At 44.4% G+C, this 121,896-nt stretch overlaps 2 protein-coding genes and 1 long non-coding RNA gene across 14 annotated transcripts; 2 read left to right on the top strand and 1 right to left on the bottom strand.

Annotated features, from left to right (window-relative positions):
- Positions 1 to 560: 560 nt before the first annotated feature.
- ATP6V1B2 (ATPase H+ transporting V1 subunit B2) lies at positions 561 to 29,581 on the bottom strand. Of its 4 annotated transcripts, none has more exons than XR_014826417.1 (14): positions 29,421 to 29,581; positions 22,480 to 22,535; positions 16,127 to 16,225; positions 14,739 to 14,832; positions 14,535 to 14,612; positions 13,694 to 13,833; positions 13,251 to 13,352; positions 12,808 to 12,905; positions 12,042 to 12,165; positions 8,328 to 10,014; positions 7,625 to 7,951; positions 6,342 to 6,446; positions 4,561 to 4,690; positions 561 to 2,123 (listed from the first exon to the last, which is right to left on the bottom strand). XR_014826417.1 is itself a non-coding variant. In XM_003483379.5 (14 exons), exons 1-14 carry the CDS (start codon positions 29,554 to 29,556, stop codon positions 1,984 to 1,986), a joined length of 1,536 nt encoding a protein of 511 aa, XP_003483427.1. In that variant the 5' UTR covers positions 29,557 to 29,581; the 3' UTR covers positions 561 to 1,983. The 4 variants fall into 4 exon arrangements, 1 of the variants encoding a protein (XP_003483427.1); XR_014826418.1 differs by having other exon boundaries at positions 7,625 to 7,919; positions 8,618 to 10,014; XR_014826419.1 differs by having other exon boundaries at positions 7,625 to 7,824; positions 8,649 to 10,014.
- On the top strand, positions 19,954 to 26,035 carry LOC146396414 (uncharacterized). Its single transcript, XR_014826433.1, has 2 exons — positions 19,954 to 23,556; positions 24,654 to 26,035. It is a non-coding gene; the product is annotated as an uncharacterized LOC146396414 (long non-coding RNA).
- On the top strand, positions 29,171 to 75,386 carry SLC18A1 (solute carrier family 18 member A1). Of its 9 annotated transcripts, none has more exons than XM_084994589.1 (20): positions 29,171 to 29,355; positions 39,533 to 39,727; positions 41,220 to 41,323; positions 41,830 to 41,966; positions 43,392 to 43,585; positions 46,910 to 47,134; positions 48,787 to 49,147; positions 50,148 to 50,206; positions 55,340 to 55,423; positions 56,576 to 56,668; positions 58,718 to 58,807; positions 59,049 to 59,092; positions 61,138 to 61,198; positions 61,281 to 61,376; positions 69,200 to 69,278; positions 70,767 to 70,818; positions 71,801 to 71,864; positions 72,137 to 72,256; positions 72,472 to 72,605; positions 74,118 to 75,386. In XM_084994589.1, exons 6-20 carry the CDS (start codon positions 47,011 to 47,013, stop codon positions 74,229 to 74,231), a joined length of 1,575 nt encoding a protein of 524 aa, XP_084850715.1. In that variant the 5' UTR covers positions 29,171 to 29,355; positions 39,533 to 39,727; positions 41,220 to 41,323; positions 41,830 to 41,966; positions 43,392 to 43,585; positions 46,910 to 47,010; the 3' UTR covers positions 74,232 to 75,386. The 9 variants fall into 9 exon arrangements, with proteins under 9 accessions (XP_084850715.1, XP_020927931.1, XP_084850716.1 ...); XM_021072272.2 differs by having other exon boundaries at positions 39,421 to 39,727; XM_084994594.1 differs by lacking the exon at positions 29,171 to 29,355 and adding an exon at positions 53,314 to 53,344 and having other exon boundaries at positions 39,656 to 39,727.
- Positions 75,387 to 121,896: the final 46,510 nt, after the last annotated feature.

The raw sequence follows: 121,896 nt of genomic DNA, 5'->3' as shown, positions 1-121,896 counted from the left end.
AAAAAAACACAAACCATTAAATGACTAAGCAAGACCATACAGTTAGTGGCAGCACTGGAATCAGAACACAGGTCTACCTACATCTCCTGAATGTTACTTTGAGTTGAAGAGGGGAGAGAAACACGATGCCACATCCTTGTGCTTTAACTGGTATGTCGTCTTTAATATGCTGGACATCTATTAATATTTTATTTGAATCAAGTTTTGGCTTACTTCAGTATATATTTCATTTTCTATTTATTACCTTTTTCATGCATGGCAGATGGGATCTAGAGGTCCCGAGAATGTTTAAAATCAAGAATGCTATAAAACATTTTAGAAATTCCCAACCTTGGATCAATCTACAACATACTGGGAGAGATATTCCTGAAAAGAGCTTGCAAGGGCAGCCTAAAAGACAGAAGGATACAAAACTCAGGCCATGTCCCTGTAATACAGGGACTGATTTTACAATATCAGTTATGATGCTCAAAACTGTGAATCCAAGAGGCATATAATTATATATTTTTGCTTGTTGCTCTTGCTTTTCTGATTAGAAGATACAGAGTCACTTTAGGTAATTTCCATTTAATTTAATATTTATTTTCATTTGATATCCAGGTCACATTTTCTACATTAAAATAGAATCATGCTGACTCCTCCCCCCACCCCCTACCCCCTCAGAGAAAAAAGTGAAGAACTTTACACAACTTGAAAGAAAGATGGAATGCACAGAGAAGTTGCTATTGCACCCAAGTAACAAAGAACACAGAGACCAAACAGTAGACGTGTCAGAAGTGCATAGAGACAGCTCAGGGCTGGCAGCAGGAAGGAGGAATTAAAGGCTAAAGCTTTTAAATGCTATCACTTGTGCCACAAGATTACCCTGAAAAGGCAAATAGGTCAGAAAGCAGGACCAAACAGGGGACTTTTCCAAAGGCTACTACCTAACAGAGTTTAAAATATCCATACAGACGAGAGCTTTCTCGTTCCCACCTTACCTTTAGCATGTGGTAAACACGGGAAACTTAAAACCACTGTTTAGTGTGTCCACATGGAGAACCAATATAAGCTGTTCTTTCTTCTTAAAACATTGTATCCCACCTCTTTCCAAGCAACAATTCTATTAATTATCTTAATTATGATTCTTCTGCGGAAACCCAGTAAAGATCATTAGGACAAGGCATCTCACTACTATCAGATCAATGCCAGCTGGGCAAAAGCGGCATGATTCTGTGTTACCCAGAGGGAGGGAGAACAGGAAGACACAGGAGTTGAAACTTAGCCGTACCAAAGAGGAAAAGGAAATCTATTCATCAAATAGGAAAGAGCAGGTGGACAGTAAAAAACCATCTGCTTCAAGCAGCAAAGATCCAGAGGCACACGAAAATCTAAAAAGAAATGCTCAGCAGAGCCTCTTGGTTCTGAGAGGAAGCTTCTTTCAGACACTATCCTGCCCCTAGTTTGGAGATAACAGCATATCTAACTTTAGATAGTGATACTCTTTCGGGTGTGTGGGGGGGCAGTGGGGCATGTGGAAATTCCCTGGCCAAGGACTAAACCCGAGCCACAGTGGCAACCCAAGCCACTTCAGTGACTACGCCAGATCCTTAACCTGCTGAGCCACAGGAGAGCCCCTAGATAGTGATACTCTTGAGTGGGTGGAGAGGGAAGGCCTGAGAGACCCAAATAATGAGGACACTAGGCAGCTAACTACACTGCTATGTATAATTCCACACATCAGTATGAAAACTACACCTTCAACCCTCAGCTATTTTAAACAAAGCATTGAAGATCCAGGTTTCCTGAACAGGGGATATTTTAAAGTCTGTTAGCAGTTTAAAACATTGTAACACTGGCACAATATGTTACCTAGTCTTTGTTTTTAATTACAGGGTAACACAGTAAACTCCAACACAAAGGTGGGGACAGGGGAGTGCAAAAGGAATAAAGAAAACAGAACCAATATTTCACAAGAGCATCGGGCCAGCGATGAAGTAGCAGCTAATGCTTTGCAGAGTCTCGAGGGTAGAATTCGCTCAGGGTGCTCTGAGGGATTCTCTTCAGCATTTCTTTGGGGAAGATTCGGAGCAGCTGCCAGCCAATGTCCAAAGTCTCATAGACAGTGCGGTTTTCATAAGGACCTTATAAAAAATTGAGATTGGATGAATGACAGCCAACCACTTTCAACCTATCAGGGTTATTCACAATTTATTCTGTTCTGGGACTAGCGCTTGATCACGAGGTGTAAAAAGAAGAGACACAGAGCAGTGAGGTCTCCCAGGACTGGATGTGAGTGAGGGTGGAAGTGAGGGTACAGACAAGGAGCACCTCTGGGAATCAGAGAAAAGGGAGCAGGCCAGAGGGCTGGAGACATCAGGCTGTGTGCACGAAGCCGTGACAACTATGAGGGATTTAAACACAATCTGCTCAACACTGGAAGCTAGATCAAAGCAGTGAGAAAAGCAGTTGAACAGAGTCTGACTTGAAGGAGGTTAGTACAGACACTTAGAAGGTCTTAAATGCCAAATAAGCACCTGAATAGGTCAGTGGTTTTCAAAGCTGTTATTTTTATTAATACTATTAATAGCAGAATCATCCTTGTCCTGCAAATACATCTTATTTATTTATGTCTTTTTTGGGGCTGAACCCACAGCATATGAAGGTTCCCAGGCTGGGGTTGAATTGGAGCTGTAGCCACCCACCTACGCCCAGCCACAGCAAGAGGGGATCAGAGCTGCATCTGCAACCTACACCACAGATCACAGCAATGCCAGATCCTTAGCCCAAGGATTCAAAAGCATATTCAATTTTGAGACTCAATAGCTTAAGTTATTGTACTAGGAATGAAAACAGAGCAAGGCCAGGGATTGAACCCGTGTTCTCATCTCATGGATACTAGTCAGGTTTGTTAACCATCTGAGCTACGATGGAAACTCCACATCTCATTTTTTAACTAAGAAATTAGACTGGCTAGAAGTTATTTCTTTTCTCTACCAAAATAATTTTTATCTTTTTAAGGTGTTAAGGTTCTGCATAATTTTTTTTTTTTTTTTTTTTTTTGCTTTTTTAGGGCCGCACCTACGGCATATGGAAGTTCCCAGGCTAGAGGTCCAATCGGAACAACAGCTGCTGGCCTACATCCAAGCTGCGTCTGTGACCTACACCACAGCTCACAGCAACACTGGATCCTTAACCCTCTGAGCAGGTCAGGGATCGAACCCACGTCCTCATGGATCCTAGTTGGGTTCATTACCACTGAGCCAAGACTGGAAGTCCTGCATAATTTTTTAAAAAAAGAAAACCATTCATCATATAGTTGAATTTTAATGTTAATTAAAAAAATGTATCACATAATCCTAAGCTCTTTTCTATAAGTGTGTAGTCTGATGCTTTATTCCAAAATGAACATACCTTTTAAAAGTACCACTGAGATCAGAAAGAGTCTACCAGCAGGAGTGCCGGGGGGGAGACCAAACAAAACAGCCTGAAACCCCTTCACATGCTATGTAATAAAAACCATTATAGACTTTATAATCGAGTGACAGTCAGTAAAATTAATACAAACTGTCCTCTGGCAATGAGAGTCCAGGAGCCTGGTGAAAATGCTGGCACTAATAGCTAGGGATGATGAGGCAAAAGTGTGGACTAGGTCTTAGGACTCAAAGAGTGATCAGAGATCAGTAGCTTCAATTATCACCCAGGAACTTGTCAAAACATACTTTCTGGCCCCACCTAGATGGAAATGAATCAGAATCTGCATTTCAACAAGATCCCCAGTAGATTCAAAAGCATATTCAATTTTGAGACTCAACAGCTTAAGTTATTGTACTAGGAATGAAAACAGACAGGATAAGATGTTTTAGAGGAGAACAATGCAATTAGCAAAAATTTGATGACTGGAGAAAAAAGAAGGTTAGGAATTCCTGAGCTTGGGCTAACGAGGACAGTGGTCATGCCAGAGGTAGACAGACACTGAAAAGGGACTGCTGGGCAGGTGGTCAGCTGGGAAAATCCTTTGGTTCCCACCATGCTGAGCCTGAGGGGATGGTGGCATAAACAGACGCATCCCAGGGGGAGATGTGGAATTAGAGCTTCAAAAAGAGGGTAAAAGCTCATACACAACAAGTCAGCCATCAGCACAGGGAAAAGGTCAAAGCTGGGGAGGGGGTGGAATAAAAACTACTGAAAGAACAGGTGATTATGCCTTTGGGAACATAAACAATTAAGAAGCTGAGATCAGAAATCAGGGAGATGAAAACAGATAGACTGGAAAAGTCCAAAACTCCCAAAGCCAGAGGAGATCACTGCAAGGTGAAGAGCAAGGAGAAGTGGCAATGGAGGCGGCAATACAGAAGGCTTGTAAGGAGGGGCAAAAATAAGACAGGCGCTAAATGACTGGAGAAAGGAGTTAAAGGCAGAGGGGCGAAGAACAAAGACACGATGGGCGGCTGGAAGAACATCTTCTCTACAGAAAGAAAACTGTGTGGAGACCAGTGTAAAGGCTCTCTGATTAGGAAAGAAGTCCTTAAAAATACGTATATGATTCTATTTATGTTCATAGGAAAATTGTCATCTTACCCTGAGCAATAAAGTTCCTCTCAAACTTCTGCAGAAACTCCAAGTAAAGAAGGTCGTCTGACGTGAGGGCTTCCTCTCCAACTACGGCTTTCATGGCTTGTACATCCTTACCAATAGCATAGCACGCATACTAGAGAAAAAGTTCATATGAACGGAAATAAGATTTTATAAATGGTAACAGTCGTCTGGGCTAAATAAGTATTGCTGTAGCTGTCTTCATAGGATTTCACATTTTTTCCAAACACAGTTCACATCAAGTTCAAATGCAAGTATCAGAAGCAGTATCACTCAGAAAGGAGTCTTCATGTGTGTAACAGATAGACATTTCTGACACTCTGCTCCCTCAATATGCCAGTGAGCTCACATTTTATAGAATGTTTAAAAATCACAGCTTAGACCACAGGAGAAATTCATCTCTAACTTCTACTCAAGAAAAATATATGTATTTTTCTCTTTAGTTATGCTTGTTGTACAATCTCAGGACTATAGAAATCAAGGATTTCATAGAATATATAAAGCTGTATCCTTTAGGAGTTCCCGTCGTGGCGCAGTGGTTAACGAATCCGACCAGGAACCATGAGGTTGGGGGTTCAGTCCCTGTCCCTGGCCTTGCTCAGTGGGTTAAGGATCCAGTGCTGCTGTGAGCTGTGGTGCAGGTTGCAGACGCGGCTCGGATCCTGCGTTGCTGTGGCTCTGGCATAGGCTGGTGGCTACGGCTCCGATTAGACCCCTAGCCTGGGAACCTCCATATGCTGCGGGCTGCGGGCGCGGCCCAAGAAATGGCAAAAAGACACAAACACACACACACACACACACACACACACACACAAAAAGCTGTATCCTTTAGTGTTCCGGTGATGGCCTAAATATGCTGCACAAAGAATAAGCTAGTATGTCCTTTTAGAAATATTCTGTAATTATTAAGGTTACTAATAAAATCTTAAAACACTCTTATGCCTTAATGTTACTTAAAAACTGCCTCATATACCATCAGATATACGTTTCAAACACATAACATTTTTTTTTTCTTTTTTAGGGCCACACCTGCAGCACATGGAAGTTCCCAGGCCAGGGGTTGAATCGGAGCTACAGCTGCCAGCCTACCCCACAGCCACAGCCACAGACACAACCAGATCTGAGCCACGTCTGCAACCTATACCAAAGCTCCTTAACCCAATGAGCAAGGCCAGGGATCAAAGCTGCATCCTCATGGATACTAGCTGGGTTTGTTACTGCTGAGCCACAATGGGAACTCTAAGCACAGGATTTTTAATTTTGGCTATCAGTATTTAACTTTATGAAAAAGACTGCTTGGCTCTAACTAATGTTTCTATAGTCCACTATTCTATAGTACACTCTACATGAAAATTCAACTTTGATGGGGCAGAAGAAAAGTGATATGGAAGAAAGACAAGAAGTGTGAGGCAGGAGTTCCTGTCGTGGCTCAGTGGTTAACAAATCTGACTAGGAACCATGAGGCTGCAGGTTCAGTCCCTGGCCTTGCTCAGTGGGTTAACGATCCGGCATTGCCATGAGCTGTGGTGTAGGTCAAGGACACGGCTTGGATCTGGTGTTGCTGTGGCTCTAGTGTAGGCCGGCGGCTACAGCTCAGATTCGACCCCTAGCCTGGGAATCTCCATATGCCGCGGGAGTGGCCTAAGAAATGATAAAAAGACAAAAAAAAAAAAAAAAAAAAAAAAAAAGAAGTGTGAGGCAGCAGAAGAATGAATTAAGAAAGAAAGCACTCATTTCTTTCAACACCATCCTGCAGACGTACGTACCAGCTGGTTAGATACATCTGCGTGGTCCTTCCTGGTCATACCTTCTCCAATAGCAGACTTCATTAACCGTGATAACGAGGGCAGCACATTAATGGGCGGGTAAATCTTGGGTAGAATGGGAAGGGAAAAAATATCATATTTAAGTATAAAATTTAAGCTTTACTGGTAGTAAATAGGATTATTGCTCAAATTGCACAGAACTGCTGCCATTTGTTTCCTAGATGAGCCCTAATATCTTTTCCTGGTAAGAAAAGAAAGAGATAATTTACACCTTAAGATTTCTTTTGAGAATCAAATCCAGCACAAGATTATCTTAAAAAGCTGAATTTTCAACATCTGCCTACAGTACCAAGTCTAAATTTGAGTCTTCTGAACTGATTCATAAAATCACACATTACAAAGATGAACAATATCTCCATGGCGACATTGGAGACTGGCATCTACAAAAACCTGTTTTTGATTATTCAGCCATAAAAGAGGATGAAATATTGCCATCTGGGACAACAGGGATGGACTTTGAGGGCATCATGCTAAGTGAAAGAAGTCAGATAGAAAACAGTAAATATTGTACAATCTCATATATATGCAATCTAAAAAACAAAGAAAAAATAAAGAACTCACGGACAGAGAATAAACCCCTGCCTGAGACAGGGGATGAGGGTGGGCAAAAAGGGTGAGGGAAGTCAAAAGGTACAAACCCTCAGTGATAAAATGAGTTAAGTAGTGGGGATGCAGTGTTGGGTATAGCGACTGTGTGTTAACAATACTGTTCTGCATGTTTAAAGGTAGCTGGAAGAGAAGTGGCTTTTCAAAGTTCTCACCACAGGAAAAAAAAATGTAAGGTGACGGATCTTAACTGGACTTATGTGATCATTTTACAACATAGAGAAATACTGAATCATTACATTGTAAACGTGTATGTAATGTTATGTCAATTATACCTCAATTAAAAAAATTTAAAAAAGAAAAAATGTGTTTAAATTATTAATAACAAAATTAGTAGACTATACCATTATGGAACGGAAGACTCAAAAAAGTTCTTTGAGACAACTGACTCCATTTTAAGGCATAGGAAGAAAAGCGGAAATTTAATTCTTAATTCTGACATTCTTATCTACACCAGGATTTCCGTATTACAGAAATGACAACTTAAAAGCCATATTAAAAACAACTCAAGTTGATATATTCTAAACGAAATAACTCCTAAAAGCAAAGTCAGAGTCACTAAAGAGTAACTGAAGAACAGATCTGTAAGCTTAGAGCACCACTCAAATGTCAAATACCTGTCTGTTGTGTAGCTGTCTGTCCACATAGATCTGCCCCTCTGTAATATATCCAGTCAAGTCAGGGATGGGGTGAGTGATATCTACCAGAGAAAGGTATCTGCTGTTAGTTCAAGTGTCCACTTCACATAAACCCACAGGAAGTCAATCGGCACTACTTAAAATAGTGCTATATGAAATTTCTGCGTGGAGTTCCCATTGTGGCGCAGCAGAAACAAATCCGATAGAAACCATAAAGTTGCAGGTTCGACCCCTTGCCTCACACAATGGGTCAAGGATCCAGCATTGCCGTGAGCTGTGGTGTAGGTTGCAGACGTGGCTGAGATCCTGTGTGGCTGTGGCTGTGGTGCAGGTTGGCAGCGGTAGCTCTGACTGGACCCCCAGCCTGGGAACCCCCATGTGCTGCAGGTATGGCCCTAAAAAGCAAAAAAAAAGAAAAGAAAGATATTTCTGTGAAAACGGAAAAAAGTTCTTTATCTGTGCTGTCCAATATGGCAGTCACTGGTCAAATGATGCTACGGAACATATGAAATGTGGCAAATGTGACTGAAAACTTTATTTCGAACTTTATCTAATTTTAATAAACTTTAGAATTTCAACAGCCAAATGTGGTTAGAGGGTAACATATTGGCTAGTTTAACTTACCTGATTATAGCATAGTTAGACATGTGCTGACACAACTAGCCATATTCATAAAAAGTACTATTGCTCCTAGTTATGTGATCTCTCCCCCAAATATAAAGTTCCATTTTATTTTATTTATTTATTTATTTTGCTTTTTTAGGGCCGCACCCACAGCATATGGAGGTTCCCAAGCTAGGGGTCTAATCAGAGCTATAGCTGCCAGCTTACACCACAGCCACAGCAATGCCAGATCCAAGCCACGTCCGTGACCAACACCACAGCTCATGGCAATGCTGGATCCTTAACCCACTAATCGAGGCCAGGGATCACACCTGCAACCGCATGGTTCCTAGTGGGATTCATTTCCGCTGTGCCACAATGGGAACTCCTAAAGTTCCATTTTAAACACAAGATCTGCTTGCAGAGATTTGACAATTTGAGGTATACTGAGAAAACATTCTTAGTCCATAAGCTATCCTAGATGGATATGAAGCATTTCAACATGGAAAATACTTATAAAGCAACACTGCACAAGCAGCACCAAACAGGTCCTACAGAGCAGGACATCTCTAAAGTCTGTGAAATCACATAACGTAATTTTGTAGATACTTCCTTGGAGCAAATCATTTTCAGGTCAGAGGCAGTGTTCAGACTGCCTGGGTTCTAAGGCTACCCCTTCCTAACCGTGATGGATCACTTACCTTCCTGTGTCTCACATGGGAGCATCTACCTCAAAGTCACTATGAAAAGCAAGTGAGTTAATACTTATAAAACACAACAGTGCTCAGTTATAGTCAGTTATTACTGTTTCTGAAAATGTCTTATGAAAGGGCTTTGGAAAAACTGAGATAAGGACCAAAAGACACTAACACAAGGGAAAGACTGAGTGTCACCTGGGAGCTGCTGGGCATACATACACCCAGGCAAAGCCCTGCACTGTGCGCTTTCACACATGGTAAAACCAAGTAATTTTTAACAAGCCTTTGGTGATCATTCTATCTCTAGTTTTTGGCATTTACTATTTGTGCTCTTTATCTGGCACTTAAGCTACCTTAAATTACTGGTGCACATAAAGAATGAGTAGCTTACATTAAGTTGAGCCCATAAATTTTCTAAAAAATTCCTTACATCTAGACCAGTGCCCTGCAAACAAGAGACATTAAACACTAGCTAATAAAAAAATTAAAAAAAAAAATTAAAATCACAAGGAGTTCCCACTGTGGTGCAGTGGAACTGGCAGCATCTTGGGAGTACTAGGACTCAGGTTCAATCCCTGGCCTGGCACAGTGGGTTAAGGAGCCAGCGCTGCCACAGCTGAGGCTTAGGCTGCAAGTGTGGCTCAGATCTGATTCCTGGCCTGGGAACTCCATATGCTACAGGGCCGCCAAAAAGAAAAAAAGAAATTAAAACCACAAGAAAAGTTTTCTATAAAATAGTAATAATCATGGGTAGTTTTGAAATGAAACATTTTATTTAGAAACAAATCACTAGGTAAGGTAAACTTCTGGAGGAAGAACTCTCAAAAGAATTTCAACTCAAAAAGATGATCTTCTCTCTTAGAATCCAAGTCCTTACAATGATTAGGCCTGCTATAATCCAAAGACACAAAACTTACCGTCATTGGGCATGGTGAGAATAGGAATTTGAGTGATAGAGCCATTTCTACCTTCCACTCGACCAGCACGTTCATATATTGTGGCTAAATCTGTATACATGTAACCTGGGAAACCTCGTCGACCAGGAACCTCTTCCCTGGCTGCTGAAACCTGACAGTAAACCAAGGAGGAGAGTATCACGTACCAGAGCATGAAAATTAAAGCTTGGTTAACAAAGACGTTTATTTGAATACTCCAAATTACAAAGTTGGAAATATCTTGTTCATTTAAAATATCATCTCTGAGAGGTTACTTAGAAAAATCTATCAACATAAATTTAGATTATTCTGGTACAAAAAATGTGGACAACGGGGGGGACTGGAAGTTTTTTGCTAAAATCATACTGCCCTAACACATGTCGTCAAATAGCTTGCTGGAAGGAAATCTGTTTGCAATTTTATAAATCAAAAGGCAGTCCATTTTAAAAACTAGGAGATGAAATTCCCGTCATGGCTCAGTGGAAATGAATCCAACTAGGAACCATGAGGTTGCGGGTTTGATCCCTGGCCTTGCTCAGTGGGTTAAGGATCCGGTGTTGCTGTCAGCTGTGGTGTGGGTCGCAGATGTGGCTCGGATCCTGTGTTGCTGTGGCTGTGGTGTAGGCCAGTGGCTATAGCTTCGATTCAACCCCTAGCCTGGGAACCTACACACGCCACAGGTATGGCACTAAAAACCAAACCAAACCAAAACAAAACTAAGAGAACATTCTTACTTCACAAGATTTACTTCATGCTATGGATCTTGCCAGGCTTATGTAAGCTAATCCTGAAAAGATCAAAAGGGAAGGAAATACCTATCAGAAATTATTTGGTGTACTTTTCATACATAATTTAATCCTCACAATAACCCTATGAGGAAGTTAATGTCATTAATCCCAGATACAGCTGGAATCAAGGGCCAGATAGATAACTTCCCTAGATCACTGCACGAAATAAGAATAGTAATAAATGGTCTTTTTCTTAGTGACATGCACACTAGAACATAGGCATACACATTAATCTACAACCATCAAGAACTCTAAAGCATTAAGCCTAACTTTTAAGTGTTACTTTGAACCTCCAAAAGAGCATGCTCCAACCGTGCTACTCAAAGTGTGGTCTGCAGATCAGCTTTTATCAATGTGTAAGGAGATAATGTAGGAGGCAAGATAAACATATAGAAAACTTCAGTGGCAATTTCAGTGAAAACTTCAGAGCCTAAGCGACTTGCCCCAAACCAAAGAACAATTATACGTCTATTGAATCTAACAATAATATTTTTTAAAAAGGGCTTGTGGAAGTGCCCTTGTGGCACAGAGGGTTATAAATCCAGTTTTGGAATTCCTGTAGTGGCTCAGCGGAAATGAATCGAACTAGTATCCATGAGGATGCAAGTTTGATCCCTGGCCTTGCTCACTGGGTTAGAGATCCAGTGTTTCTGTCAGCTGTGGTGTAGGTCGCAGACTAGGTTTGGATCCTGCATTGCTGTGGCTGTGGTGTAGGCTGGCAGCTGGAGCTCAGATTCGACCCCTAGCCCGGGAACCTCCATATGCTGAGGGTGTGGCCCTTAAAAAAAAAAAAAAGAAAGAAAAAGAAAAAGAAAAAAAGTCTTTTTCCCTTTTTTTACAAATTTAAAGAGCAATTCACCAAATTTTCAGCTAATCTGCATTAGAACACCCCACACATCTGGATGGTAACTGCTAGAATCTTTATATTGTTTCTAAATAAACACTGAGTTTTCTGAAGGAAAAAAGTGCTGAGAAGCACTATGCCAGAGTATAGTCTTCATTTATGTAAACAAATAAAAATTGACATTAAAAATTAAATTCTTGAAAAGGGCTAAAAACTGACAGTCTGGACAGAAACAGAACTTCCTGAGAGAGTAACTGATTAAATAGCTGGCATCATTTACTTTCTTTTAGAATCAGGTCTTAATCAATGGAGACAGTGACAGTATGATAAATAGGCTAATAAATTAAATCTCATCCTCTAATGTTTCAACTAATCTGACAGAAGTTCTATTTTCTTTTCTGATTAAGGTATTCTACTAATATATGAGCAATGAATTTTGAAAAACATGATTAAAAAAATGAAAACTTGCAGAGGGACAAGATAACCTTGAAAATTAATCCATTTTAATTGAAAAAAGAAAAAAATTACCTCTCGAAGTGCTTCAGCATAAGAACTCATGTCTGTCAGGATAACCAATACGTGTTTTTCACATTGATAGGCCAAGAACTCTGCTGTGGTTAGAGCCAAGCGAGGAGTGATAATTCGCTCAATACTGCAATGAAACATCAAGCCTTGTGTCACTCAAACAAAAAGGCCAAAAACAAAACAAAATGATTCTAGAAATAATCGTACAGTCTCCCCTTTAAAGGTTTACATAAATTGAGGAGGGTTGAGCAATTACTTTAAAAGTTCTTAAGTAAGGCAGAGTTATTTTATGTATTTACCTAATAAGAATTATTTAGTGCTACATAGTTTGACTACTTTGTAAATGCCCATAATTTCTCAGAACTATATATATGTAAACTTCTCAAAACTGAAAGAGAGGGAGGGAGAGGGAGGAGGAAGGAAGGAAAGAGACAGGGGCCAGGCGCAGGTAAGAGGAAAAGGTCGTTTATTGAGTATGGACTACATGCTAAGTAATTTTTATACTATTAGCTCATTTAATATGCACAACAATCCTGTGAGAGAAGTAGTATTTATCACACTTTATGAAAGAAGAAACTGAGCTTCAGAGCCGAAGCGACTTGCCCCAAACCAAAGAACTTGCAAAAAAGCAGAGCTAGAATTTTAATATGGTCATCTCATTGCCAGGCCTGTGTCACTTTCATTATAACATCTGACCTCCCTAGTCCAAGGTAACATTTTTTACTAGAAGCCTATGTGAAGAGAGAAACAGCTCTATTTGTTTACTTACGTTGGGTCATTAGCCAAGTTCAAAAAGAGGCAGACATTGTCCATTGAGCCATTTTCTTCAAAGTCAGATTTGAAGAACCGGGCAGTTTCCATGTTTACCTAAATGGCAATGACTTCATCAGTGCTGGGAGAAGAAAAATTCTCAATATTTATTTCTGGTGAAGGCCAACCTATAGATCTGTATTGTTCCTTCTTTTAAAGTTTCAAGTACTCAAAAATTGTTCACAGAAACCAACAAAGTAACAGCCTGCTTTGGCACAAAAAGAATTATTCTTATATTCCATGGTCAAATGCTAAATAGTAATCCACTGTTTGCCCAAAATGCCAAGTTGTAACTTCTCTAGCTAGCGATAAATTCAATGATATATGTGTAGTCTTCTACACTGTTCTAATAATATAAGTAATTTTATATTTCATACTAAAACGGAAAAAAATTATACTTACACCCATAGCAGCAAACACAATTGCAAAATTTTCCTCACTGTAGTCTACCACATCTTTGGATTTTTTTACCAAACCAGCCTGGCGACAGATTTGAGCTGCAATCTGATGAGGAGTGCAAAAGAAGTGAGTTGAAATATAAAATAATATTTCTACAATAACTTTTTCCCAAACTTTTGGGAATTGTAATCACAAATGAAATTTAGGTGTCTTAAAGGGCATTACCCAACAAAATTATTTTGTAATTTTTGCAGAGTCATAAGAGTAAGCAGAAGTCAGATATACATGGATAAAGATTCAATGTAATTGGATTACATAAACAATAACATTGGCTACTTAGCTTGAAAACCCTTTATTTGGCTTCTCACTAACAGTGAAGCATTCCAGTAAAGCATCTGGAAGTTCTTCCTTCTTAAATTTCATCCCAAACAGATCACATTTCTCACCTCGTTGTGCGGTAAGCCAGCAGCTGAGAAGATAGGAATTTTCTGCCCCCTAGCAATACTGTTCATGCCATCTATGGCCGAGATGCCGGTCTGAATCATCTCCTCTGGGTAGATTCGACACTGAGGATTGATTGGCTGGCCTAATACATTTCCAAAGGGAAAATTTTAATATGTCTGTACATTAAGACTACAGCCACTTAAAGCATTTCTTTCTATCTTAAAAAATCAGTTATTTCTAGAATCTGAAACTGTTTAAATATTTTTCCATTAATCTTTCGTAGAGTCACAAAACATATGGTAGTACAGTGAAATGTAAGGTCTGGCAAATAAGAGAGAAATCCTAATTTCAAAGCCATCATAGCTTTACCATTTACATTTCAGATATACCCTAGTGATACCTTTTTTTTTTTGTCTTTTTAGGGCCGCACCCACGGCATATGGAAGCTCCTAGGCTAGGAGTCCAATTGGAGCTGTAGCTATCCGTCTACATTGAAGCCACAGCAACACCGGATCCAAGCAGTGTCTGTGACCTACACCACAGCTCATGGCAATGCCGGATCCTTAACCCACTGAGTGAGGCCAGGGATTGAACTAGTAGGGTTTGTTACTAATGAGCCATGACGGGGAATCCACTAGTGATATTCTACAGTATCTTAAGGTATTTTATATAAAATGTTACGATAATCTCTAGGAAAAATCAATTTATTAAATAATAAACAAAATAATTAAATGTGGAGTGTGTTGGTTATTTAAAATATCATAAAAATCACTCTCCATCTGGCAAAGATATAAGATAGATGTTATTTTCCCAAAAACATAGAAGTCCATTTTTTGCCCCTACCCATGATGTCAAGGAAGTCTTCAGCCAGTACAACAGGACCTCTGTCAATGGGTTTTCCCGATCCATTGAATACCCGACCTGTCCAACATAACAAGACAGCACAGAGTGGACAATGGCTCAAATACTCATAATCTTTAAAAAAACTTCATGGAAATATGTTAAAAAGGAAACATCTCTGCTCAATGAATAATAATATCTGCTTACCAAGCATATCCTCAGACACTGGTGTTCGGAGAATATCCCCAGTAAACTCACAGGACGTTTTCTTGGCATCTATGCCTGAGGTCCCTTCAAATACCTATCAGGAAAGAAAAATAAACAGAAGGGTAAAAGAAATTTAGATTATAAGCACTTAAAACTTATCTGTCTGTTAAACAGCCCTTATAAAGTAAAATATATAAATGTGACTATTTTCAATATCATGAATGAAGAAGTGTCCGTGGTGGGTAATGAACCAAATTATCAACCTCTTAACCAGGGTCATGCCTACAGGTCAAATCCATCAAACAAGCTAAGAAGGTTTTCTACATTTGTAAAGCGTTGTTTAAAAAAAAAAAAAAAAGGAAGGAAGGAAGAGAAAGCCTAAAAACATGCATCAGAGACCTACAAAATCTAAAACATTTACTATCTAGCTTTTTACAAAAATTTTGCTGATCTGTGCTCTAGATTACTTTTTAGGGCAACACATTCTTTGAGAAAACTGGCATTTCCTAAGGTCAGTTAACATTAAAAACTAGGAATTATCACAGACAATTTAAAGAAAGACTCAGATCTTGTTTTGGTTTCATCCAATATGCTGTGAGCTGTGAAATCTGCTTTTCATCTCCCTCCTTCTACATGATTATCTGTTTCATTTTATCCATTGAAAGAGAGAGGGAAAAAAGGCCATTTTGCCAGTGGAGTACTGGGCTAGAATGGATATAGGTGGCTGACATATGGCAAGAAAACATGAAAAAACAATTTTCTTCCCTCATAGCCAGTATTCAATCTCTGAAGATACAGAGGGTCCCTGACTTAAGATTCTTTGCCTTTATGAATGGTGCAAAAGCAATACGCATTTGGTAGAAATTGTACTCCACGTTATGAATTTTGACCTCTTCCTGGGCTTGTGTGGCACAATGCTCTCTTGAGAGGCTGGACAGCAGCAGCAGTAAGCTTTGGGCTCCCCCTACCCCGACCCCAGGCCAGTCACACCACCATGACTGATATATACTTACAATCATTCTGTACCCACAGAGCCATGCTGTTTTTCACTTTCACTACAGTATGCAATAAATTACACAAGATAGTCAACATTTTATTATAAAACAGGCTTTGTGTCAGATGATTTTACACAGCTAGATGCTAGGTCTTCTGAGCACTTTTAATATAAGTGAAGCTATGAGGTTTGGTAGCTTCCACATACTAAATGCATTTTCAACTTAGGATACTTTCAACTTAGGATGGGTTTATCAAGACATCACACCACCTGTCAGTTGAGGAAAATCCATCTTCTTATGTAATAATCACTAGAGAAAAACTATTGGTGTTTCTCATGTTTTTTTGTGATCGGAAAAAAGTTCAACTGGCCAGGATTTGAAAGTGATGCTTACCTGAACCACTGCTTTGGAACCACTGACTTCTAGAACTTGCCCACTTCTCTTTGTGCCATCAGGTAGTGTCAAGTGCACAATCTCAGCGTATCTGGGAAACTAAATAGGAAAAAAAAATAAAAGCTCAATAACCAACATTTTAAAAGCTTCTCAAAATGCATGTGTCATCCCTCCACCTCCCCAACACACCAAGTGTATACTAAGAATTTAGAGTATCCTCCGGTAGTTTAAGTCCTTAAAACACTTGTCACTGGCACACATACTGGTAAACACAGCATAAGGTACAGAGGGAAGAATCGTAAATCTATGAAAACATAGGAAGTAAGTTTTTTCCTTCTGTGTGTATGTTTTAAAGTTTTGAGACTATAGAAAGAGACTAAACTCATAAATAGCCATGTTTCCACTACTCAGAAATGATGTTTGTTTCTGGGCTATGTAGTCACCTTGTGCTCTGGGAGGATAGGAATAAAATTCAACTAAAGAATAATTACTGGCGTTCCCATCATGATGCAGCAGAGACAAATCCTACTAGGACCCAGGAGGTTGTGGGTTTGATCCCTGGCCTTGATCAGTGGGTTAAGAATTTGGGGTGAGGTGTGGTGTAGGCTGAAGACATGGCTCAGATCTGGTGTGGCTGTGGCATAGGCTGGCATCTGTAGCTCTGATTAGACCCCTAGTCTGGGAAGCTCCATATGCTGTGGATGTGGCTTTAGGAAGCAAAAAAAAAAAAAAAAAAAAAAAAAGATTACTAATATAATTAAACAATGCTAACATTCCCACCTTAAATCTAATTCTCCTCACCAGATATGTATTCCTCTAATCCATCTTTAATGTTTTAAATTGCATTTTTTGGAGTTCCCGTGATGGCGCAGTGGTTAATGAATCCGACTAGGAACCATGAGGTTGCGGGTTCGGTCCCTGCCCTTGCTCAGTGGGTTAATGATCCAGCGTTGCCGTGAGCTGTGGTGTAGGTTGCAGACGCGGCTTGGATCCCACGTTGCTGTGGCTCTAGCATAGGCCAGTGGCTACAGCTCCAATTCGACCCCTAGCCTGGGAACCTCCATATGCCGTGGGAGCGGCCCAAGAAATAGCAAAAAAAAAAAAAAAAAAAAAAAAAAATTGCATGTTTCCAAAAATGTACTGTATAGTGTTTTATTTACCTAAATGGTAACATTCTAAATATATCATCCTGCAACTTTTTTTTCCCCACTTGACCTTATGTTTTGGCTCTGTTATGGTAATATTTACCTTATTTTATTAATATACTCTTTTGAGGAGTTCCCGTCATTGGCAAAGAGGAAATGAATCCAACTAGGATCCATGAGGTTGCAGGTTTGATCCCTGGCCTCACTCAGTGGGTTAAGGATCCGGTGTTGCTATGAGCTGCGGTGTAGGTGGCAGACTCGGCTTGGATCCTGAGTTGCTGTGGCTGTGGTGTAGGCTGTGGCCGGCAGCTACAGCTCCAATTCGACCCCTAGCTTGGGAACCTCCATATGCCATGTGTGAGGCCCTAAAAAGACAAAATATATATGTATATATATATATATATATATACATATATATTTTGTGTGATTAGAAGGAAAACATCTGCCAATGCATCTGTGTGCATCTGTGATGCTACATTGATTGTAGGATATTTGATTTTGGAAAGGCTAATGTGAATAAATGGGCATCTTAGAATTAATGTCAGAAGAGCTATGGTTAAAATAAACTCAAATGGCACTACTTTTTTTTTTTTTAATTTAGGGCCACATCCGCAGCACTATGGAGGTTCCCAGACAATGGCAATGGGTCAACTCAGAGCTTCAGCTGCCGGCCTATGCCACAGATGCTGCAATGCCAAATCCTTAACCCACTGTGTGGGGCCAGGGATCAAACCCACAACCTCATGGATACTAGTCGGGTTCGTGACCAGTAAGCCACAAGGAGAATTCCAAGTGATACTACATTTTATTCAGCTGTTCTTCTACCACTCGTATTCAAGGCTGTTCTAAATTTTTACTATTACAAACATGCTGCAATGAACTTCTCACATGTGGCTCCTCATACAGGTGGGCCTGAAATTCTCCAAAGTATCTGGTTCCTAGTGGTGAGCTACAGGCTGTATCCTTTATTTTTCCGAAATTACTCTGCAAAGGGACTTTTACTTTACAATCTCCCTAGTAGTATAGAAAAGTATTTTTTCCCTACATCTTTGCCAATCTTACATTAGTAAACTTTAACTTTTACCATTTTTGATCAAGTGAAAAATATTACTTCATTTTCCTGATTCTAATATTGAGCATCTTTCCACATCTACTGACAATTCAGACTTCCTTTCCTATATGTAATTCCTCACTTTTCAGCTGGATCTGCTTTTTCTTATTTATTTTTAGGTAAGTTTCATAGATTCTATATATTAGTTCTTTTGCAAATATCTGCTCTCAGTCTGTTTCTTGTCTTCTAATTCTGTTTATGGTATCATCATCCAGAAAATTTTGTAATAAAATGACTTGTTTTCCTTTATGATTTGTGCCTTTTGTTTCTTGTGTAGGGAAACCTTCCAATCTGAAGTCATAAAAATGGTCTTCTACATTGTCTTCTTCTTCTTCTTTAGGGCCACACCCACAGCATATGGCGATTCCCAGGCTAGGGGTCAAATCGGAGCTACAGCTGCCGGCATAAACCACAGCCACAGCAATGCCAGATCCGAGCTGTGTCTGTGACCTACACCACAGCTCATGGCAACGACGGATCCTCAACCCACACAGTGAGGACAGAGATTGAACCTGCGTCCTCCTGGATAATAGTCAGATTCGTTTCTGCTGATCCACGACAGGAACTCCCAATGTTGCCTTCTTTTTTAAAATTTAATTTTATATTATAGCTAATTTACAGTATTGTGTTAGTTTCAGGTGTACAGCAAAGTTATACATACACATATATTGTCTTCTAATAGGTTTTTCATGTTTAGGTCTCTAATCCATTTGGATTTATTTTTGGTATGTAATCTTATTTTTCTCATTTTTATTTTTATTTTTTTCATACAGAAAGCCAAATACTGAGTAGCACAAAATGTCCTCCATTGCCTTGTAATGCAGCCATTATCATTTACCAAGTCAAATTCTCAGGTATGAAGAGAGCTAGTTTTAAGAATCTAGAGTTCCCGTTGTGGTTCAGTAGGTTACAAACCCAACCAGTAATCGTGAGGTTGCACATTTGATCCCTGTTCTCACTGGTGGGTTAAGGATCTGGCGTTGCCGTGAACTGTGGTGTAGGTCGCAAACGCAGCTCAGATCCATTGTTTTTATGGCTATGGTGTAGAGTTACAGCTGCAGTTCCAATTTGACCCATAGCCTGGGAACTTTCATATGCTGTAAGTGTGGCCCTAAAAATCAACCAAAAAAAAAAAAAAAAAAAGAAAATCTTAATTTTGCTCCACTGAAATATCTGCTTATTCCCACACCAAGCATTTATTCTGAAGTATTCTATCTCTAACTGATTTTGTTACCTAGAGAAAATTTTTTTTGCTCTTTAGGGCTGCATTCGCAGCATATGAAGATTCCCAGGTTAGGGGTCGAACTGGAGCTACAGCTTCCAGCCTATACCACAGCCACAGCAACCTCAGATCCAAGCTGTATCCTCAACCCACACCACAGCTAACAGCAACGCGGGATCCGTAACCCACTGAGTGAGACCAGGGATTGAACCCGCAACCTCATGCTTCCTAGTCAGATTTGTTTCTGCTGCACCACAACAGGAACTCCTGAACATCTTTTTTTATTCTGAGTCTTTTCATTCATGAATGTGGCATCTCCACTTATTTGAAGTTTTCTTTTATGTCGTTTAACAAAGCCTGGCAGTTTTCTATAAAAAGTTACTAACTATTCTAGCAGTTACTACTTCTGCTATACAAAACACTGCTGGTTTCTACAGACTGATCCTGCATCCAGCAACAGTTTTACACCATTGTTTCCAACACTGTTCACCGAAGGACTAGTGTTAATCATATCACCAAGAAATGATGACAGCGGTGGCTTTTCCTTTCTAATCCCTTCATCCTCTAATTTTCTTTCCCCACAGTACTGCTTAGGGTCCAAGCACAAAGATGGAACAAAGATGGATAGTGGTGGTGAAAACAGGTATCCCCATAATTCTTTTGATTTTTGCTACTATCCAACACACACGTACATTTCATTGAGAATTTTGGAATCTGTGCTTATAATTGAGAATAGCTACACTGTTTTTTTTTTTTTTTTTTTTTTTTTCCCTGATACTATCCTTTGTCTGGCTTGGGAATCAAAGATGTGCTATCTTCATAAAATGAGTTAGACAGCAGAAGTCTCCATCATGTTCTATTCTGCTATGATCTACATAAAATTTCTGTTCCTTGATCCTCTGCGTATGCTTCAAGTTAAAAAAAAAGCACTCTACATCTGGCAGTATAAAGCCACTCATACAAGTACATAAATTTTTACTTACCATTTTTCCTCAGCTAGAGCTATACCCCAAACATCCAATAAAAATTTTTTAAAGGAAAAGTCATTTCCTTAAGATGACTTCCTCTAAGATGTTTCCTAAGTTCTTTCTGTTACCCTCATAGCCTCCTGCCCTCACCCTCCACAGCACTTACCAATTAGATGTTCATGTACTTATAAATTTTTAGTGCTGAGTTCAGTGCTTAACATAGTTGAAATGTGAATATTTTAACTGCTTTCGAAAGTATATCTACTAATACAAAAGTTTAGTATTTTTAAAACAGGAACGAAAATCTTCCCTAATATAAAATGGAATATACTTTTTTTCTGGGAAGATGAGATTCACATATACACACTACTAGATATAAAATAGATATCTAACAAGGACCCACTGTATAGCACAGAGAACTCTACTCAGTGTTCCATAAAAACCTATGTGGGAAAAAATAATGGATATATGTATATGTATAACCAATTCACTTTGCTGTACATTTGAAGCTAATACAATATTGTCAATCAACTATACCCCAGTAAAACTGGAAAAAAAAAAAAAAAAAGAAGAAGAAGAAGAAACAAAGGACAAAGAAACAATGCTTTCTATACTTCCTCAAAATACAGAAGTGTAGGAGTTCTTTTGCGGTGTAGCATGTTAAGGATGTGGTATTGTCATTGCAGTGGCTTGGGTCACTGCTGTTGCATGGGTTTGATCCTGGTCCAGGAACTTCTACATGCTGCAGGTACAGCTAAAAAAGAAAGTATACTCCATTCTTTCATAAAACATTAACAGGCGCCTGCCTAAAACCTTGCACAACTTTAGTGCTAAATATTGAGGTTTTGAGTCAAACTACATATTATAACGAAACTGTGGCCAGGGTAAGCTATATGCTTAATCTTTTTGGTCTTTTTAGGACTGAACCCGCAGCATATGGAGGTGCTGCAGGCTAGGGGTTGAACTGGAGCTGTAGCTGCCAGCCTACACCACAGCCTTGCGGAATCCAAGCCTCGTCTGCGCTGCGAACTACACCACAGCTCACGGCAATGCCAGATCCTTAACCCACTAGGCAAGGTCAGGGATTGAACCTGCGTCCTCATAGATACTAGTCGGGTTCATTAACCACTGAGCCACAACAAGAACTCCTATATGCTTAATCTTGAGATTAATTCGTATACTGTAAAGCTGAAGAGACAATGCACTTTGCTCTTTCTTTTGAGAAATGTTTTTCAATTCATTTTCTGCTTCCAGAGGGGCCGCATGCCAAACCTCCTTCCATCATTACTTCTCTCAACAAACTAGTAACTGTGTACCTTTCTCTCAATCCACCCAACAACAACCAGTGCAGACTGTTCCAGAGAACATATTATATAAATTATTTCCTCTGAAGATATTTTAATCACAGAGCTCAAGCAGGAGGCTTTATCCAGGGTATTCAATTACAGACTATATCCTATAACTTTTAGCATTGTTTATTCACTCAAAGACCTTAAATTTTAGTAGAGAAAATAAGGCAAATGCTATAGCAAGTAGTTAGAGTATGTGGTAGTCTATGACAAGAGCCGTAAGATACCACATATTTATAATATCCTACAAGTCACAGAACTCTCATAAATATCATTGTTGTTTTCCTAATAAACCTGTGAATAGGACGGACAAACAAACAAAATTTTAAATTCTGGAGATGAGGGACTCAAGGCCACAAAAGAATCCACAAAAGATCCAGTACTAAAATCAGATCTTCTGATTTTTATCTAAAATTCTGTCTCCTATATAGCACTGACGTTCGGACCAAGGGACGGTGGCTTAAAAGTCACAACAAAAAATTTAAAGTATACTAAACAGTGCTCAATATCATGCTTTTAACTTCATACGTGGTTAGATAACAACGACAGCAGTATTACCTTAACATGATCTAAGATGACTAGTGGACCATTGACTCCTGATACTGTCTTGTAGGCTGAAAAGAAACACAAGAGAGTCAGCTCTAGTCAAACAGGACAACAGTATAAATCATCTCTCTGGTATTACCAAAACCCCCCTCTCTATTCTATCACATCTATTATTACATGAAGCACTCAGTTATGAAAATTTTCATTGAATTATAAAATATGCCTGCATCGGTACTACTTTTCATAATCCCCCTTTATCCAACCAAAAGCATTCTAAATCCTTACTCTAAATCACATTGTTTCAAAGACCCAGGATACAAAAAGGCACAGAAGGGAGTTCCCCTAAGAGTTCCAATGTGATACGGAAAAGAGGGAGTTAAGAGCTCTGATAGAGGTATGCTGAGGGTCTGCGGGAGGGCGGGGAAACCCAGCAAGGGTTTTTACTTTGCAGAGAAAAGAAAAAGCTTTATAGATGAGGTGGCACTTAGCAAAGTAGATAGGGAAGGGGAAAGGAATCCTTAACTTTAAGCAGACATGACAAAACTTACAAAGGACATGTGAGAAAATGTAGTCTGTTAAGATAAAAAGCCATGATTAAATGGTATCATAAAAACTATGAAGAAAATTTATGAAGGGGGAGTGTGCTGTGGAATGCGAGGCTAGAGATCATATAAGATAAGAAAAAATATCCTTAGAAAAAAAAAAGAAGTCACATGTCATCATCAGTGCAGAGGCTTATATATTCTATTGCAAATTACGCTCTACCAACACACTACCCAAATCCCTCATTTAGGAAAGAGGAGGCAACTATCCCTGAACCACATCACACCTACATACATATCAAGTGTAATTAATGGTAATCAGGCTTAAAATCATAAAACTCAGGAAAGGCAATTCTAAAAATGTTGGAAATAACAAAATTTCATAATCAGAAAAGCTGGAAAACAAGTGAAATAAATAAATGTTTACAAGGCCCCCCAAAACTGAAAAAGCTGTCAACAATCGAGAATTTTTCACTCGCTTAATTTTTCTTTCTTTTTTTTTTTCCTTTTTGTCATTTTGTGACACATGGAAGTTCCCAGGCTAGGGGTCAAATAGGAGCTGCAGCTGCTGGCCTACACCACAGCCAGAGTAATGCCAGGTCCTTTAACCCACATCCTCATGGATACCAGTCAGGTTCACTACCACTGAGCCACAATGGAAACTCCTTACTTGCCTGATTTCTTAACGAGATCTTGGACAGAAATTTCTGGCACGAATGTGGACTCCCAAGAATGAGGAAACCACTGAATAACCAGTCTATCCATTCAAGGGGCTTCAGAATTTGGAAACACAATTTTTTCGACCAGGACATAATACTGAGAAGCAACACTGAGACAGAGCAGGCAAGCAAGCACTCGGGACACTGTAATGATCTCAGCAGAGGCCCCTAAATTTCTCTCTCTCTTTCTCTCTTTTTTTAACCTTAGATAAAAGGCAAGTCACAAATTTTAAAAGTTACTTGAATGGTGTAAAAAAATGGGTCATCCCTGCAAGATTATTAGGAAGACCCCAGCTGTCACATTTCCTGCTACCTTTATGATAATCCTCCCATTTTAAAATGATATAATACTCTTAAAAGTAAGTCCTACCCCTAAAACAATTTCTTCATTGTTCTCATTTTACTTTTTCTTTTTTGGCTGTCCCATGGCATATGGAGTTCCTGAGACAGGGATCAGATGAGTCACAGCCGTGACCTGAGCCGAATCCGTGACCTATACCACAGCTGCAGCAATGCCGGGTCATTTAACCTACTGTGCAGGGGTGGGGATTGAACCTGTGTCCTGGTGCTGCAGAGACATGGTTGATGCCATTGCACCACAGCGGGAACTCCCACTGTTCTCATTTTAAGAATCCAAATATTGTTTTTCAATGGTTTTCTAAAATTGCTATGTGGATGTGAAAATGAGCTAAGTTAGAAATGTGTTTTCGGAGTTCCCGTCGTGGTGTAGTGGTTAATGACTAGGAACCATCAGGTTGTGGGTTCGATCCCTGGCCTTGCTCAATGGGTTAAGGATCCGGTGTTGCCGTGAGCTGTGGTATAGGTCGCAGACGTGGCTCAGATCCTGAGTTGCTGTGGCTCTGGCGTAGCCCGGTGGCTACAGCTCCAATTAGACCCCTAGCCTGGGAACCTCCATATGCTGCAGGAAGTGGCCCTAGAAAAGACAAAAAAAAGAAAAAAATGAAGAAATGTGTTTTCTTAGCACCCAGTTTTTAAACCTATAGAAACAGTTTTTCAAAACCTGTATTTAAACAGCTGGAAATAGGAGCAGGGAATGGGCCTGAGGGGTAGGGGAAATCTAGTTTGAGATTTATAAGCAATTGTTTTGAATAAAATGTCACATAAGTAAAATGCTTCAGGTTCTGAAATTTTCCTTTGAACTTCAAATCTCTACAACAATGATCCTTCAGAAATCCCAGGCTTAAATTTATGCTCATTCAAAATTATGAAGTTTTGCCAGTCACAAGGCAAAAGCATGACCAAGAAAAAGAAACACTAGTCAGTCACTGCTTTTCCTGGAAAGAGTGAATCAAGTTGACTCCTACCATGGAAGACAAGATTCTGCTTTACTAAAAGCAGTCTCAATGTATATGGACTTTTAAAAAAACCAGTAGGTAACCCTTTGAATTAACTGATTTACACCAACACCACCATACACATAAGCACTTGTCAGGAATTCTTTCTTAATCTCCATAACAGGTTTATGAGTTAACTAATACCATGCCAAGGTTTAGAAGAGAAAAAAGATTCTCAGAAACACAGTAACTTGCCTAAGTAACACAGTCTGGCTCAAGTCACTTATTCTTTAACTCTGTGCTGCAGCTTAAATTCTAAAACAGAATTGGTCATTTTTTGTGTTCTGGGGAACTCTTTTATCATTACTGAAAAACAGTCTTTCTCCAATGGAGTGTAGAAACTAGGAGAGTTAAAGCAGAAAAGGGAGAATCTAAGGAACACGCTTCAGCAGTTTTCTCTCAATGGAAAGCATGAAGCATAAGGAGACCATTTCGGATACAAATCAGGTTAAGCAACATGACTGCTTTAATTAAATTGGGGGGAGTTCTCTGGTGGCCTAGTGGGTTAGGATGCCTGCATTCCCGAACTGTGGCTCGAGTCACTGCTGTGGCACAGGTTCGATCCCTGGCCCCAGAACTTCCACGTTCCATGGGTGGGGTTAAAAAAAAAAAAAAAGAAAGAAAGAAAGAAAAAAAGAAACAAGAAACTGAAATAAATGTTGCAACTCTCATTAAAAAAAAAAATAATAAAAAAAATAAATTAAATTGGGACAAACTAAACTAATAAATATTATTGGGATTTCCCATCATGGCTTAGCGGAAACAAATCTGACCAGCATCCATGAGAATGCAGGTTCAATCCCTGGCCTCATTCCGTGAGTTAAGGACACGGCATTGCCTTAAGCTGTGGTGTAAGTTCCAGACTCTGCTCCAATCCCGTGTTGTTATGGCTGTGGCGTAGGCCAATGGCTACAGCTCCAATTCGACCCCTAGCCTTGGGAACCTCCATATGCCACAGGCGCGGGCCTAATAAAACCAAAAAAAAAAAAAAAAACCTTTATAATCCAAACTAAAGAAAAAATGTTACTAAACCAAAATGTTTCATACTTTACAGAGCATCTTCAGATAGGTTTTCCCTCACTTTAATTTAAGAGCACACTGGGAGGCAGGCAAGGCTGGTACAGCTACTTGACACTTAAAACTACATCTCTAAGAAATTTATGTTTGTCCTCACCACCATCACCCCAAAATTCTAAAGTTAGGGTGACCTTTAGTCTCCAGTATTATTTAAAAATATAGAAAGATGACTGTTTATATACAAACTATAATTCCTTTCCACAATAATAAAACTACCTGCGGAAGTGGGGCAACAAGCACAGAAAACAATATCAAACACCACCTTTATCTTTCAACAATATTTAGCCAGAGCGCCTTACCATTACTATCAAAAGCCCAAAAAGACAACAGTTTAAAGCTGCCAAAGACACTAAGCTGCTCTTCAAAAAATCAAAACTGATTCACAAATTACATAAATATTTCTATGCTTAGAAATAATGATCACTTTTCCCTTGAAAGTTCCAAATGAACAAGAACCTAAATCCGCAGGGAATGGTAAGAATTTCTGACAACACAGCAACACCTGTTTACACAGCATGCTGAACACAATTTACCTCCCCAAAGTCACATCTTTGATCCTGAACTATCAACCCGGCAATAAATATTTATGGAGTAACATTTAAAACCCCTGAACTACAAAGGCGTTAAGGAACACACATTTTGTCAGATGACATCCTCTTCCTCCTGCAGGATATGAGATTATTCAACAGGACTAACACTACTTAACGATTGTGAAATTTTCAAAGAAAAATCTGAAAGCCATTGCACAATAAGAGATCTAGCCCTTTAGCCTACACCTTATTAGCAAAAGGAAAACTGAAGAATCACCTTCTATTGAGCAACGAAAGTAGGAACCCCACCTCGAGCAGTGGGCAAGGAGGGAGAGGTCCTAGAGAAGGGCAGGCCACTGTTCCTTTATTCGACTCTCGAAAAGACTCTCTGCTTCATGAAGTAAGAAAGATTTAGACAGCTGATCGAGGGTCTCAAGCACAATGGAGATTATCTAATTCAAAATGTTTAACATCCAAAAGTTCTATGTATATTACTGAACCTTGTTCAAAGTTTAAAAGGAAATCAAGTTTTCTTTCCTTGTGACACTGAAATTCAACTAATGTGCTCAAGATTATTTTAACCCCGTGTATCTCATTTTCCATTTCTTGTTAACAGTCTCATAATTCGGAATTTAAAAAAATTAACAGGATCCAATCTGTGCAGTGGAACTGATTCCTTTGTTCAAAAAGCGCAAATTAAATAACTATAACTTTTTAACCTAGGATGGTATCATCAATCTTTAGAAAAATTAAGAAGTTAATCAACATTTATTCAGAAGAAATTAAAAGCATTAACTAGAAGTAAGACTGTGGCAATATAGGAAAAAGATGATATTCAAATGCAGCTAGCTGTTAGCCTAAGTCTGGTACCATTTGCGCTTTTTAGAATAACCCAGACACAGAATGGAAACTCAACGCAAGTACCCCGACTCCCTACCGTGGTTCCTTTCCTTCCACATTATGACTTCACCCACTATTAGAACAAGGGGTTTAAATGTAAGCTATATAGCAATTGTAAAATACTGTGCCAGGCCCTGAGGATACAAAAGGGGTTCCTGAACTCTAAAGCTTCTGTTTTAGGCATTATGCTGCAACAATTTCGTCCAGAGGAATCTTCTCTGGAGAAGTTCTTCAGTCACTGGCTAAGCACACACAGAATGTTAAGAAATCATACTCATCTCCCTTATAGGGGTTTACAACTTTAATCATGCAGTACTCTTTCAACTATGTTATCATTTCAGCCGATATTCTCTGAATTGAAATTCAGTGAACAAATTACATCGTCGGAAAATGACTACTGCCCCTTATAATCTTTTCCTAGAAGCACCACTAATGTCTATCTACTCTACCCAAAGAACAATAAAACACACAAAGGCAATTCATAAGAGTATCTGTAACTGTCAGGTACAAATTTATTGTCAAAGTCTATATAAGAACGCCAATTTCTTAAGCCATTTATTTCAGTTCCTATAAACTCTCAACAGGCATTCTCTAATGAAAATAACTGCCAGAAAAAAAAGCACATCTCCGCAAACCATAGACTCAAGTCGCCTTCTTCCTCACTCTGCAGTGCCATCACATGACCCAGTGACTGATCAGGATGGGATTAGTCAGGCAGGAGAGCGCCCCAAACTGAAACCCTTCATCTGAAATTCTTTTTAACCAAGGAGCCACCCACAAACAGGTACTCTGGCAAGTAACCAGTGCAAATACGGTCTCATCACCGGGGGAAACGTCCGGTGCTTTCCTAAGCTTTAAACAGTCAATTTCCAGGGCTCATTCCCAGTTCCTAAGGAAGCTCTGCAAGAGGTCTGATGCTACTACACAAGAATCATTTCTTTGGGAACTGCTGAGCAGTCCACTTAGGCCTGCTTTATGAAGGTCTGTTTACAATCACAACGCAAACATGCCTATGCATATGCTTTGCACATATGGTATATAATATAGGCAAAGCTGCTGTCTTCCCCAAAACAGCCTTGCACTCAACAAAGTCAATCGTAGAAAAAGGTCCGGCAAGAAACCTGGTATATTCCTGTTCTGTGAATAATGAGGTGTCGACCCTGGCAAGCCCTGTCCCTCCCGGAACCTTAGGCGTCTCACTGTAAAATGAGAGGGCTAGACTAGATGACCTGCAGGGTACTTTTCAGCTCTAGCTTTCTCTCATATCTAGGTGTTCTCCTGCGGAGCAGCCTCTCCTGCAAACAACATCTCCCTCTGGCTGTGGGCCTGACCTCCATCCACGAAAGGCCTCACCACGTCAGCGATGACACCACACCGTCTCCCTCCGCAGGAGCGCAGGACCTGCCCTGAGGTCCACACCCCGGGCAAGGAGATGGGAAGGGACGTTCCCCTGACCCCTGCAGATCCAAATGAGGCCAGGGGAAGATTAGGATAGGAGTGGCAAGGAGCAGCCTTCCCTCCGAGACAGGAAGCAAGCGCCTGAGCATGCTCCAGCCCCGGGAAGCTGGAGAGGGCGGGGCAAGAGCCAGCAGCCCACCAACCCAGAAAAAAGTTCCCGCTGCCGCTCTTGCACTTAGCCCACCTCAGTCACGGAAATTAAGGTACACTCAAATCTTCTCCTAGAGAGAGACGTCTGGGTCGGAATATGGGGACGCCAGAGGGAAAAACAAACCCCGTCACACACCCCACCCCTCTGGCTAAGCAGGTGAGTGGGAGCAAGGGGCTGGGCTAAAAGCAAAGACAGGATCCGTCTTGCTCTCGAATACTCACTGAGACGAGGCTGGGAGAGGTAGTTACGGCTGACTGCCAGCGCCTGCTCTCGAGACCCCACCATGGGCCCGCTGGTGGATACGGGTAGCTCAGGCGCGGCCCCGTTCACGATCCCCCGCATCGCCCGCAGCGCCATCTTGTCTCCTCCGTCCCGACTGGCCCCGCAGCGGCGCCGCGCAGGCGCAGATATAGCTGGGGCGGCCCGCGCCCCGCTCCGCCCAAGCGCGCTGCGAAGCCCCCGCCCCCTTGGTTGAGCCCCGCCCGCCGGCGTCCTTGTGACTCGGGATCCGCGTGGGCGGGGCTAAACCCGCGCGCCCTCGAGAGGAGCTGACCAGCGTGCTGGGGGGCGGGCGCCCGGCCAGGGAGAGGCACCCAGAGAAAGGCAAGGTTTGCGGGAGAAAGAAGACAAGAGGGAAGGGGAAGAAAGGCGATTCCATGCAGGAAAACGCCAACCGATGTCTATTTCGTTACGGCATTTCATTATTTTGAGTGAAGAGAGTTCTAAAAATTGCTTTGAGAAACAATATAGAACCTATTCCGGTGACTATTACTTCTTTCACTTTATTAGCTTCCTTTCCAATTCATTCACTTATATATCGGTTCAAAAATATGTATATATTGGACTGTTTTAGGGTGATAGTGGCAGCGTGAAAGACCAAAGTGGGATGTGTTTGAAAAGTATTTAGGGCGCAGAACTAGTGTAAGAATGACGAGCTGGCTGTGGAAGATGGCAGTACAGGCTTGCAGCCCGAGTGCTTGGTGGGTTTTGGTGCTGATTACTGGGTAGAAAATAGAGAAGGAAAGTGAGGAATTTTACTGGTGGTGGAGGAGGAGAAGTAGTAAGCTAATTGGGGGCGCTGTTTGGTTAAGTTGCCTGTGGAATATTCAGAATGAGATTTCTGTTGGACTGAATAGGTACACATCCCAGGAGTCGATCTCCGGGCTAAATCCAAGATCAAATTTATAATATCACCATTTGGTAATATGAAAATAAAACAAATAAGCTAGAGAGTGTGCGTACTATGGAAGATGCTAAAGACCAAGATTAGGGAATGAGTAAAGGAAAGAGCATCCTGTAATCAAACTTGGGATGTTACTGGAGTTGGAGAGAACCCAGAGCACATGTCCTGGAAGAAAAAGAGGAGAAAATCTTAAGGATGGATTATGGTACTATTAATGCCAAAAACTGAAGAGAAGGCAAGCAGGAATATAAGTTGCCATTGCATTTGGCCTTTAGAAAACCATTGTGATGTGATATATATATATATCGGTATATCTAACAAATGTTTTCAATTGTTTATGATTTATCAGATATCATATCATATATATTATTATATATAATATATGTGATCTATATTTATACATGTATGTATACAGAGATATTTATTGAAACATTTGTGAAATAGCAAAACTGTAGAAATAATCTAAGGTACATGTCCCTTCATAAGTTCTGGCCTAGTCAAACATATTCCTCAGCCTTTGAAGAATTAGTACAGCCTTAAGTGTTGAAATTTTTAAAATCTTCCAAGATAAATTAAGGTTTATTTTATTTTATTTTTTGTCTTTTTGCTTTTTCTAGGGCTGCTCCCACGGCTTATGGAGGTTCCCAGGCTAGGGGTCTAATTGGAGCTGTAGCTGCCAACCTACGCCAGAGCCACAGCAACGCCAGATCCGAGCCGAGTCTGCAACCTACACCACTGCTCACAGCAACACCGGATCCTTAACCCACTGAGCAAGGCTAGGGATAGAACCCACAACCTCATGGTTCCTAGTCGGATTCGTTAACCACTGCGCCACGACGGAAACACCAAATTAAGGTTTTTTTTAAAAAAGCAATTGCAAACTTGTATATAGAGTAGATTAATCTGTATACATTCTAAGTACATATGTGTATATATGTGTGAATATGAAGATGAAACTTCTGCTTTTTTTTTTTTTTTGTCTTGCTTTCAGCATATGAAAGTTCTCGGACTAGGGGTCGAACCCCTACCGCAGCAGCGAATCCGAGCCACTGCAGTGACAACTCTGAATTCTTAACCCACTGCACCACAAGAGAACCCCTCAAGAATTCTTTTTTTAAAAACGATTTTAAAAAAATTATAGTTGGCTTACAATGTTGTGCCAATTAAGAGTTCTATTTTTAATTTATAACCTTTCTGTGTATTTTCAGTCCTCTAAATTGTATTCACACTGATTTTTTTTTCCCCCCAAATACAAAGCATTTCTTTTTTATAGAAATTCCAAATCTGATCTTATGCTAATTTTTCACAATAATAGCTAAGTTTCAGATATGAACACCAGACTAACTATCATTACAGCTTTTATCCTTTTATTTTAGGAGTAGTTCAATATTTTATTTTTTATTTATTAAAAAAAATTTGTTTGGAGTTCCCATCATGGAGCTGCAGAAATGAACCTGACTAGTATCCATAAGGGCACAGGTTCAATCCCTGGCCTCTCTTAGTGGGTTAAGGATCCAGTGTGGCCATGAGCTGAGGTGTGGGTCACAGACATGACTCAGATACCTCGTTGCTGTTGCTGTGGTGCAGGCCAGCAGTTACAGCTCTGATTCCACCCCTAGCTTGGAAACCTCCATATACCATGGGTGTGGCCCTAAAAAACAAACTAAAAAAATGCTTTGGCTGTGCCCACAGCATGTGGAAGTTCCCAGGCCAGGGATCAAACCTGCGCCACAGCAGTGACCCAAGCCACTGTAGTGACAACACCAGATCCTTAACTTGCTGTACCGCAAAGGAACTCCAAGATTTTTATTTTTTTAATTTTTAAAAAATTTTTATTTTTATTTTTTGTCTTTTAGGGCCACATCCGTGGTATATGGAGTTCTCAGGCTAGGGGTCTAATTGGAGCTGTAGCCGCCGGCCTATGCCAGAGCCACGGCAACGCCAGATCCTTAACCCACTGAGCGAGGCCAGGGATTGAACCCCCAACCTCATGGTTCCTAGTCGGATTTGTTTCTGCTGTGCCACTACAGGAACTCCCAAGATTTTTCTTTTTTTAAAAAGTTTTCTTTAACTTTTTACTCTGATCAGGAATCAGTTATGGTTTCTACTGCATAAACAAAGTATTAATCCCAACATGAATTTAATAAATATGGAAACACCTTATTATATATCCTGGGTACTGTTGTAAGTCCTAGAGATACACCAGTATGTAAACAAAGTCCCTGTTCTCATGGCACTTATAGGAGTGAAAAAGTCAGAAGACAAACAGTATATTAATTAAGTTCCTGGCAGGGACAAGTGTGATGAAAAATTATAAAGCAGAGTGAACAGTAAACAATGATCAGGAGGGAGAGAAGATTTTAGAGAGTGTGGTCAGGAAATGTGCCTGTCTGCCACCTGAGCCCTAAATGAAGAGAGAAAGAAAGTCATGGATTCTCCAGGGGGCATGTGATCCAGGTAGAGAGGAACGTAAATGCAAAAGTCCTTAGGCAGAAGGAAAGTGGGGCTAGGATGGATTAAGCTTAGCAGAGAACAGGAGGAGAAAGGACTGGACCAGGTCAGATAGAGCCTCGGAAGCTATGGGTAGGGGTTTGAATTTTATCCTTAGTGTTATTGGAGAGTTTTCCGAAGGGATAATGTGATCTGGTTAGGCTTTAAAATGGCATCTTGTTCTACTAAGAAAAATGAATTAGAGCAGAAGGCAAAGGAGAAATCAAGACCTGTTAGGAAGTGATTTTAATTGTCTGGGGTGACCCTGGCCTTGCTCAGTGGATTAAGGATCCGGCGTTGCCGTGAGCTGTGGTGTAGGTTGCAGACGCGGCTCAGATCCTGTGTTGCTGTGGCTCTGGCGTAGGCCGGCGGCTACAGCTCCGATCAGACCCCTAGCCTGGGAACCTCCGTATGCCGAGGGATCGGCTCAAGAAAAGGCAAAAAGACCAAAAAAAAAAAAAAAAAAAAAATTTGTCTGGGGTGAGCAGTGATGACTCGAGCTAGAGTGATGGCTTTCCTCCAGCCATCCACAGCATGCTGGCCTGACCTCCATCACAGAACTCATCACTGTAAGGACAGCATGGTCTCTCTCTCTCTCTCTTTTTTTTCCTGCATTGTTCTTCTCTGTAACCTTGGATACAGATGGGAGGGATTGGCAGTGGGATGTAGAGAAGAGAGTAGTTTAGGAAAGCATTTTGAAGGAAAAAAATGATAGAGATAAGGTTGCTATAACAGACTTCATTAACTGGGGACCCATGGAAATCTGTGAGCTCTTAGGCAAAATGTATACATATGGACGTCTTTGGTAGAGATGACTTGTAGGTATTTGTCAGATTCTCAAAGGACCCTGAAACTCTTTTTTTTTTTTTTTTTGTCTTTTTGTCTTTTGTTGTTGTTGTTGTTGCTATTTCTTGGGCCGCTCCCACGGCATATGGAGGTTCCCAGGCCAGGGGTTGAATCGGAGCTGTAGCCACCGGCCTACGCCAGAGCCACAGCAACGCGGGATCCGAGCCGCGTCTGCAACCTACACCACAGCTCACGGCAACGCCGGATCGTTAACCCACTGAGCAAGGGCAGGGACCGAACCCGCAACCTCATGGTTCCTAATCGGATTCATTAACCACTGCACCACAACAGGAACTCCTATGGAATTATTTATATAAAATAATAGTGAAGGGAGTTCCCATCATGGCTCAGGGGAAACGAATCTGACTAGTATCCATGAGGACACAGGTTCTATCCCTGGCCTTGCTCAGTGGGTTAAGGATCTGGTGTTGCCGTGAGCTGTGGTGTAGGTCACAGACGCAGCTCAGATCTGGCGCGCCTGTGGCTGTGATGCAGGCCAGCAGCTACAGCTCTGATTCACCCCCTAGCTTGGGAACTTCCATATGCTGTGGGTGCTTCCCTAAAAAGACAAAAAAAAAAAAAAAATAAATTAAAATAATAAAATAATGAAATAAAATAACAGTGAAAAGAGCTAAACACAGATGTAGACCAATTGCAATAGGGTAAACACTTTCATACACTGCTAAAAATCCGAAGACATAGTTCAGTGATATAAATAATTGATATTGCAGGGTTTTTTTTTTGGGGGGGGGTCTATTTTTTTGTTTTAAAATGGATGTCAGATGTCCGAAGTCACATTCACACAGAGAGGATCTCTCTGTCTTTTTTTTAATGTAATGATTTTTATTTTTTTCCATTACAGAGAGGATCTCTTGAGGACGGGGTGGAATACAACATTATAGTTAAGGGTCTTTGGAGCCAGACAGATTTCACTGAAGCCTTGTTTACCCTAATTGTTTTATCATCTTAAACAAAAATGTATTTGTTTATTTATTGCCTCTGGGTCTCATATGCAAAATGAGGATCATAATATTACCTTCTTCATAAACTTGCAAGCAATAAGAGAGATTAATGCAAAAAGAGAGAGAGAGACAGAGAAAGATTAATGCAAAGTATTTGGTAAATAGCAAGGGCTCAATATGTTTTAACTAGCATTATTATTGTATGCTTTGATCAATAATGTACATATTAATTACTATGTGTGAGGCTCTTTTCCAAGAGTTTATAAATGGCATATCTCCCTGACTAGTTTGTATTAAGCAGGGACTCTATTTTATAATTATCTGTGTCTTCCATCTGTCATACCTAGCAAGGTAACTTGCACATAGTTCATAATAAAAATCTAATAGATTAATGCAAATGTGTTGCTCTTTTCCTGAGAAGGAACAATCTCCACCAATCTTATATTTCCATATGAAGGTTTTTTCTCCTAAAGACCACTCACCTTATCAGATTGTATACTGGTTACTGTCCTGTTGTTGTTTGTTGAAATCCTATCCTTATTTTACCCCCAAAGAATGCAAGACCAGCTGGCCTCAGCAGCAGGGAATATGGTTGGAACATGAGACTCAGAGTCACCAGCTCCCGTCTCAGTGTCGACTGTCCCCTTATGAACAGTGTGACCCTGGGCCAATCCTCAATTCCTTTTGTCTCAGAGTCTCCATATGTCAGTTGAGAAGATTTCATATCATAGTTCTCAAGCATTTAAAAGAAGGCTTCCAGAAATCAGCATTACAAATAGACATGCAAACACTTATTCTTGGAGTTCCCGTCATGGTGCAGCGGAAATGAATCCAACTAGGAACCAACCGCTTATTCTTTTTTACAAATGATTATTGGGGAAGAAAATTATAGAAGGGCAGAGGAAGAAAAGCTCCTGCAGCGACCTAGTTTTTCCTGCTGTAATGGGTGTCTCTCTTCGTTTGCTGGAAAATCCCGATCAAGGAAAACATGATGCGGACAAACCACAGCAAATCAAATCACTAGTTCTGTACATTTCCATGGAACAAAGCATAAACCAGGGCAGCATCTGAAGCAAGGAAGTTCCCAGGCTAGGGGGTGAGCTACAGATGCTGGCCTACGCCAAAGCCATAGAAATGTGGGAGATCCTAGCCTCATCTGCAGCCTACACCTCAGCTCACGGCAACGCCAGATCCTTAACCCACTGAGCGAGGCCGGGTTCGAACCCTCATCCTCATGGATACTAGTCAGATTTGTTAACACTGAGCCACCATGGGAACTCCCAGAAAAATATTTTAAACATGGGAAAATTTTTCGCAATACAATATTGAGTAGAAATTCTGTAGGAAATGACCCACATAGTATAATCTCTATTATCTATATGTATACATATACCCTCAGAGAAGATATTGGAAATATATACAGATGTTAACAGTGACTGCCTCTGAGTTATGAGATGTTTTGCATTCTATGTTTTTATCTTTTTTTTTTATATGCTCCTACACACTTTTTAAATCAGAAATAAAATTAGGGAGTTCCCGTGGTGGCTCAGCAGAAATGAATCTGACTAGCATCCATGAGGATGAAGGTTTGATCCCCAGCCTCACTCAGTGGGTTAAGGATCCAGTATTGCTGTGAGTTGTGGTGTAGGTTGCAGACACAGCTTGAATCTGCCATTGCTGTGGCTGTGGCGTAGGCTGGCGGCTACAGCTCCGATTCGACCCCTAGCCTGGAAATCTCCATATGCCTCAGGTGCGGCCCTAAAAAGACCAAAAAAAAGAACTGTCAAGGTACTTCTGTTTAAATATGAAACTGTTGACAGTTTTCATTTAACAGGCAACAGATTTGACTAGTAGTAAAATAAGCATGTGATCAGGCAAATGAAAACTCCTGTCTTGCAGAGACCTGAAAGAAATTGGGGGGAAAAGGTAGTGAAGAGTGACAGAGTCAACATTGGACGAGATCTCATCGTTTTACCTCTAAGACTAGTTTATGGCTGTTAGACTTGAAATAAGCCTTAGGGATTAACTAAGACCTAATTCTCCAATTTATTTAACAAATGAGGAAACTGAGTTCAGGGAAGTAAAGTGATTCCCCAAGTTCCAGAAGCAAGATAGTAGCAGGTCGGTGTTCCCATCGTGGCGCAGCAGAAACGAATCTGACTAGGAACCATGACGTTGCAGGTTCGATCCCTGGCCTCGGTCAATGGGTTAAGGATCTGGCATTGCCATGAGCTGTGGTGTAGGTCGAAGATATGGCTGTATTGCTGTGGCTGTGGTATAGGCTGGCAGCTACAGCTCCGATTCGACCCCTAGCCTGAGAACCTCTGTATGCTTCAGATGCAGCCCTAAAAAGAAAAAAAAAAAAAGAGAAGCAGGTCTAGGAAGATACTCTAAGCTTTCTAGACTTTAGGCCATCCTTTTTTTTTGTTCCATAACTTCCATAGCTGCCCAGTTTTGGCTTTGTCTCCTGTGTACACATTTGGATAAGTCTGGGAGAGTCTGTCTTATGCAGACTAGTTATAGATGGGCTATTCTTTTTTTAGGGCCTTACCTGCAGCATGTGTAAATTCTCAAGATAGGGGTCGAATTGGAGCTGTAGCTGCAGCTGCCAGCCTACACTACAGCCACAGCAACACTGGATCCGAGCCGCATTTGTTACTTACACATCATTTTGTGGCAACACTGGATCCTTAACCTACTGAGCGAGGCCAGGGATCGAACCTACATCCTCAAGAACACTATGTCGGATTCTTAACCTGCTAAGCCACAACAGTAACTGCTAGATGGGCTATTCTATTCCCATGTAAGGGAACTTTGGAAGAGTCAGTTATTCCTAGGACAGGTGGGGGCTTCTGATAATCTGAAGTGAGAATCCAAGACCCAAGCTCTGACCTGGTGTCTGTCTGAAGCCCCTTCTTTGGTGGCAAAGATGACCTTGGGACAAGCTGGACTTAGAATATGTGCAATTCTCAGGAAAAGTTCTAGGGATTTATTCTAACTTGGATCATTTCCCCTTTTCCATCAGTTGTCATGGCAATGTGCCTGTACTGTCTCTGTCAGTCTGACTATTGCTAGCAAAAGGCCTTATATCCTGGCTTACTTATGATGTACTCAATGGGAAAGTGCAGCAAAAGCTTGAATGGCATTTTTTATTGACAAATGGATACCGAACGAGCACTTGTAATGCACTCAGCATCGTGGTAGGCACTAGAAAACCTCAGAAGAACTAGCGGACACTTCCCGGTTCTCAAGTGGCGAGGACATTGGGCCGAGTTCATTATCCTCAGGCCAGCGATGTGTCTGGGCCTGTGTCACATATTGAAAGTCAAGGTGATATTACTGTAAAATATGTTTTTAAGGAGCTAAAGGCTAAATTGTAGAGACACGATGAACACACATAGAGTTCCCATTGTGGCTCTGTGGTAATGAAGCCAACTAGTATCCATGAGGAGGAAGATTCAGTCCCTGGCCTCGATCAGTGGGTTAAAGGATCCAGTGTCGTGGTGAGCTATGGTGTAGGTTGCAAATGCGGCTCAGATCCCACGTTGCTGTGGCTGTGGTGTAGGCTGGCAGCTGCAGCTCTGATTTGACCAGTAGCCTGGGAACCTCCACATGCTGTGAATGCAGCCCTAAAAAGACTGGAAAAAAAAAAAAAAAAAAAGAAAAGAAGGTGAACACACAGGACAGAGAGAACATATAAAACAGCATGGATGACATGCCCAGTTGCCTAACTGGTAAGAGAAAGGTCAGCTAGGATTTACTTAGGTCAGATCAGTGTCCATAGAAAGGCAGATCTTTTTGATTTTTTTTTTTGTCTTTTGTCTTTTTTTTAGGGGGGGGGGCGCCTGTGGCATATATAGGTTCCCAGGCTAGGGGCTGAATTGGAGCTGTAGCTGCTGGCCTACATCACAGCCAGAGCAATGCAGGATCTGAGCTGAGTCTGTGACCTACACCACAGCTCATGGCTGGATCCTTAACCCACTGAGCAGGGCCAGGGATTGAACCCCCATCCTCATGGATACTAGTCAGGTCCATTAACCACTGAGTGACAATGGGAACTCTGATCTTTTCCATTTTAGACAGAATTTGTGGCTGATTTGGATTAGAGGAACAATATTGCGGGTCTCGTGATTTTTGAGCAAGGCGCATACATTCTCATGGTTAGCAATACATAATAGCTCTGGCAGTTCATGATGAATGCTGCGTCTTAAAGAGGAATTTATTTTAGGGAACTTAGTGTTTGGAAATTCCCCCAGCAAACAGATGTCTCCAGAGCAGAGTCAGTGTATTACTGTTTTACTAAGTAAGTGCATAGGATCTGATATTATGTGCCTACTAGGTGCTAGGCATTTTTCTAAGTGCTTATTGTTAATTTACTCATGAATCTTCATGGGAACTCTGTAAATCAGCAAAGTTAGCAAAAATTTTATTTTGGGTGTTTTTTGTTTTGTTTTGTTTTGTCTTTTTAGGGCCACACCTGAGGCATATGGAGGTTCCCAGGCTAGGGGTCAAATCAGAGCCTCAGCTGCCAGCCTACACCACAGCCACAGCAATGCCAGATCCGAGCTGCATCTGTGACCCACACCACAGCTCCTTAACCCACTGTGCGAGGCCAGAGATGGAACCCGCATCCTCATGGCTATTCGGTGGATTCTTAATCATCTGAGTCACAACAGGAACTCCCGATTTGGTTTTTAAAGCATCTTGTTTCCCTTTATCTGAAACAAGCTCTTTTCCCAGTTTACGAAACACAGCAAGTCCCAGCATTTTGGACCGAGATCCTTCTTACAGGGCCCACAGTGCCATGCAGGTCCTAGACACAAAGTGGCAACCCCCTGGGGCTTCTTTTCAGAAGCCTGTGACAGCAACTGAACCCCTCCACTCCAAGACTGGAATGCTGACATACGCCTGATACAAGAGGAAGTTTGAATTGATTGTTAAATATTTGATCAGCAAGAGAAAGAGGAAGCAATGCAAAACAAAACTACCGTCCATGTCGCAGTCAGGGACCGTCTCCTCTGGCAGGCCACGGCAGCCACAGCCAAATGTAAGTGTAATTAGATTGTACGTGTTACTGGGTCTGGAGGAAAAAAGCTGTCTGTCTGATGATGCTGTGTTCCCGCTGCTTTAACTGAAGTGATAACAGATCCACTGTCAAAGAGCCTCTAAGTTCCGTTTCAGTTCTAGATTGTTCTCAACAGTCTGCTCTGGCCAGAAATCATTAGTCCTGAGGACACAGTGTCTACCATTCTCCTCACACATAGACTGAGCTGTTCCTCTTGCTGGCGACTTTTTTATTTTTGAAATGTTCCCACTGTAATTTGGATAATAAACTAAAAATCTCCTATAATGTTTGCCATTTAGCGTAAGCACTAATATAACTTCATTGGGTTTGTCTTATGTCTATGCAGTTTTTATAGCTAGATAATTAAATGCACAGTTAAAAATTAATTATAGTAAAATATATGTAACATAAAATGTATTTTTAAGTGACAGTTTAGTAGCCTTAAGTACATTTACATGGTTGTGCAACCAGCCAATCTCTAGAGGTTTTTCAGCTTGCAAAACAAAAACTTGCTTCCTCCTTCCTTTGGACTCTGGAAACCACAATTCTACTTTGTGTTTCTATGAATTTGACTACTCTAGTTACCTCAAATAAGTGAAGTCAAACAGTTTCTATCTTCTTGTGACTTTCTTATTAAACTTAGCATAATGTTCTCAAGATTCATCCATGTTGTAGCATGTGTCAGAATGTCCTTCCTTTTTAAAAGCTGAATAATATTCCACCATATGTAAACATCACATTTGTTTATCCATTTATCCATGGATAAATTGGTTGCTTCCGCTTTTCGGCAATTATTCATAGTATTACTATGAATTTACATGAAGTTTTATATCCTACCGTTTTATTCCTCATTGTCATATCTATGTATGAACATATATAATTTTTCCAGGTTGATATATAGCCTCCATAATAATCTTTTTTCCTCTGTTTTAACAGCAACATGGCAGTTCTTCAGGCCCATGTAATTAAATCTTTTTCTACAGTTGAACATTTGAGATGTTTCCAGTTTTTCCCTCACTGCCTCCCTCACATTCATTGCCTATGATATTCCCCCTATATTTTAGCCAATTTTAGCTAATTTTCTTAGAATAGATTCCTAAGAAGTGGAATTACTAGGTTAAAAGGTATGGACATTTTATGACTTAAGAGACAAGAGATAGAAAGCCAAATTGCTTTCTAAAAAAATTGTATCTGGGAGTTCCCCTGATGGCTCAGGGGTTAAGGGATCCGGCATTGTCACTGCTGTGGTGCAGTGTGTGATTCCTAGCCCCAGAATTTCTGTATACCATGGAGGCACCCCCCCAAAGAATTATATTTATTTGCATGGTGTATACATGCAGTAGTGTATATGAATTTATAATAGTGTGTATGAATTGCACAGTGTATACATGCAATGGTGTATATGAATTTATAATAGTGTATATGAATTTCCATTTCTCCATGTTCATACCAGCTTTATTTTTGTTTATATTAGAAAATTGAACAGGAGGAAGATAGGCGCTGATTCCTGTTTGATCGACAACACTGATTCTTAACAGTGATGGACATTTATGAGAGCGCTCCACACTTGGCTAGTGTGTGAGTACTAGCATGGTTACATTTACCGGGAATGTATGTATAATGTATATTATATGTATATAGAAGAAATACGCCTGATAAGTGGCAGGGGCTCAATAAATAGCTATTATTGTTGTTGCTGTTGTTTCTATTAATACCCAAAGTATGATGATTGTTGGCCAGTACCTGTTCTCTCAGGCCCTCAGCAACTCTAAACCATGGTTTTCCAACTATATGGGGCATCTGTTGTTTGGTGCTATCTCAGAAGGTTTTATTCTCCCCTGTGGCAGGTGCTCTGCCCAAGCCCTATGCTGCTAATGCTCTCTGCACACTGCTTCGCTTTGCTGGTGGCTGCCCTAAGACCTCGGGGTACCAAAGCGGTACTTAGAGAGGAGGCCGTGCTGGCAGAAGTGTCACTTGGGCCTCAGCAAGACATTGCCCCATGCCCAGAATCTTGTAAATGTCTTTATTATTACTATAGCTCCTCCATCTTTTGGCTCTAATGCCCTTTTTCCACATTGGCTTAGGCAACAGGGTGTGTAAGGAAGCTGGTATGCCATGCTCCCCGGGTAGGCAGAATGATGCCCATCCCCACAAGACGGCCATGCTGTAATCCTGGAACCTGTGAATCGGTGGCCTTACATGGCAAAGGGCCTTTGCAGATGTGAGTAAGTTCAGGATCTTGAGATGGGAAGATTATCTTGAATTATCTTCATGGGCCCAATGTCATTACATGAGTTCTTTTAAGTAAGGAGGGAGACAAGAGGCTAAGAGAGAGAGAGTCAGAGAGTTAAATGAAGTGGTGGGTGGGGGGATGGGGGGAATCCTGTGCTGCTGACTTTGAAGGTAGAAGGAGCCCCAGGCCAAGAAATGCAGGCAGTCTCTAGAGGCTGGAAAAGGCAAGGTAACAGATTCCCTCCTGGAGTCTCTAAAAAAATTGCAACTCTTCCAACACCTTGAGTTTTAGCCAAATAAAATAAAATAAAATTTTGGAATTCTGACCTTCAGAACTCTAAGATAATAGATTTGTGTTATAAACCATTAAGTTTGTGGTCATTTGTTGCATCAGCAATAGCACATTCATACACTCCCCTCCTCCTATTTCTATGGCTTTCTTCCTATTTCTCTTTCCAACTTTCCTTTGAATCTCTATCTTTTGAGCCGTAAAACGAAAGTTCCCAAATTAATTAAGACAAATAGGAGGGACTTACAAGTTCCACATTCAGGACATCTCCACTGCTACTCTGGTTTTTTTTGTTTGTTTGTTCTATATTTTAAGGGCACATCCATGGCATATTAAGGTTCCCAGGCTAGGGGTCAAATTGGAGCTATAGCTGCTGGAATATGCCATAGCCACAGCAGCACAGAATCCAAGCCACATCTGTGAAACATACCACAGCTCACAGCAACTCTGGATCCTTAACCCACTGAGCAAGGCCAGGGATTGAACCTGCAACCTCATGGTTCCTGGTCAAGTTTGTTTCCGCTGCGCCACAATGGGAACTCCCTCCACTGTTACTCTGTTCATTCATTGTATTTGCTCTTTTGTAAATTATTTGTGTTCTTTGCTCTACTGATGACCCTTAATGTCATGAAAGTAGAGATCTATAAGGTCACTCCAAGATTCTGCAATGAGCCGTACTCTCTCCTGTAGTCATCCATCCAGTCATCTATTTAAGAAGTATTTACTGGAGGCTTCTATGAACCAGGCATTGAGATGGCAGTACATAATCTATGGCTACACAGAGGCCATAGGTGTTGGATTTTTATACTTGAGAACACATGCATAGATTGCATGTATTTTCTCTTCTTTTTTTTTCCTTTTTTCTTTTTTCTTTTTTTTCCTTTGGTCCTGCAGGTGTTCTAAGATTTTTTTTTCTTTCCAGAAAGCAATTGGATACATAGAGCCTTTTTGTTTAAATAGCAAGGGACAGGAACTGTACTCTGGTTCCATTTTATCTTCCAATTTGTATTCAGACCCAGACAAGAGTTAATGGGTTTGATGGAAGATAAGCACAGATGAAAAACAGCGTGTAGCCCAGTGCATCTTTGTTTAGGATAATTTCTCTCCTCTCTTTATCCTCCTCAGTGCTGCTCTCCTGCCTCTGACGCAGGGAGCTAAGGTTCCAATTAAATCTCTGTGGACAAAGGGCACACATGACATCCTCAGATAACAGGTGGCAATAAATCCATCAGCACATCCACTTTCAGAGAGGAGTCCCTGCTGAACTGCCAACAGCTGCCAATACCTCACTGAGTCCCTCACACAAGGTGGGCTCTAAGGTAAGATGTTTCTCTCTCTGGACACATTTAATCCTTCCTTGTAATTTGTGTCTTTCAACAGAAAATGATGACCTTAAAGTTTACTGCTGCTTTGTCAACAAATGTCTGGTTTGGTTTGTTGTTGTGGTTTGGTTTGGTTTGCTTGTATATATATATGTATATATATATATATATATATATATATTTTTTTTTTTTTTTTTTTTTTTTTTTTGGTCTTTTTTGCTATTTCTTGGGCCGCCCCTGCGGCATATGGAGGTTCCCAGGCTAGGGGTCGAATTGGAGCCATAGCCACCGGCCTACGCCAGAACCACAGCAACGCGGGATCCGAGCCGCGTCTGCAACCTACACCACAGCTCACGGCAACGCCGGATCGTTAACCCACTGAGCAAGGGCAGGGACCGAACCCGCAACCTCATAGTTCCTAGTCGGATTCGTTAACCACTGCGCCACGACGGGAACTCCCTTCTTTTCTTTCTTTTTTTTTTTTGCTTGTATATTTTTTATCTGTCCTCAGAGTTCTTATTTCATTCCATTTTATATGTTTTAGTTTTCCATTGCTTTTTTTTGTCCCTTCCTATTTTTTTATGCATACATTTCCTATGTATCTTAAATCAACTTGCATTTAGAAATACCTTTTTTTCTTAACACAGAGAAATATAGAGTCTTAAATGATTTGCTTTCATTTTCTGGTTAAAACTGATGTGGAAATTTAGTTCTGTGGGCACCACTTGGTCACTTGGAACTGTAGTATGGACGGTGTGCTTCCAACCCTTGCCTTAGCAAGGAGTAGCTCAGTGCTGGGATATTTCCAACATTTGAGGCTGACTATTGAACCCTAATGATAATCATTTAAAATGATTTACTGCATGTATTATGGGAGTAGTTAATTATAGAAGGATTATAAAATAATTAGAAATTACTGGAGTTCCCGTCGTGGCGCAGTGGTTAACGAATCCGACTAGGAACCATGAGGTTGCGGGTTCGGTCCCTGCCCTTGCTCAGTGGGTTACCGATCCGGCGTTGCCGTGAGCTGTGGTGTAGGTTGCAGACGCAGCTCGGATCCCGCGTTGCTGTGGCTCTGGCGTAGGCTGGTGTCAACAGCTCCGATTAGACCCCTAGCCTGGGAACCTCCATATGCCGCAGGAGCGGCCCAACAAATGGCAAAAAAAAAAAAAAAAAGAAATTACAGGAAAGGAAAAAAGAAGATAACTTAAGTCATTGATTACAGCTGGCACTTGGGCATGTATCTGTCTAGTCTTTTAAAATGGCACATTCATGTTTCCGTTTCATAGAATTGAGGTCAAGCTATAAATACAGTTTAAAATCCTTTTTTTCTTAACATATTAAGAGTATTTTCTAAGTCATCACAATTATTTTAAAACATTATTTGAAGAGCTAGCTATGTTTCATCATCAACATGTATCATTTTTCGTTAAGATAAATCATTCAACAATTATTAATTTTAAACATAAATCTTTGGCTGTATTTCTGATTATTTCTTTAAGATAGATTTCAAATCAAGGGATATACAATTTTTAGAGCCTGATCTATTTCATGATGGTGATGTGTTTAAAAATTTATAAGATTGGGGAGTTCCTGTTGGGCTCAGAGGAAATGAATCTGACTAGTATCCATGAGGATGCAGATTTGATCCCTGACCTTGCTCAGTGGGTTAAGGATCCACCGTTGCCACATGTAGGTTACAGATGTGGCTTGGATCCTGCGTTGCTGTGGCTGTGACACAGGCCAGCAGCTGTAGCTCTGATTCATCCCCTAGCTAGGGAACTTCCATATGTCACAGGTGCACCCCCCCAAAAATTATAAGATTGGAATTCTTTTTTTTTCCTCTTTCTCTCTCTCTTTTTTTTCTTTTTGCTTTTTGTTTAGGGTCACACCTGCAGTGTAGGGAGGTTCCCAGGCTAGGGGTTGAAACGGAGCTGCAGATGCCGGCCTGCACCACAGCCACAGCAACTTGGGATCCAAGCCACATCTGTGACCTACACCACAGCTCATGGCAACACTGGATCCTTAACCCACTGAACAGGGCCGGGGATTGAACCCGAAACCTCAAGGTTCCTAGTCGGATTCGTTTCTGCTGCACCACGACAGGAACTCCCAAGATTGGAATTTTTGATACTTATATAACAGCAGAAACATAAAAGAAAATGAAATTCTTCCTAGTAGCTGTTATTACCTGAAGTTTAACAAAATGCCATGACTTAATGCTGACTAATGACATGAAATCCAAAGTAGAAAATGACTTATGAAAGCTAGTATTTTATTTGCACAAAATAGCACACCTTTCTGAGCCAGAGTTTATAGCTTCAACATAGAAGAAGAGTGTTTCTGGTACCACAGGGCAAGGGAGGATGGTGGAGTACATTCCTGTAAGTTACAACACTTGAAGAGTTCCTGTCAAGGTGCAGTGGAAACAAATCTATCTAGGAACCATGAGGTTGCGGCCTCCCTCAGTGGGTTAAGAATCTGGCATTGCCGTGAGCTGTGCTGTAGGTTGCAGATGCTGCTCGAATCTGGCGTTGCTGTGGCTATGGTGTAGGCTGGCAGCTGTGGCTCGGATTCAGTCCCTAGCCTGGGAAACTCCTTATGCTGTGGGTGCAGCCCTAAAAAGACGAAAATAAACAAACAAACAAAAAAAACCACCTGAGATTTTGTTCTAATTTTACAGTGATGGTGCGACCCAAGACAAATCTCTTAGCCTCTTGAGTCTCAGATTTCTCATCTATGAGATGACAGGGTTGGTCTAGGTCAGTGTTTCTCTGTGGGCAGCATCAATAACCGTTGTGGCACATGGTCTATTTTGGGGTGATGCATGGACCACTGGCCATAATTTTGGGGGTGGTACATAGACATAGACAATAATTTACTGGCATGGCACATGAAGTTATATTCGTAAACAACAGTATTTCTGTTTTTAGAAAGAATGGATTTGGGGTGTTCCCATCGTGGCTCAGTGGTTAATGAATCCAACTAGGAACCATGAGGTTGCAGGTTCAATCCCTGCCCTTGCTCAGTGGGTTAGGGATCTGGTGTTGCCCTGAGCTCTGGTGTAGGTTGCAGACACAGACTGGATCCCTGAATGGCTGTGGCTGTGGCGTAGGCCGGTGGCTACAGCTCCACTTAGATCCCTAGCCTGGGAATCTCCACATGCTGTGGGAGTGGCCCAAGAAATGGCAAAAAGACCAAAAAAAAAAAAAAAAAGAATCGAATAGAGACACAGGCATAGAAAAGTTTCCAGCACCATACTAGCATGTGTGGCTCTTTGTACTTCTCATATTCATAGCTGAGTTTCACTTGTCTGGGCAGAATTTACCCCCTTTTCTGCAAAGGCTGCAGAAGACCCGTAACTGTAAGAGGATCCTCCCTAAGAGCCTGGCAGAGAAGACGCCCCAGGCCCAGCCCTCACCATGCTCAGGGCAGTTTGGGATGCTCCCCAGCAGTTGCTGAAGAAGGGGAGAGGGTCCCCGAAGCTGGTGCTGCTGGTGGTGTTTGTCGCCCTGCTCCTGGACAACATGCTGCTTACTGTGGTGGGTACGTTCGGGGGTCTGGGGCTGGGGGGCTAATCTGCTCAGGGTCCCAGCAGGCAGCACACACCCTGTGAGAACTCAGCAGTGAGTGGACTTGAGAAGCTCTCCTTTGATGCTTGAAAACACAAAGATTGCTGGGGATGGGAGGAAACAGCAGGAAATGGAGTCTGAAGCATGCCAGCCTTTGCTGAAAGACCCCAGAGGTTTAGAGAGAAAGAGACTCAGAGCATCTATTCAAAACAAAGAGACTGACCTGGAGCCAAACCTGGCATTACTTTTCTTCCTCCCTGTACCATTTTCCCAAGGTCCTGAGAGGCCAGCAGGCCTCTGAGATAGTGAGCATCTTTTCGCTGTGTTGCCATCCAGCGTCTGCTCGATCAAAATACACACTTACTATAGACCTCCAACTCCTTATCAAAAGCTACCTTTCCTGTGGTTCATTCCCTCACAGTCCTTCTTTTCAGTTGGTGGTCTATCAGTTTTTACATTAACGTATGCCAGTACATTTTTACATATGCCAACCTGTTTCCTCTCCTGGGTAAAATACATTATTTATTTATTTAGCTATGGCCTCAGCCATGACATGCAGAAATTCCCAGGTCAGGGATTGAACCTGAGCCACAGCAGTGACAACAATGCTAAATCCTTAATCACTAGGCCACCAGGGAACTCCGAAATATATGCTTTTTTAAATTTTATTTTTATTTATTTTTATTTATTTGTCTTTTTAGGTCCGCGCCTGTGATCTATAGAAGTTCCCAGGCTAGGGGTCAAATCGGAGCCGCAGCCACAGTAACACTGGATCCTAACCCACTGAGCAAGGCCAGGGATGGAACCTGCGTCCTCATGGTTAGTAGTCAGGTTCATTACCTCTGAGCCATGACAGGAACTCCCCAAATACGAGAATCTTTCTGAGACAAAGTGTTTCTCCAATATAATCATGTCTCATTATTTGTGGTAGTTATGCTCTATAAAGTTTCTGTGACCACTGGATTTAATCAGTACTAAATAATTGCTCCTCGGGGAAACACATACACACACACGTAGCTTATAATCTTAAATCTTAAAGACAACACATTCTGGTAGATTTTATTTTCTTTACAAAAGAGAACATGAGGTTCGGAAGTGTTGAGTGACGTGGCTGAGACACTTCACTAACTGGTGCTGAGCTGGGATTCAAGCTCTGCCCAACCAGCCCCAGAGCTGGAGCTTCTTGCCCTCATTGTCTTGTCCCTGCCATCTCCAGGCTCTGCATCTCTTTGTGAGAACTAAAACAAGAAGGCAGAGCCCACCTCGTTCAAGCTTAGCTGCAAAAGTGAGCATTTGTGACTCAGTATTTCCTCCAATCTCTGCATATCTAAGAAAAATGGCTCCATGAGCGTTGACTTTGTGATTACAAATAAATGTTGACCAGTAGGCGAATTAACCGATACGGAATCTGAGAATAGCGAGGATCAATTGTATGATAGTTGGAATTTAGGTACTTAAGCAAATAGGATGGTCTGGGCAGGCACAGTCTTTGTAGGCTTCAAATCATGCCACTCAGACACCTTCGTGAGCTTGAATCTGAACTTCATGGTAATGCCTCTGAACTGACAGGTGATCCAAAGACCGTCTGTGCTTAGCCCTCATCACATTGTTCTTCTTAACTTTCAGTGCCCATTGTGCCCACCTACCTCTATGCCATAGAGTTCAAAGATGTCAACACTTCTCTGTACCTGGGCCCAACCTCAACTACCCAGCCTGCCCTCGCTTCTGCCTTTTCCACCATCTTCTCCTTCTTTGAAAACAACACCGTAGCCATTGAAGAAAGTGTGCCAAGTGGCACAGCGTGGACAAATGGCACTTCTGGCACTACCCCCCCTCCTGTCACCGAAGCCATCGCAACACATAAAAACAACTGCTTTCAAGGCACAGAATTCTTGAAGGAAGAGAACATATGGGTCGGGGTTCTGTTTGCTTCCAAGGCTCTGATGCAACTTCTGGTCAACCCATTCGTGGGGCCTCTCACCAACAGGTATCTCAGTGGGTGCAGGGCCCCATAGGGTACCCAGGGACTCAGAAATAAGAGGATAGGCTGAGGTATCAGAAAGGTAGTTAAAGAGATTTGAAAAAGGAAAACTCACTTGTCTGCATGCCAGAGAAGTCAGCTCTTTGGGAACCTGATTACCCCAAAGGATAACAGGATATTGAGGAAGTGCCTTGGGCATGAGATTTTCTGGGTGACGTAATGACTGTTGAGCACCAAGACAAGAACCAGCGAACAGACGTATATTGTGGGTTTACTTCACTGTCCTGGAACATGACTCAATTGGGGTAAGGGTGGAAATAGGATAGGCTTATTGAAGTCCAGAGCACTGGTTCCTTAGTAGCTGTGTTTGGGATTATCCTGATGTTTCAAAAAGGTATATACACCAGGACTAGATTATCCTTTCTGGCAAAGAGGATTTGGGTCCTGGCCTGTAGATAAATTTGCATGTTGTTTGTATGCATTCACATGTTGCAGTCTAGCTCTATATCTTTTTTTTTTTTTTTTGTCTTTTTGCCTTTTCTAGGGCTGCTTCTGCGGCACGTGGAGGTTCCCAGGCTAGGGGTCTAATCAGAGCTGTAGCCGCCAGCCTGCACCACAGCCACAGCAACGCCAGATCTGAGCCGCGTCTGCGACCCACACCACAGCTCAAGGCAACGCCGGGTCCTTAACCCACTGAGCAAGGCCAGGGATTGAACCCACAACCTCACAGTTCTTAGTCGGATTTGTTAACCACTGAGCCACGATGGGAACTCCAAGCTCTGTATCTTCATGCAGAGACATGTCTTACCACGCACTCAACCGCATTTCTGTTCCTAGTTACATGAAAAATATAGTGCAAGTTATGTTGGATGCCTATTGAAATAGTATTTTTTTTTTTTTGGCTCATTGGATTTATTTATTTATTTTTAATGATTTTTATTTTTTCCATTATAGTTGGTTTACGGTGTGTCTTTTTTTTCTTCTTCTTCTTCTAATTCTCTTTTAGGATTGGATATCACATTCCCATGTTTGCTGGCTTTGTTATCATGTTTATGTCCACAGTTAGTAAGTAATTTGCCTCCTCTTTTCTTCCTTTCCCTGATTGATTTTATCTCGGGCACTACCGTGAAAAGAACAAGGTCAAGTTAGATAATTAGTCATCTGACTCTGTGGCCTATGACACTGATTTAAATGCTTTCCACTTTTCATTTTGGGGATTAAAGCAGTAGTGGTGACTCGGTCTAGTCGGAATTTGTATATTCTGCTATAAAAGAAGAGATACTACATTTCCTCCAGCTGGGGAAAATCGGGAAGGCTTTTTGGTTTTGTTTTTGGCTGTACCCCAAGACATATGGAAGGAATCAAACCTGAGCCACAGCAGCAACCCGAGCCACAGCAATGACAACACTGGATTCTTAACTACTAGGCCACCAGGGAACTCCAAAATACATATTTTTAAATAAGAATCTTCCTGAGACAAATTGGTTATCCAGTACAGTCATTGCTATAAACTTTCTGTCAACACTGGATTTAATCAATACTAAATAATTGCTCCTAGAGGAAATACACACACACACGTGCACACCCCATAGAGATTATAGTCTTAAATCCTAAAAACAGTTACATCCAATAGATTGTATTTTCTTTATAAAAGGGAACATGTGGTTCAGAAGTGTTAAGTTCCCACTAGGGAACTCTGTGAAGGCTGTTTTAATGTGTACGCTATAGGCTGTATGTGTGTATCAGGAATCCCTTGAATGAGTTTAGTATAAACTTCCCATCTTTTTTTGTGTGTGTGTCATTTGTCTTTTGTCTTTTTAGGGCCGCACCTGAGGCATATGGAGGTTCCCAGGCTAGGGGTTGAATCGGAGCTGTAGCCACCGGCCTACACCACAGCTGCAGCAACTCCGGATCCGAGCCTCGTCTGCAACCTACACCACAGCTCATGGCAGTGCTGGATCCTGAACCCACTGAGCGAGGCCAGGGATCAAACCTGTGTCCTCATGGATATTAGTCAGATTTGTTTCCACTGAGCCACAATGGCAACTCCTAAACCTCCCATCTTTGAGAAGAGATTGTATTATTTTGATAGGCAGGGGTAAAGGGCAACTAACAACCTAAATCAAACAGTAGCAACCGGAAAATTTTTAAAAGTCTACTTGCCTTCAAAGAAATGCCATTAAAGGTTATAGCTTTGGAGACCAAATTTGCTAAGGAAACAAGAAAGAGACAGTCTACCCAGTAGCAGATAAATGTTCCCAATAAAATGGAGATGGAAGAAGAGCAATAAGTGAAATAAAATACATCTGAAACTGACCCTGAGAAAAGAAGAAAGGATGAATGTGGGGGTGTGGTGGGGGGAAGTTAATAAAGGGGAAGGCAGGAGTTCCCATCGTGGTGCGTCAGAAACTAGGGGCCATCCGACTAGGAACCATGAAGTCTCGGGTTTGATCCCTGGCCCTGCTTAGTGGGTTAAGAATCTGCCGTCGCTGTGAGTTGTGGTGTAGCTCGCAGACACGGCTCAGATCCCAAGTTGCTGTGGCTGTGGTGTAGGCCAGCAGCTGTACCTCCGATTCCACCCCTAGCCTGGGACCCTCCATATGCCATGGGTGTGGCCCTAAAGAAAAGTGGGGGCAAAAAAAGAAATAAAGGGGAAGGCAGCCTGATGCCTCCGCTGCCTCCCTGCTCCGAGTAGCACTCCTCCTTCTCCCTCTTATTTATTTATTTTTGTCTTTTTTGCCATTTCTTGGGCCGCTCCCATGGCATATGGAGGTTCCCAGGCTAGGGGTGGAATTGGAGCTGTAGCCACTGGCCTACGCCTCAGCCACAGCAATGCAGGATCCGAGCCGCAGCTGCAACCTACACCACAGCTCATGGCAACACTGGATTCTTAACCCACTGAGCAAGGCCAGGGACCGAACCCACAACTTTGTGGTTCCTAGTCGGATTCGTTAACCACTGAGCCACGACAGGAACTCCCTCCCTCTTATTTTTTTAAAATTGCCTTTCTTTTATTTTCATGCTTTTTTCTGTTGCTCTTCGTTCAGTTTTCTCCACTTCCAGCATAGGACTTGACTCCTATCAATCAATGCTAAACAGGAATTTGCTGCCTTTGGGGCTGGAAGGTGCAGAGCGCAGGAGCTCACTGTGTGAATTTCTGTCTGAGAACTGCAACACTTGTGACGTTCTGGCTAAATCAAAGAAAGTGAGCAAATTAGAGTTGGAAATTTTTATTGAACTTCCAGGAGCACAGCCTAGGCTAAACAGTAAATTAAAAGCTAAGAAGATGCTCTCTTTCAAACGAGACATAATTCCTAGCACAAACCTTTATGGAATACCCATATCATGCTTTGATGGTGAAGTCAAGGAGGGAAGGTAAAGAATGACAGGAATGTTTCCAGCTACCCAGGAGTTTTTCTTTTGCTCTTTTTAAGTTTTATTGAAGTATGGTTAATTTACAATGTTGTATTAATTTCTGCTGTACAACAAAGTGATTCAGTTATCCATATACACATATCCATTCTTGTTTTGTTTTTGTTTTTTATCTTTTTGCCTTTTCTAGGGCTACTCCCATGGCATATGGAGGTTCCCAGGCTAGGGGCTGAATCAGAGCTGTAGCCCCTGGCCTATGCCACAGCCACAGCAACGCAGGATCCGAGCCACGTCTGCAACCTACGCCACAGCTCCCAGCAACACTGGATCCTTAACCCACTGAGCAAAGCCAGGGATCGAACCCACAACCTCATGGTTCTTAGTTGGATTTGTTAACCACTAAGCCATGACGGGAACTCCACATACCCATTCTTTTTCAGATTCTTTTCCCACACAGGTTATTACAGAACGTTGCATGGGGTTCCCTGTGCTCTACAGCAGGTCCCCACTGACCATCCATTCCGTATATGATAGTGTGTATGCGCCAGTCCCAAACCCCAATCCATCCCTCCTCCCACCTTTCCCCTTTGGTAACCAGAAGTTTATTTTCTTTGTGAGTTTTTCTTTTTTTGGCCTCCCGTGGCATGTGGAATTTCCCAACCAGGGATCAGATCTGAGCCACAGTTGTGAGCTATACCGGCATCTTGGACTGGGCATCAAACCCGCTCCAGAGACACCACCAATCCCACTGCCTCACAGCAGGAACTCCAGTTTAATTTTACTTTGGTCTTCCTAAACAGGGTGACCGGACTTCTCGTCATGGCTCAGCAGGTAATGAACCCGACTAGTACCCATGGGGATGCAGGTTCAATCCCTGGCCTCGCTCAGTGGGTTAAGGATCCGGCGTTGCCGTGAGCTATGGTGTAGGTCGTAAACACAGCTCAGATCCTGCCTTGCTATGTCTGAGGTGTAGGCTGGCAACCGTAGCTCTGATTCAACCCCTGTACCTCTGATTGGACCCCTAGCCTGGGAATTTCCATTAGCCATGGGTTTGGCCCTAAAAAGACAATAAAATAAAATAAAAACATAAGCAGGGTGATTAACCATCCTAGTTTGCCTGGCACTGAGGGACTTCCCAGGGTGTGAGCCTTTTTTTTTTTTTTTTTTTTTTTTAAGTATAGTTGATTTACAGTGTTGTGCCAGTTTCTGCTGTACAGGATATAAGACTTTTGATTTTAAAACCAGGAAGGTCCTGGGCAGCCAGAGATGAGCTGGTTACTCAATTCTCAAAGGATATAGGGATAGCTGACCTTGAACAGACTGGAAATCAGAAGGCCTAGAAGAGGGCGTCACAGGCTTGGCAAGGAGATACCACAACATTTGCATGTTTGGGAGACGGTGTGATCATGTCGGGAGCTAATGGGGGAAGATTATAAGCACAACCAAAGGCATCTCTAATGAACAGGCAAAGGGGTTCAAACTCTGCTGACTCAGACGCTTGGGGAGAGGCTCTTCTCTCTTTCAGTGATGTTGGCCTGGAATTGGGGGTGAGACGTGCCTGGACTTACCAACCTTACCGCCAACACCCTGTAATTTAGTTTTTGATAACACATTCCTGTTTGGTTCTCAATTTTCTGTATGTTAGTCACGAGTAGACTGAATCTCCTCAAGGGCATAACCTGGATAAAATATCTCTCTCTTTTTTTTTTTTTTCACTTTTTAGGACTGCACCCACGGCACATGAAAGTTGCCCAGGCTAGGGGATCCAATCAGAGCTACAGCTGCCGGGCTACACCACAGCTCACAGCAACGCTGGATCCTTAACCCACTGAGCAAGGCCAGTGGTTGAACCTGTGTTTTCATGGATACTAGTTGGATTCGCTTCCGCTATGCCACAACAGGAACTCCCCCAGATAGTCTCTTGATTTCACATCTGCACAGAGTCTGGCACAGCTGCATGTTCTGTATTATTTAATAAATATTCACTGACTTTTTTTTTTTTTTTACTTTTTATTTGTATTTTATTTTATTTTATTGTTTTTAAGGGCCGCACCTTCGGCATATGGAAGTTCCCAAGCTAGCTAGGGGTCAAATTGGAGCTACAGCTGCCAGTCTGTGCCATAGCCACAGCCACCATTACCTGGGATCCAGGTCTCATCTGTGACTTGTACCACAGCTCACAGCAACGCAGGATCCTTAACCCACTGAGTGAGACCAGGGATCGAACCCAAATCTTCATGGATACTAGCCAGGTTCGTAACCTGCTGAGCCACAACAGGAACTCCAGTATTCACTGATTTAATTTGGCTAAAAGGCCTTCCAGTATAAGGGAAAAGATCTGATTGGATCACAAAGTATTACTTTTTATCCAGTGCCTATGGGCCTGCAAGCATACATAGCTTGTGTCCTACACTCCAGATGACCCAACGGGGCTCAAAAAATGGCGAAGATGAAGTCAGGGTGTTATATGTGGAGAATCCAGAAGTAGGGGCTCAGGACTAGTTCCCAGCCCAGGGCACTCACGGACAGCCCTGACCCCAGTGTTGGGCTTTAAGCAGGAAATGTAGACACCCAGCCTTCCATCCATTGTGAGGTGGATCCGTTTATGTTTCTTTGGTTTCTCAGTCTTCATGCCAGTTAAAGTGGAGTCCTAATTAAGGGGAGGAGATTAGAAAGCCAACTCTGAAAACGGGGAGCAGTGATCAAGTTTTATTAACACGTACGCATAATGGCTCCTATCTGCAATATGGGGGGCCCACTTTCTGGTGGCCAGGCAATCAAAGGCAATTTGCTAACTGGATCATTCTTGCTCTTCTCGTTGCCCAGTGTTTGCTTTTTCTGGTACCTATACTTTGCTCTTTGTGGCCCGAACCCTTCAAGGCATTGGATCTTCATTTTCATCTGTTGCAGGTAATGCTGACATTACGTGTGCACATGAGAATACACACACACACCTCTTACTACCTTCAGGCCCTATAAGATTTATATGAAGAAATTACAGAAAATAACATCATACGAAACAGAGATTATGGCTTAAATACAGACAAGGAATTCCCATTGTGGCCCAGCAGGTTAAGTACACGCACAGTGCCCATGAGTCCGTGGGTTCAATCCCTGGCCTCACTCTGTAGATTAAAGATCCAGCATTGCGGTGAGCTCTGGTGTAGGTCGCAGACATGGCTTGGATTTGGTGTGGCTGTGGCTGTGGGGTAGGGTGGCAGCTGTAGCTCTGATATGGCCCCTAGGCTGGGAACCTCCATATGCTAAAGGTGTGGCCCTGAAAAGCAAGAATACATACATACATAACAAATAAGACAAACAACTAAAAACAAGACAATCATAGTATTGCCAGCAGTGCCTTTAAATCCCTAAGCCTGACATGACATTCTTTGATATTAGATGCCACTCGCTCAGGTCAGCCCTCAGGGTAAAACTATGAAGTAGGTCAGGTTTTTGTTTAATGCCATGCCATAGCCTTTTCTCTGTGCCTCTCTTAACAGGTTGTAGGAATAGTCATGTTACTACTACTGGTAATACCCTCCCAGTTTGCAGAGTATTATCAAATACAATGTTTAGTGTAATCCTGTGAAGTAGGGATTTTATGCCGTCTTACACGGGAGTAAGTGGGTCTAAGAGCCTGAGCCAGGCCCTCTCCCAGGTCCTTGGTGCTTTCGTACTCTCCTTTGGGCACCCCCATCGAATAGGACCATGCTCTGTGTTTCAAAGGTTTCCCTTTCCTTGACTTACTCTATATCCGTGGATTCAGGGAAGGATAAAATGATAGGAAGTGCAGGATCATGAGACAATGGTTTGTGCATTACTCTTCCCTTTTGCGCTTCCAATCATATTCTGAACAGGAGCGAGCAATGTGGGCACTCAAGGGACACGGGGCAGGCAGTATGTATAAAAGACTATGAGTTAGGTTCTATAAATCCCTTCAGATTGAAACTCTAGCTAAGACGGGACCTGAAGCTATAATAAGGCTGAGACCCAGGGCTCGGTGCAGTGGGGCAGACAGAGAGAGCTCCTGTGTGTTAACTCTACCTGCCTCTTCCCTTTCAGGTCTTGGAATGCTGGCAAGTGTCTACACTGATGACCATGAGAGAGGGAAGGCCATGGGAATTGCCTTGGGGGGCCTGGCTTTGGGGGTGCTGGGTAAGTGCACCCGGCCACAGGTCTGACTTCAGTAGGGCGAGGTCCTGCAGACCCTTCAGAGACGGCGTCAGGAAGCAGGTGTTTCTAAGGTCGTGGAAGACAGCATTTTCCTTTCTTCTCTGTCCAATCTTTTTTTTTTTTTTTTTTTTTTCTTTTTAGGGCCACACCCACGGCATGTAGAGGTTCCCAGGCTAGGGGTCAAATCAGAGCTACAGCTGCCTGCCTACACCACAGCCACAGCAACATGGGATCTGAGCCTCGCTACACCACAGCTCATGGCAACACTGATTCCTTAACCCACTGAGCGTGGCCAGGGATGAATGCACACCCTCATGGTACCTAGTCCGATTCAATCCTGCTGTGCCACAACGGGAACTCCATGTCCAATCAAGTTTTGAGTCCTGAAATTTTGCTCAGGAAAAGCAGAATCTCTTTCCCCTTAGAAGCTGACTAGCCCATAAGAGCATAAGAATGGTCCAGAAACCTAGTCTATTCAAGGGGGTAAATAAATTTCTACCTGTTGATAGCCGCTGCCTCAACTCTGTGTCATGTGTGGCCACTGTTTTCAACTTTAGAACATGCTCTTTGTCATATTTTGTGCTAAATACTTACATAACCTCCTTTAATGCTCACCGCCACCCTGTGAAGGAGGAATGATTGTCCCCATTATGGAGATAAGGAGAAGGAAGGTTAACAGCCATCCAAGGTCACAGGGCCAGGAAATGCCAGAGCCAGGAGACAGATGCAGATTCTCTTGGTTCGCATCCCAAACTCCAAACCATACATAACATTTTACGTTCCTTGAGGTTCATTCTAAATCTGATTTAATTGATTAGTCCAAAAAGCCACAGAGTTCCTGTCGTGGCTCAGTGGAAACGAATCTGACTAGTATCCATGAGGATGCAGGTTCCATCCCTGGCCTCAGGGTTGCCTGAGGATCCAGGGTTGCCGTGAGCTGTGACATAGGTCACAGACAAGGCTCGGATCTGGTGTTGCTGTGGCTGTGGTGTAGGCTGGCAGCTACAGCTCTGATTCAATCCTCTAGCCTGGGAACCTCCATATGCCACAGGTGTGGCCCTAAAATGCAAAAAAAATAAAAATTAAAAAAAAAAAGGAAAGAAAGAAAGAAAGAAAAAAGCCGCTTACTTTTACTGAGCATGTATTACATGCCAAGCCCAGCGCTGGCACAGAGAGGATATGAGTGAGACGTCTCAGATGTGGTTCCTACCTCTGGAAGCTTGTAAGCAAATTGAGAAGAGAATGCCACACATCTCTTCCTTGGCCCTTACCCTGCTTGCTCATCTTGGTGAGGAGAGCGAACAAAAGCCCTGCTCTTGTTAGTATGCGCCTCCCTAAACACCCACGCTAAGACCTTCAACCTCCCAATTTCTGCTTTTCTCCCAAATGCTAGTAACAGGGAATTTCTTCTGTTTCTTCTCCAACCACACTCTCTTTTCTTTCTTCCTTTTTTTTTTTTCTTTTGTCTTTTTAGTGTCGCACCTGTGGCATATGGAAGTTCCCAGGCTAGGGGTCAAATCAGAGCTGCAGTTGCCAGCCACAGCAAGGTGGGATTTGAGCCACGTCTACAACCTACACCACAGCTTGAGACAACGCTGAATCCTTAACCCACTGAGCGAGGCCAGGGATCAAACCTGCATCCTCCTGGATCTTAATCGGGTTTGTCACCGCTGAGCCACAATAGGAAGTCCCCACGCTTGCTTTTTTTGACACCTCTTGGCAAAGCCCCTGTAGCTACATGAACTCACTCTGCTGTGATTGCATAGCCCTTTGTGGATGGAACCTTTACCATTGAACTTTACTTTTCACCAGGTTTTGATTATGTGCTCAAGACCCCATTTCCTCCACTAGAAGGTGAGCCCCTTGGAAGCAGGTCTTCTTCGTCTCTGATTCCTCAAAAGCGTACATTCTCGTGCAGGGCTCAGCCCCCTGTGGATCCTTAGGAAGTGCTGCTGGGTGTAGGAGGACCAGTCACGCTGGCTGGGAATTGGCTCACCACCTCTGAACTCCTTTCCTGTGTTGCTTTTCCAGTGGGAGCGCCCTTCGGAAGCGTCATGTATGTGTTTTTCGGGAAGGTTGTACCCTTCCTCATCTTGGCCTTCCTGGCACTACTGGATGGAGGTAAGTCACCATAAGAGGCCACCAGGCAGGCGAGAGCCCAGGTCGGGTTGGGAATGCATTGTGCTGTGGTGTCAGCCTTGACGTGTTTGGGAGGATCGGGGACTGCCCCATTGTAAGGAAGATGGAGGAAGCTTGGGGAATTAGACCTGCCCAGAGTCTAATACTGACAACGCAGCTGAGAGTGGACCTTCTAAATAAGTGGGCACACTCAAGTGTTTCTCTCTCCCTCTCCCTTTCTTAGCACTCCAGCTTTGCATCCTGCAGCCTTCCAAAGTCTCTCCTGAGGTAAGTAGATACCAAATTCCATTGCCAAGAGAGAGGTAGAATGGCTAAGCGCAGTGACCCAGGCCTGCCTAGATCATCCCTCTCAAACCATCAGAAGAAAGAGGAATAGAATAGACATTTATCTAAAGAAGATATAAGGGGGAGGTTCCTGTTGTGGCTCAGTAGTAACAAACCCGACTAGTAGCCATGAGGACACAGGTTCAATCCCTGGCTCTGCTCAGTGGATTAAGGATCTGGCATTGCCTTGAGCTGTGGTATAAGCTGCAGATGGGGCTCTGATCCCAGCGTTGCTGTGGCTGTGACACAGGCCAGCAGCTGCAGCTCCTATTCAACCCCTGAGAACTTCCATATGCTGTAGGTGTGGCCATAGAGAGTGCACACACACACACACACACACACCCCAGAAAAAGAAGACATATGGATGGCCAACAGGCACATGAAAAGATTCTCAACATCCCTAATTACTAGAAACATGCAAATCAAAACTACAGTGATGGTCAGAATGGCCATCATTAAAAAATCTACAAATAATAAATACTGGAGAGGGTGTGGAGAAGAAAGAACACTCCTACACTGTTGGTGGAAATGGAAATTGGTGCAGGCACTATGAAAACAGTATGGAGGGTCCTCAGAAAACTAAAAGTAGAACCACCATATGACCCAGCAATGCCACTCCTGGTCATATGTCTACACAAAACCGTAATTTGAAACCTGCGGGAGTTCCCGTTGTGGTACAGTGGTTAACGAATTTGACTAGGAACCATGAGGTTGCAGGTTCGATCCCTGGCCTTGCTCAGTGGGTTAAGGATCTGGCATTGCCATGAGCTGAGGTATAGGTTGCAGATGCAGCTCAGATCCTGTGTTGCTGTTGCTGTGGCTCTGGCGTAGGCTGGAGGCTACAGCTCCGATTGGACCCCTAGCCTGGGAACCTCCATATGCCATGGGAGCAGCCCTAGAAAAGGCAAAAAGACAATAATAATAATAATAATAATTTGAAACCTGTACCCTAATCTTCATAGCAGCATTATTTACAGTAGTTAAGACATGGAAGAAACCTAAATGTACATCAACAGATGAATGGATAAAGAAGATGTGGTGTGGTATACACACACACATATATATACACGATGGAATACTACTCAGCCATAAAAAATGAAAGAATGCATTTGCAGCAACATAGATGAACCTAGAGATTGTCATACTAATTGAAGTAAGTCTGAAAGAGAAAGAAAAATACCATACGATATCATTTATATCTGGCATCTAAAATATGACACAAATAAACTTATTTACAAAACAGAAACAGAATCAGATGCAGAAAACAAACTTATGGTTACCAAAGGGGAAAGAGGGTGAAGGAGGGACAAATTATGAGTTTGGGATTAGCAGATACAAACTATTATATATAAAATGGATAAACAAGAAGGTCCTACTACTGTATAGCACAGGGAACTATATTCAATTTCCTGTAATAAACCATAATCAAAAAGAATCTGAATCACTTTGCTGTACACCAGAAACTAATACAACACTGTAAAATAACTATACTTCAATTAAAAAAATGCTTAGGAGAATGGAGATGGAGAAAGCAAGAATTGTACTGGATTCCTGATTGGGCCACGGTTAGAATAGTGTGGGACCTTGGGCTCACCTTTGGGATTCAGCGATCTGCCAGTGGTTCTCCCAGGATGAATGTCAGTGCCAGCAAGACCTAGTGCAAGACCAAGAGTCCAGACACCTGTTGCCCAATGTCAGCCTTGCTGACAGTCCACTTTGAGCTGGTTGATGGTCGCTTGAAGGCAGGAATCATGTCTGGAATATGTTGTCCTGCTCTTTGTGACTGCCTTGCACACAGGGTATTCGGCCACCAGCTCACTCTGTGGACACTGGGCAGGTCACTTCCTTTTCTATGATGTGGAGGTTCTCTCGTGTAAGGGAGTCGATGTGGGTGGCCTCTAAGGTCCTGCGTGAACACTCTCAGATTCTGTGAAAACAGGAGGGACGTATGCACTGTACAAATGGAATTTTTTTGTCCATGTCCTCAGAGTGCCAAGGGGACTCCGCTCCTCACACTTCTCCAAGACCCTTATATCCTGGTGGCTGCAGGTAAGCTGACCTTGCCTCGCTTTCGGCTGGCAGAGTCTGAGCTTCAGGACCGCCTCGGGGGCTCACTGAACCATGTCCCTAGGCTCCCTCTGCTTTGCCAACATGGGAGTGGCCATGCTGGAGCCCACACTGCCCATCTGGATGCTGCAGACCATGTGTCCCCCTGAGTGGCATCTAGGTAAGTGACCTGGGTCCCCACCTTGAGCTTGGGCCAAGGTGTGTGCCAGGCCTTTTCTCAGGTAATTGGGAAGCATCGTCAGGACCAGGTGTTCACAGGGAGAATTACCTGTCCACACTTGCAAATCAAGCCTTAAGGGGCGGGCGTTCCCTTCAAGAAGCGGGTGGAGAGGGATGTAGTGGGAGGGATTGACTGGGGCGGTGGAGTGGCCACATACCTAGCTGTGTATTAGAGTGATTAATAACTTCTAGTCCAAAGACTTCAGGTTTTCACTTCCTTCATTGAAGAATCTATTTTCTTCATTGATTTGCTATGCAAACCAGTGCAAATCGCATCAACTTTCTGAGCATCCCTTTTCTCATCTCTAAGATGGACATCAGCAAATTCCCATCATGGCTCAGCGGAGACAAATCTGACTGGGATCCATGAAGGCGCAGGTTCTATCCCTGGCCTTGTTCAGTGAGTTAAGAAGTTGCCGTGAACTGTGGTGTAAGTCACAGAGGTGGCTCAGATCTGGCGTTGCTGTGGCTGTGGCGTAGGCCACCAGCTACAGCTCGAATTCAACCCCTAGCCCGGAAACCTCCATATGCTGTGGGTACAGCTCTAAAAAGACCAAAAAAAAAAAAAAAAAAAAAAAAAAGATGGACATCAGAATACTATCTAGGAGTTCCCATTGTGGCTCAGCGGAAACGAATCCAACTAGGAACCATGAGGTTTTGGGTTTGATCCCTGGCCTCACTCAGTGGGTTAAGATCCGGTGTTGCCATGAGCTGTGGTTTAGGTCACAGACCTGGCTCGGATCCTGTGTTGCTGTGACCGTGGTGTAGGCTAGTGGCTCCATCTCTGATTATAGACTCCTAGCCTGGGAACCTCCATGTGCCACAGGTACGGCCCTGACAAGAAAAAATAAAAAAATAAATAGAAAAAGAACTGGACAGAGTAGAGTGTCCCTGAGGATGCCAGTTTGATCCCTGGCCTTGATCAGTTGTGAAAAAAGAAGAAGAAGAAGGTTTAGTTCAGAGGGTAAATTTGAGGAGTCAGTGACATCATACTTGGCTGTACTTTGCACTCGTAGACTGTTAACAGCAACAGCATCACCATTGATGCTTTGCTCCTTCTCACCCTCCATCCCCCAGATCACCCTGTTGTGGTCCTTTAACCTCTAAAAAGGTGCCGGAGTGCATTGTTCCATGAGAGAGGCCTCCAGCCTCCTCTGTTCCATGGAGAGACGTTCTCATGACCCATCTGAGCTTTGAGAGGAGGCTCTGGCCCTTTCCAGGAAGCCAGAGGAGAGGGGACGGAGAAGGCTACGTGCAAATCGCTCAGTCACTGCAGGGAAGAGAGGCTTATGTGACCAGAAAGGAAACTGATAAGGACCCAATAGAGCTTAATATGCAATGAAAAGCACTAAATCTAATTTTTTAGGGGGCCATTCTTAGCATGGCTCCCAGCTGCACTCCTAGCCCCAAATTGAATTTTTCTGGGCTGCAGCTGCCTCTGACCATGACAGGTAATTGAGTTAGTTGGTACTTGGTGCAGATAAGCATGCCCCCATCCTCCCCCAAGGCTTCGGCCACTGGGTCTCTTGATGCAGGTGGGCAGGCGTCTGTGGCTCAGAATGGCCCCGCCCCAGCCCTTTTTCTCCCTACAGGAGAGAATGTTAAAAGCAAACCAGCTGTCAGCCAGCAACTGGTGAATTGTTGACTTTGGGTTTAGTTGTCATCATCCTGACAGTTTCTGTTAGACAGCCCTGTTTCCTCTTGGGGTACCGAGAAACAGAGAGAAAGAGGGTCCGGTGATCTCACACAGTGGCTCGTGCAGGCGAGGCTGCCGGAGAAAGTCCTCAGGGGAGTAAGTGAGAGACACTATCCCTTGCAGCTCTCCTCAGTTCTCTCTGCATCTGTAAGTCTAACTTCAAAGGTTATGACCTGGGAGTTCCTGCCGTGGCGCAGTGGTTAACGAATCCGACGAGGAACCATGAGGTTGCGGGTTCAGTCCCTGGCCTTGCTCAGTGGGTTGAGGATCCGGCGTTGCCATGAGCTGTGGTGTAGGTCACAGACGCTGCTCGGATCCCACATTGCTGTGGCTCTGGCGTAGGCTGGCGGGTACAGCTCCGATTAGACAGACTCCTAGCCTGGGAACCTCCATATGCCATGAGAGCGGCCCAAGAAATGGCAAAAAGACAAAAAAAAAAAAAGAAAAGAAAAGAAAAGAAAAGGTTCTGACCTGGAGAGCATGTTAACATTCAGATGGCGGGGACCTGGCCGACAAATTCAGTAGAAACAAGTTTGCATTCCTGGTAAGTTTCCTGATGATGCCGATATGGCATCAATGACCACACTGAAAAATATTGCTATCAGTGCAGAACCCTCCCTCTCCAAGCTGTTGGAAAGAGCAGTTTATAGCCTGTGACTGCACACTCTCCAAGTGAGCGGCTGTGTGCCCGCTACACTCATCCAAGGGAAGAAGGAGTTTAGGCTTTGGAAACTGGGTTTAAATCCTGACCCAACCACCTACTGGTTGAGTCCTTCACCAGGTTACTTCTTCGAACTGCACTTCTTTCATTTGTAAAAATGGAGACAATTCAGGGTTTTTTTTGGGGGGGGGGCCTGCACCCACAGCATATGGAGGTTCCCAGGCTAGGGGTCGAATCGGAGCTACACCTACCAGCCTACACCACAGCCATAGCAATGTGGAATCCGAGCTGCGTCTGCAACCTACACCACAGCTCACGGCAACACCAGATCCTTGACCCACTGAGCGAGGCCAGGGATGGAACCTGCAACCTCATGGTTCCTAATCGGATTTGTTTCCGCTGCGCCACGACAGGAACTCCATTTATTTTTTTTTTTAAAGGGCTGTACCTGCAGCATGTAAGTTCCCAGGCTAGGGATCCCATGGGAGCTACAGCTGCCATCCTACACCACAGCCACAGCAATTCAGGATCCAAGACGCATCTGCAACCTACACCACAGCTCATGGCAATACCGGATCCCTGACCCACTGAGCGAGGCCAGGGATTGAACCTGCATACTCATGGATACTAGTCAGATTCATTTCCGCTGCACCACAAAAGGAACTCCTGAGACACTGTTCAGATTTTCAGGATTAACTAGATCCATGTATTCTAAAGGCAGGAGCACAGTGCATGGGATACAGGATATACTCAGGAAATAAAAAGCATTATCGTTTTCATCATTGCGTTTGTTGAAATCACCCTGACAGTCACAGCTTTGTGTAATCCCCCACGCTTTGAAGATACGCCGTGAGATACATATGTGTCTGTAGACAAATAGTTTGAACCCCTCTTTTGCACAGAATACTATTGAAATGCAAGCTGTACTCAGATCCTAAAGACCAAGCCACACTGATTGAGGAAAATCTCACTCAGGAAATCCCACATCTCTTAAAAACAGTGTCAAGGAGATGTATCTAGAAGGTTTGTGGGCTTCCTCATGAGGCTTATTTCTACATACCAGGTAAACAGTCAAGTAGCTATCCTATTAAACTTTTTTTTAAAGCAATTAACTATAAACAAACAATTACAGTTTGAAACAGATTGCCACCTGTAAAGATAGACTAGACAAATATACTAAGGTGTGTTTTACCTCCAGCCCTTAGAAGAGAATATTAAAAGCAAACAAGATGTCAGCCAGTCGCTGGTGAGTTGTTGACTTTGGGTTTAACTGTAATCGTCATGACAGTTTCTATTAGGCAGCACTGTTTCCTACCCATACAGAGAAGGAGAGAGAGCTGGTGGAACCCAAGGACACTGACACTGCTTTTCCATGCAGTCCCTTATGCCAGAGCCATCTGTGCTGCCACACTGCTGGTGTGGGTTGCGGAAGCACCTGGAGTTGGAGGGAGGAGGTCTGGGCTCAGGTTTTGACCCTGTTAGTCACTGGTTAGGATGATGATAGTTAAGGCCAGTGCTCAGAAGGCACTTATTCTGTGCCAAGCACCTTGCAAAATGGTTGGTGTGTGTTATCTCCTCAAAGCCTCACAGTCTGCCCATCTGGGGGGAGTTTCTTATTATCCCCATAGTTCAGAAATTGCTTCTTTTTTTTTTTCCTTTTTACAGCCACACCTGAGGCATATGGAGGTTCCCAGGCTAGGGGTCTAATCGAAGCTGTTGCTGCTGGCCTACACCAGAGCCACAGCAACGCCAGATCCGAGCCATGTCTGTGACCTACACCACAGCTCACAGCAACGTCAGATCCTTAACCCACTGAGCAAAGCAAGGGATTGAACCTGCAACCTCATGGTTCCTAGTCGGATTCAGTTCCACTGCGCCACGACGGGAACTTCAGACTTTGCTTTATTTCACTGCTTCTGAATCATTTCTTTTCCATTCTCTTTTGAATACCCTGACTTCCCTGAAGATCATACTATTAGATTAAACCACCACACCCCTCAGCATTGCAGTCATCTACTGACCCCTTAATTGCCTTCTCATTCATTAAATCTGTCAGCAGTTGGCTCGTATTCTTTTCACTTCTACTCCTGTCACCTTTTTTTTTTTTTTTTTTTTTTTTTTTTTAGGGTTGCACCTGAGGCATATGGAGGTTCCCAGGCTAGGGGTCTAATTGGAGCTGTAGCCACCAGCCTACACCACAGCCACAGCCACGCCACATCCGAGCTGCATCTGCGACCTTCACCACAGTTCACGGCAATGCCAGATCCTTAACCCGCTGAGCGAGGCCAGGGATTGAACCCTCATGGATCCTAGTCAGGTTTGTTAATCACTGAGCCACGAAGGGAAATCCCTCCTGTCACCGTTTTTGGTGACTTCAATATCCAGGTGGATAACCGTCCCAACATCTTGGCCTATTCCTTCATCTATTCTCTTGCAGTGATCTTTCTCTCCTCTCCACCTTGACCAATCTAACTTTATAGTATTGACCTTGACATCACCATTAATTGTAACACCTCTGAAATTTCAGTTCCAAGCAGTCCAGTTACCAGGTTACATATTCTCTGCTCAGGTATTCTAATCCCCCTATACTAACACGTCCGGGCTACACTGCGATCACTAGTCCATTCAGCTCTCTCTGTTTCCATCGCTACTTATACCTGCACTTTTTTCCTTTACTCAGCTTGGACTCCATCAAGCTGAATCCAAGTCTGTCATCAGTGTCACTCCTTGAATGTTGATTCCTTTGCCCCACCCACTCTCGCAATGGGGTTGTCATCTGGGAAGCTGTGACTCGGTTAAGCCTGTCTGGTTGCCCAGTCTTTGTGCCTAGCAGTGAAAGGGAGCTGTAGGAAAACACACACTAGGCTGTTGGTCTCACCATATATTCATGGTCACAAATCTAAAGTAGGTTTTCACACTGTCCCACAATCTTTTTTTTTTTTTTTTTTTTTTTTTTTTTTTTTTTTTTTTTGTCTTTCTGTCTTTCTAGGGCCACACTTGCAGCATGTGGAAGTTCCCAGGCTAGGGGTCCAATTGGAGCTGTAGCCACCGGCCTACACCAGAGCCACAGCAACAACAGATCTGAGTCGCGTTTACAACCTACACCACATCTCAAGGCAATGCCAGATCCTTAGCCCACTGAGGGAGATCAGGGATTGAACCTGCCATGTTCAGCTCATGGAAATGCCGGATCGTTAACCCACTGAGCAAGGCCAGGGATCGAACCCGCAACCTCCTGGTTCCTAGTTGGATTCGTTAACCACTGAGCCATGACGGGAACTCCTGTCCCACAATCTTTAAATCCCTAGTTATGTTCTTTCCACTTTCCAAAAGGACTGTTTTACACTTCTCCGTTCAGACCTCCTACACACACTCCTCCCTTCACTTACATCATTCTCAGCTCCCAGTCATTGAGAAAATAGAAGCAATGAGAAGGGCACTCACATGTTCCCATCACTAAATATTCTTACTTCCCTCCACTTGTGCCCACATCCTCTTCCTTCTCTTTATGGTTAAAGCACCCCAACTCCTTCAGGGTCAAACTTCTTTTTTCTTTTCTTTTTTTTTAGGGCCACAGCCATGGCACATGGAAATTCCCAGGTGAGGGGTTGAATCGGAGCCGCAGCTGCCAGCCTATACCACAGTCACAGCAAGGCAGGATCCGAGCCATGGCTGTGACCTACATTGCAGCTCACAGCAATGCTGGCGTGAGCCCAGGGACTGAACCCACTTCCTCATGGATACTAGTCAGTTTCCTTACTGCCGAGCCACAATGGCAACTGCATCTTTTTCTTTTTCTTTCCCCCTCTGGATTCCATCTCCTGTCATTTACTTCATTGGCTATTGCTCTTCACCTCTGCTGTTGCCTCCTTTTTTAAAAAAAAATTTCGTGTGTGTGTGTCTTTTTAGGGCCACACCCTCGGCATACGGAGGTTCCCAGGCTAGGGGTAGAATCAGAGCCACAGCTGCTGGCCTACGCCACAGCCACAGCAACTCCAGATCCGAGCCATGTCTGCAACCTACACCACAGCTCATGGCAACAGTGGATCCTTACCTCACTGAGCGAAGCCAGGGATCAAACCTGAAAACCTCATGATTACTAGTTGGGTTCATTAACCACTGAGCCACGACGGGAACTCCCTTTTTAAAAATTAAAAAAAATTTTCATTATTAAAATTGCTTGATTTTTAATTTATTTTTTTTTTTTTGCCAAACCCATGGCTTGTGGGCAGGGATCAAACCTGAGCCACAGCAGTGACCCAAGCCCCTGCAGAGGCAACGCTAGATCCTTAACATACTATATACCAGGAGAGAACTCCACGATTTTGTCGATTTTATTCACCCTTCTTATCCTTGTCCCTAGAATGCCTGGCACATAGTAAAAGCTCGTAAAAATAATGAAAGAATGAATGAATGAATAAACAAATCTGTGAGCCTCAGAGAGGGTAAATGGCTCCTGGTCACAAAGATAAACCCTTTTATGTACATTTATCTAACTTGCTCCATAGTGTAATCTGGTATGATAAAATCACAGCTTTATTTTTTCCCAGATGTGGAAACCAAAGCTCATAAAGGTTTAGTAACTTATCCAAGGTCACTGACAGAGCAATAGAAGGGCAGGTAAACAGCAGGACAGGAATTTTTACTTCCCAAGAAGTGTGTTTGTTTTTCTCTAAAGCTCATGTTCTTGGAGTTCCCTGGTAGCTCGATGTGTTAAGGACCTGGCATTGCTGCTGTGGCACGGGTCACTGGTTTGATCCCTGGCCTGGGACCTACTGCATGCCACAAGATTGGCCAAGAAAAAGAAAAGGAAATAAAAAATAAAGCTTATGGAGTTCCCGTCGTGGCGCAGTGGTTAACGAATCTGACTAGGAACCATGAGGTTGCAGGTTTGATCCCTGCCCTTGCTCAGTGGGTTAACGATCCAGCGTTGCCGTGAGCTGTGGTGTAGGTCGCAGATGCTGCTCAGATCCTGCGTTGCTGTGGCTCTGGCGTAGGCTGGCAGCTACAGCTCCGATTCGACCCCTAGCCTGGGAACCTCCATATGCCGCAGGAGTGGCCCAAAGAAATGGCAAAAAGACAAAAATAAATAAATAAATAAATAAAGCTTATGTTCTTATGCTGATATTCATGGGTATTTTATACTTGAGAATGGCTCATTAAAGCCATGCATCAGGAAGTGGGGAGCTAGAAGCACCTTAAATGTGTTGCAACAAAACGAAGCCCCGCCCTTGAAGAAAGCAGAGGTGTGGAGCCCTAGGTCAGCTGCTCTGGGTTTGTACCAGACTCTCCAACCCACAAGACACAGTGGTTTGGGACCCTTGAAAGTGACAGGGGGAACTTCACTGTCACGCTATTTCAGAGTAACTGGGCATGTTCTAAGGTAAGGGCCTCTGTCTTTCCACAGGTCTGGCTTTCTTGCCAGCCAGTGTGTCCTACCTCATTGGCACCAACCTCTTTGGCGTGTTGGCCAACAAGATGGGCCGGTATGTAGCCCGGGCATCTGGGAAGAGGAATGTGAATGTGAGGTGGGAGAGTCTTCTGAGGTTTTCCCCTACATCAGGGATGATGAATAATAGCTTCTTTGAGCCTGGAAATTTAGAACACGGATAAAAACTGCCCACAGGGAGGACGGGGTGTGGAGGTGGAGAGGGTGGTGCAGGAAGGACCGCCCTGAGCTGGTTGCTGCAGAAGAGGCAGTGAATAGATGAAGGACAGCCTTTGCTTTGCAGATGTTTGTTGTCCCTTTGAAGAGATAAAATAACTCCACAGAGAACAGGTATGAAGACACCAGTACCTTGGGGCAGCGGTTGTCACATGCTCGCTGAAGCTCCAGGGAGCTCCACAGAGGTGCCTCAGAGGCCCCCGTAGTGGAACGGGTTGGAGGCTAAGAGGTGTGACTCTGGATTCTGTTCCCCCACTGCTGTGAGAACAGCTTGAAGTTTGTCTTTGGAGTTCAGCATAAAGATTTGAAATAATTAGTTTAGGAGTTCCCGTTGTGTCTCAGTGGTAATGAACCTGACTAGTATCTATGAGGATGTGGGCTCCATCCCTGGCCTCACTCAGTAGGTTAAGGATCTGATGTGGCCACAAGCTGTGGTGTAGATTGGGGGTGCAGCTTAGATCCCACATTGCTGTGGCTGTGGTGTAATCCAGCAGCTGCAGCTCCGATTTGACCCTTAGCCTGGGAACTTGCATATGCTGCAGGTGCGGCCCTGAAAAAAAAAAATTAAAAATAGGAGTTCCTGTGTGCCTCAGTATTAACAAGCCTGACTAGTATCCATGATGACTTGGGTTCAATCCCTGGCCCCACTTAGTGAATTAAGGATTCGGCATTGCTGTGAGCTGTGGTGTAAGTCACAGATGTGGCCCAGATCTGGTATTGCTGTGGCTGTGGTATAGGCTGGCAGCCACAGCTCTGATTTGACTCCTAGCCTAGGAACTTCCATATGCTGCAGGCGCTGCCAGGAAAGAAAGGAAGAAAAAATAAAATAAAATTAAGTAAAATAAAATAAAAGTTTAAAACCAAAGCCATAGGAAATCAGAGAGTGAAAGAAGTTTGGTATATTTTGTGGCTTTTGAGCCTCAAAGATCTGATAAAATCAGAACAGGTGTGAGGTGGTCTGAATTGGTAAATAGCATCCGTCAGGTTTGAGATTTATTCCCCAGGGACAAGTACCTTCTGAGTCAGTCAGTTTCCTCTTCCGAGGGAAGGAAGACTATCTCCCATTGCTCCTTATCTGCTTCTACTATGGAAAGAGGGGCGGAGCCAGGGAAGAGAGGAGGGTGGGAAAAGGATGGGGAGGGCTCGCCTGGTACAGACTGGGCATGGAGAGATGCGTCGATCTCCTCGGATCCTAAGGAATTGCTGGAATTAGGGGTGGTCAGGCTGACCGGTGTGTTAGTGATGGGCTGGCAGGGGGAAGGGATCTCTCTCCCCTTAGGCCTGTTGGATGATGGCTCTTTTCTTCCAGGTGGCTGTGTTCCCTGGTTGGGATGGTGATAGTAGGTACCAGCTTGCTTTGTGTAAGTATAATAAGGTCTAGTGGAGACAGAGAGGGGGATGGAGAGAGAGAGAAGAGAGATCCGGAGATTTAAAGACCACTTTCTTTTGAAATGAGCAGCCAGTTGACTTGAAAAGAACGGTCAGAGAGACTGTCTTTGTAGGGAGGCATTTAGCCCTGGGGCAGATGCCAGCAGCCAGCCCGTTGGAAAGGGGTGGGGACAGAAAGGGAGAGGGCAGTGGGGCAGCTGGGGACAGATCTGAGGCTTTATGGACGGGCCCGTGAAGCAATATATGTTGGACTCTACTTCTGGGGTCAGCAAAATGATGCATTTCATGCCTTCATTTCCTCACCCTATCCTGACAGGACCCCATAAGCCACCAAGGGAACCATCATCTCTGCCTCCATCTCCAGCTCCAGAATGTTTGGCAGAGGAAGAAAGAAAGAAGGGCTTTCCCATGTTCAGGAGGCCCCTTCAAGCTCTCTAAGGCTTCATTTCCTCCTCTCTGCTATGGGGATCACAAGCACACTTGCCTCTGAGGCTTGAGGGGGATGTGAATGGGTGGAATGCACAGGAACACAGTGCTCAAGAAAGGCTGGGGAGTTCCCGTCATGGTTCAGCGGAAACAAATCTGACTAGTATCCATGAGGACGTGGGTTCGATCCCTGGCCTCACTCAGTAGGTTAAGGATCTGGCATTGCTGTGAGCTGTGGTGTAGATTGCAGACGCAGCTTGGATCCTGAGTTGCTATAGCTGTGGTGCAGCTCCAATTCGACTCCTAGTCTGGGAGCTTCCATATGCCACAGGTGCAGCCCTAAAAAACCAGACCAAAACAAAACAAAATAAAAAAAAAAGGAAATGAAATGAAAAAAATGAAAAGATAAAAGGGTAAAGATCCTTTTTCATCAGGAGGTATAAGAATCCGAATTAGATAAGGTATGTGGCACATAGCACCTGGTTAATAAATGCATTTCATAGGAAAACTCCTCCTTTCCTGCTGCAGGTGCCTCTGGCTCATAATATTTTTGGTCTCATTGGCCCCAATGCAGGGCTTGGCTTTTCTATAGGTAAGAAGTTCCTAGATGTTGACTTTGGGGCAGATCAGAGCCGGCACGTGGAAAGGCAGAAGGACTGGGAGGGTGGCTGGCAGGGGTGTGGAGAGATGCTGGGAATCCTAGCAACTCCTGCTAGGAATGGGTGTCAGCGCTGTGGGTCGGACAGACAGCAGCCAAAGGCGGCGGGCGAAAGTGGGCGGGAGGATGCTGCAGATGCGGGCAGCGATGGGGGAGGGCACCGTGGGGAGGGTTGACAGACTGTGTCCTGTTTGCTTTGACCACAGGCATGGTGGATTCCTCCATGATGCCCATCATGGGGCACCTGGTGGACCTGCGCCACGCCCCTGTGTATGGGAGCGTCTACGCCATCGCCGACGTGGCATTTTGCATGGGCTTTGCTATAGGTATGTTGGCAGAGGGAGAGGGGAGCAGCAGGACCCGGTACCCATGCTCCCTTTACTGTTTATCAGCTGGAAGTAGAGTCAAGAGGCTGGTTTCCCTAGGGTTCTGGAGATATTTGGCCCTGGGACATCCTGTGGGTGACCTGCTGCCCCTAGCGTGGTGTCTTCATGTGATCAAGGCTCAGTAAACACTTGTGAATTTGCTTGACTCCTCACAGGCCCATCCACCGGGGGTGCCATCGTGCGGGCCATTGGCTTCCCCTGGCTCATGGTCATCATTGGGGTCGTCAACATCATCTATGCTCCTCTCTGCTGCTACCTGAGGAGCCCCCCAGCCAAGGAGGAGAAGCTCGTAAGGGGCTCTGACAACTGCTGGGAAAATAATGTTGCATTTCTTTCCATGTCTCTCTCATTCCTTTTAATCCTATGCTCTTTTTTCCTCTTCCTTATACACTCTCTGCTTTGTCATGTTTCTGGGTTTTTTTTGTTTGTTTGTTTTTCTTTTTTGGGGCCACACCTGCGACATATGGAGGTTCCCAGGCTAGGGATCGAATCGGAGCTGCAGCTGCCAGCTGAACCACAGCCAGCAACGCCAGATCTGAGCCACACATCTTTATTCTGCACCACAGCTCCCAGCAATGCTGGATGCTTAACCTGCTGAGCAAGGCCAGGGATCGAACCTGTATCCTCATGGATTCTCCTCAGGTTCGTTACGGCTGAACCACAATGGGAACTCCCACTTTGCTACGTTTTCTGATGCTCCTTTCTTTCCTTTGTGCCCTGATTTTGCCTTCTCTACATTAACCACTTTCCCTTTTACACAGGTCAGTTAAGAAGGGTCCTAGGTGTAGAAAGAAAATAGGAAGTTTGTAAAGTGTTGGGGTCTGAGGCCACCATAAGCATCCTATCCTTGCTGTAACTACTAGCAAAGTGTGAACTACCAAAGCATGCCCCCAAGTAGGCAGAATTCCACGGGGCCTGTTCATTCACTCATTCATTCATTCATTCATTCACTTCTGTCGTTATCCTTGCCAGGTCATTTTTTCTTTCTTTCTTTCTTTCTTTTTTTTTTTTTTGGCCGCTCCTGCAGCATATGGAAGTTCCTAGGCCAGGAATTGAACTCATTCCACAGCAGTGACCCAAGCTGCTGCAGTGACAAGGTCAGATCCTTAACCTGCTGAGCCACAAAGAATTCCCTTACCAGGTCTGGTCTTGTCTTGTCTTTCTTTTCCTATCTTTGTAGGGCCACACCAGCGGCATATGGAAATTCCCAGGCTGGGGGCTACAGCTGCCAGCCTACACCACAGCCACAGCAACGTCTGCCTCCTACACCGCAGCTCACAGCAGCACCAGATCCCTGACCCAATGAGCGAGACCAGGGATTGAACCCACATCCTCGTGGATACTAATTGGGTTTGTTTCCGCAGCACCACAATGGGAACCCCACCAGGGCATTTCTTAAAGTATAAGCACCCCAGGGGAGAGCACCACAACATATGATTTTAGTTAATGAGCTACTTTGGATGTGGAGGGAATGGGTGGATGTGGAGGCTGCTTAAAGGAAGAGAAGAAGGCAGGAAGATCTGATAGAGAAGGGCACCCAGTGCAGCTGGCTCGTCGCTGGAGCCTCTGCTCCTGCTTTTGGGGTTCGGTTAAAAGCCTATCAGATGACTGTCTCAGCTAGGGCGGTTCCACCTCAGGGCCTCGGGTGGCCTGTGCATATGCATGAAGAGAACCGAGGGGCCTTGGCAGGTTTCTTGAGTCTTTTCTGAGCAGCTCTAGACCCCAGTGAGCTTGTTGCGGAGGCGGCGGGGCGCGGGGGAGCTGGGGAAAGCAACGATTCTATTCCCGCTTCTCGGTGCAGGCAATTCTGAGCCAGGACTGCCCCCTGGAGACCCGGATGTATGCAGCAGAGCCGCACCTGAGGGAGTTTCCTTTGGGGGACGACAGCGATGCGGAGCCGGCCAGTGAGGAGTAGCAACAGCAGAAGCTGGTCCCTGGACATTGTCACATGAGGCTCCGGCGTCGGTGACCACCTCTGGAACCGGATCACCATGGGCTGTCCCCCAGGCATCACTTCGCGCTCCCCTGGTGTCTCCTCTCCGCAATGCCCCCCCTCCCCACAACAACAGACACACAGCGGGGGGTCTGTTTCCCGGTTCTCCCCTCACCTGCATCCCCCTAGCTCTCCCTCTAAGCATCCAGGCTTCAGCTGGCTCATCTTTTAGGGGAGGGCAGAGTCATGCTTCCCTCTGGGCTTCTGCAAAGCTGTGACGGGTTCTGCAAGGCGTGACTCATTCCACGGAGGCGACAGTGAACACACTGTTCCCTGAAACCAGTGGGGTGGCTGACACACCTCATCTCATCTGTTATCTGATTCGCTCCGGCACGTTCCCCACAGATGGAAGTTTTGTCCTCTCTTCCCTGATGTGATCCTATCTGAGTTTTCCCATAGGAGTTGAGAAAGCTTCCTGAATATTGAATGGCTACCCAGTTGCCAATTTGGGAATTTTTGCCTGGTTTCTATAAGGTGAATTTTTTTTTCCCCCTGTGGCCAGACCTTCAGCTGCTGAAACAATTCTGCCCTCCGTGAAAGGAGGGCTCTTTTTTTTTTTTTTTTCTTCCCTTTCCCGATAGAAAGGGAAGGAGGCTGTTTTGCTCATGTTGGAGTTACTGACATACTCATGATTTCCCCTGTAGGTTTTTTCTACCTTTTCTTAAATTTCTTAGATTCTTAGAAATTTAAGAGGACGGAAAACACAGTCTGTTAGCTCTAAGATTTCACAGGAAGGAGTGTTAAAAAAAAAAGTGCCCTGAAATCCCTTCCAACTGCGGGTTTCCAAACAAGGATTATAAGGAGGCCTTGTTCACGTTTGCTAATGAGCAAGTTATTCCTTAATTCAGTCATGACAAACTAGATGCTCTTATGGCAAAAGAGAGTGTGTGGGCAAATACAGTAGGTACCATAAGTATTTTGACTTTTTTTTTCTTTTTTTCTTTTTTTACCTTTTTAAAATCGTTACTAAGAGATGAGGTTTCAAAGAGATGGGAGACATGGTACCCACACTTAAGTAGCTTCTCGTCTATTTGGGCAAACTGGATGTACATCAAATAAAAATGATCAATACCGCAAGTTTGTATACACTCTGTGTTCGAGGGCAGAGAGGCAAGGATGCTCATGGTCCAGGTGGCGAATAATGGGGAGATGGAGGCAGGAATGGGAGGACCCACAGGTGGAGGCTGCAGGATGCGTAGCTGTCCGATCGGGTGTTCAGATCTTACTCTGGAATGGTGGCTGGCTCTGATCATTGCATTCCTTGGCAAGAGTTGAGTGGGTTCAGTCCAAGCCCTGAATCATCAGAACATGTTCAAGCTGAGCCTTAGTGAATTCTTACCACTTGGATATTGGGTATCTGATTTTTTGATTATTTATTTACTTATTTATTTTTGTCATTTTAGGGCCACACCTGTGGCATATGGAAATTCCCAGGCTGGGGGTTGAATTGGAGCTACAGCTGCCTGCCAACGCCGCAGCCACAGCAACACCAGATCCGAGCCACATCTGTGACCTACACCACAGCTCACGGCAATGCCGCATCCTTAACCCACCAAGTGGGGCCAGAGATCAGACCCCCATCCTCATAGATACTAGTCAGGTCCATTTCTGCTCAGCCACCACAGGAACCGCTTGTACCACTTTCGATTCCTAGTTATTTCTGGAGTTCTGTGACATAAATTGGCTATTTTTATTGTCATCGCCTTTTGCCTGAATTTACTATGTAGACAGCCCACTTTTGCTAATTTTCTTGTCAATTTTTATCCAATGTTTCACCCCAATGATTTCCAAAAATTTCTTACTGTCTCCCAGTAAGAAAAAGATTTTCCCAAATCTTTCCTTCTGAGTCCTTTCACAGGGTAGCCAGAAGAACTTATCTGAGTTTGAAGCTTTCCAGCTCATTTAAAGAAGGCGGGGTGTGTGTGTGGGGGGGTGATTACTCACAGTTTAAATGTGCCTGTAAAGATAAGAGCCAGAGTTGAGACAAGGGTGGAAGAGAGTTTGGTCTGTGTGCATGCGTGCATTTTTCACATTTGCTGGAGCAGTCTGAAGTTAAGTCCTTTATTTCTGCAACTGGCCTGGCTCTTCTGTTAGCAATTAGCCGGGGCAGAGCCATGGCTGAACTTGCAGCATGCACAGTATGCCTGACATGCAACGCTGCAGGTGAATGATGCAGGGGGGCTCACCACTCTGTGTTCCAGGAATTGTGGAAGAAGCAAGTCTTACTCATCCAACCCTATTCTGGCTGCCTCTTGGTCCATCTTGGCTTCCAGCCCCTGCCATGCTGAGCCAAGGGGTTTCTTACAGAAGTCCCTTCCACCCAATCCCCTACAGGCTTTCCTTTGACCTGGTTGAATCACAGGTTAGTATATCTTTGCTCTATCTCCTTCCCTCAGTATCAGCAGAAATTCCTCATAGTCTCTGCCTGTGAGTATATCTTCCTCTAGGTTCCAGCACTGATACTGGACATTTAATGGGCCCTTGGGAAAGGAGGGGAGGGCAGAGTAAAAAAGCCTAGATCGCTATCTTGACTAAATTCTGGTTTCCCCCACCCTCCACCTCCACTGGATATTTCTTAGTCATTTTCCCTTTTCCTTTCCTTTCCATTCTTTTTTTTCTCTTTTCTTCTACTTCTCCTCCTCTATTTTTTTCCTTCCCCTTCTTCTCCCTCCTTTAAGAAAATTATATGTCCTATACATACAATCAAGTGTACTCATAAGGATATGTTGGATAATTTACATGTATGTGTAACTACCACCCAGTTAACAATAACAGAGCTGTTCCCTCCTCAGGCAGTACCCACCCTCACCCAAAGGTAAATACCATTCTGACTTTTTTTTTTTTTTTTTTTTTTTTTTGCTTTTTATTAGGGCCTCACCCACAGCATATGGAAGTTCCCAGGCTAGGGGTCCAATCAGAGCTACAGTTCCTGGCCTACACCACAGCAACACCCGATCTGAGCTACATCTGCGGCCTACACCACAGCTCACAGCAACGCTGGATCCTTAACCCACTAAGGGAGGTGAGGGATTGAACCTGCAACCTCATGGATCATAGTCACGTTCATTAAACACTGAGCCATGACGGGAACTCCCCTTTCTGACTCCTATCCCCATCAATTGTTTTTACCTGTTCTTTTTTTTTTTTTTTTTTTGTCTTTTTGCTATTTCTTGGGCCTCTCCCGCGGCATATGGAGGTTCCCAGGCTAGGGGTCGAATCGGAGCTGTAGCCACCGGCCTACGCCAGAGCCACAGCAACGCGGGATCCGAGCCGCGTCTGCGACCTACACCACAGCTCACGGCAACGCCGGATCGTTAACCCACTGAGCAGGGGCAGGGACCGAACCCGCAACCTCATGGTTCCCAGTCAGATTCACTAACCACTGCGCCACGACAGGAACTCCATGTTTTTACCTGTTCTTGAACTTCATCTGTATTTCTCCATTTGCTCAGATTTCTCATTAGGATTTTGTAATTTGCTTCAAGTAAACTTCCTTTTGTTTCCCTTTTAACTTGAAATTACGATTGATTTGCAATATTAGTTCCACGTGCATGACATAGTGAGTCAATATTTCTCTAGATTATTCATTTAAGGTTATTATAAAATAATAACAGTATTTCCCTGTGTCTCCATATTATATATGTAATAACTACAATGTGTACAACATATCTTAGTTGCCTTTTCACTTATTGATCTATTGGCTTTTTTTTTAACAGAAAAAGCTTACCAAGCAAGAATGAGTGGCTTGCACTCAAAACCCTGAACGGCTTATTTTTTTTTTTTTTTTGTCTTTTTGTTGTTGTTGTTGCTATTTCTTGGGCCGCTCCTGCGGCATATGGAGGTTCCCAGGCTAGCGGTCGAATCGGAGCTGCAGCCACCAGCCTACACCAGAGCCACAGCAACGCGGGATCCGAGCCGCGGCTGCGACCTACACCACAGCTCACGGCAATGCTGGATCGTTAACCCACTGAGCAAGGGCAGGGACCGAACCCGCAACCTCATGGTTCCTAGTCAGATTCGTTAACCACTGCGCCACGACGGGAACTCCCTTTTTTTTTTTTTTTTTAAGGGATGGACCTGTGACATATGGGGGTTCCCAGGCTAGGGGTCAAATCAGACCTACAGCTGTCAGCCTACACCACAGCCACAGAGCAACATGGGGTCCGAGCCATGTCTGCGACCTACACCACAGCTCACAGCAATGCCGGATCCTTAACCCACTGAGTGAGAACAGGAATCAAACCTGCGTCCTTGTGGATACTAGTCGGATTCATTTCCACTGCACCACAACGGGAACTCCCTTTACTCATATCTTGCCCCTCTCCCTTCAGGTAAATTTCTTTTCTTTCTTTCTTTCTTTGGCCATGCCCACGGCATGCAGAAGTTCTTGAGTCATGGATCGAACCCCAGCCACAGCAGCGGCAATGCTGGATCCTTAACTGCTAGGCCACAAGCAAACTCCCTAAAGTAAATTTTTCCCCTTCTTTCTTTTTTTCTTTTTACGGCCACACCCACGGCACATGGAATTCTCAGGCTAGGGGTCAAATCAGAGCTGCAGCTGACAGCCCAGGCCCCAGCCATAGCAACGCTGGATCCTTGACCCACTGAGCGAGGTCAGGGACCAAACCCCCATCCTCATACATATTAGTCAGGTTCATTACCACCGAGCCACAGTGGAAACTCCCCGGGTAAATTTCTTAAAGGGAATCTGTGACATATTGGTCCTTTTCAAATGTGGCATTTCACCTTATCTTCCTTAGGCATTACTGTTCCTAATTTACAGCTGAAAAAAACCAAGGCTGGGAGGGTAAATTATCATCTTGCACTCCTATCATCATTTTCCCACATAACAAGCAGCAGAGTCCAGATTTAAATTCAGGTTGGTCTTCCTCCAAAGTCTGAGCGCTTTCCTCTATATACGAATATCGCAACAAACACCTGCTCATGAACAAAACTTAACACAGGGCCCTTTCCAAAGCAGTAGTAAATTACTACTAAAGTTTAAGTGTACTGTAGAACCTTTTCTGCATATTTTGAAAAAGAGCCTGCATTACCTTTATTTGCTCCCACCCTGATTTCCCTTCCTCCTGAGACACCTACCAAATTGACTCACCTTCCACAGTGACACTGGCCTCAGGTTTCCAGTATTTTTGACTGATCTGCACCATTGAAAGTAATGGTCAGTTCCCCATTCTTTCCAGAAGAGGGCAGTAGAGTCCACACCAAGTTGGTTACACCCTGAACTGGTTAAGCCGAAGGAAGTGGCCTAAAGCCAAATTCCATTGAGACTGGCTGCAGGAGTCTTACTGAGCAGTTACTATGTACTAATTATTGTGGTCCTTATGCACACACAGTGTTACATAAAGTTTACACACAATGTTAAGTGAAATTTATTTTTCATACCCGGTTTCCTTTTATCTCTTCAACCGGCCTGAAGCCTCTCATCCTGCTTTTGACCTCCAGGCCAGGAAATGAGTAAATGAGGATTCCAGATTCTTCTTGGGGCTCTGTCTTCTCCCAAAGGCAGTCCTAGAAAGTTGCTCGTCAGTTTGTGTTAATGACGTACCCTATAGCGACGGCTAATGGTCAACTCCCCTGCAACAAGCATGGCCTAACATCTGGTTAGTATTGGGCAAATCTATAAGTTTTTTTTTTTCTCCCATTTTTGATCACTCATGGCACATGGAAGTTCCCAGGCCAGGGGTTAAATCGGAGCTGTAGCCGCCAGCCTACATCACAGCCACAGCAACACGGGATCCGAGCTGCATCTGCAACCTATACCACAGCTGGCGGCAACACCAGATCCTCAAGCCATTGAATGAGGCCAGGAATTGAACCTGTGTCCTCATGGATACTAGTCAGATTGGTTTCCCCTGCTCCACAACAACAGGAACTTCTATAAGAGAAGTTTTAAAAATGAAAAATTTTAGGAGTTCCCGTCATGGCGCAGCAGAAACAAATCTAACATCCATGAGGACGCATGTTCGATTCCTGGCCTCACTCATTGGGTTAAAGGATCTGGCATTGCCATGAGCTGTGGTGTAGGTCGCAGACCTGGCTCGGATCTGGCGTTGCTGTGGCTGTGGTGTAGGCCAGTGGCTATAGGTCCTGATTCAACCCCTAGCCTGGGAACCTCCAAATGCTTCAGGTGTGGCCCTAAAAAGACAAAAAAAGTTTAAAAAATAAAATAAATTTAAAATGACAAATAAAAATAGCTGACTTTTATCGTGCCTTTCCTAAGTATCAGGCACTTTTTAAGACAGGCACCGGCAGAGGCCGAGTTGGCCTCTCTGCAGCTGCTTGCGGGCAGATGAGTTCCAGGTTCATGGCCCTGAGGGTTTGCACGAGGCAGAGGCCTGGGGGGACCAGCACAGCCCCTGAAGAGGCTGCTTTCTTTTTTTAGGGCTGCACCCACGGCATATGAAGGTTCCCAGGCTAGGGGTCTAATCAGAACTACAGCTGCCAGCCCACACCACAGCCGCAGCAACACAGGATCTGAGCTGCATCTGTGACTTACACCACAGCTCACAGCAACACCGGATCCTTAACCCACTGAGTAAGACCAGGGATCAAACCCACAACCTCTTGGTTCCTAGTCGGATTCATTTCTGCTGCGCCACGACAGGAACTCCTGAAGCGGCTACTTTCTGCAACTTGACTTTATTTTGCTGTGGAACTACCCTTTGTCTGGGGTTGGTGGGGTAGAGAGTTTCCTTGTCGCCATCAGACTTCAGACCTCTGTGAGGGTGACTGACCTTTTCGGCCTCTAGGCCCTGTGGCCATCACCGCTGCGTCACTTACCTGGAGAGACGCCCACACTGCCACGGGTTCATCTTTACTCTTCCAGCTCTCTCCCCAAGCCAAAGCATGGGCTCCTCAAGGATTCTGCTGTGCTGCATCCTCGCTGGAAGCTCGTGTAACTTTCCGGAGTGCATGAGCTTAGAAAATCCTGATTGATTCCAACCTGGAGTGGAAGTCCCGTTGCTAGTGTGAAATAAGTCATATTTTTATGGCAAGACAAGAGACATTTATTTATTTTATTATTATTTTGGCCATACCCACGGCATGCAGAAGTTCCTAGGCCAGGGATTGAACCCAGCAGTTACCTGAGCCACAGCAATGCCAACGCCAGATCCTTAACCTGCTAGGCCACCAGGGAACTCCAAGACAAGAGAAATTTTAAACAAACAAACAAAAAAATCTGTCCTTTGACCTCCCTCTCCCCACACTGTGGATTGTGTATCTGCATTATTCATCACCAAATCTCCCCCATAGGCAGAAATACCTGCTCAATCATAAGGAGCAACATTCTCCTGCCATCAGCAAGACAAGTCCTTAAAAGATAACATTCCTTCTTGATCTTGAAAGGAGTCCCGATGACCTGCCACGATGAGGAGGAGGAGGAAGAGGAGGGCCCCTGGATATGGATTATGTGAATTGTCAATTATACGTCATTTGATGGACAGCCCTCTGTCTCAAAAAAACTTACGTAACTGTGCCTGGACTTCCAGTGGGGGAAACAGTTTTCAGAGCTCTCTGAGATTCTCTTCTTGGGTTACAGTCCCAAATTAGCTTAAATAAAATGTCCCATTTCTTTCTCAGATCGACGGATTGATTTTTCATCAACGCGAGCCCTTGCTAGCTGGCATTTTCCCCAGAGTGGGTCCCGGTATCCTCGGCTGTGAGGAGAAATTGGTCCTTAGCGATCTTGCCAGTCTCGAATCTTATGTATCCTGCTTTGTCTTTTTAGGGTCTGCGTAGAAAAATGCTGAATGACAGAAAGCAGCCAGTTCCTTGGTGGGGGAAGTGGGGGGAGGGGCACCCCAATATCAGATCAGTTCTCAATGTCAAAGGGGGACATTGAGTTTTGATTGGAGAAATTTCTGGGAGGTTCCACCACATTGGTTGAAAGCTTTGAATTCTGTAGCCTCAGCCTCCCTCTTCTTTTTTCTGTGTCTCTGTGTGTCTTCTTATAAGGCCTCACCCTCGGCATATGGAGATTCCCAGGCTAGGGGTCGAATCGGAGCTGTAGCTGCTGGCGTATACCACAGCCACAGCAATGCCAGATCCCCAACCCACTGAGCAACGCCAAGGATCGAACCTGCGTTCTCATGGATGCTAGTCAAATTTGTTTCCACTGAGCCACGACAGGAACTCCTCAGCCTCCCTCTTTGGAAACAGCAGAAGCACTACAGCTAGCATCACTGAAGGCTGCAGAGAAATGGAGATAAGTTTCCCTCAAGGGCCTGAGAACCAGTCACCAGCAGGGCTTTCTTTGGCATAACACTAAATCAAAGAAAAAACTGCATTCAAATAAATGTCTCACTGAGTAGCTTTGTTTATGAAACACAACTATGTCCTGTGACTCTCCTATGGGAGGTCATTTACAATTGATGGCATTACTTCACTTCACGTTTGTTCCATTAAAGCATTTAATTCTTTAGGTCAGGCTTGAAATGGAGTTTAATGCCATGGACATAGGAGAACATTAAAAAGTGTGAGGGCCGGAGATTGTTCATTAAGAGCTCTGGACACACTTTGTGGATATTCAAAACCTCGACACAAGGGGGAGGGAGTGAGATGGACTGGGAGTCTGGAGGTAATGAATGCAAACTATCGGAGTTCCCATCATGGTACAGCAGAAATGAATACAGCTAGGAACCATGAGGTTGCGGGTTTGATCCCTGGCCTCAATCAGTGGGTTAAGGATCCGGCGTTGCCATGAGCTGTGGTGTACGTCGCAGGCGCAGCTTGGATCCTGCGATCCTGTGGCTGTGGTATAGGCCGGCAGCTACAGCTCCAATTAGACCCCTAGCCTGGGAACTTCCATATGCCGTGGGTGCAGCCCTAAAAAGCAAAAATAAAAATAAATAAATAAATAAATAAATAAATAAATAAATAAATGCAAACTATTGCTTTTTGAGTGGATAAGCAATGAGATCCTGCTTTGTAACACAGGGAACTATATCTAGTCATTTGTGATGGAACATGGTGGAGGATAATGTGAGAAAAAGATCCTATATGTGTGTGTGTGAGTGGGTCACTTTGCTGTACAGCAGAAAATTAATGCAACACCGTAAACCAACTATAACAGAAAAAATAAAAATCATTAAAAAAAAAAAAAAAGGAGTTTCCGTCATGGCTCAGTGGTTAACCAACCTGACTAGTATCCATGAGGATGTGGGTTTGATCCCTGGCCTCGCTCAGTGGGTTAAGAATCCAGTGTTGCCATGAGCTGAGATGCTGCTTGGATCCCACGATGCTGTGGCTGTGGTGCAGGCCGGTGACTACAGGTCCTGATTCAACCCTAGCCGGGGAACCTCCATAAGCTGCAGGTGTGGCCCTAAAAAGACAAAAGACCAAAAACAAACAAACAAACCAAAACCCTCAGCACATATTACTTCTGGCATGTACATTTTCTGAAATAACTATGAAACAATGGGAACAGGTCTGGGCTTCAAAAACAAGGCTTGGTCTGAAGCCCCCGGGACCCAGGAGAGAGGGTGGTTTCACTTCACTGGGCCCCGTTGTCGTCAGTGTGAGACTCACCAGTGTGGGTCTGGTTTGGGGGACAGTGAGCAAGCAGGTCATCAGGTGGGGTGCTTCAGGGCAGGGAGGAGGGGACAAGACTGGCAAGGCGGTGAGGTCAGAGGGCGGAAGATGGTGGCCACGAAGCCAGGGTCTGTGACCTGTCTTCTGTAGGTACCAGAGATCAAAGAATGACAAAGTCAAAGCATGTGGGAAACATGGGCTCAGCTGTCACACAGGATGAACAGGCAGGAAGAGAGGCAGGAAGCAGGTGGTGGACGTTAACCATCATCCGGGCATGTTTCCTCCCTTGCAGAGCATTTGATGTCGCATTTTCAGAGCAGTGTGAGGTGTGAGGTGCTGTCTGTTTGGATGGTTTTTATCAACTCTACTCTTTTTTTTTTTTTTTTTTTTTTTTTTTTTTTTTGCTTTTTACAGCCACACCTGCAGCATATGGAAGTTCCTGGGCTAGAGGTCAAATGGGAACTGCAGCTGCTGGCCTACATCACAGCCACAGCAACACAGGATCCAAGCCACATCTGTGACCTATGCCACAACCTTCAGGAGCACCAGATCCTTAACTCACTGAGTGAGGCCAGGGATCGAACCCACATCCTCATAGAGACTATATTGGGTTCTTAACCTGCTGAGCCACAATGGGAAATCTCTCCACTTCTTCTTCTTCTTCTTTTTTTTTTTTTGTCTTTTTTGCCATTTCTTGGGCTGCTCCCACAGCATATGGAGGTTCCCAGCCTAGGGGCTGAATCGGAGCTGTAGCCGCCAGCTTATGCCACAGCCACAGCCACGTAGGATCTCAGCTGAGTCTGCAGCCTACACCACAGCTCACAGCAATGCCGGACCCTTAACGCACTGATGGAGGCCAGGGGTTGAACCCGCAACCTCATGGTTCCTAGTCGGATTCATTAACCCCTGAGCCACGATGGGAACTCCTCTCCACTCCATTTTTGACTCCTGTCTCCTAGTGCCCGACACTCTTCTGTGGCTTCTGTTCCCCTGACAGCCTCTCCCAGGCTGGCCAGGCTCTGCCGGCATCAGGTTACAGAGCTGGGCACAGCCCTGAGAGCCGGTTCATGCCCTTGTGATAGGATGTAGCCTGTACTGAACGCTACTCTCAACACTTCCAACTCTGACCAGCTACCATCTCAGGTTCAGCACCAAGCGGGGCCAGAGTGAGCTCTAAAAACTGGTTTTTGTCCCCCTGCTCTGCTAGTATCTGCCCAGTGCACTCTAGCAGAGCCTGCCTGCTCTGGCGTTCCCTCGTCCCACAACTGTGTCACTGCACCCAGCCCCTTTCCAAAGAGAGATCCAAGCCTTGCTCAGCAGACCAGCTGTATGTGGAAAAGGCTCCAGGTTTCAAAGCCCAAAAACCCAGCTGTCGGATTTCAGCTCTATGCTGAGGGTGTGATTAACACCTGAGCCAGAGCCATGGGGTCAAATAGGGTCACACATGGGAAGCATGTCGAGTACTTTATTTTTATCATTATCAATTTTTTTTCTTTTTAGGGCCACATCCATGGCATATGGAAGTTCCCAGGCTAGGGGTCGAGTTGGAGCTGCAGCTGCCAGCCTACACCTCAGCCACAGCAATGCAGGATCCGAGCTGCGTCTGTAACTTGCACCACAGCTCATGGTAATGCCAGATCCCCAACCAGCTGAGCGAGGCCAGGGATCAAACCTGTGTCCTCATGGATACCAGGCAGATTTGTTTCCGCTGCACCACAGAGGGATCTCCCATGTTGAGTACTTTAAAGTTCAGCCCGGATGGTAATGAACCTGCAGATGGACATGGCATGAGCCCTGAGAACCTTGCAAAACATCCCTCCCTTCCAGAACATCTTGGTGAGTTTAGCTGGGCCTTCTGGAGGCTGGATTTTAACCCAGAGGAGTGACGATTGTTCCTCTGGGAAGGAGGAGGAAAAGTTCCCAGAACATCAATTCTCAGCACCAGCTGGAGTTCACAGAGGTCAGGCATCTGAACATCCGAAGTTTGCTCTAGAACACAAGGACCAGGAAGGAGGAAAACTGAGCTAATCACTGGAAACCCCTTGACCAGACACAGCAAGTCCTGCAGTGACAATGCTGGATCCTCAACCTGCTGCATGGCAATAGAGCTGCCTAGACGCACCCGCTCTTAACTTGCCTGGGGATTTTTCATTTTGCTTTTTAGGGCCACACCCGTGGCATATGGAAGTTCCCAGGCTAGGGGTAGAATTGGAGCTACAGCTGCTGGCCTACACCACAGCCACAGCAACACAGGATCTGAGCCATGTGTGACCTACACAGAACTCACAGCAACGCCAGATCCTTAACCCACCGAGCGAGGCCAGGGATTGAACCTTTGTCCTCGTGGATACCAATTGGGTTAGTCACCGCTGAGCCGCAGTGGGAACTCCGTCTTACTCATTCTTTAGCCCGAGGAATATGACCAACACTGACTCTGGGACGGAGGTGCTGGGAGAATAATAGTGAATCAAATCAGCCCCAGTCCTCATCCCTAGAAGCTGTGCATATGTTCCTTACAAAGCAAGAGAGACTTTGCAGGTGGGATTAAGAGTAAGAGTCTTGACAAGGAAAGAGTATCCTGGGGAGTTCCCTCTGTGGCTCAGTGGGTTAAGAACCTGAAACAGTGTCTGTGAGGAAGTGGTAAGATTCCTCTACGAGTGAATTATACTCAGTGGTTGACATGCTTGCTTGTCCTCACCACCTCTATTATCCAGCAGATCCCCTAAAATAGATTTGCCTCCATTTTTCAAGTACTCCTACCTTACTAAAAGAAAAAAAAAGAGTTCCCATGGTGGCTCAGGGGCTTAAGAAACCTACATAGTCTTCTTCAGTGTGGGGTTTGATCTCTGGCCTTGCTCAGTGGGTTAAGGAACCGGCATTTCTGTGAGCTGTGGTGTAGGTCGCAGAGGCGGCTGGGATCTGGCGTTGCTGTGGCTGTGGTGTGGGCTGGCAGCGGCAGCGCTGATTTGACCACTAGCCTGGGAGCATCCATATGCTGCAGTGCAGCCTTAAAAAGAAAAAAAAAAAAAGTATCCTGGATCACTTGGGTGGGCCCAACTTAAACAAATCCTTAAAAGAGGAGACGGTTTCCCAGCTGGAGTCAGCATTAAACAGAAGTGACCTCAGAAGAAGGGTCATAAGGATTTGACCCCATTGGCTTTGGAGATGGAGGAATGGGCCATGAAGCAAGGAGTGCGGAGGCCTCTAGGAAGTAGAAAATGCAAGGAAAGGGATTCCTCCTGGAGCCTCCAGCCTCCAGAAAGAATGCAGCCCTGTAAACTCCTTGATTTTAGCCTGATGTGCCTCATTTTGAACTTCTAACCTATAGAATTGTAAAATAATGTCTGTGCTGTATTAAGCGACTACGTTCGTGATATTTTGTTACACATCAATATAAAACTAACATAGATACAAGCACCGATGGAAGGAAAGTTGAAGAAATGAGAATTGGGAGAGTCCATGTTCATTTTATGTAGATCCACCAGGCGGCGCCCTGACACAATAATAATACAGTTCCTAGCTTCCGAAGGGCGCAGGTTTTTTGCTTTTGTTTTTTTTGTCCTTTAAGGGCTGCACTAGCGGCATATGGAGGTTCCAAGGCTAAGGGTCGAATCAGAGCTGTAGCCACCAGCCTACACCACAGCTGTCGGCAACGTGGGATGCTTGACCCACTGAACAGGGCCAGGTATCGAACCCACAACCTCATGGTTCCTGGTCGGATTTGTTCCCGCTGCGCCACGATGGGAACTCATGAAGTGTGCAGTTTTCTTCAATTTCAAGGCAAGGAGTTTTCTTTAGGCCTTGAAAGCTGTTCTGCCACAAAAGGGCTCAGGGTAAAATTGTGAAGTGGCAATTTTTATCACTTTTCTATCCCTTTTCAGGTCGGAACTCACGGGCCTTCCGGAGGCTGGTATAATTCAGCCCCACATCCAGGCTGGGTCAGCTCACTGCTGCTTACATGGCCTGTACTTCCCCAGGCAGCTCCCAGCACAAAACTACCCACCAGCTCTCCACCAAGTAAACCCCACCTGGCCCTTTCATTTAAATACAGGTGGGGATGGAGTTCCCTTTGTGGTGCAGTAGTAACAAATCCAACTAGGAACCATGAGGTTGCGGGTTCGATCCCTGGCCTTGCTCAGTGGGTTAAGGATCTGGCATTGCCATGAGCTGTGGTGTAGGTCGCAGATGAGGCTCGGATCCCGAATTGCTGTGGCTGTGGTGTAGGCTGGCGGCAACAGCTCCGATTCGACCCCTAGCCTGGGAACCTCCATATGGGAGGTACAACCCTAGAAAAATACAAACAAACAAACAAAAAACAGGTTGGGACCCAGTAAGCTAATTTATGCCACTTTGTTCATGGCTTCAGCTCCCTTTCTGTTTATATCCATCTCTCTCCTTCTTTGCTTCCTGAAAGTCCTTGAAAGACTTTTTTTTTTTTTTTTTTTTTTTTGTCTTTTGTCTTTTTTTTTTGTTGTTGTTGTTGTTATTTCTTGGGCCGCTCCCGAGGCATATTGAGGTTCCCAGGCTAGGGGTTGAATCGGAGCTGTAGCCACCGGCCTACGCCAGAGCCACAGCAACGCGGGATCCGAGCCGCGTCTGCAACCTACACCACAGCTCACGGCAACGCCGGATCGTTAACCCACTGAGCAAGGGCAGGGATCGAACCCGCAACCTCATGGTTCCTAGTCAGATTTGTTAACCACTGCGCCACGACGGGAACTCCTTTTTTTTTTTTTTTTTTCTAAGACTTCTTTTTTTTTTCTTTTTTAGCATGCAGCAGCTTTGATGTGGGATCTCAGTTCCCAGACCAGAGATGGAACCTGGGGTCTAACTGCTAGACCACCAGGGAACTCCCAAAAGAACAATTTGAACACATTAGTTCATTCATTCATATATTTTCATGAACATCATTATCATTTATTAAGCTCCTATGAGGAATCTCTTTCTCTACTAGAAAAACAAAGTTAGAGAAAAACTGGCTCCTGCCTGAAAATATTAAAGAGGGGTTGGGGGGTCTACATTAGCAGAAAGAGTAAAGTAATGTGGCACTTAAGTATAACCATTCTTAGGGGAGGATGGAGCCCTGGCCAGAGGAGGGTATATATATATATATATATATATTTTTTTTTTTTTTTGTCTTTTTAGGGCTGCACCTGCAGACAGCTACAGCAACACCGGATCCGAGCCGAGTCTGCGATCTACGCCACAGCTCACGGCAATGCCGGATCCTTAACCCACTGATCGAGGCCGGGGATCCAACCTGCAACCTCATGGTTCCTAGTCAGATTTGTTTCTGCTGTGCCATAATGGGGACCCCAGAGGAAGGGTTTTGAGTTGCCCTTTGAGGGAGCATTAGGAGTATGCTTCTCATAAGAGTTGCTGAGCAGCCAAGACAGGGGGCGTGGCTTAGGGGGAGTGTCAGGTCCTTCGGGGGCCAGGAGGGACAGGCCAATGGTGGAAGTGGCTGGAGGCCAGCCAGCACAGCCCGGCAGGGGTTCCTTTGTCAAAAGGCTTAAAGGCCAGACCAGGGAGTTTGGACATTAACTTATGGTCAGTGGAATTATTGAGGGTTTTATAAGTGGATTTTATTGAGGGTTATGAAAATGCAAACAAGGACTGACATGGCCTTGTTTACACTTTTTTTTTCTGGCTTTTAGGGCCACACTGTGGCATAAAGAGGGTCCCAGACTCCAGGTCGAATTGGAGCTGTAGCCACAATTGGACCACAGCCACAGCAAAGCCAGATCCTTAACCCACTGAGCAAGGCCAGGGATCGAACCTACAACCTCATGGTTCCTAGTCAGATTCGTTAACCACTGCACCACAACGGGAACTCTGGCACTTTTAAAAGATTTCTTTGACAGCTATGTGGAGGTTCCTTGAGATGGGAGAAATTCTGAGCAGGAGTATCTGTTAGGAGTCTCTTTACCACACGTGGGAAAAGAGATGGGCAGGGAAGGGGGCAGCAGCAGAGATAATGGAGGAGACAGGACGAGCAAGCGAAAGTAGGATTATGGGACTTTGTAAAGATGCACATGGAGACGGAGGAGTAGAAGGGGCTGTCCAAAAAGATGGCTTCCTGCCTTGAGTCTGGGAGATGGTCTCCATGGAAATGCCTTGGGCCAAGAGTGGGAATAAAGAAGGAGCCGGACCTTGTCATTTATCAGTTCTAAATGTCTTAGGACAAACGACAAGTTCCTACTGTAGAGTACAGGGAACTACGCCCAGTCTCCTGGGATAGACCCTGATGGAAGAGATTCTAAGACAGAATGTATATACATATGTGCATAACCAAGTCACTTTCTGTACAGCAGAAATTGACACAACGTTGTAAATCAACTACACTTTAATACAAAAAATTAAAAACTAAAAAATGGAAGCAACCTGAAAAAACAAAAAGGAGGAGGAAGAGCAGGAAGGGGGATGGATTTTCAATTAGAGGCCAGTCAGACGTGCTGGCAAAGTCGAGGGGGAAATAGAGCAGCAGAAGTGAAGCTGAAAAACAGGAGTTTGTCTGGTGCTAAGAAAGATAGTTCCAGGATGTGGTGGTCAGGGACATCAAATGCCATGGAAGAGCCAGGCAGGAAGAAGACCAAAAATATGCAAGTGCAGAGACAGCTGGGGTCACCAGGACCCTAAGGAAGGCTGGGTGTAGTGGACGTGGGAATCAGCTCTAGAAGGATAAAGAAACACACCAGTGCTAATCCTTCTCTTCTAGGACTGGAACATCCAAGAGAAGGCTACAAATAGGAAGGCAGAAGTATATAAAGATTTAAAAAAATTTTATTTTATTTTACTTTTATTTTAAAAGATTTTTTTTTCCATCATAGCTGGTTTACAGAGTTCTGTCGATTTTCTGCTATACAACATGGTGACCCAGTCACACATACACATATACTTTCCTTTTTTCTCACATTATCCTGTTCCATCATAAGTGACTAGACATAGTCCCCAGGGCTAGATAGCAGGATCTCATTGCTTATCCATTCCAAAGGCAACAGTCTGCATCTAACCCCAAATTCCCAGTCCATCCTGCCCCCTTCCTCTCCTCCTTGGCAACCACAAGTCTGTTCTCCTTGTCCATGATTTTCTTTTCTGTGGAAAGGTTCATTTGTGCCGTACATTAGATTCCAGATATGTGATATCATATGGTATTTGTCTTTCTTTTTCTGACCTACTTCACTTAGTATGAGAGTCTCTAGTTCATCCATGTTGCTGCAAATGGCATTATTTTATTCTTTTTTATGGCTGAGTAGTATTCCATTGTGTATATATACCACATCTTCGCAATCCAATCATCTGCTGATGGACATTTGGGTTGTTTCCATGTCTTGGCTATTGTGAATAGTGCTGCAATGAACATGCGGGTGCATGTGTCTTTTTCAAGGAAAGTTTTGTCCAGATATATGCCCAAGAGTGGGATTGCTGGGAGATTTTTAAAAATTTTAGAAACAAGAGTGGAATGCTTCATAGTGGCCTAGGGTAAGAAGCCAGCCAAGAGGAGGAACGTGAATGTGGGTGAATTTACTTACACCTCAAACAACTACGGGAACCAATTTGCTATGAGGTCCAGGCACTGCTGGCAAACTGCTGGTGGAACCTTGGCCGTCAGCAGTACCCCCAAAATCCTACCAAGGGGGCTGTCATCTCCCCGCTTCCATGAATGGACAGCCTTGGCCCTGGCACTTTGCAGAGTAGGAGACTGTGTTGGGGCTTTGATTTCCAGGAAAAGCCTGAGAGGAGAATCAGCACAGAGCACTCATTCCCATCCTGCTGAAAGCCACACTAGGTAAGGTCACCTCGGCACCTCGATTTTCTCCTGAGGAAAAAATCAGCTTCAGGGGCATGGTGAGACTCAAGGGTATCACCCCAAATGTTAAAATGTTAACTCAGCAGTCGCAAAGTCAAAGCGAACTCTAGATGTTTTTTTTATTTTTTATTTTTTAAGGGCCACACCCACAGCGTAGTGGTCCAATGAGAGCTGCAGCTGCCTGTCTACACCACAGCCACAGCAATGCCAGATCCAAGCTGCGTCTGCGACCTATACCACAGCTCATGGCAATGCCGGATCCTTAACCCACTGAGCAAGGACAGGGATCGAACCCGCAACCTCATGTATACTAGTTGGGTTCTTAATCCTTTGAGTCACAACAGGAACGCCAAGGTATTCCTAATAAAGCGTTCCTGACAATGAGAGTTCTTCCTCCTCGAGCTTGCTGGCCGCCCTGATGGTGGTTGCGTGTTTGTGGGTTTCTATCACTTGGGGACTTTCTGTACACATCAGTAGGCTCTTGGAAGGGAGGAAAGGGGGCCTTTAATTATTGCAGTTTGCTTGGGGTCTAGTTTAGAGCTAGACAGCTTGAGTGCTCAAACACCAGCCAAAGAGTACCTTCGTCCAACAGGCTCAGGAGAAGGAGCTGAGGAAGTCAGTCTTGGGAAAAACAGCCTGCGTCTTATTAGAAAACTCCTGGTCGTGGCATCTTTCTTAGAAAACCCACCCTGGTGAGTCCCTGCATGTTCATTTTCCTAATAAGAACACCAGTCTGACTGTTTTTTGTTTTTTCTCTGTGTGTGTGTGTCTTTTTAGGGCCGTACCCTCAGCATATGGAGGTTCCTGGGCTGGGGGTTGAATCAGAGCTACAGCTGATGGCCTGCACCACAGCCACAGCAACGCCAGATCTGAGCTTTGTCTGCAACCTACACCACAGTTCACAGGAACACTGGATCCTTAACTGGCTGAGCGAGGCCAGGGACTGAACCTGTGTCCTCACGGATGCTAGTCAGATTTGTTTCCACTGAGCCACAATGGAAACTCCAATCTGACAGTTTTAAGAATCCTGCTTTTATGCTTCCTATAAGGATAAGGTCTTCAAACCTTTTTCTATTGAAGACAGTTTTTCCAGGGAACAGCAGACAGAGGTGGGGGCAATGGGAGATTTGAACTTGAAGAGTGCTGGCAGTGAGCGGGGCTGACCAGGAGAAGAGAGTGGTAGCTGGCGGGGTCTCTGGTGCTCTGGGGGTCATTCCTGAACTCCTCAGAGCATCTTTCCAGTGCTTCGGACTGTCTGCAAAGCAGGTGCTCCAAACGTGTTTGATGAGGACATGGACACGTAAGTAGGAATGAATGAATGAATTTGGCTCATTTACTGAAGAGGCAGAAGATGAACATGAGGTAGCAATGGACACGGGTTTAGAAAGAGGTATCCTGGGAGTTCCCATTGTGGCTGAGTGGATTAAGAACCCAACTAATACCTGTGAGGACATGGGTTTGATCCGTGGCCTCGCTCACTAGGTTAAAGATCTAGCATTGCCATGAGCTGTGGGGTAAGTCACAGACAGAGCTCAGATCCTGTGTTGCTGTGGCTGTGGTGAAGCAGCTGCAGCTCTGATCTGACCCCTAATCAAACTTCCGTATGCTGTGGGTGGAGCCCTAAAAGACAAGAAAGAAAGGAAGGAAGGAAGAAAGGAAGAAAGAAAGAAAAATAAAGCGGTATCCTGGTAGATCACCGTGCTGGGCACAGGGCAGGATGAACATGTGGGCCAGCACTTAGGTTTCAGTGTGTTCTTCAAACCCATCGGCCTTTGGAAGCTAGTGTGTACAGCCTCATAGAATTCCAAGTGCCTCTGTCACTTTCCTTCCACCCATTAATACAATGTAGAAAAGTGAATTTTATTGAGAAAATCCTTTCCTTACAGAGACTGCTTGTAGGGTCTGGTCTAGCTTGGAGGGGCCAGTAGGGAATTCTTCTAGCAAAACCACCCATCAGGCTCACTCAGCTGGGACACATAAAGCCAGCTATTCAAGCTTGGGGTCGAGAATGAGGGCTTCCTGGTGACACTGCCTGGGAGTTTGCAGAATTGACTGTTGCAAAGGTTGACTAGAGAAGGGTGGTGTTAACTCAAGTTAAAAGCTAAAGCAGTCCATTTATGGGGTTGTGTGGTTTGTTTCCCTTGAGACATTTTCAGGCTTAGCTCAATGGGCTGGGCTGCGTGTTTGCTGGCTGGGTCAGTGGAGGCCACCAGGAAGCTGTCACACAGCCAAGAGAGTCTGCCATGGGTTTCTGCTGCAAACAGGTCACAGGGTTTACAAGGAGCCTCTAAATAGCTAGTGGGCTGCTTGGGTTCCCAGGAGATTCAGGTCAGTCAGGGCCCCTGATTTCAGGGCATTCATCCTTGATTTGATTCCTCTGTGGCCTTGACCAATTGAAGTTTTTCTAAAGTAGACTGCAAAACCTTGTACCCTGGAACAATCAGGCAGGGCCCTCTTTCCCTTCCCTTCCTCCCCAGAGTCGAGGAATATTTTAGCTTCAAGAAGGTAGAGGAGTTCCCGTCATGGTTCAGTGGTAAAGGAACCCAGCTTGTATCCACGAGGATGCAGGTTCGATCCCTGGCCTCACAAGTTTCCGCCATTGCCATGAGCTGTGGTGTAGGTTGAAGACTCGGCTTGGATCCTGCATTGCTGTGGCTGTGGCATAGGTCGCGACTACAGCTCTGTTTGACTCCTAGCCTGGGACCTCCATATGCTGTAGGTGCAGCCTTAAAAAGACTAAAGACAAAAAAAAAAAAAAAAAAAAAAAAAAAAAAGAAGAGGGAAAAGGTGGTGAGATCACTGTGGCCTCTTGGCTCTGACTTGCTCAGCTGCTCATTCATTCTCTTGGTTTAGAAATCAGTTTTCACTGTCAGGAGTTGCTCTAATTCTGACGTATACCAGCTTAATTTGAGCATGGAAAAGTAGCCGTTAAATGCATGGAGAAATGTCGTCTAATTACCTAGGGAAAATGTCAGTAGACCCAAGTACATCATCAGGAATAGTTGGGTCCTGGGGACCCTGGGTTCTCCATTCTAGGGCCATTTCTGTAGCAGAGTGCATCTCCAGGCAGAAGCTCAATAAGCCTCCATAAGAAAGCTCAGGAACTCCCTTTCCTGCCAGGGATCTGCAGAGAAAGCGCCCCACCCTGAGTGAGAGGTGTTGCCTGGAGAGAGATGGATGGAAAGAGTGGGGTTTAAGTGTGAATATGAGAAACGTAGGGAACATTGAACCCCATGCCTGGCTCTATATCAAGGAGAGACAGGAATTTAGGCAGCCCTTATTGTAAGGCAATCATCTAACAGGGGAAATTGGATGAGGCTTATTTATTTTATTTTTATTTTTTAATTTTTCGGCCATACCCACCACATGCAGAAATTCCTGGGCCAGGGATTGAACTAGATCCCTGGTTCAGTGCCAGAGATCCTTAACCTGTTAGGCTATCAGGGAACTCCATGAAGTTTTTTTTTTTTTTTTTTTTTGGCTTTTTTTGCTATTTCTTTGGGCCACTCCCGCGGCATATGGAGGTTCCCAGGCTAGGGGTCGAATTGGAGCTGTAGCCACCAGCCTAAGCCAGAGCCACAGCAACTCGGGATCTGAGCCGCGTCTGCAACCTACACCACAGCTCACGGCAACGCCAGATCGTTAACCCACTGAGCAAGGGCAGGGACCGAACCCGCAACCTCATGGTTCCTAGTCGGATTCGTTAACCACTGCGCCACGACCGGAACTCCAAGTTATTTTTTTAACTAGTATCCTCAGAATGTCAGGAGCCAAGTTCCCCTCAGCTTCCATAGAAGTACTTATATTAAGTTTTATTTAGTTAGTTATTTTTTTGGCCGCCCCATGGCATATGGAGTTTCCAGGCCAGGAATGGAATCTGAGCTGGAGTTTCAACCTATGCCACAGCTGTGGCAATACTGGATCCTTTTTTTTTTTTTTTGTCTTTTTAGGGCTGTACTTCGGCATATGGAGGTTCTCAGGCTAGGGGTCAAATCGGAGCTGTAGCTGCCGGCCTACGCCAGAGCCACAGCAATGGGTGATCCAAGCTGTGTCTGCAACCTACACCACAGCTCTTGGCAATGCTGGATCCTTAATCCACTGATCAAGGCCAGGGATCGAACCTGCATCCTCATGGATGCTAGTCAGATTCATTTCTGCTGAGCCACAATGGGAACTCCGATGCCAGATCCTTAACCCACTGCTGCGGGCCAGGAATCAAACCTGTGATCCTGCCTCTGCAGAGACACTGCCAATCCCTTTGTGCCACAGAGGGAACAGTCTGTGTTCTATTTTACAGCAAATAACATCTGAGGGAGACTCCAGAGCAGGATCTTAGAACTATTATTCAATCGGGCCAAGATTTATTGAACTGATAGCTCATTGCCCTGTTGTGAATGCAAAATGCTGTGCTAAGCACAGCAAGAAACATAGAAAAAAATGTGTGAACCTTGTTCCTGGGAACCCTCAGGTGGTAAGAGAGCAAGGCCCACACATCCATAACCTGATAAAGAGCAGAGCAGTTAAGACCAAGATGCAGGCCCAAGCAGCACACTGTGGAGATAGGAGAGATGGAGAGATCAACTCTAATTAAGGAGACCTGCTAAGGTTTAGAGGCAAGAGCATCTAAACCGGATTCTCAACCCCTGTTTTGCCTGATTCAGGGTGGGGAAGAGGAGAAAGGCAAGGGAGGCTTTTGACTAAGGTGCAAAGTGAAAAGAAATCTGAAAAAAAACTCAGTAATCAAGATATGTAATATATATATATTTTGTCTTTTTAGGGCCACACCCTCGACATGTAGAGGTTCCCAGGCTAGGGGTCAAATCCGAGCTATAGCTGCTGGCCTATGCCACAGCCACAGCAACGCCAGATCCGAGCTGTGTCTGTGACCTACACCACAGCTCACGGCAATGCCGGATCCTTAACTCACTGAGCAAGGCCAGGGATCGAACGGGCAACCTCATGGTTCCTCGTCAGATTTGTTTTCACTGCACAATGACGGGAACTCCAGAATATGATCTTGAAGATATAAAATCTGGACCTCTCCAATTATTTTCAAAAGACATTTACTTCCATAAACGTAGACACATCTATCTTTAAGTGGCCTGAAATGCTAAGTGGAATTTTGAATATCAAGCCACATGGGGGATAATGAGGCGTTTAATTAAGACCTTACTCTTCGGAAAAGTAAGCTATCCTATGGGGAGGACAGAAAAGTAAATGCAAGAGAGAAAAATTAGAAAAACTCGAAAGGAGTTCCAGTCGTTGCTCAGCAGAAACGAATCTGACTAGCATCCATGAGGATGCAGGTTCCATCCCTGGCCTCTCTCAGTGGATTAGGGATCTGGCATTGCCGTGAGCTGTGGTGTAGGTCGTAGACGTGGCTCAGATCCTTTGTAGCTGAGGCTGTGGTGTAGGCTGGCAGCTACGGCTCCAATTAGACCCCTAGCCTGGGATCCTCCATGTGCCACGGATGCAGCCATAAAAAGACAAACAAACAAAAAGACTTGAATATGGTCTGTCTTGAAATATGATCTGTCAAAGTACCAAAATAAAATACCACAAACTAGGTGGCTTAAACAGCAGGCATTTATTTTCTCATAGTTCTGGAGGCTCAGAAGTCTGAGATCTGGGCGCCAGCATGGTGGGGTTCTGGTGAGAATCCCCCCTTTAGCTTGCTCATGGTCACCTTCTCACCTTGTTCTCACATAGCTGGTCCTCAGTGTATGCATACATACAGGGAGAGAGAGAAAGAACTCTGGTGTCTTTTTTTTTTTTTTTTAATGGCTGCACCTGCAGCATGCGGAAGTTCCCAGGCTAGGAGAAGAATTGGAGCTGCAGCTCAGGCCTATGCCACAGCCACAGCAACACCAGATTTGAACCACACACGAGACCTATGCTGTGGCTTGGGGCAATGCCAGATCCTTAACCCACTGAGCATGGCCAGGGATCAAACTCACATCCTCACGGAGACTACCTTGGGTCCTTAACCCCCTGAGCCACAATAGGAACTCCAGGGGTCTTACCTTATAAGGACACTAATCTCATCAGACCGGCTCCCACCTACATGACCCCCTCTAACCCTCATCATCTCTCCAAGGCCCCATCTCCCAATCCATCACATTAAGGGTTAAGGCTTCCACATTTGCGTTTTGGAGGGAAACCTTCCGTCCACTGCATTATTGAAGGTCACAATTGTGGGATGCAACCAAAATGAAAACCACAGAACATTTCTGCAACGGTCCAAAGGGAGGAGAGATCACTCTGGGTGCGGGACGGTGCCGTGGCCGCAGTCAATTGCGAGCTGCATTCCCGAGACGGAGCAGATGTCCAGCTGGACAAAGAAGCTCCAAACCGTGTCTCAGGAAAGTCAGAAGTAGACACCTTGAGCAAAGCACATGTGACAGTGGGGCAGGAAGGATGCTTCGCATGGAGCGGAAATGGGAGCTAAGAAGGAGGGGGCTGAGCCAGGGCTATGGGGAGCTGGCTTCCATCTTCCTGCTAGTAGGGAAGGGGGTCAATGCAAATGATGATCCTGGAAGATGACTTTGGCAGGGCTCTGCGGGATTGACGGTGGGGCAGGTGGGCAGCAGGACACAGGCAGGCTGGGGAGGAGGCTGCAGGGGTATCCCGGTCCTGAGAGATCCAGAGCCTGAACCAGGGTCTCTGTCCTTGCATCCCCCTGGCCGTGTTATGGCTGGCCGCCTCTGGCTTTGGGCTCTCTCTCGGAGTTAGGAATTTGCACAATCTGGTGGAGTGTGCAGAAGTCCAAGAAACTCTTACACAATCTTTCTCTCATTTGGACCAAGAAAATGAGAGAGCCCCAGGAGAGTGCCAAGGAGAAACTTGCAGCCCAGAGCAAATACAAGGTGTCAGAGACATACTATGCTGATGAAACAGATTGAATTTGAGAGATGAACATGGGATTCCCCTATCAAAACACTCGCTGGTAATAACCTATTTTCTCCTGTCTAGTAGGAAGCAGGAGGACACAGCGTATTCCTATGCCTTCTCCCCTATCCACAGGGGAAATGAATGAGAGAAAGTATAGGGGACAGGCCTGGTTTTGTAAGCGTCCCTTTTCCACTCAAAACCAACAATGCAAAAAACCAACCACCAAGATTCACTTTCTATCCAAACAGGATATCGCTGGATAGTTCTCTGAAAATCATTTCACAATTCACACTGCTGGGCCAAATGCTCCGAACGTATATGACCCTTCCTCCCCTGAGAGTCCTGGTTAAGGAATTTCATTATATTTGGGGGAAAAAAAAAGCTAGAAACATATCCCTTTAGGTGAAAGAGGATATGATAAAACTGTCAGCCAGACCCTTCTCACAGTTCCATAAGCCCAAGTTAAGGGAAAAAAAAAAAAATCCAGACCCATGACAAGCACTGTCTGCCTCGATTTATCCCCAAAGTCTGTTGATGTGGTCAACAGGCTGTCATTCCTGACACTCAACCCAGCAGCTTGTGGCAAGTGTGGTCCATGGTCAAATCAACCTTGCTCTGTAGAGCCTTAGGGGACAGGAAGGTGGCTGACTGAAACGGGACTGACAGAGCAACGACATTATAAGATCATGCTGAGGCCAATCATTGATAATTGATGCAGACCCTGACCTACTACAAGAAGCATCAGGAAAAAAGAAAAAAAACAAAAAACAAAAAACCATTGGGCTCTAGACCCAGCACTGTGACTCACGCACTAAACCTGGGGCCCTGGGCATGTACCACTCTCTGAGCCTCAAACTCCATGGCCACAAAATGGGATCCTAAAACCTTATACGTAAAGGCTACTGTGACTATCAAATAAAGATAGAGGGTGGGAATTGTGTGTCATTAATAAGAGGAGGAGCAGCGTCAACATACAAGGCACTCAAGGACTATACATCCAGCTCTGCAGCCATCAACAGCCTCCTGCCTCCTGCAGATTGAACCCAGGCACGGCCCTGCACAGAAGTTGCGGTAGGAACTTAAACTGGAGCTTAAACTAAAAACCCAAAAGGGGAGTTCCCGTTGTGGCGCAGTGGTTAACGAATCCGACTAGGAACCTTGAGGTTGTGGGTTCGGTCCCTGCCCTTGCTCAGTGGGTTAACAATCCGGCGTTGCCGTGAGCTGTGGTGTAGGTTGCAGACGTGGCTCGGATCCCGCGTTGCTGTGGCTCTGGCGTAGGCCGGTGGCTACAGCTCCGATTCGACCCCTAGCCTGGGAACCTCCATATGCCACGGGAGCGGCCCGAGAAATAGCAACAACAACAACAAAAAGACAAAAAAAAAAAAAAAAAAAACCCAAAAGGGCAGCAGGACACCTGCCTGACCTCCTTCCTGTGCCTGCTCGTGGGACCCGACGTGCCCCAGAACTCCCTCTTCTGCCCCTCAGAGACCTGATGACCTCCTGCCCGTTAAGAGGCTTTGCTTGTTCAAGTTAAGCTCAGTGTAGTCAAAAATCAGACGTTTGTTAAAAAGGTCTCTCCCTGTTCCGCATCCGCCTGCACTGCGGACAGCTAGTGGGTCACACAGATGGGTCCTTGTCAGCCAAGCACTTGGCTCTGGCTCTGTCCCTCCCCAGCATGCTCCAGCCTGCGTGCTGCCCTTCCAGTGTCACCAGGCCACATCACCATGGTCACCAGCTGAGCGACCCGAGCACCCTGGCCGCCTCCATCCAAAGCAGCCTGTTGAGCTGGTTCCCCAGGGCTGCTGTCCCAGCCCTGTCCTTGGCCCATGCTTTGTGCTGTGAGCCCCAGTGCCTTTTGGCCGAGCCCTCCCTTGGTGGGGATACAGAACCGGACCCTTGGCTAGTTTTGTGGCTCTGTGCTGCCAACTCCCATGTGGAGGCACCTAAGCTGTTTCAAGAGCCCAGAAGTGTGGCTGTTGCCCCCGAAGGTGGGTTGGGAGAAAGGCCCTTCAGTGTTCTCTTCCTGGCAGGGACTTGCCTTTTGACCCCAATGGTGGCCCCTCTGGGCTTCTTAGTTTCTTTATATGTTGAAGTTAATTTGAAGTAGACTGATTTGTTGAACTGTGTGTTTAGGCTATTGAAGTAAACATCTTCTCCATAAAAAAAAAAAAAAAAAAAGATAGAGGGTGGGAATTGCGTGTCATTAATAAGAGGAGTAGCAGTGTCAACATAGCCTATGATGGGTTAAAATGATGGGTTCTGCAAAGACTGCCTGAATCCCTGCTGTCCACTCAGTAGCTGAGTGAACATGGGCAATCTGCTTACCTCTGGGCTTTCTTTCTTTCTTTTTGTAAATTTATTTTTTATTAGGGTATAGTTGATTTGCGGTGTTGAGTCAATTTCTGCTACACAGCATAATGGCCCAGTCATTTTCTTTTTCTCATATTCTTTTCCATCATGGTCTATCCCAAGAGACTGGATATAGTTCCCTGTGCTGTACAGTAGGACCTCATTGCTTATCCATATTCTTTTTTTTTTTTTTTTTCTAGCCACACCTGAGGCACATGAAAGTTCCTGGGCCAGGGATCGAATCCAAGCCCTAGCTTTGACCTATGCTGCAGCTGGGCCGGGAATTGAACCTGCACCTCCACAGAGACAAGCCAGATCATTAATCCACTGTGTCACAGCAGGAACTCCTGGGCCTTATTTCTTTATGTGTCATGATAACACCTACCTCATCCCCTAATTATCTTGAGGAATCAATAAGATAATCTGCTCAGAGTGTTTGCACATATTAAGTACAAAATAAATGTTAGTTGTTGTTATTCACTCATACTGTTAAGATACTTCAAATAAAACAGTTACTTGCTTGCTTTCTCCTTACTATGTACTCACCTTTATTTATCAAGGGCCTATTCTTTGCATGCATTATGCTAAATGTCGCTTTAGAGGCCCAGGATCAGAGACCAGGCTGAGAAGTGAGAAAGGTATGACATCTGCAAGGATGTGGTTCCTTAGAAGGAGATGCTGATCATTTTTCTCAAGAGAAGAAAAGCCACCCCTATTCCCTTGAATTATGGCTTCTCTAAAATCAGCCCAATGTGGTTTCCCTAATTCTGAGTATTTAAACTCTAAACAGACTTTTATTTTCAAAGGAGTTTTTGCAGCAAGAATGTCTCAAAACATTTTTCTGGATGAAAGGATTGTGGTCTTTCTCTGTGTTGGTTTTAATTAACGCAGCCGAGTATGACGTATGCAAACCACTAGATAACGATTTCTTTGCAAAGAGGGGGAGGAGAGCCAACCCGGAACCCTCTAGGCTTCCCTGATTCTGCTCTGCTTTTGCACCGCAGATGCTGGGAGGGGAGGCCAACCGTAGCTACATTAAAGCACTTGAATTAGGGCTTTTCTAAAATCAGCCCAAGGAGTTCCCATTGTGGTGCAGTGGAAACGAACCCAACTAGGAACCATGAGGTTATAGGTTCTATCCCTGGTCTTGCGCAGTGGGTTAAGGATCCAGTGTTGCAGTGAGCTGTGGTGCAGGTTGCAGACGTGGCTCAGATCCTGTGTTGCTGTGGCTGTGGTATAGGTGGGCGGCTATAGCTCGGATTCGACCCCTAGCCTGGGAATCTCCACACGCCTCCATATGCTAAAAAGCAAAAAATCAAATCAAATCAGCCCAAGTCCACTGTCTGCACTGGGCTCTTAAATTGTTTCCCTGATGGTAGCCTCTTTGCCCTTCAAAACGTTAGTGGAGGGATCCTCCGCCTTGGCACTCTTGACATTTGGGGTCAGATAATTCTTTGCTGTGGGGCCTCCTGTGCTTTGTAGGGTGTTGGGCAGAATCCCTGGCTGGCACTCACCAGTTGCCAGTAGCAGCTTCCCCTCCACTCTAACAAACAAAAAAAAAGTCTCCATGGAGTTCCCACTGTGGCTCAGAGGGTTAAGGACCCAGCATCTCTTCGAGGTTGGGGGTTCAATCCCTGGTTGGCTCAGTGAGTTAAGGATCTACTATCACCATGGCTGTGATGTAAACCACAGATGCAGCTCCAATTAGGCATAGTCATTAAAAAAAAAAAAAGAAAGATTCTCTAAAAGTTGTCAATGTGCCCTAGGGGCAGAATCACACCTGGCTGGGGACCCTTGATAGCCCTTCAGAATCACCCTGAAGCAAGTCTTTCACCACATGAAAAAGTGCACATTCTTTAACAGGGCCCTTAAGACTCTTCAGCAACTTGACTGCCCCTATGCCTCTCCAGTGCCCCCTACTCTCCCTTGACTCCAAGCAGCAGAGCGCCAGGGCCCCAGGGTGTTTGCTTCATGGCTCTTCATGAAGTTTTCTCTCTCTCTCTTTTTTAAATCTTTTCAGAGCCACACCCGTGGCATATGGAGGTTCCCAGGCTAGGGGTTGAATCAGAGCTGTAGCTGCTGGCCTATGCCACAGCCACAGCAATGCAGGATCTGAGCTGCATCTGTGACCTACACCACAGCTCATGGCAATGCCAGATCCTTAACCCACTGAGCGAGGCCAGGGATCAAGCCTGCATCCTCAGGGATGCTAGTCAGATTCATTTCCACTGCGCCACAATGGGAAAACCAGTTTTCTGTCTTACATTTCCCTTTCTCTCTTCTCTAGCTACCCAAGAAAGATCTGAATAAGTCAAAAGATATAACCTAGTTTTGGATAGAAAAACTCTAGGTTGTAAAGAGATCAGGTCTCTTTAAAATAATTTATTACTAATATGATACCAGTAAAAACATCAAAAGAAATATTTTTCAGAAGCTAGATTAGCTTTTTCTAAAATTTAGTATAGAAAATAAATATGTGAGACTCATGAGAAAAATGTTGAAGAATATTGAAGTATGAATTCTACAAGCTATTAAAATATAAAGGTATACTAATTGAAACAATTATGGTGTGATGTATAATTACAGATGAATTAATAAAATGAAATAGGTATTCAGAAATATGACCAAGCGCAAGTGTTAATTTAAAATGTGATAAAAGGGAGTTCCTGCTGTGGCAAAATGAGACTGGTGGCATCTCTGCAGCCCCAGGATGCAATTTCAATCTCTGGCCCAGCATGGTGGGTTAAAGGATTCCGAGCTGCAATTGTGGCTCACACTGGATCCCTGGCCAGGAACTCTATATGCTACGAGGTGGCCAAAAATGGGGAAAACAAAAAGTGCTAAAGAAGGTGGTCCAGATGTTCCTGTTGTGACTCAGCAGTTAGTGAACCCGACTAGCATCCATAAGGACACAGGTTCGATCACCGGCCTTGCTTAGTGGGTTAAGGATCCAGCATTGCCGTGAGCTGTGGTTAGGTCTCAGACACAGCTCAGATCCAGCATTGCTGTGGTTCTGGCATAGGCCAGCGGCTACAGTTCCAATTGGACCCCCTAGCCAGCGAAACTCCATATGCCACGGGTGCGGCCCTAAAAGACAAAAAAAAAAAAAAAAAAAAGAAAACAAAAACAAAAAGACAAAAAATGGGAAAAAAATGTGATAAAGAAGGTGGTCCAAATCAAAAAAAAGAAGAGAGGTTGGTCCAAATTATTGGAGGAATGATGAATTGATTATTCAATAAATAGTTTGGGGGAAGACAAGCTGGCCCAATCTAGCCATCTGGAAAAAATAAATCTCTACCTTACTTCTTACTTTAAATTATGTCCCATGTAGTTCATACATGTAAACATTAAAAAAGGGAACCTATAAAAACCTATAAAAAAAGGGAACCTATAAAAAAATTTTTGTTAAGAAGTTCTTTTTTCTTTTCCTTTCTTCCTTTTTTTTTTTTTTTTTTTGTTTTTTTTTGTTTGTTTGTTTGTTTGTCTTTTTAGGGCCATACCTGTGGCAAATGGAAGTTCCAGGGAAGGGGTTGAATTGGAGCTGCAGCTGCCAGCCTACACCACAGCCACAGCAACGCAGGATCTGAGCCATGTCTACAGCCTACACTATAGCTCCTGGCAATGCCAGATCTCTGACCCACTGAGCAAGGCCAGGGATTGAACCTGTGTCCTCATGAATACTAGTCTGGTTCATAACCGCTAAGCCAGGAGGAGAACTCTGCAATTGCTCTTGCCTGCAGTGGTACCTCCTTCATCTGTGTTCATAGTACATTCACTCATATCTCTCCATTTTATTTTATTTTATTTATTTATTTATTTTTTACCTCCTGGAATCTTTATTGCTTAATGTTTATTACTAAGAAGGTCTTTGGCAATTGCAAAGGTTTCCATTTATTTTTTTTTAACGTATGTTTTTAATTATTGTGTTATGTTGGTTTTCATATCTCTCCATTTTAATAATTAAGTGCCTGCTTGTGAGTTCATATATAATTATCTCTATATCTCCATTCTCCCCAGTAAATTGTCAAATGTCTTTAACTCCTTTCCATTCCCTATGATACTGATGTAGAGTCTTAAAAATAATTCTTTGGAGTTCCAGTTATGGTTCAGCGGAAATGAATATGACTAGAACCCACGAGGAGGAAGGTTCGATCCCTGGCCTCGCTCAGTGGGTTAAGGATCTGGCATTTCTGTGAGCTGTGCTGTAGGTTGAAATGAGACTAGAATCTGGCATTGCTGTGGCTCTGGCGTAGGCAGGTGGCTACAGGTTGGACTCGACCTCTAGTCTGGGAACTGCCATATGCCGGATGTGTAGCCCTAAAAAGACGAATAATAATAATTCCTCAAGTGAGATGTTAGATGGATTACTATCCCTTATTAATACAGGTGATAAACTCTGAAATAATCAAATATTTCATGACACTAGGTGCTTGGAATTGAAAAGTAGACCTTCAAGGGGACATAGAACATCAGACATGGAAGCCATCTGGGCACTTTGCAAATAAAAATAAATGAGCCCCAGAAAAATGAAATGAGTCACCCAAACTACTCAACTGGTTAGTAGCAAGGATGAGACTAGACCTGGGTCTCAAATGACAGTAATAACAACAAGTAAGTTCCTACTCTGAGATGATGGACAAAGATGAATTATTTTAAAATAATAAATAACAGGAGTTCCCGTTGTGGCACAGCAGAAACGAATCCAACTAGGAAACATGAGGTTGCAGGTTTGATCCCTGGCCTGGCTCAGTGGGTTAAGGATCTGGCATTGTCGTGAGCTGTGGTGTAGGTCACAGACAAGGCTCAGATCTGGTGGTATTGTGGCTGTGGTGTAGGCTGGCGGCAACAGCTCCGATTGGACCCCTAGCCTGGGAACCTCCATGTGCCTCAGGTGTGGCCCTAAAAAGCAAAACGCAAAATAAACAAATATATAAGTAACAATATATATATTTTTTTTTGGTCTTTTTGCCTTTTTGCCTTTTCCAGGGCTGCTCCCGTGGCATATGGAGGTTCCCAGGCTAGGGGTCGAATCGGAGCTGTAGCCGCCAGCCTATGCCAGAGCCACAGCAACTCGGGATCCGAGCCACGTCTGCAACCCACACCACAGCTCATGGCAACGCTGGATCCTTAACCCATTGAGCAAGGCCAGGGATCGAACCCGCAACCTCATCATGGTTCTTAGTCGGATTCGTTAACCACTGAGCCACTACAGGAACTCCTCAAGTAACTCTTACCACGATGAAGAAGCATTACAAAATACTGCTGCCTTCATCCTTAAAATAAGCCTGTTAAAGGCAAAATATCTAATCTCCATGTATAGATAAGGAAACTGAGGCTCACTGAGTTTAGATGACTTTCCCTTCAACATAGAGTGATGTTTCTGAGTGCCAATGTTTCTTTTACTATTAATCTATCTTTTTTTTCTGTTTTGTGGTCTAACTCATGATCAGCAGTCACTTTTAGCCACCACCAAGTGGGAATGGGAACTATTTTATGAATGCCAGACTATCACGTCCTGATTGAATCTGCCACTCATAACAGGATGAAACCCTGCCCTTTAAGTCACAAGGAAGGAAAGCAGCGGAGGTGGATGAGCAGCAGAATATACATGCTTACCTAACTTTCACCCAACCCTTGCCATTTTAGAATAAAAATACAGAATGAAAAGGAGACGGCAGAATTTTGCAAGTCGATAAGCTAATCCTGGCCTATGACTAAATTGCAGCAGGAAGCATTTCTTTTTTTTTTTCTCCTCTAGAAGCCCTTTCTAAGACCTCGTGGGAGGAACTAATTGCATGAATCATGCTGTCATTTGTCTCCCCCCCCCCCAAAAAAAAGTGCACAATCATTTGAGGAGAAAAGGGGAAGTGGTGCCTACACATGTCCACCAGAAATTAGGACAGAATTTACAGGCTCAACTTAATCAGGATTGCCTGGAGTGGAGAAAACTCCCCTCTGTTCATTCCTCCAAAGAAACCTTCAGGGCTTTCCTTCCCAGTTTCAAAGTGTAGTCAAATATTTCAGACTCAAGGATTTAATGTTTCCTAAGAACCTAAGAAAATTAGCCTTTTCTTTTTTTAGAATTAGGTTTTTTTTTTTCTTCTTTTAAATTGAAGTATAGTTGGTTTACAATGTTGTGTTAGTTTCAGGTGCAGAGCTCAGTGATTCCAATATATGCACATATATACACACACACACACACACATATATATATGTAATTCTGTTATATATATAGTGAGTCCACTATATATACATATATATGCATTTTATATATATATAAAATTTATCCGATTTTTTTCCCTTACAGATTATAAGATATTGAGTTCCCTGTGCTGTGCAGTAGGTCCTTGTTGACTGTCTATTTTATATATAATAGTGTGTATATATTAATCCCAATTTCCTAATTTATCCCTCCCACCTGGAAATTTAGCCGTTTCTGAGGGCCAATATTTATTTCAATACCTGAAAGTCTATGCGTTTAAACACCCAAATACAAACACATTCTACCTGTTTGGGCTACAAACCAGTTTCAAATATATTTTTGTAGTGTTTGGGGCAGACCACCAGGAGCAGACTTGACCTTTTTCCTGGGACTAAGGGTCATCACCAGAAATCTCAGTCCTGGTAGGCTGCTCTGTCAACATTGATTCCCGTCAAGGCCTAAGAAAGTCCATTGAAACTACAGGGATCCATAGACAACAAGGTCCTACTGTATTGCACAGGGAACTATATTCAATATCCCGTAATAAACCATAATTGAAAAGAATATGGAAAAGAATATATCTAGGCACGTATGTATAACGGAACCACTGTGTTGTACACCAGAAATTAACACAATCTTGTGAATCAACTATACTTCACAAAAATAAATAATGTAAAAAAACAGAAATTATAGGGATCATCTTTTGTCCCTACACTAAAATGAAATGGCCTTAAGTTGACATACCAATTTTTTTATATTTTCAGGAGGTTTTTTTTTTTTTTTTTTGGTTGTTATATTCCTTATCTAATATCTTGAATCATTAGTAATCTTTTCACGTCTCTTTTCTGTAGCTAGATTGAAAACTCCTTAAAAAACGGGGGCTGTGCACCAACTCTGACCCACAGAAACTGTAAGATAATATATGTCTGTGTGGTTTAAGTTGCTAAATTTGTGGTATTTGTTAGGCAACAATAGAAAATGATGTTTATTTTAGTACGCATCTCTCCTTGATTTATAAAAAGCAAGTTCCATGAGGGCAGAGATCTTTTCTGCTTATGATCTCTGATGTATCCCAAACTCCTAGAACAAGCACATAGCAGATCTTCAATAAATATTTCTTGAGTGGATGCAGGAAGAAATAAGACTATCAGAATGGTGCCAAAGTCTTAATTTAACAATTTAAGAAAAAGAAAAAAGTACATATATATACAGAAGAGAGAAAGGTGCAAATACTTAGCCTAACTTACTTTGACCTCTATTCTTCTTCTTCTTCTTTCTTTTCTTTATCAGCTGCCCCCACAGCATATGGCAGGTCCCAGGCCAGGGATTGAATCCAAGCCACAGGTGAGGCAAAGGCGTATCCTTAACTCACTGCACCACAGCAAGACCTCCTGCCTCTATTCTTCTAAAACCTAAATACTATAGACATAAGTGTGATTATATCTGGAATAAGCTCCCTGAGTGATGGAGTAAATGCTGAGTTCCAAGATGGGCTCAATTTATAAAATATAACTCCATAAAGAAATATATCAGAACGATAGCACCAGTTGAGTTATGGAGTTGTTAGCTACACCCTGTATGTTTGTAGTTTTTAACTTGTTATGACACCATTTTAAGACTTTGAAAATGAAAAAAATCAAGATAATTAAAATTTTGTCAAGTTATATCCTAAAAATACAAATTTGTTATATGAAAGCATGTGTTTTGGGTCTTGTTCTATTTTACTTTGTGTTTAGCCGTTTCTACATTGTGGATGAATGACCTAGTTTTAAAGATTGAACCCGACAATGAGTTTTTGTAAGGAATTCTATGGAGCTGATCTTTTTTTGTTTCTCTTTGAAACATTTGAAAAGCTGGAGTTCCCATGATGGCTCAGCAGTAACGAATCCGACTAGGATCCATGAGGATGCGATTTAGATCCCTGGCCTTGCTCAGTAGGTTAAGGATCCAGCGTTGCCGTGAGCTGTGGTGTAGGTAGCAGATGCGGCTCGCATCCCAAGTTGCTGTGGCTGTGGTGTAGGCCAGCAGTTGCAGCTCTGATTTGACCCCTAGCCTGGGAACTTCCATATGCCATGGGTGGGGCCCTAAAAAGACAAAAAAAAAAAATTTTTTTTTTTGAAAAGCTGAAAGACATGTTCCAGAGGATAAATAGAACATAATTTTGACTTGATGAGAAAATAACCAACAAGGCCAAATTGTTTATGTGTGACTGTGTCTGATTACGTGTGCGTGCATGCAAGTGTGTGTGAATATTGATGCACGCCTTTGTGTGTGTGAACCTTTGTCCCAGGGCACTCCCCTCATGGTTAATTTCCCCTCACGTGATTTTTCTGAATAGGATTCTCCCTTGAAGTGATGCCTTTAGATAAACTGATTTAGAGAAAGGCATCCCTAGAGGGCCTCAGAGTCTCAGAGTCCTCATGGGGAAAAGTTTGGGAAAAACACTTTATACTGGGCCCTTCCAAGAGTTATGATCCAGATGAAACCCAGCTCAAAAGATATTCAGGGAAGCTGAACAAAAGTTTTCACTAATGGTTACCGGAGGAAAGATTCCTTTACTTTTTTTTTTTTTTAGGGCCGCACCCGCAGCATATGGAGGTTCCCAGGCCAGGGGTCGAATCAGAGCTGTAGCTGCACATGTCTTTCACTGCCTAACTTCATTTAGTATGATAAGCTCTAGGACCATCCATGTTGCTGAAGACGGCATTATTTCATTCTTTTAAAGGCTGAGTAATATTCCATTATATATGTATGTACCACATCTTCTTTATCCATTTCTCTGTCAACAGACATTTATGTTGCTTCCATGTTTTGGCTATTGTAAATAGCGTTGCAATGAACATTGGGGTGTGTGTATCTTTTTGAATTATGGTTTTCTCCAGATCGATGCCCAGGAGTGGGATTGCTGGATCAGATGGCAGTTTTATTTTTAGTTTTTTTGAGGAACACTTATACTGCTTTCCACAGTAGGGAGATATTTTTTTTTTTTCTTTTTTCATTCTTGGCCGCCCCATAGCATATGGAATGCCCAGGCCAGGGATCAGATCCAGGCTGTAGTTGTGACCTGTGTCTCCAAGGCAGCAACTCCAGATCCTTTAACCCATTGTACCAACCTGGGGATTAAATCTGTATCCTGGCGCTGCAGAGATGCTGCTGTTCCAGTTTGCCACAGTGGGAACTCCAATAGGTATTATTTTAGAAAGAGGGGTCAGTGCCGCCTCTAGCAGAGACCTGAAAAGAAGGAGGGAGGATTCAAACTGTTGTCCAGAGGAAGGGCATCTGTGCAGAGGGAAGAGCCAGTGTAAGGGCTCCAAGGTGGGAGCTGGCTCCAAGGTGGGAGCTGGCTCCCACTGGAGTGACTGCACTAATTTCATGTTCCTCTAAATCACACCCACTAAGAAAACTACTGCAATTCTGTCTGTTGCAAGATACCAGCCACAGTAACTGCTTGAATAGAGGGGATAAGTACAAAGTGGAAGAAATGAGGGGAGGAAATGAGGTCAGTTGGGCAGTCAGGGAGTGATTATGCAAATGTCAGCATAAAAGGCTTTGTTTTTTTCAAAATGAGGTGGGTGGGAGAGCCGCTGGAGCTTCCTAAGTGCAAGAATGACATCTTTTTTTGTTTTTTGTTTTTTTTGTCTTCACCCATGGCATGTGGAAGTTCTCGACCAGGGATCAAACCTATGCCACAGCAGTGACCAGAGCCACAGCAATGTCAATGTGGGATCCTTTAACCACTAGGCCACCAGGAAACTCCAAAAGTGATAGCCTCTATTTTTTTTTCTTTTTTTTGTCTTTTGTCTTTTTAGGGCTGAAGCCAGGCATATGGAAGTTCCCAGGCCAGGGGTTGAATCGGAGCTGCAGCTGCTGACCTATGCCACAGCCACCGGAGTGATGGATCCAGACCGCATTTGCAACCTACACCACAGCTCACGACAATGCTGGATCCTTAACCCACTGAGCAAGGCCAGGAATTGAACCCACGTATTCATGGATACTAGTCGGGTCTGTTAACCTCTGCGCCACAACGGGAACTCCCTCTATTTTGGGGTGTGTGTGGAGGTTGAACATTTTGAAAGTTTATTCTTGAGCTGTGTGAAAAATAAACTAGTGGAAGGTGGAAGGAGGGAGACATTTAGAGGGTATTACAGTAATCCAATGAGAGCTGATTGTGGCTTGTCCTAAGATTTAACAGTGGGAATATGAGAGCATTATTTGCCTTCTGGATATAGTCAAAGAAAAAGCGAATAAGATTTGCTGGTTGAATGCAAATGCAGATGCCAAGTGGAAAGTTTGCTATACGAGTCTGGAATTTAGTAGACAGGTCTAGACTAGAGAGATATAATTGGGGAGTTCCCATTGTGGCTCAGCGGGTTAAGAACCCGACTGGTACCCATGAGAATGCAGGTTCAGTCCCTGGCCTTGCTCTGTGGGTTAAAGAATCCGTCGTTGCCGAGAGCTGTGGTGTAGGTCGCAGATGCAGCTCAGATCTGGCATTGCTGTGGCTGTGGCATGGGCCGGCAGCTACAACTCCGATTGGACCCTTAGACTGGGAACCCCCATATGTCTTGGGCTTGGCCCTGAAAAGACTAAATAAATGAATAAATAAATACATAGGAGTTCCCATTGTGGTGCAGTGGAAACAAATCCGACTAGGAACCATGAGGTTGCGGGTTCAATCCCCAGCCCGCTCAGTGGGTTAAGGATCCAGTGTTCCCCTGAGCTGTGGTGTAGGTCGCAGATGTGGCTTGGATCCTGCGTTACTGTGGCTGTGGTTGTGGCCGGCAGCTGTAGCTCTGATTCACCCCTAGCCTGGGAACCTCCATATGCCACAGGTATGCGGGTATGGCCATAAAAAGCAAAAAAAAAAGAAGGCGGTTGGGGGGAGACAGAGTGAGGTAAGGATAAGGAGGTAGTACATATAGACAGTTTTTTCAACAGATTTTTGTTGAAGAAGAAACAGAGAAATGGTGGTAGCTAGAGACAGATGTGGGCGAAGGGAGTTACTTGGGGGTGATGGAGAATTTCTGCTACATGTGTTAAAACACATATGATTGTACATAATAAAAAGGTCAGACTTACTGTCTATAATTATCAGAAACAAGACAAGAGCAAAAGCCTCTTACTGGTAGTGAGGACGAAGTGGGGGAAGGTGCAGTGAACAGACTCCTGGTCAAGGTGACATGTCTTGGGGCAGCTTCCAGGAAGGAGAGTTGAGCTTTGCTCCCAACCACCCCACGGACCCAGATGGTTCTGGTCCTCCTGGAGACCCTGTGCGCTACCTAATATCCATTCATAAGTCCCCTCCTATTTGACTTAAAAAAAAAAGAAAAAGCTGGATTCCCGTTGTAGTTCATCGGTACCAAACCCGACCGGTAACCACGGGGAGGCAGGTTCGATCCCTGGCCTGGCTCAGTCGGTTAAGGATCTGGCCTCTCCATGAGCTGTGGTCTAGGTCACTGACACCCCTCGGATCCCGCATTGCTGTGCTTGTGTTGTAGGCCTGCAGCTATAGCTCCAGTTTGACTCCTAGCCTGGGAACCTCCATATGCCGTTAGTGCGGCCCTAAAAAGCAAAAAAAAAAAAAAAAAAAAAAAAAAAAACAGAAAAGGAAAGAAAGAAAGAAAGAAAAGCCTTAACCCCATCCCACCCTCACCAATTCTGACTTAATTATTGGGCAAGAGAGGAATATGGACTTTTTCTTTTTTTCTTTTTTGCTTGTCAGGGCCCTACCCGCAGCATCTGGAGGTTCCCAGGCTAGGGAACCAGAATCAGAGCTGTAGCTGCCAGCCACAGCCACAGCCACAGCAATGCCAGATTCAAGCTGTGTCTGCAACCTACAAGGAAGCTCACGGCAAAGCCGGATCCTCGACCCACTGATCGAGCCCAGGGATCGAACCCACATCCTCATGGATACTAGTCAGAGGCATTTCTGCTTCACCACAAAGGGAACTCCCAAGAGTATGGGTTTTTAAATTTTTAAAAATTTTTATGCTTTACAGGCAATTCTAATGTGCAGCCAGGGTCAAAAACTACTGAGTAAAATCAAGAAAGTGAGGGAGTTCCCTGGTGGTTTAATGGTTAGGATTCAACCTTTTCATCACTGTGGCCTGCGTTCAAACCCTGTTGCTACCAAAAAAAAAAAAAAAAAAAAAAGAAAAGAAAAAAACCACACATAGAAACAAAAAAACCCTAAAAAAAAAACCAAACAAACAAGAAAGTGAAAGTCAGGTTCACGAAGAGCTGAAGATTAAATGGCATTTTTCTGATGAGTGGCAGCAAGCTGCAGAGGGCATTGGGGCCAGACTGGAGTGGGAGGGTCATCTGGGCATGAGGGCTTAATAGTGAGAAGTGATCCAGCATTTTTGCAGGCTGACCTTATGGGCCATGAAGCCATTAGGTCTGGTGGCCTTTTGGCTGTGGTGTTGGGGAGGGGGCAGGGGTCTGGACAGAAGCATGTGGAGATCTCTGGATATTTCCCTAAGCCACTGCCACAGCTGTGAGATTGGTGAGGAAAGCACAGCGGCTTGATAGGCGCTCTCTTTCAGATCAACCATCAGAGGACACGAGGAAAGTGGAAGTCCTTCCCTCTTTTCCTCTAATGACAATGGGAGAGGCAGTGTGATGGAAACGGACGTGATTAAATGCATATGACAAATATATTAATACATTTAAAGTACTTAAAGTAATATCTTGCACATACTAAGAGCTTAATCAAGGTTAAGTGGGAATTTTTTTTTTTTTTTTTTTTTTTTTTTTTTTTTTTTTTGCTTTTTAGGGCTGCACATGCAGCACATGGAGATTCCCAGGCTAGGAGTTAAATCGGAGCTACAGCTGCTGGCCTGGGATGTTGGGGAGGGGGCAGGAGTCTCTACAGAAGCATGTGGAGGTCTCTGAACCACACCCACAGCAATGTGGGATCTGAGGTATGTCCGCGACCTACACCACCATTCACGGCAACCCCAGATCCTTAACCTACTGAGCAAGGAAGGCCAGGGATCGAACCCACATCCTCATGGATGCTAGTCGGATTTGTTTCCACTGCACCACAATGGGAACTCCAAGGGGGAAATTTTTTAAACGATGTCTCTGAAAACACTTTTTCTTTCTGTGTATCTGTGTCTAAGAAAGGATTGTTGTCAAAGATGACATGCACTTGGCAAAATCACTTGGATTATCCATCAGACATAGTTTCCTGGACCTCTCGAGGCCCTGAGCAGATTCTGTGACTTGGCACTCTCTCGGACTAGCTCTGTGTACAGCAAAAAATCTCCTACAAACACATTCCAAAAGACCCGTGATCCAGAAGACATTTATGGGGCTCTGCTTGGCTGAAAACACAGGCAGAACACACAGAGAAACCTTCCGTGGAGCTCAGAGGAGTTTCAGGTTCTCCAGAATTTGGCATTTACTGGTTCAGAGCCTGTCTCTCTCTGCCTCTTTCCTTTATACCTTTTTCGTAATTGATCCCAGCAGAATTCCGTGAGAGAATCACTTCCTGGGAACGAAGGCCAGGAAAAGGATGCGTCAAGCAAAACAGACTCAAAGATTTCAAAACCAAACTTGTGGTTACCAAAGGAGGATATTGTGGGGAGGGGTAAAATGGGAGGTCGGGACTGACATATATGGAGTGGATGAGTGACAAGGACCTCAAAAGGGAAATTCACTAAATATTCTGCAGTGACCTATATGGGAATAGAATCTGAAAAGGAATGGATATATGTATACGTATATCTGATGGGCTTTGCTCTACACCTGACACTAACACAACATTGTAAGTCAACTAGACTCCAATTAAAAAAAAAAAATAGAACGTCTCCTACATTCACTCTAATAAACACCTCACCCGGGGAAGTTTCTCTGTGAAAGGCAATGAGGCAGTTTTGCCTAGTTTGAATAGTTTATGTCTACTTTGGAGAGGATCCAGGAGGTACATTAAGACATAGTCATTATTGGCTGCTAGGCACTCTGCTTCGCTCTCTCACCTGTGATACTATTTGTCTGACAAACCCACAAGGTAGATCAGGTATGGCATGAAGATTTTCTAGGTGAGGAAGCCAAAGCTCAGAAAGTGACTTGTCTATGGCCACAGAGTTGGTGATGGAGCTGGATATACAATCACCTTCTGGAGTTCCTGTCGTGGCGCAGTGGTTAACGAATCCGACTAGGAACCATGAGGTTGCGGGTTCGGTCCCTGCCCTTGCTCAGTGGGTTAACGATCCGGCGTTGCCGTGAGCTGTGGTGTGGGTTGCAGACGCGGCTCGGATCCCGAGTTGCTGTGGCTCTGGTGTAGGCTGGCGTAGGCTGTCGTAGGCTGGTGAATCAGTTTTCTGATTCAACCCCTAGCCTGGGGGCCTCCATATGCCACGGGAGCGGCCCAAGAAATAGCAACAACAACAACGACAAAAAAGACAAAAAAAAAAAAAAAAAAAAAAATACAATCACCTCCTCGGAGTTCCCGTCGTGGCTCAGCATTAACAAAAACGACTAGCATCCATGAGGATGTGGGCTCGATCCCTGGCCCCATTCAGTGGGTTAAGGAGCTGGCATTGCTGTGAGCTGTGGTGTAGGTTGCAGACAAGGCTCGGATCCTGCATTGCTGTGGCTGTGGTGTAGGCCAGTGGCTGCATCTCCAATTGGACCCCTAGGCTGGGAACCTCCCCATATGCCTCAGGTGTGGCCCTAAAAAATAAAATGAAATGAAATAAAATAAAATCACTTCCTCTCCAAACAGCCTTTTCCTCTCCCCTAAGCTCTGTGACCTACAGCTTTGCTCTACAACCCAGTAACTGCTGCGAGCAGTAAACTTCCCCGGCATTGTCCTAAGTGGTTGCTTCCTCTTGGAAGGGGGTTTTCTGGTGGTGGTGGTGGGGTGCTCTTATGTTAGATCTGCATTCAGTGCTTTGCCCGGCTGCCTCCTCTGTTTCCCAGGGCTCAAGGGTCCCATGGGTTTGGAAACCCAAACTCAGTTACACCGGTGTCCCTCACTCCCTAAACTTAGCACCGAGTCGTCTCCAGGCACTAAGTGTCCCAAACCCTGCTGTTTCTGTGTTTCTCATCTTCTGTCTGTCTCATGGGCAGAAAGTGGGGAAATCACTGACCTTTGACTTAAAAGGAAATAGTGAACGAGGCGTCCAAGACGCCTGTTCCCCGATGATCCATGCCTCCTCCGTGTGACCGTGCAGCTGCAGATGTAGCAACAGAGCGTGAGGGCCAGGATCTCTGTTGGGCTCCAGCTTTTCTCTGACTCTCCTATGGGAGCCCCTCTCCCAGGGGTGAAACGCTGTCTTTTGCAAAGAGGTTTAGAAATTCGATACGGAATTTTAAAACCAAAAGGGGTCATTCAATACAGTTCCTTCAGGAAGCCCAAGGGAGGTGGCATAAGCAGGGAAGGTAGGACGAAGAATTAGAACAGGTCTCTGTTCGGGGCTTTTACCTGCAATGGTATGAAGGGCCATTTTTAAGAATGTTCCTTTTCTATCTGAAAAGCAAAGTAAGGTTTTCTTTTCTTTTTTATTACTCAATGAATGTATTGCATTTGGAGTTGTACAATGATCATCACAATCCAATTTCACAGGATTTCCATCCCACAACCCAAGCACACCCCCCCACCCCCCAACCTGGCTCCTTTGGAAACCATAAGTTTTTCCAAGTCTCTGAGTCAGTATCTGTTCTGCAAAGAAGTTCCGTCTGTCCTTTTTTCAGATTCCACATATCAGTGAGAGCATTTGATGTTGGTGTCTCATTGTATGGCTGACTTCACTTAGCATGATAGTTTCTAGGTCCATCCACGTTGCTAAAAATGCTGGTATTTCGTTCCTTTTAATGGCTGAGTAATATTCCATTGTGTGTATATACCACATCTTCTTGATCCACTCCTCTGTCGTTGGACATTTAGGTTGTTTCCATGTCTTGGCTATTGAAAAGAGTGCTGCAATGAACATCGGAGTACATGTGTCTTTGCGAGTCCTGGTTTTCTCTGGGTAGATGCCCAGGATTGGGATTGCTGGATCAAATGGGAGTTCTATGTTTAGTTTTCTGAGGTGAGGAATCTCCATACTGTTTTCCACAGTGGCTGCACCCATTTACAATCCCACCAACAGTGTACTAGGGTTCCTTTTTCTCCACACCGTCTCCAGCACTTTTTATTTGTAGACTTTTTGACTTCCAGTTGGTGGAAGGTGGTACCTCATAGTGGTTTTGATTTGCATTTCTCTAATAATGAGTGATGTTGAACATCTTGAAAAGCAAAGTAAGGTTTTCTAAATAAATGGGGGCAGATACTCATCTTTTTTCTGTGAAGTTCCCAAACCTGGGTCAAACTTTGGCTGCATCATAATTTCTCTGCTACAGAGAAATCAAAAGCATTTTCAAAGATAGAATCTCTTTTATTTCCCCACACCCCTAATTTATATTAAGCACTTACTAAGTGCCAGGCATTGTTTTTTTGTTTTGTTTGTTTGCTTGTTTTTTGCTTTTTAGGGCCACACCCATGGCCTATGGAGGTTCCAGGCTAGGGGTCGAATCAGAGCTGTAGCTGCTGGCCTATGCCACAGCTATAGCAATGCAGGATCCAAGCTGCGACTTCGACTGCGACTGCAACTTATACCACAGCTCATGGCAACGCCAGATCCTTAACCCACTGAGCGAGGCCAGGGATGGAACCCACAACCTCATGGTTCCTAGTCGGATTCGTTTCTGCTGCGCCACGACAGGAACACCCATTGTTTTAAGTACTTTAAATTGCCATCATGCATTTTATCATATAAATTTGATCATGTCAGTTTCAACTACATTAGAGATATTACTGGAAAGTAACAGCATTGGCCAGCAACTCTACATGTGATCTAATTTAAACCCACACTCCTCTGAGCTCCAGACTCAAATCACTATCCCCCACTTCGGTATCTCCTCTTGAGAAATTCTCTAAGTCCTGTTCGGACAAGTTGCTTGAACTTGGGATTCACAATCGGGTAGGAGCACTTACAACAGGGAGATCAAGCTGTGATGGATGCCTGAGAACTTGAACTTTCCTTTGGAATTTTACATTAAAGACGACCAGGAGGAGCTCCTCTTTGGCCACCCGGACGCGGACCTCCCGCTCATTGAGGTGCATGGCCAGACCCTCATCCAGCTGGAGGGGGCTTCACAGCGACCAGCCTGGCTGGAGTCCTCGTCATCAACCGTTTGAGAGGAGGCAGTAGCTCTTCCGCATGATCTCGAGCATCGGGACCAAAGACCCCTACGGTCAGGCCAAGAGAAGCTGCAGCTGGTCCGGAGCCAGCCCGTGACCACACACGACCTGGCCGCCCCCTACTTCTTGCTGCTGGACCCACAGGCAGAGGCTTCTCAGGCTTGCCGTTACTGACTGCCTCTTTGGTTTTCTAGATGCCATTAGATTTCACTCCATCAGTAATAAAGGACTTTGCTCCCTCCCCGCCCCGGCAATTGAGTTGTGAGGGAACATTTTGGCTCAGGTGCTGGTGAAAAAGAGATGAAGGGTACTGACACTTTGTTTCTCAAAGGCCTTCTAGGGTGAGAAACTGGTCTAGCCAGCCAGGTCCAATAAAAGTGTCCCAATGTGCTAAAAACCAAACCAAACAAAACCAAACCTCTCAAGTGTTTCAGTAGCACCTCCAGTTCAACAAATGCTAAAACAAGCACATGCTTGCCCCTCCTCCCCCATTTCGGACCAGCGCCCCCTACCTCAAAAAATAGCATCTATTTACACTTCTAGACCTTGGACTTACCCTTGACCTTTTCCCTAGCTCCCCTTTCTCCCTATCTGTAATCTAGCACCAAAATGTTACCTCCTTTCTAAAATCTACCCATATTTCTCCATCTGTACCAGACTACGTTCCAAAATGCCATCATTTCTCACTTAGATTTTAGCAGAAACCTCCTAACTGGCCTGCCCACATCTACTCTCTCATCCTTTAAATCAGTTCTCCACAATGCATTCAGGTTGCAGATGTGGCTTGGATCTGGCTTTGCTGTGGCTGTGGTGTAGGCCAGCAGCTGCAGCTCGGATTTGACGCCTAGCCTGGGAATGTCCATAGCCATGGGTGCAGCCCCAAGCAAAAAAGACAAAAAAAAAAAAAAAAAAAGGTTCAGAATAGATTCTCCTTTAGAGTCCCTGGAAGGAACGAACCCTGCTGATATATTTATTTCAGACTTAGGGCCACATGAACGGTGAAAGAATATGTTTCTGTTGTTTTAGTCCACTCAGTTTGTGGTTCTTTGTAACGGCAGCCAAAAGAACTAACATGGCAGGCAAAAAAAATAAACTAATAAAAAATTTTAAAAAGTAGGAGTTCCCATTGTGGCGCAGCGGAGACAAACCCGACTATGAACCTTGAGGTTTCAGGTTCAATCCCTGGCTTTGCTCAGTGGGTTGGGGATCCAGCGTTGCCGCTGTGGTGTGGGTCACAGATGTGGCTCGGATCTGGTGTTGCTGTGGCTCTGGGGTAGGCTGGCAGCAACAGCTCCAATCGGACCCCTAGCCTGGGAACCTCCATATGCCGCGGGTGCGGCCCTAAAAAGACAAAAGACAAAAAATAAATAAATAAAACTAAAATCTTGATCTTTAATGTTGATTTGAAAAAAAAACACACAATGCTGATGTGGAAAAAACACACAAAGTGAGAGCCGTGAGTTTCTGTTTTACTTGGGGACTCACTGAGGACTATAGCCAGGGAAACAGCCTCTCAGAGAACTCTGAGGAACTGCTCCAAAGAGGGAAGGGGGAGGTGAGCCTATATGTGATTTTGGCAAAGGGTGCATATCAAGCACACGTCTTGGTAGAAGGTTGCTGCTCGTCGTCACAAGGCATAGATATCTTAGTTAATGGTTTTAGTGCCCTTTTAAGTATGGGAAGATGCAGGAATCTGGATTCATAAAATGTTGTCCTGAAAATATTTAACTATCGGAGGACCTGTCCTGCCTGCTTTCCCAGAACAGAGTGCCTTGATCCTGATCTTTGCTCTGAATTCCTTCCAGGGTGTAGCAGGGAGAACTAGGTTGTGGGCCACATTCTTGGTTTTACAGTAAGATGTGGGCACATGAAGGTCATTAGAGGTCTTAGCAAGGGGCATTCCAGAGGAGAGGTTTGAGAAGGGAAAAGGAAGTGAGAAAGTGGCCAACCTGTGTCCCTTCCTGCCCTGACTCATCGGTCCCCTTCCCATACCAATCCATGCTGTGAGTAGAAGCTTCCAGGGCAGTGCTCTGGAGCACTGGATGGCCTGCCTGCCGTCCGCTTGCAGGTCTGTCTGAGGTACCCATAGGGGAGGGACTTCCAGTCCTTGGCTGTGTCCCTGGGAACACATGAGACAGCCTGGGCACATGGCCAAGAGGGAGTTAGGCCCTGCTTGGGGCCAGGAATGTGACACACGTGAGATGTGGAGGAAGCTGGGGGGGAGGTGGACAAAGCAGGTGGAGGCAGAGCCCCTCCACGTGGGGAAGTGGAGAAGGGAGAACAGCCAGGGAAAGAATACACCTGCAGAGGCCAGTCCTAGCACGTGCAGTCAGAGCACCATGCCCTGTCCAGGTAGATGTCAGGCTCAGGCAGGGCTCAGAAAAGCACATGGGGAAGCCAATCCAGCCAGTCGGGAAGCTGGCAAGGGATCCCAAGCAGTGCGTGATAAGAGAGCCATCAAGGGGAAGTACCTTGGGTTCTGTGAACTGTGCCTATTCTTGGCCGGACCCAGGTAGTTGGAAAAATGTGGCAGGGCTGGATCTAGCTCTAAGGCAGATCACTGCCTTCATTCCACAAATTTAACCACCCCCTTTTATTTTTTTGCCGCACCTGCAGCATATGGAGGTTCCCAGGCTAGAGGTCGAATCAGAGTTACAGCTGCCAGTTCCACCACTGCCAGAGCAACGTGGGATCCAAACCACATCTTTGACCTACACCACAGCTCATGGCAATGCCGGATCCTTAACCCCCTAGCGAGGCCAGGGATCCAACCCGCAACCTCATGGTTCCTAGTCAGATTCGTTTCCACTGTGCCACCACGGGAACTCCAGTGTTAAACACTTTTAACCTGACTCTGAGCACTTCATCTCCAACTGCCTCCCCCAGTCGCCATGATCGTATCATTTGACACTCTCTTACATTGTTGACCTTTCTTTATTTAATTGGTATGTTGTTTACAGGACTATTTATTTAGAAAGACACATTTTTTTTTTTTCTCTTTCAACCTACTGCTTACAAAGGCACCAACTGCTCAGGAATTTTTTCTTTTTTGTCTTTTTGCCTTTTCTTGAGCCGCTCCCACGGCATATGGAGGTTCCCAGGCTAGGGGTCGAATCGGAGCTGTAGCCGCCAGCCTACGCCAGAGCCACAGCAACACAGGATCCAAGCCGCATCTGCGACCCACACCACAGCTCACGGCAATGCCAGATCCTTAACCCACTAAGCAAGGCCAGGGATCGAACCCTCAACCTCATGGTTCCTAGTCAGATTCATTAATCACTGCGCCACGACGGGAACTCCTGCTCAGGAAATTGTTAACTATTCATTTCAACAGGATCAGCCATTAAAGAGAACGCAAAGCCCTTGTCAGGAAGGGCTATTTCTCATATTCCTGGAAAGTGGGATATTAAAGGAATTATCCCATGATGGTTTCTTTGTCTTTTTGAGAATAATGAGAGTATTGGCACAATACTTTCCTAAGCAACAAACCATGCAGTTCTTCCACGCCACAGTTTCTTCAACACAAGCCCAGTTCTTCTGTTTGAAAGAATGAATAAAAAAAAAGTTTGATTCAATAAAAAGTATTTCT

The sequence above is a fragment of the Sus scrofa genome, chromosome 14 (genome assembly GCF_054392235.1).
Source record: "Sus scrofa isolate SSC_HxYL_T2T_F1_AM1 chromosome 14, Sscrofa_HxYL_maternal_Yorkshire_Landrace_v2.0, whole genome shotgun sequence".
In the NCBI taxonomy this organism is placed as follows: domain Eukaryota; kingdom Metazoa; phylum Chordata; class Mammalia; order Artiodactyla; family Suidae; genus Sus; species Sus scrofa.
Note: the sequence above shows the minus strand (reverse complement) of the source record. Positions and strands in the feature narration are given on the sequence as shown.

Coding starts and splice junctions, on each gene's coding strand:
- ATP6V1B2 (XM_003483379.5), bottom strand. CDS start 29,556: ATGGCGCTGCGGGCGATGCGGGGGATCGTGAACGGGGCCGCGCCTGAG. Junction 12,166..12,807: donor AACTTGGCTAATGACCCAAC/GTAAGTAAACAA, acceptor GTTTCATTGCAG/TATTGAGCGAATTATCACTC. Junction 4,691..6,341: donor CAGATGTATCTAACCAGCTG/GTACGTACGTCT, acceptor CTTTTTCTCTAG/TATGCGTGCTATGCTATTGG.
- SLC18A1 (XM_084994588.1), top strand. CDS start 47,011: ATGCTCAGGGCAGTTTGGGATGCTCCCCAGCAGTTGCTGAAGAAGGGG. Junction 49,148..50,147: donor GTGGGGCCTCTCACCAACAG/GTATCTCAGTGG, acceptor ATTCTCTTTTAG/GATTGGATATCACATTCCCA. Junction 72,606..74,117: donor CAGCCAAGGAGGAGAAGCTC/GTAAGGGGCTCT, acceptor TTCTCGGTGCAG/GCAATTCTGAGCCAGGACTG.